Source organism: Plecotus auritus, assembly GCF_963455305.1.
Source record: "Plecotus auritus genome assembly, chromosome: 6".
NCBI lineage: Eukaryota > Metazoa > Chordata > Mammalia > Chiroptera > Vespertilionidae > Plecotus > Plecotus auritus.
Window position 1 is genome coordinate 88,810,476 of NC_137773.1, and position 131,409 is coordinate 88,941,884.

Here is a 131,409-nt window from a genome sequence, read left to right on the forward strand (position 1 = left end):
GGGTAGCTGCACAAGGGGATCTCCTAGGCATCTCCTTCCTTCCAGTGGCTTAGGCCCCACACCACGCCGTCACCCTCCACTCCAGTGAGTCAGCTCACACAGTTGTCTCTGTCTTTAAACATATCCAGAATCTGACCGCTTCTTGCCACCCTGGGCCAGCCCCTGCCTTGATCAGCACAGCCTCCTCTGCCCTCATCCCCACAGTCTGTCCCCCACCCCAGCTGCCAGACGACAACCTGTGAGCACCTGAGTCTGCGCACATCCCTCTGTTGCCTCCAGCTCTCCATGGGTCCCACTGCACTCTCGGGGGTGGGGGGAGCCCAAGACCCACCAGATCCTGCATGACACCTGCCTTATCCCATCCCTGCCCTCCCTTCTTCCTCCCTCTCTCCTCCCTTATTAACTGCAGCCCCACTGGGTACCCTTGGTACGTTGTTTTTCATCTGCTGTCTGTGGTCAGTACCCATCCGTGGGAATCATGGCCAAGCAGAGGGCAGAGCCAGGCACATGGGAGGCTCTCAGTCAGAAGCTGATGGGTTGACAGTCCCTTACCCAGGGTTCTCCCATGGTGAGCTGCTGAGCCAGGGTTTGAATCCAGGCCGCAGGGCTCTTGACCCCATGCCAGACCATGGTATCTCTATAAGGGGAGGTGCTCCCAGGAGGAGGGAAAGGGGCTGCAGATGGGTACAACCCCGCTCTGACTACACTCCTGCCCTGACTGCACTCCCTGCCTCCCCAGGCTTGAATGTGCACAGCATGCTGAAGCACCAGACGCTGGTCCTGACCCTGCAGACTGTTGCCTTTCTGGAGGAGAAGTTACTCTGGCAGGACTCACGCTACACGCCCCTCTACCCCTTCCGCCTGCCCTACTGCGACTTCCCCTGAGCCCGGACCCTGCGCCCCAGGGCCCATCAGCTGCCTTCCTTCCTGCAGCGCTCTCCATGCCAGGTGCTTGCTCTGAGCCACGCCGAGACCCTGGCCGGTTTGGGGCCTTGCGCCCACCCTGCGAGGGCAGCACTATCCAGGCTCCCTCGTCCCAGTAGGAAGCTGAGGCCATGAAGAGTGGCTGGGCGGGCCAGGCAGGCATCACAGTCATGACCAGGAAGGGGCAGCTCGGCAGAGAGCCCAACCAAGCTCCCGTCCAATTCTCTCTCTTCTGTCTTAAAGATAAGCTTTATTTTGTAATTACAGAAGAAACAGAACAGCTCATTGCCATGTTGTGAATAATTCTATCTGGCAAGTCGGGCTCTTTCCTCGGTGCTGGGCACCGCCAGTCCCTCTCTCCTCAAGGGGCGACCTCAGTGCTATTTATAGGAATGTCTCAGAGTTAGCTTCCTGGGTGAGCCAGCCTCCAGGGACTCACAGAGGGTCGGAGCACTGCCCTTTCCTGGGAACCTGCTCCTGGCACCTCCTGGCTCTCGGGCACCCAGACCCTGTTAGGAGAGCATGTGTACAGGAAGCTGGGAGCGTGCCTGGGACAGCTAGTGCCAAGGGGATGTGGTTGTTCATAGTGCTGTACACCTGCTTTCCTAACAGGCTCTGGGTCCCATTTGTTATGGTCCTTCAGTCCGATGTGCGGCCTTGATTCCACTAATAGGTGCCATATGCACACCTGAGCTTCCATCACAATGATTCCCCCTGAGCTCAGAATCAGAATCACTGGTCAATAAATGAGAGAATAAATACGTTTTTTAAAACACCTAACGAGTATCCCAGTTCTTGCATCTGCTGATGTCGTTTGCCCTCCCAAGTTAATTTTTAAAATAATCATAATACAGCCCAGCAGGCATGGCTCAGTGGTTGAATGTCGACCTATGAACTGGGAGGTCACGGTTCGATTCCTGATCAGGGCACATGCTTGGGTTATGGCAGTGGTCGGCAAACTGCGGCTCGCGAGCCACATGCGGCTCACGAGCTGCGGTTTGCTGCTCTGTTGACTAATGAGTTTGCCAACCACTGCTAGACTAAATGTTACCGTGTAGTTGGAAGCTGTGAGGATTAGGCAATTGTGGCATATTGTGTGCAAAGAGGTAAAGGGTAGTATATGACAGTGGTTAGCAAACTCATTAGTCAACAGAGTGGCAAACGGCGCCTCGCGAGCCGCATGTGGCTTGCGAGCCGCAGTTTGACAACCACTGGGTTATGGGCTTGATCCCCAGTGTGGGATGTGCAAAAGGCAGTCAAATGGTTTTCTCTCAACATTGCTGTTTTTATTTCTCCCTCTTCCTTCCTCTCTGGAATCAATCCTCTATAATAAAAGACTAATATGCAAATCGACTGAACGGTGGAACCACCTGTCGCTACGACATGCACTGACCACCAGGGGGGCAGACACTCAATGCAGGAGCTGCCCGCTGGTGGTCAATGTGTTCCTACAGGGGGAGCGCCGCTCAGCCAGAAGCCAGGCTCGTGGCTGGTGACCGCAGTAGTGGCAGGAGCCTTTCCCGCCTCCACAGCAGCGCTAAGGATCTCCTGACTGATGGTTTAGGGAAGCGGGCCTAAGCCATCAGTCGCACATCCCCTGAGGGCTCCTGGACTGTGCGGGTGCAGGCCAGGCTGAGGGACTCCCTGCCCCCCGCCCAAGTGCACGAATCTCGTGCACTGGGCCTCTAGTAAAAAAATGTTTTTAAATATATCATAATACAGATTATAAAGTGGCTGATTTTTTTGAAGTCACCCAGAACTGTCATCTGTGTGTGCAGGCCCAACCAGGCCTGGCAGCCACAGTGACCACCACCATCTGGGCTGTCCCTCACCAAAAACATCTCTGAAATGCTTCTCTTGGGAGTGACTTCAGAACTTGAAACACATTCTTTGAAAATTCTCAATGGACATAAAGTTTGACCCTTAAAGTACCAGATTTGGCTAAGAAAAAAAAAAAAATCATTTGGAGCCGGTAGTAAGGGTACAGAGGCTGAGCAGGAAGTGCTGTGTGGGCTTGAGACAGACTTAACCCCTTATCCCTGTGCCTCTGACCGACCCTGTGAGGCATCAAGGCCTAAAATAAGACCCAGCTGTTGTCCTGATAGCACCTAGCCTAGTCTAGATAGTCATAACTGGAAGTAATACGGCTCAATTGTCTACAGCACAGTCATCAGGAAACCGAATGATCAGCCCCTGCCCAATGGATTTTCAAAAAAATGGGTCAGAACATGTTTCCCTGTACTGGAGTCCCTCAGCCAGATCAGAATGAAAAAAGAGTCCAGCCAGTGTGGCTTTGTGGTTGAGCGTTGACCTATGACTTAGGAGGTCACGGTTCAATTCTCCGTCAGTGTGCATCCCCAGATTGTGGGCTGGATCCCCAGTGGTGGGTGTGTAAGAGGCAGCCAATCAATGATTCTTATTGATGTTTCTATCCCACTTCCTTGCTCTCTGAAATTAATAAAAATAAATTTTTTAAAAAGGGGGTGGGAGCGTCTGGGAAGAGGTCAATGAAGGAAAAAGGAGACATATGTAATACTTTAAACAATAAAGAATTTAAATTTAAAAAAGAACGAGCTAGTAAAAAAAAAAAAAAGTCCAGCCCTGACCGATTTGGCTCAGTGGATAGAGCGTAGGCCTGCGGACTCAAGGGTCCCGGGTTCAATTCCAGTCAAGGGCATGTACCTTGGTTGCGGGCACATCCCCAGTAGGGGGTGTGTGGGAGGCAGCTGATTGATGTTTCTCTCTCATCGATGTTTTTAACTCTCTATCCCTCTCTCTTCCTCTCTGTAAAAAATCAAATATATATATATATATATATATATATATATATATATATATTTTTTTTTTTAAAAAGGTCCAATGGCTAGAATATGCTTTTAAATAATTGGTGTGGGCAGGGGGGGGGCGTAGGGAGTGTGTGCTCAAACTGCCATAACAAAGTACCTCAGATTGGGGTTGTGGGGAGGCTTCAACAACAAATCTATCAGCTCACAACTCTGGAGGCCAGAAGTCCAAGATCAAGGTGTCAGCAGGGTTGGCTCCTGAGTCTGTGTTGAAGAATCTGTCCCATCCCTCTCCTCTGGCTTCTGGTGGTTTGCCGGCAATCCTTGGTGTCCCTTGGCTTGTAGACATATCACCCCAATTTCTGCCTTCGTCTTCAAATGGCATCCCCGTGTGCATGCATGTGTGTGTGCATGCATGTGTGTGTCTGTGTCCAAATTTATCCTTTTTATAAGGACACCAGTCATGCTGGGTTAGGGTCCACCCTAAGACCTCTTCTCGACTTCATCATCCTCAAAGACCGTATCTCCAAATAAAGTCATATTCATTGGTACTGGAAGTAAGGAGTTTCTCTTTTTCTTTTTAATTTTTTATTATTATTATTATTATTATTATTATTATTATTATTTTGCAGGGAGGAGAAACAGTTGAGCCTATGACAGTATGTAAGGGGAGAGAAGGAGCAAGAAGATGGGCTGTGAGAACTGTGGAAGTTGGCACATGTGGCTTCATCATATGTCCTTTCTGCTGTTGCCTATGTTTGAAAATCTCTATAATAAAAAGCCTTTTTAAAAAAGAGAGAGAAAGATAGGTGAAGACATTTCTTCAGGGGGGTGCTGTTGCTACCTGCAAGTCCCCATCCCACCCTCTTGGGAGAGTGGCTAACCCAGGGGTGGGCAAACTTTTTGAGTCGAGGGCCACAATGGGTTCTTAAACTGGACCGGAGGGTCGGAACAAAAGCATGGATGGAGTGTTTGTGTGAACTAATATAAATTCAAAGTAAAGGAGCGGAGGGGAGAGCAAGAGAACCTGATAGAGCAGCCGGATCCAGCCCGCGGGCCGTAGTTTGCCCACGGCTGGATCCATAGCCCAGAGAGGGAGAAGACTTTATAGCTTTTGAAAAGTGTCCTTTGTAAAGGCTGCCCAGGACGTAGGCTGACTCAGGCGAGGAAAGCTGGGACCTGGCTCCCGGGAAACTTGGAAGGCAAGAGGCAGCTCTGATGGTGGAGCCAGAGGGTCTGCTATTGGTGCTCAGTTGACCTGGAAGCCCCCTGGGAGGGACGGGACAGCAGGATCAGATTCCCCAACCCAGTGAAAGGGTCCCCAGGAAAGAGAAAGCCTCAAATCACATATCCACCAAATCCACCAGGGGGTGCCACTTGAACACACTGCTGGGTCATCCAAACAGGGCAAAGCCATTAGTCAAGGAGGAACTGCCCTGTCCCCTCCTCCCTGTGTCTACTAGGCAGAAGGGACCCAAAGGCTGGTGAGGGTGGGGGGAAAGGTGGACAGAAAGAAAGTCAGTGGCAAAGGGACCAAGCCCTTCTTTCCCATTGAGGCCTCCATCCTGAAGAGGCCTGATCCCGGGCTCCCATCAGACACCAAGTCAAGTTTAGAGACTTGAATGTAATGCTGATCTGGGCCTGCGTCCCAGCGGGAATTCTCAGCCAGGGTAGAGCACGATTCCACTACAGAATAAAGCAGTGGAGGGAAAAGCAACGTTGTTTTGATGACATCCAACTACATGAATTTTCGCTCTACACCCTAGGACCGCTAGGGGAGCTGTAATGCAGTAGGAACAAGATCTGTGGGAACCCAGAGGACGAAGCATGCATTTCTGCCAAGGGAGTGTGAGATGGATTCTCAGAGCGAGTCCTACAGAAGCAGACAAGCGGTAAGTACTACTCTCTATTCTCACATCCACCCTTTGAGATATGTGTTTCCAAGTTCTACAGCTGAAGCCATTAAGGTGCAACCAGGGGAAGTGGCTTGCTAAAGGTCACAGCGTGTGACCGGGACTCTCAGCACTGTGAACAACCACATCCCCTCGGCACCAGCTGTCCCAGGCACGCTCCCAGCTTCCTATGCTGGTCTGGTACACCGGAAAGTCAGAAGGACTGGGGAACCACAGTGAGATACTACTTCCCACCTATTAGGATGGCATATTAATAATAATAAAAAATAAGTGTTGACAAGGATGTGGGGAAATGGGAACCCTTGAACCATTGTCCATTGCTGGCGGCAATGTAAAATGGTGCAGCCACTGTGGCAAAGTCTGGCAGTCCCTCAAAAAGTTAAACATGGAATTACCATATGACTCCCAGGTATATACCCAAAAGAACCTACAACATGTTCATACAAAGACTTATACATGAATACTCAGAGCAGCATGATCCACAATGGCCTAAAGATGGAAACAACTCAAATTTCTATCGATTAATGAGTGGATGAACAAAATGTGTTATGTCCATGAAAAGGAATATTATTTATACTAATAAAAGGGCAATATACTAATTAGACCGGGAGGCCTTCTGGACATCCTTCTGGACAAAGCCATGGTGGCAGGTCCAAGGCAGAGGCAGTTAGGGGCGATCAGGCCGGTGGGGGAGGGCAGTTGGGGGCAAGCTGGCTGTCAGGGTGGGCAGTTGGGGACGAGCAGGCTAGCAGGGGGGGCAGTTGGGGACGAGCAGGCCAGCAGAGGGGGCAGTTGGGGGTGAGCAGGCCAGCAGAGGGGTGCAGTTGGGGGCAAGCAGGCCAGCAAGCAGGGGCAGTTGGGGCAAGCAGGTCGGCAGGCGGGGGCAGTTAGGGATGATCAGGCTGGCTGGAAGAGGGGTAGTTGGGGGTGATCAGGCCGGCAGGCAGAGTGGTTAGGGGCAATCAAGCAGGCAGGCAGGTGAGCGGTTAGGAGCCAGCAGTCCCGGATTGCAAGAGCAATGTCCGACTCCTGGTTTAGGCCCGGGATTGGGCCTAAACCGGCAGTCGGACATCTCCAAAGAGGTCCCAGATTGGAGAGGGTGTAGGCTGGGCTGAGGGACCCCCCACCCCATGCACGAATTTTGTGCACCGGGCCACTAGTTCAACTATAAACAGGAATGAAGTATACCCAGAGGAGGATACAGGGACTCTAACAAATGCTTGTATGCCAATGTTCATGGCAGCATTATTCACAATAGCCAAAGGTGGAAAGAGCCTAACCGTCCATCTACAGATGAATGGATAAACAGAATGATATATAGCCTTACACTGGAATATTATTCAGCCAAAAAGGGAAAGAAATACTGATGCATACTATGATATGGATGAATCTTTATGGTAAATATTCTGAGTATCATGTTGAATGAAAGAGGTCAGACACAAAGGCCACATATTGTTTGATCCCATTGATTTTATTTTATTTTTCTAATATATTTTTACTGATTTCAGAGAGGAAGAGAGAGATAGGAACATCTGTGATGAGAAAGAACCATTGATTGGCTGCCTCCTGCACATCCCACCCTGGGGATCAAGCCCGCAACCTGGGCATGTGCCCTTGACCGGAATTGAACCTGGGACCTTTCAGATAGCAGGCCAACGCTCTATCCACTGCACCAAACTGGCTAGGGCTGATTCTATGAGAGAGAGAGAGAGAGAGAGAGAGAGAGAGAGAGAGAGAGAGAGAGAGAGAGAGAACTATGATATGATCTAGCAATTCCACTTTTGGTATTTATCTGAAGGAAACAATATCACTACCTGGAAAAGATATCTGCAGCACCATGTTCATTATTTACAGTCACCACGACATGGGAACAGGCTAAGTGTCCACCGGTTGTGGGTTCAATCCCAGGTTGGGGCACATATGAGAGGCAACTGATCAATGTATTTTTCTCATATCTCTCTCTCTCTCTCTCTCTCTCTCTCTTTCTCTCTCTCCTCCTTCCTCCCTCTCTAAAGTCAATAAATAAATTAAAAACAAATTTTAAAGATGTGGTTCATGCCTGGCTGGCATGGTTCAGTGGTTGAGCATAGACCTATGAACCAGGAGGTCATGGTTCGAGTCCCGGTTGGGGCACACGTTGGGTTTCAGGCTCTGTCCCCAGTGGGGGTGGCGTGCAGGAGGCAGCAGATCAATAATTGTCCCTCATCATTAATGTTTCTATCTCTCCCTCTTCCTTCCTCTCAGAAATCAATAAAAATATATTTTAAAAAATAAAATAAAGACGTGGTTCGTATATACACAATGGAATGTTATCCAGCCATGAAAAGGGGGGAACTCTTGCTATTTATGGCAACATGTATGGGCCTTGGCATTATCTCAAGTGAAGTAAGTCAGACAAAAGACAATACTGTACAATTTCACTTATATGTGGACTCTTAAAAAAAAAAAACAACTTACAGAGATGGAGTGCAAATTGGTGGTTGTCCGAGGTGGGGTGAGGAGGTGGGGCTGATAGGGTAGGGCAATGGTCGGCAAACTCATTAGTCAACAGAGCCAAATATCAACAGTACAATGATTGAAATTTCTTTTGAGAGCCAAATTTTTTAAACTTAAACTTCTTCTAACACCACTTCTTCAAAATAGATTCGCCCAGGCCGTGGTATTTTGTAGAAGAGCCACACTCAAGGGGCCAAAGAGCCGCATGTGGCTCGCGAGCCGCAGTTTGCAGACCACTGGGGTAGGGAAATGAATGAAGGGGGTCAAAAGGTGTAAGCTTCCAGTTACAGGATAAATAAATCCTAGCCCTGGCCAGGTACTTCAATTGGTTAGAGCGCCGTCCTAGTACACGAAGGTTGTGGGTTTTATCTCCAGTCAGGGCTCATACAAGAATCAACTAATGGAGGGGAAGAAAAAATGGCGGTGGAATAGACAGACGTGTCCCGAGCCTTGTCCCGGAGCAGATAGAAAGAACAGCTGAGGGTCGCACAGGGAGTGTTTGTTGGTGAGTTGAGGGACAGCTATACTCCAGGAGACGGTGGGGGATTGCTGGACGGGGCTCCCCTGACCGGGCAGCCCCCACTGCTGCTGGATTCCCTCCTGGAGCGACCAGCTTGGATGCAGAGACTGCACCATCTTGAAGGGGAAAGTGGATGTTATCGGGAGCCTGAAAATCTACAACTGCAGCACCCACCGAACAGCTGTGAACCCCAGAGCACCGGTCCCCAATTGGTGCAAACATGCAGATTCAGGGGAGCTCTACACTCCACCACGGAAAGGTCAGATTTCGCCTGGGATAAGGTGAGGTCTGTGGTCCTGGCGGGACAGAGAAACGCACACACTGTGGGAGCTGGAGGACCGGGGGGAAGTCTGCACCTAGAAAAAATCCGTGACTGTTGGGGCTGGTGTGATCCATGAATGTGGAACGGGGGTCCTCAGAGCTGCTAACAGAAAGGAACTCTAAAAAGCAACCCATTTTGATCTGACGCAAAAGGACAGCCTAAAAATTTTAAAAGTGTGCCGCTGCTTAGACCCAAGGGGGAAAAAAAGACTGCACAGACTTGCGAGCAGCCCCAGAGTTCGCACACTTACGCTGACTCTTTTTTTTTGTTGTTTGTTTGTTTTGTTTTTTCTTTTTCCTTTAAATCCTTGCTTCTGATTACTAAGCCCAATACATAGGATCACCCAATTGGGACACCCTAAGAGACTACAGGGGAAGTGACCATCAGAGAACCAGCTCTGGGGCAACCCACTCCCACAAACAGGTATTGAGTGCCACAGGAAAAGCAGGATCTAAGCACTGGCTAGAGAGGACCTATAGACCCGGAGGTCAATCCAGAAACACTGCCACCCAGGGGCTGAATCACAAATTGACTCTTGTGTAAACACAAATAAAGGAATACAGAAATTAAGACACACTGCCTGCTTAAAAATCAGGACTGGCTTACAACACTGAGGAGCAGTGGAATGCAGGGAACTGCAATACTGTCCTGACTAGGAAACAGGCGTGCCAAACAGAACAGTAGAGGAAGTGAATGACCTTCACTACTGCACATTTTTATTTTTTTTCATCTTTTACTTAAGAAACTAATTTTTTTCTTTTTTCCTCACTTGATTTTACCTTTTTAATTATTACATTTTTATTTTCAATCAGTATTATTACTACTACTACTATTTTACCCTTTTTTTAAGTATCATTTTATTTTCTCTTTATTTTACTTTGGTATTATGTTCTACATTCTATTTTCATCTTCCCTTTAGCATCATTTTACTCTATCTCAACTCTTCCTTTATGCCATCACTCTCTTCCTAACTTTTCCCCTTTTGTTGTCCTGTTTCTCTTACCCTTTTCCTGCTTTAGATTTTCCCTATTCTTTCTTTTTACCCCCTGTTAAAATTTCACCCTACTTATATATCTAATTTCCAATCCCCTGCTCCACATCCTTACACACCTCTCTCTTCTGTCTTCACTATCCAAAAAATTGTTTTTCTCTCTGTCCTTTTGTTGTTGTTTGCTTGATAGTTGATTATACCGATTTTTATGCTTGTTTGTGAGATTGTTTTGCTTATTCTTTTTTGTTTGTTTGTTTTGTTTTTGTTTGTTTTTTGCTTCTGCTTTCCCTCGACTCGCTTGATATCAGTTTTTGTTTGTAGTTTATATTCATCTCCAGGTACTTGTTGCTGGCATTTGTTGTATATATAGTTTGTTCCCCTCTTTTTTTGTATTCTCTTTCTTTTCTCTCTTACTTTTTTTTTTTTTCTCAGACATATGCCGAAGCAATTTCTTTTTTTTTTTTTTAAATATATTTTATTGATATTTTACAGAGAGGAAGGGAGAGGGATAGAGAGCTAGAAACATCGATGAGAGAGAAACATCGATCAGCTGCCTCCTGCACACCTCCCACTGGGGAGATGTGCCCGCAACCAAGGTACATGCCCTTGACCGGAATCGAACCCGGGACCCTTCAGTCTGCAGGCCGACGCTCTATCCACTGAGCCAAACCGGTTTCGGCCCGAAGCAATTTCTTCACCGATACCGCTCCTAGGGCAATGGAAGCTAAAGAGAAAATAAACAAATGGGACTACATCAAAATAAAAAGCTTTTGCACAGCAAAAGAAGCCATCAACAAAACAACAAGAAAGCCCACTGTATGGGAGAACATATTTGCAAATGTTATCACTGATAAAGGTTTAATCTCCAACATCTACAGGGAACTTATACAACTTAATAAAAGGAAGATAAATGATCCAATAAAAAAAATGGGCAACGGACCTAAATAGAATCTTTTTGAAAGAAGACAGAAGGAAGGCCAAGAGACATATGAAAACATGCTCAAAGTCACTAATTATCTGAGAGATGCAAATCAAAACGACAATGTGGTACCATCTCACACCTGTCAGAATGGCAACCATCGACAAATCAACAAACGACAAGTGTTGGCGAGGATGCAGAGAAAAAGGAACCCTCGTGCACTGCTGGTGGGAATGCCAACTGGTACAGCCACTGTGGAGAACAGTATGGAGTTTCCTCAAAAAACTGAAAATGGAACTCCCATTTGACCCAGTAATCCCACTCCTGGGAATATATCCTAAGAAACTAGAAACACCAATCAGAAAGGATATATGCACCCCTATGTTCATAGCAGCACAATTCACCATAGCTAAGATTTGGAAACAGCCTAGGTGCCCGTCAGCAGATGAGTGGATCAGAAAACTATGGTACATCTACACAATGGAATACTATGCTGCCATAAAAAAGAAGGAATTCTTACCATTTGCAGCAGCATGGATGGACCTGGAGAGCATTATGTTAAGTGAAATAAGCCAGGCAATGAAAGAAAAATACCATATGATCTCACTCATTTATGGAAAATAAAGAACATTATAACCTGATGAATAAAAAGATAGATACAGAGGCAGTAAAGCACCGAACAGACTGTCAAATTACAGCGGGAAGGCTGGGGAGTGTTGGGGAGGGGGGAAAATAGATCAACCAAAGGACTTGTATGCATGCATATAAGCACACCAATGGACACAAGACACTGCGGGGGGGGGGGGGATGAGGGCATGTGACAGGGGGTAGGGGAGGCTGGGGAAGGTAATTGGGGAAAAAAAGGAGATATATGTACTAATATATGTAATATTTTAAACAATAAAAAATATTTTAAAAAAGAATCAACTAATGAATGCATAAGTAGGTGGAACAGCAAATTGATGTTTCTCTCTCAGATCAATTTTTTAAAATTTTAATATATTTTTTATTGATTTCAGAGATGAAAGGAGAGGGAGAGAAATATAGAAACATCAATGATGAGTGAGAATAATTAATCGACTGCCTCCTGAGCACCCCACACTGGGGATCGAGTCCACAACCTGGGCACATGCCCTGACCAGGGATTGAACCATGATTTCCTGGTTCATAGGTCGACACTCAACCACTGAGCCATGCCAATCAGGACAAATTTTTTTTTTTAAAGCTAAGTCCCAGAGCTATAATATACAGTATAGTGACAGTCAGGTCTGATCAAATAATTGTACACATACCCGCTCCCCTGGAAACTGACCTTTAGGCCACTTCACAATGGACATTCCACTCGCTTAGACCACATTCCACTTGATAAGACCATTATCTCTCCTCTCCGGAGTTTCCCAGTATCTGGACCTGCACAGAGTCTCTGCCCAGAAAAAGCCCGCCTAGAGTCCTTTAAAAACCTCTGACTCCCGTCTTTGGGGGCTGGCACCATTTGAGGGCTCAGCCCATCTGGTCTCCAGATGACCTAATAAGCCTCGTGCGTTCCTCCTTCGGCGACCCTAACAATGACTTCAATATAAAGTATTGGGGAGTTGACATTCCTGGAGCAGCCTTTACCCAATGAGGCACAGCTTGGTGGAGTCTACCCATAACCAAAGTTCCCGAGTGAAATGCACTCCAGTTTCCCCCAAAAGGGAAATCCACTAATGGTCATCTTTGTTGTCTCCTTCCCCCGATTCCCTCTGCCCAGGTGTTTCCTGGGATCACCTCCCAGATGAACTACCTGCAGGACAACCTTGTGAGTGAAATGTTCTGGGAACCTTTTGTAAAAGGGGGGGAAGGGAATTCTGGGCTGGAGGAACAGCATGTGCAGAATGCTCAGAGATCAGAGGAGTTTATTTATTCAACAAGTATGCGTTGATCACCTGCTAAAATGACCATTCATTGATTCAGGTTCTGGGAAGCACAGGGTCCCTGTCTTTCTGGAGTTCACAGAAATGGAGGTCACAGACAATCGAATAAATCGAAAGAATTTCAGCAAGTGAATGAAGTTTCAGTAATGAGCCCATTGGAGCAAGGAACAGGGAGCGAACAAGGTGTGGCTTAGAATCAGGGTGGGGGGCATTCAGGAAAGTTTTGGGGGGAGACTCAGGCCATAAGAAAACAGGGGCAGGCCACGTGAGGGCTGAGGAAAGAGCATTTCAAGCTGAGGAAACTGCAAGGTGCCACACAGAGCTCAGAGTGAGGGGAGAGCAAGTGTGATTCCATGGGGCTGCCTTGGCCTGTTTCTTGGTCTGCCTGAGACTGCCTGGCATCCTGGAGGAAGCCCTGCCTTTCCTGGCGTCAGAAGCAAAGGATCGGGGGCCATGTGCTTCCCTTTTCCTTGAAAATACACAAAGGAGTGCAAGATGGGAAGGTGCATGCTCCTCCTGCCAGCCTGTCCCCCACTACCATCCCATTCTCACTCAGGAAATGGCCCTCAGCGTCTCAGAGCAGGACCCCAAGGAGTCATCCTTGACTCGGCCCTGCCCTCATGTTTTATCAAGTCCAGTTGGCCCTGCCGCCAAAAACAGATGCCAAATCCAACTACTTCTCCATCGTCACCGTGTAGTCATCACTTGCCTGAATGAGACAGTCACCTCCTCTCCCATTTGTCTTCTACCCTGTCCTCCCACTCCCTGACTGGCACTCCTGCAGTCTCAGGAGGGTGCCTGTATACACCTGAGTCAGGGCTGGCCTGTACCTCCTCTGCTCAGAACCCTGCATGGCTCCCACCTCACTCAGAGGAAAAGCCAAAGTCCCCTCTCCCCCACCCAAGCTGAAAGCACAGGCATCCTCTGCCCCACCCCCTCTCTGCCCTCCTTTCCTCCAACTCTCCTCCTTCCTCACTGCACTCTAGTCACACTGGCCTCCTGACTATTCCTTAAGGCAGTTCCTACCACAGGGTCTTTGCACATTCCGTGTTCATTGTCTGACACACTACCTTCTTAGTATTGTCACTGCTCCCTCCTCACCTCCCTCTGGTCTTTGCTCAAATGTCACATTCTCAGTCTTCCCCAGAATACTCTGTTTAAAAGTACATTAACCCTCATATTTCCTCTCACCTTCCCCGTTTTATTTTTCTGCTTAGCACTAATAACAACCCAACACTTCATCTATTTTATTTTTGTTTCTTGCCTGTTGCCCCCACTAAGACCATCTCAGTACGATGGCAGAGATTTTTGTCTGTTCTGTTTATTGTATGTCCCCAGCATCTGGAATGATGCCTCATAGAGAACTGGCGCTCAATCAAGGCTGCTCAGCGGTGTGGAGAAGGAAGAACGCTTTTCTGGCTGCAGGGGGTACCTGGCCCGCGAGGGGGAGCTAGCGGCCTGCGCACTTGGATTCAAGGCCAAGGAAAGAGCAATTCAACCTGAGGAAACTGCAAGGTGCCACACAGAGCTCAGAGTGAGGGGAGAGCAAGTGTGATGCCATGGAGCTGCCTTGGGCCTGTTTCTTGGTCTGCCTGAGACTGCCTGGCATCCTGTTTCTTGGTCTGTCTGAGAAGCCCTGCCTTTCCTGGCGTCAGAAGCAAAGGATCGGGGGCCATGTGCTTCCCTTTTCCTTGAAAATAATGCGAGCCTGAGAAAAATCCTCGGGAAAATAACACCCCGCGCAGGATTTTCCCAGACTCTCCCGAGGGACTCGAACCCCAGGCCATTCTGGGGGTGGACTTTTGCATCCTTCACCCCCCAGTAAGAAAGATCCCCGTGGAAATTCCTTGGAACCATCAGGGTGTGGAAAGAGGGACGCATTCTGGATGATGGGTGACTCGAAGCACCATCTCTCGGAGGAAGGGCGGAGGCATCCATCGGGCCCCCTTCCTTCCCCTTCTGCTTGGCGAACCTGTGGCCCCTCGGAGGTCTCCATGGTGACGTGGCACGCGCCGCACAACAGGAAGCCTTGGGCGGCGCTGTTAGCGCGCTCGGAGACCCTCCTACCCTCCACGGCGTGAATGATGAGTCTTGAGGTCACACGCACGGGCTGTGACCTCGGGGATGAGGGACGTGGGGGCGGCCTGTGGACGCAGCGCGGGGCTTCACAGCACCCCCATCGCCCTAATGGAACCAGCCGGACACATTCCTGCCCACATTTAGTGCTAGACCCCCGGGTTCGAGTTTCAGGATGGGCAGGAGTCTGAGCGTCCCCTCTCCCCGCCCCACTTCAGAGCCTAGGAGCTGCCTCAGTTTCCCCGCGGAGCCTGGGAACGGCAGCGGGGAGCGCTGCACGCTAGGACCACGTGACTTCCTTCCCCTTTTTTGAAGCTGTAAAGACGCCCCCACGGCCAAGGCAGAAAGGGGAAGCGAGGCCTCGGGACAGGGGGCGCCCATCGGTGGGGGAAAGCGGATCCCGGGAGTGACGCCGCCGCATGTCCTCACCCCCGTGGCACACGGGATCCTGGAGGTGCCTGGGCCCGCTCCGGCCGCTTCTCGGAAATCTCGGTGCCAGCTGGGCGGAGTCGTGCCCTTTGCGGGGCGGGACACCCTTGATGGAGGGTCCCCGGGAGGATTCCCGGGACCCCACCCCATTGAGGGATCGTCCACTCGGTTCTAGGGACCTGCTGGCGCTGGGGAGTCAAATCCCCTCGCAGCTCAGAGCCCCAGTTTACCCCTCTCTGGAATGGGCACAGTAACAATTCCTAATTCTCAAAACAGCTGTAAGCTCTCAGCGCAGCGTCATCGCAGAATCGAGATGAACCCAGCCCCAGGACCGGACCCCAGGCCCGGAGCAGCCCTCCGGTCGCCACCACCTCTGTGGTCCCTTTGCTTCAATTAGGAAATTCCGGCGCTCCAGCGGCCAGCGAGGGGGCACCGTCAATCCGGAAATGCCAAAACCCTCCTTCCAGAGGAGAAGGCGCGGGGTTTCCGGGAAGGCAGCACCGCCCCCTCTCCCCCACGCCGGGCCCGCTATAAAACCCGCGCCGCTGGCGGCCACTCCACACAGCGGACCTCCTCAACGCCAAGTTCCCTGCTCTCCTCACCAGGGTCGCTATGCTTCCCGTCGCCGCCCGATCCCCGCTGCCCGCGCTCCTGGCCCTGCTCTGGGCTCTGCTCCCAGGTGAGTGGAGGACAGGGGCTGCCGTCTGGCCAGGGCTTGAGTCTGGCAAGCGCTCAAGCGCGGAGGATGGGGCTGCGCCCTGGGCGCGGTGGGAGGACCGGCTCCCCGCCGGCTGAGGACCAGGCCATTCGTATTTAGGTAGTTGTTTAGGGGAAGTTGGGGCTAGGGCCACCCGTTGAAAGTCTACCGGCAGGCCCTGGCCAGGTAGCTCAGTTGGTTAGAGCATCCTCCTGATACACCAAGGTTGTGGTTGGATCCCTGGTCAGGGCACATTCAATAATCAATCAATGAATACATAGATAAGAGGAACAAAAAATCTGTCTGTCTCTCTCCTTTCTTCTCTCTCTAAATATCAATAAATAAAAATTTAAGCCCTAACCGGTTTGGCTCAGTGGATAGAGGGTCAGCCTGCGACTGAAGGGGTCCCAGGTTCGATTCCTGTCAAGGGAACATACCTTGGTTGCGGGCACATCCCCAGTAGGGGATGTGCAGGAGGCAGCTGATCGATGTTTCTCTCTCATCTATGTTTCTAGCTCTCTATCCCTCTCCCTTCCTCTCTGTAAAAAAAATCAATAAAATATATTTTTAAAAAATTTAAAAGGAAGTCAAGCCCAGCCTGCATGGCTCAGTGGCTGAGCATTGACCTATGAACTAGGTTTGATTCTGGTCAAGGGCACATGCCCAGTGTGGGGCGTGCAGGAGGCAGCCGGTCAATGATTCTCTCCCATCATTGATGTTTCTATCTCTCTCTCCCTCTGCCTTCCTCTCCGAAATGAATAAAAATATTTTGAAAAAAGAAAGAAAATCAACTGCCATGGGTTCAAATCCAGACCCTGCACCTCAATGTGTGGCCTGGGGCTATTGGCTGAGCCTCTGGAGCCTGTTTTTCACAGTAAATGGAGAATGTAATGTCAGCGCTCACACTTCGCCTTGGTTGTTCCTGACCCGGCACAGCTTCTGCCCCCAGAAGGCAGTCATGTGATATGGGACGTGGTTACCCTCTGAGCAGGCTGGGACCCCCCACGCAGCAAGAGCATTTTGTTCCTCCTTTCCTGTCCCTTGGGGAAGTCCAGACCTGCTTCTGCTCTGGGGAATTCCAAGCCTGACTTGCCCAAGGACCAGAGGCTGAGAAGTGAGATTCCCCGGCACCCCTCCACCAACTCCAGAGGGAGGGGAGAAGGGGAACAGAGAGTCTCAAAGGAAAGGGTGATCAGGGTTGGCGAGCAGGAGAGAGGAAGATGGACACCATGGTTACCAGCTCCATAGAATGTTCTAACGCAGACTGCAGTCCAGATTCTACCACTTTCTGGCTGAGTAACCTCCCCTCTCCAGGCCTCACCATTTCCCTCTGTGAAGTGGGAATGAGCCCAGGATCATCCTCGGAGATACTCAGAGTGGGCCCAAAGCTGAGGGCAGGAATCTTTGAGGGTGGAGTAGGAGGGAGGGGCTCAGACAGACAGTTTTTCAGCTTTGGAGGCACCAGGGTCTGAGGGAGCTAACACAATCCCTCTCCTTATCTGAGTCTACTTGCTCCCTGCCCTGTCCTAGGAGTTACTTTCAATAACAGGGTTCGGAGGACTATACTTACAGATGGGGAAACTGAAACAGGAAAAGGGAGATCACTTGTCAAAGAGAGGGAGGAACCAACCTGATTAGAATCCCTCCATCCCCAAAGGGCTGCCCCCACCACCTGACCTCTTGGGAGTGAGGACACTGGTGCTATGTTCCTCCTCTGCTGAAATCCTCTAATGGCTCCCCATGGCCTTCAAAATGAAAAACACATCCTTGGCATGGCATCCACTGCCTGTGTGATCTTCCTGACCTCATTTCCCCCAACTATTCCCCCTTGCTGACTTGGCTGCAGACACCCTGCCCCAGGACCTTTGCACTTGGGATTCATTTCCTTTTCTCTGGATCGCCCTTCTCATCATCCATATCTGTGCTCATACATAACCCTGTCATCAAGTCACTGTCCTATCATCCAGTATTGTTGTTGTGGTTTTTTTTTTGTCAGAGTTCTTATTAACATCGGTTATTAATTATCTTGTTTGCTCGTGAATTTTTTTGTCTCCCACACTGATGGCAGAGAGTTCTGTCTTATTCAAGGCTGTGCCCCTAGCATAGGCTGGGGACCCAGGAATATCGATGAACTCAATTTGCAATGCCTTTCTCCTCTTCACACTTTTGTTCCAGGGCCTGGAGGTGCCCAAACATCAGTGTACCCCAAAGAACTCATCATACCCCGGGGAGGTTCCATGTTGGTGAACTGCAGTACCTCCTGTGATCAACATACCCTCTTGGGTCTGGAGACTCATTTGAATAAGAAAGAAGTGGCGAGTGGGTCCAACTGGAAGACCTATGAACTTAGTTACATACAAGAAGACACCACTCCCGTCTGCTACTCAACCTGCCACAACAACCAGTCGAAAGCTCCAATGTCCCTCACTGTGTACTGTGAGTGGTGGGGCCCAGGGGCTGGACTAGGCATGCTGGGTGGGGGAGGAGGGCAAGGGAGTCCATGGTGGGCTGGAACTGCCTTTGAAGTTTGGTGACGGGGCCAGGGAGGGTCTCACTGAAGGCTAGGTGGTCACGTCTTCGGAAAGCCTCCTTGTCATTTGAAACCCCTCCTTGAACTTCCTTGGGTGCACTTAAGAGTATCAACAGGGATTCAGCACATTCGAGAACTGGCTCTCTAGACCTCTGACAAGGCCCTAGATCTGACTCTTTTATATAAATACTAGAGGCCAAGTGCACGAATTTGTGCATGGGTGGGGTCCCTCAGGGGTAGCCTGCGGGGATTGGGTCCCAGCTCACACCCCCAGCCTGGAAGCCCCGCAGCCCCGCCTGGCAACCTGCCGTGGCCAATGCCGTCCCCTCATCTGCTTCACCATCTGCGGGGCGATCAGCAGGGCAATTGGCCCCCCACTCTGCTCGCACCTGCCTTGGCCTGGCGCCGCCAGCTCACCTGCTCCACCATCCCACCGCTGTCTGTCCCATGCTGCTCTCCACAAGGCCCATTGGGCCGGCAGTGCCTCTGTTCCATGAGGCCCCCTGGTGGTCAGTGCACATCATAGTGAGCAGTGGAACTCCTGGTTGAACAATTTGCATATTAGGTTTTTATTATATAGGATATATATAATTGATTTCAGAGAGAAGGGAGAGGGAGAGATAGAAACATCAATGATGAGAATCATTGATTGGCTGTCTCCTGCACACCCCCTACTGGGGATGGAGCCTGCAACCCCGGCATATGCCCTGACCAGGAACAAACCATGACCTCCTGGTTCATAGGTTGACATTCAACCACTGAGCCACACCAGCCAGGCAAGCTGACTCTTATTTATTTATTTTTATTATTTTTAATATATATTTTTATTGATTTCAGAGAAGAAGGGAGAGGGAGAAAGAGATAGAAATATCAATGATGAGAGAGAATCATTGATCAGCTAGGTCCTGCACATCCCACACTGGGGATCGAGCCCGCAACCCAGGTATGTGCACTGACTGGAATCAAACCTGGGACCCTTCAATCCGAAGGTGGATGCTCTATCCACTGAGCCAAACCAGCTAGGGCCAGCTGACTCTTTTTTATTTATTTATTTATTTTTTAAAATATATTTTATTGATTTTTTACAGAGAGGAAGGGAGAGGGATAGAGAGTTAGAAACATGGATGAGAGAGAAACATCAATCAGCTGCCTCCTGCACACCTCCCACTGAGGATGTGCCCGCAACCAAGGTACATGCCCTTGACTGGAATCGAACCTGGGACCCTTCAGTCCACAGGCTGATGCTCTATCCACTGAGCCAAACCGGTTAGGGCCAGCTGACTCTTTTTTAAAAGATGCAAATTAAAACTAGTCCTGAAGTTGTTTTTTTCACTTATTGGCAACAATGGAAAGAATTGATAAGAGCTGCGCTGACAAGACTGAGAGACAGCAGGCTGTCCTGGGATGTTGCTGACAGGGGTGGGAGCATAAGGAAGCACAACCCCATGCAGGGAAGGGGCCTCAGTTCTCCAAATGACACAGGCACATGTCCTTTGATACAGAAACCCTACTCCTGGGAACTGGGCTTACATGTGTCCCTGCTCAGGGGAACTGGGGGTGGGGTGGGATTATTCACTGCAGCTTTGTTTGTAAGGGCAAAAGTTTACAAGCCCCTCAAATGTTGGGACTGGGAGATAACTGTGGTTTGGCTATAGTCCCGTGGTTGGCAAACTGTGGCTCTCGAGCCACATGCGGCTCTGGCCCCTTGAGTGTGGCTCTTCCACAAAATACCACGGCCTGGGCGAGTCTATTTTGAAGAAGTGGCCTTAGAAGTTTAAGTTTAAAAAATTTGGCTCTCAAAAGAAATTTCAATCGCTGTACTGTTGATATTTGGCTCTGTTAATAATGAGTTTGCCGACCACTGGGCTATACAATGGGATAGTAAGCAACTGTGTACAAGAATGAGGAAGTTCCTTGTGTTCCTAAAAGAGAGTGTGCTAGATGCTGCACCCTCTTAGAAGCTGCAGTCAAACTCAAAAGAAGTCAGGTATGCCCAGAATGAGTGGCATGCCATTCTGTGTGTTAGGGAGTGGTGGGGTGGGGTGAGGGAGGTTGTGTTTACTGAAAGAAATGACCGTATTAGCTGTGGAAGGCAGGGGCGCCGGGGGCGGCGGGGGGGGGGGGGGGGGGAGCGGGGCTCCAGGAGAGGGCAGGAACTTGTGCCCTTTTTTACCTTTGGGCATTTTTGAACTGTGAGAATGAGTGACTATGACCATAGGCAATAAATAAAATTCAAATTGGAACAAAACAAGCCAAAAAGAAAGGAGGGAGGGAGGGAGGAAAGGAAAGGAAAGGAAAGGAAAGGAAAGGAAAGGAAAGGAAAGGAAAGGAAAGGAAAGGAAAGGAAAGGAAAGGAAAGGAAAGGAAAGGAAAGGAGGGAGGAAGGAAACTGGTCACCTGGCTTTGGGATTAGATAGCCTTGGGTTCCAGTCCCATCATGGCCCTTACTAACTGTGTGACTGTGGGGGACTGGCTTCTTGGTTAACTTTCACATGAGACCTCCTGGGATGGATATAGGGATACAGTAAGGCATGAAGGACATCCCATTTTCACGGTGTCTGGGCGAGGAAGCCTTTGGGTGAATATCAGTTTTGCTTCTGATATGGAGGATGTTTGAGCAGATGCTGGCCAGGTGAGGGAAGTCCCCAAACATTCCCAGGGGCCTCTGAAAACCCCAGGGAACTCCCTGGAAGGCCCTTCCACAGCTCAGCCTGGTAGTTGAAAGCCCAACACTTCAGGTGTGAGTTCCTGGCTCTGCCACTTGCTCCCTCTGTGACTCTGGACACCAGACTTTGCCTCAGTTTCCACCTCTGTGAAATGGAGCAGATAGCTGGCACACAGCAGGGGTGTCAGCTAGGAGACACTCTGGCTTGGGCCTGCCCTGCCCTCAGCGTAAAGATGAGGCACTTCCCTGGGTGGCTAAGCTTTCTCAAGAAAGGTTAGAGTGGTGATTTATGCAGGAAGTGACCCCTAACTAGGCCTTGAAGGGTGCATAGGAGCTGGTAGACAGGCATTCTGGGCATAGAGAACAGCCTGGGCAAAGGTTTGGAGTGGGGAAGCATGCTGAACCGAGGTTGGGAGGGTAGGAGGCGCTGAACATCAACAGATTAGTGAGGCTGGAGCTAAGGCTGGCAGGTCCTCAAATGCCAGGCTGGGAAGTAGAGGCCTTCTCCCCAGGGTGATAGGGAGCCACACTTCAAACGTGTGAGAGCAGGCCAGGAATCTAGATAGCAGAAGGCCAGACTTATGAGAAGCCAGAGGACAGTTGGCTGAGGGCCTTGTCCAGGTCACGCGTTTTGTGGGCAGTGGCTGCTTACAGGAAAGGAAAAGCAGACAAATATTTGAAGAGCAGCGTGACCAGGACTTGGTGAGGGACTGAAGGTGGGGGGTGGGGGGGTCAAGGAGAGGTACAGGCAAGACAGACCTCTTCCAGCAGTCTGGCTTGCAGGCCAAAGAGCGAGTTTGGAGATGTGTGGGCTGAGGTTTAAGGAGGCCTCTCTGCAAATTGTGGTTTGAAGCAGATGATTAGATATCAGAACTGGATGCCTGAGGGTTTTCTGGGCCTTTAAAAAAAATTTTTTTTTAATTTTTTAATGATTTCAGAGAGGAAGGGAGAGGGAGAGAGAGATAGAAACATCAATGATGAGAATCATTGATCAGATGCCTCCTGCTCGCCCGCTACTGGGGATCGAGTCCGCAACCCCGGCATGTGCTCTTGACCAGAATCGAACCTGGGACCCTTCAATTCACAGGCCAACTCTCTATTCACTGAGCCAAACCGGCTACAGCTCTGGGCCTTTTTTTTTTTTTTTTTAAAGACAGATTTGAAGCAAGTCAATGAATTTTAGTGTTTATAGAGTTGTACAACCATCACCACAATCTAATTTAAGAACATTTTCATTACCCTAAAAGGAAACCTTATGCCCATTGACACTCACTCTTTCAACTTCTTAAATGGATTAATAATAGTCCTACCTCCAGTAGACCCACTTTACAGCTCAGGAAACAGGCTCCGTTTCTGCAGCCCTGAGGGCTGGGACTGTTCCAGAGGTAAAGTCACTCACTCACAGCCCATAGCAAAGAAGCAGGAAAGCTAGGAACCAAACCCAAGCCCCTGACACTTTAACAGCATTGCCAAGTGACATTTCTGGGCCTCTGGAGAAGGGAACGGTGACCCGGAGCCCTCAACCTCTCCCTGGGGAGCTTGGCGGGTCTCAGTGCTAAGTCACAGCTCAGCAGAGCTCTGCTATAAATGTTCACTGGCAACTCAGGCTCAGAATTCTGTTACCTGGTGCGAAATGGAAACCCTGGCCTGTGAACACCGAGCCCACAAGTTGTATCTTCAGGGGCTATTCAGAGTGGTATTTTGAGTGTCCGTGGGTTCTTACATTTTTAACATTTCAGAGGGTCATACAGCACATTCAGGAACTTCTTTCTCGCTCTTTTTTTTTTTTAAAGTATTTTTTAAATTGACTTCAGAGAGGAAGGGAGAGGGAGTGAGAGCTAGAAACATCAATGATGAGAGAGAATCATTGTTCGGCTGCCTCCTGACTTCTCATAAGTCTGGCCTTCTGCTATCTAGATTCCTGGCCTGCTCTCACACGTTTGAAGTGTGGCTCCCTATCACCCTGGGGAGAAGGCCTCTACTTCCCAGCCTGGCATTTGAGGACCTGCCAGCCTTAGCTCCAGCCTCACTAATCTGTTCGGCATGCCCCACACTGAGCAACCCAGGCATGTGCCCTGACGGGGAATCCATGTGCCCTGACGGTGACCTCTGGTTCGTAAGTGGAGGCTCAACCACTGAGCTATGCAGTCAGGGCCAGAACTTCTTTCTCTTGAAAGTGGGCTCCTGAAAGGCCTCCAATCAGTGTGTGTGGTTCAACCTTATTCTTTCTATAAATATAGAGTGCCTACTGTGTGCCAACAAACAACATGAGGGGGCAAAGCAGACAAAGATCCTGCCTCCTGGGCTGACATTTCATGGGAGGAAATTGAGGAGAAACAAGTTCACTGAGTAGATGATCTTGTGTGTCAGAGGGTGAATGGGTGCTACAGAGGAAAATAAAGCCAAGATAGGAGAAGGGGGAGCAGAGGTCTCTCTCTCGTTTATTCTGTCTTCTTTTGTTTGGTTGTTCAGTTTTCTTTTTAAACAATTTTTATTGTTTTAAACTTCTTTTTCTTCTTTTAATTTTTTGTTTGAAGAGCAGAGGTCTTTTTAAAAACAGTCTCCACTGGACTGGGCAGCTGAAATACTGTGTGTATTTCACTAGACACCTGGTGACAGACTCTGAGGTTCTTTTCCACTTTTCACTCCTAGAAGCTGCAGTGAATAAAAAAACCTTTTGCCCTTTCACAACCACTTGGGGATTTCTCACTGGTTTCCCCTGAAGTTCTTAACATTCCTGTATGACTTAGGTGGCTTGGGATTAGACAGCCTTGGGGTATGTGTGTGGGGGGTGGGCTCCCTGGCCAGGTGTGGTGCCCCTGTGCCCCCTGCTGGTGGGTGTCCTGTCCAGCTCACAGGACACTCCTTCCTCTCCTCTCCCCCAGGGTTCCCAGAGCGCGTGGAGCTGGCACCCCTCCCCCAATGGCAGCCTGTGGGCGAAAACCTCACCCTCCATTGCCAGGTGGAGGGAGGGGCACCCCGGACACACCTCTCCGTGATGCTGTTCCAAGGGGAGAAGTTGCTGAGCCGGCAGCCTGCGGTGGGGACGCCTGTGGCTGAGGTCACTGCCACAGTGTTGGCACGCAGAGACGACCATGGCACCAATTTCTCTTGCCGCACAGAACTGGACCTTCGGCCCCAAGAGCTGGGACTATTCCAGAACAGCTCAGTCCCCAGTCAACTCCGAACCTTCGGTGAGGCATTGGGAAGTTTGCAGGAGAACAGGCTCAGGCAGTGTTCCTGCTTGGGGTGCGTGGTTCCTGGGAAGGAGGGGCTCCTGGCTTTGAGGGTATGGAGAAGAGGGTGACCTAGATTGCAAAGGCTTCTGGGAAGAGCATGTTCTTGGCCACTGGGGTGGGGTGTTGGGGGATGGGCTGCCTGGGCCAAAGGATCTGAGAAGGCTGTGACCCAGGGTAAGGGGTACGAGTGTCCTGAGTCATAGATGGCCAAGTTGCAGAGTCTCCCGGGGAAGAGGAGTTCCAGATGACAGAATGAAAATGCTGCAGGAAAGGGCTTCAGTTCCCCTCTGTTCACACCATCCTTCTCTGGCCAGTCCTGCCAAAGCTCCGCCCACACCTTGTTACTCCCGGGATCGTGGAAGTGGACACACAGTGGTCCGTGACCTGCACCCTGGATGGGCTGTTCCCGGTCTCAGAGGCCCAGGTTCACTTGGCACTGGAGGACCAGAGGCTGAAACCCACAATCAAGTACAGCAAGGACTCCCTCTTGGCCACTGCCTTGGTGGAGGTGACCCCGAGGGAGGAAGGCATCCATCAGCTGACCTGTGCAGTGATCCTGGGAAACCAGAGTCGGAGGACTCGGGAGAATGTGACCATCTACAGTAAGTAGAGACAGGGCAGAGCTTTGGACGTGTGGGGCCAGACCTAGGGGTAGGGCTCACTGTGTGCTCCTCTCCCAGGTTTCCCAGCTCCCAACTTGACCCTGAGTGAGTCTGAAGTCCCAGAGGGGACTATGGTGAGCGTGGAGTGCAAGGCCCATGCTGGAGCTGTGGTGACGCTGAGCTGGGACCAAGCTGAGTCTTCGAGTGCCCAAACCACGCTGAATGCCACTGCTGAGCACAACGGGCGTGGCTTTTTGTGTTCTGCTGCCCTGGAGGTGGCCGGGAATGTGCTACACAAAAACAAGACCCAGAAGCTCTTTGTCTTGTGTGAGTAGGGCTGCTGGACAATGACCCCTAACCTCCAAGGCCCAGGCCCTATGACTGCATGAGCTCACATCTCTGGAGTCTACCCCCACCCCTGCTCATGGTTCACTACCTAACTCCTCCAGACCTGGGTGGTGAGAGGTGTTCTGGTCCCTGACCCATCCTCATCTTGCTGTGTTTCTCTAGATGGCCCCCGACTGGACAAGGAGACTTGCCCAGGAAACTGGACTTGGGAGGAAGGCACCCCGCAGACCCTGAGGTGCCAGGCCTCGGGGAACCCAATCCCCAAACTGGACTGTCACCGGAAAGGGGATGGGGCTTTGCTGCCCATCGGGGACCTGAGGCCTGTCACGCGGGATATTTCGGGCACCTACGTGTGTCAGGCCACCAGCCGTCGCGGTGCGGTCACCCGTGAAGTGGTTGTGAACGTGATCTGTGAGTGCCAGTGCTGGGGACTGGGCTGGGTTGGGCAGGGTCAGCGAGCCTGGCTCAACCCCCATCTCCCCTTATTGTTCTCCCTACAGATCACCAGAGTAACTTGATCACCATCATTGCAGTGGCAGCTCTCATTTTGGGCATTGCGGGCACAGTGGGTCTAGCCGCTTACCTCTATAACCGCCAGCGGAAGATCCGGAAGTACAAGCTACAGGAGGCAGCCGCCATGAAGCTGAACACGCCACCCTGAGCCTGTCCCTGGACAGGGCCTCCACCGGTGGCAGCAGTGTTGCATTGGACAGTGGCAGACATATGCCATTCAGCAGCACCCACCTTCCTAGAATGCCAGGAGACAGGATAGAGGCCTCAGCCAGAATACACGCAGCGTTCAGGGCCATGGAACCTGCACACAGGATGCACACCTGACCTGTAGCCACAGGACTGAGCCAAGACTCAGGGGCAAGACTATGGGGATGTCAAAGGCTGACCTGGCCAGAGGGGTGTGACGGGGACATACCTATGACATGGGGACACCCATCTGGAAAATATTGAAACTCACCCTCCTGCATGTGCCAAGGCCCTACAGTCCTAAGAGAGAAGTAGCCCTGCCCAGACACAGGCAGCATCGAAACAAATTCCCACACTTCCTCTGACAGCTCTGACAGTGCTGTCTACCGACTGGGCCCAGCGCTGGATGGTGACATATTTATTCATTTGTTCTTTTACCAGATATATATTTGTAAATAGTAGTGGGGTTTTTTAATTGATTTTTCACTGAGAGAGGAAGGGAGAGATATGAGATCTGCTGCCTCCTGCACCTCCCCACCCCCTCAGCCCCCACTAGGACCCAGCCGTAACCCTGAGGTTGCCCTGACCTGAATGGAACCAGTAACCTCCTGGTGGATGGGACAACGCTCAATCCAATGAGCCACACCGGCTGGGCTAGTTACCAGATATTTATTAGTGCCTTCTATGTGTGGTAGAATGGTAAACAAGAGGAACAGAAGTTCCTGCCCTCAGGAAGCTCAGTCTAATCCAGGGGTGGGCAAACTTTTTGACTCGAGGGCCACAATGGGTTCTTAAACTGGACCGGAGGGCTGGAACAAAAGCATGGATGGAGTGTTTGTGTGAACTAATATAAATTCAAAGTAAAGGAGCGGAGGGGAGAGCAAGAGAACCCTCCGCTCTTTTGGCTCCGCGGGCGGGATAGAACAGCCGAACGGGCCGGATCCGGCCCGCGCGCCGTAGTTTGCCCATGGCTGGTCTAATCTCATTCAGGGTTGCCAGGTACAGATGTATTGGCTGTACACTGCACAAGAGTGCCTTACAAAAAGACCAAGTGGGGTGGAATTTCCCACTCCATTGGCCAAACTGCTTCCCCCCAGCAGGGAAACCAACATGGTTTAGCTGGTGACAGGACAACCCACTGGTGCTGACCTCTGTTAGCCACCTCCACGCACATGCACCTCTGCTAGTGCTCACAGTGACACCTGGTGACATGCTTAAACACGAGTGTCCACTCTTTGATAGCTAAACCATAGGATCCCATGAAACTATGTCCAACCCGCGTGTCCCTGCTTTGTCCTACCTGTTTCCATCTCATTGGGACCATTTTAAGAACAGAACTCTGGCAGCTCCAAATTCCTGAAGGCCCTGCAGACAGTTGGGGTGGGGCTGATTTCCAGCTCTTCCTGAAGCCTCTCCCTTGTGTTAAAGCTTTTTTTCACAAGCCCAGCCTCTCGTGAGTTGAGGGGATGTGCCATGTCCAGCTGGAGTTCTTCCTAGCTGTCCTACCACAGCCCTGTCCTATTTCTCCTCCCCCCCTGCCCCCCCCCCCCCCCCCCCCCCCCGCGCCCAAGGAAAGGCTGATGTTCAAGGCCCATCCCTGAGGCCCTAAACCAAATCTGGGTTTATTGGTAACTTTTGAGACTCTAGGGAAAATTAAAGACCTCTCTCTGGAAAAAACCCTCACACACGTTTGATTTAAAATGGGGTCTGGAATCCCATTCTTGAGTGGAGGGAGGGGGGTATATATATCGCAGGGCTCCTGGCCCTCTAGGAGCCTCTGTCTCTCCGGGTGGGGCTGAGAAGGCGGGGCTTTGGGCTTTCTTATCTACAGAGCCAGCCTGGCTTCCTGGCGCGGGGTCTCTCACTACGGGCTCTTTGCCATGGGGTTTCTGCTCCCCCTCTCACTTCTGGTTTTGCTGGCGGTAGCCTACCCGGGAGGCAGGAGCGCGCGGAGGTGCTGGGCTGCGTGGGCGCAAAGCCCCGGAGGCAGCTCTCCCGCGCCCTCCGCGACTACAGCGCCGTTCTGGATGCGCTTAAGCCCCAAGTTCATAGCCGTGCCGCCGGGGAGTTCGGTGTGGCTCAACTGCAGCAGCAGCTGCCCCCTATTGGAGGGTTCCACCCTCCATACTGGGCTGCGGCGGGGCCAGAATCTCAGCGGGCCCAGCTGGATCTCCTTCCAGCTACTGGATGTAAGGGCCTGGAGCTCCGATGTGCACTGCTTCCTCACCTGCGCAGGAGTAACGCGGGGGGCCACGGCCAGGATCAACACCTACAGTGAGGGACAAGGGTTTAGGCCCTGCTGGGAAGACGGGAGGGGGACAGAGATGGGGCAGTTGACAGTCGCTCTAGGGGGCGCCCGCGGACCTTGCTCAGCGGCCCCCTCTTGCTTTAGAACGACCTCACAGCGTGATCCTGGAGCCTCCGATCTTGGAGGGCAGTGAATACATTCTGCGGTGCCATGTGACGCACGTGTTCCCCGTGGGCTTCCTGGTGGTAACTCTGCAGCGTGGCGGCCGGGTCATCTACTCCGAGAGCCTGGAACGCTTCACGGGCCTGGATCTGGCCAACGTGACGCTGACTTACGAGTTCCAGGCTAGGCCCCACGATCTCTGGAAGCCCGTGACCTGCCACGCGCGCCTCACTCTCGACGGCCTGGTGGTCGGCAGCAGCTCAGCACCCATGACGGTGACATTCTTGGGTGAGGCATCCTTGTAATCCTGGGACTTGAGGGGTGGAGAAGGGTTATGAGGGGGCACTGGCCAAACTTGAGCTCCACGTGGGTCATCATGCCTCCAAGCGCTCCGTTCCTAATTCTCACCTCCGGCCCCCAGCTTGGAGCCCTGTGTCCAAAGCCTTGGCTTCCACTTCCATCGCAGCATTTGTGGGGATTCTTCTCGTCCTGGGGGCCGTCTATCTGCGAAAGTACCTACTGATGCAGTCCCGGGCATAGAAGGGGTGGTCCATGCTGGCTGAGTCGGAGCAAAATCTGGGACAATTTGGAGACCCCTCCTAAATCAATAAAGCCTTCCTCAGTCAGCCTGTCCCTCGGCATGAAGGTCCCCAATTAGGGCATCGCCTCAGAGAAGTGGTCTTTTTGGCTTTGTCATAATCACTTTCTCCAAGTTCCTTGTCCCCCTGAAGGTACCTGGGGGTCCTCAATCCTGCTTTTCCAGCCGGTGTAGTAAACATCTTCTACGGGCATTATCAGTGCGGTGCAGATGGGCAAAGCCTAGGCGCTGGAGGGCTTTGGGCTGTGGGCGGGCTTTTGCTGACTGGCTCCGCCACTAACAGCTCTGATTGGATGTTTTGTTTCCTCTCCTCCCTCCTCCCCTTTTTCACTTTGATCCCGTACTTTTCTGGAGGACAAGAGTGGATCTACAATTGATTCCCATAGTTCACTTGTTAGCTCTGCGGACTAGAGCAAAAATGGGCGGGCTTCACATGTACATATTGAGGGACCTGGATATGCAGAAAAGGTACCCATGTGTTGACTGCTGGGAAGGAGCAATCAGATGGTCCACGTGGGGTGGCACAGACTCGCGTTCTGGCAACCTCCTAATTTAATAGTCACAGGGCCTGGAGGCCCGGATGCGGGATCAAAAGTATCAATAGTTTGTCTCTTGGTCTCGCGTGGACACAATCCGAGTCTGCACTGGATGCCTGGCAGGGCCCTGCGGTCCAGGGCTCTGGCCGCCACGCGGAAAGAGAATTCAGGGGTGCTCTTCCGCAGCTCGTGCTCGCACACGCCGCCGAATAGACACGTGCCCGCTGCACTCTGGGTAAATACAGACCCGGAGCCGAGCCAACCCTAATTTAGACGCCCGCGAACGCTGCAGCGCACGAACACGTGCTCCTGACTCGCTGGCACTTTGGTCTCCGCCCCCTCTGTCGCTTGCGGGGGCGCAGCCGGAAGGGTACTAGGGGCTTGGCTGTAATCCTCAACTCCCCGGGGTCAAAAGGAGAAGGAGGAGGAAGGCATTCCACACCCGCCTCTAGAATTGTGCCTACCTTATCCTGCGCTTCCCAAATGTCTCCTACCCCATAAATCAATTCCGGCACCAAGGGGCGTTGGTGGGAAGGGCAAAATATGGGGGCGGAGCTTGGAGTCCAGCTCATTTTCACAGCATCTAAACTAGGGGTGGGATGGGGGTTTGAGATGGTCAATCCAGCATTTCCCCCGACCTCCGCGTCGCCTCCGCGGATGACGTGAGCTCAAGGCCGCCCCCAGAAGGCTCTGGGCGATGGGGTCGGCTTCCACGTAGGCCCCGGGGGTCGCTAGCTCCTACCCGCACACCTTAACCGAGGCCGGGAGCCTGGCGCACGCTCGCCCTCCCGCCTCCCCGTCGCCTCTGCCGCCTCCCCCTCCTTGGAAACCAAGTTACCAACGTTAAACCAATCCCTGAGCGCAACTCTACCTCCTCCACACCCCACCCGCCGCGCCGCGCTGTCCTCGAGCTCAGCCCAGCGCTCGAGCTCCCCTCTCCTCCTGTACTTTCCCCGCGGCGGCGATGCCAGGGCCCTTGCCAGGGCTGCTCCGGGCGCTGCTCGGCCTCTGGGCTGCCCTGGGCCTGGGGCTCATCGGCCTCTCAGGTAAGAGCCCGTCCCGGGTCCGGGTGGACAGGGCGGGGGCGGAGTTCCGGACCGGAGAAGAGGCCACATGCCCCTCCCGGCTCCGCCCTCGCCTCGCTCCCACGCTTCTGCCCCCACCTTGAGCCTTGGGCTTTCTTTATATTTCTCCCTCCAACACACACTGGAGACATAGCTTCTCGACTCCTCGCTCGCCCAGATCTCTACCATACCCCCTTCGAGATCCTGGGTTCTCTTCTGCACCCAACCTTGCACCTCGGAGACCCGGTGTCGCCGGGGACCTCCTCATGCTCTGCTATGCACCATGGTCCACGGATTGGCATCTTACCCACTTGCGGCCCGCGAAGACCCGATCTCTCCATCTGCCGTCACTCAGAGGCTCTGTTCCCACCCACCCTAGGCCTGGCAACCGAGTTCCTCGATGTTTCCGCAGTTCCTTTCTTGTTAACCCCGCGACCTCTTTTTGTGTTCTTCACCCGGGTTTAGAGTCCTTCCTCATCCTTGATTCAGCTTCATTTTTCCTTTGCCCTCACCTCAACCTCAGTCTCCCCTTCTCTCCGTGATAACCCTGAGAGCCAGTTGGTTCCCCTTCCCCCACCTGGGGTCCCCTCCTCCCAGGGTTGGTTGGGTATGGCGAAGATCCCATCTTTCCTCTCACCTTCCCCCATCCCTCCCATGCTTTCCCACCACCCAGTTGGCACCTTGCAGGCAGGGCTCTCCGCTGCCATGTCCCAGAGGCTCCCTATAGGTTTGTGCCCTGGGAGCACGCCTCCAAACCTGAGACCGGAGCTAGTTCTTTTCTACTCCGGCCTCTGCTCCTTCCCCGGGAATGCCTGACTCAGCATCGGGGCGCTAAGATGCCCGAGAGTGGGTTCCCCAGGCTGAGCCCGCATTTCTCCGGGCAGTGGTCGCGCAGGAGCCTCTCTGGGCGGACCTGCAGCCCCGCGTGGCGCTCGTGGAGCGCGGGGGATCGCTGTGGCTGAATTGCAGCACCAACTGCCCACGGCCCGAGCGCGGTGGCCTGGAGACCTCGCTGCGCCGGAATGGGACCCAGAGGGGTTTGCGCTGGCTGGCGCGTCAGCTGGTGGACATCCGAGAGCCAGAGACCCAGCCAGTCTGCTTCTTCCGCTGCGCCCGGCGCACACTGCAGGCTCGTGGGCTCATTCGTACTTTTCGTGAGTTCTCAGCAGCCACGCTCTTACCCCACTACTTTCCCTCCCTTCTGGCCCCGCCCCCTGGTTCATGAGGTCCTCCCCTTCAGGCTCCTTTTTCTGGATCCCCAAACCCACACCTCTTGGCCCTTGGGTACCACTACACGTTTCCAAGAACCTGGGTTCCTCCCTTGCAGAGCGGCCTGATCGGGTAGAGCTGATGCCCCTGCCTGTCTGGCAGCCTGTAGGCGAGAACTTCACCCTGAGCTGTAGGGTCCCTGGCGCTGGGCCCCGTGGCAGCCTCACAGTGACCTTGCTGCGGGGCGCCCGGGAACTGGTCCACCGTAGCTTCTCCGGAGAGTCGCCCCGAGCACGGGGCGCGGTGCTCACGGCCGCAGTACTGGCGAGGAGGGAGGACCATGGGGCCAATTTCTCGTGCCGCGCGGAGCTGGACCTGCGGCCCCACGGCCTGGGGTTGTTTGAAAACCGTTCGGCCCCCAGAATGCTCCGAACCTTCGGTGAGTGGGTGTGGGGAAGTGAAGGGGACGCAGAGGGTTGGACAGGTGCTTAAGAAGTTTGGAGGCAGAGAAATCTGAATTATAATCCTCACGCCAACACTCACCAGCTGAAAGCCATTTTCCTCTCTTCGACTCTCAGCACTGTCTCCGGAACCCCCGCGCCTCGCTGTCCCCCGGCTCTTGGAAGTGGGCTCGGAAAGACCTGTGAGCTGTACCCTGGACGGGCTGTTTCCAGCCTCAGAAGCCCGGGTCTACCTGGCGCTGGGGGACCAGAGGCTGAATCCGGATATCATCCTCGAGGGGGACGCGCTCAGGGCCACTGCCACAGCCACAGCGAGCGCAGAGCAGGAGGGCGCCAGGCAGCTGGTCTGCAGCGTGACCCTGGGGGGCGAGAGCCGCGAGACCTGGGAGAACGTGACCATCTACAGTAAGAGGGAGCGAAGTCAGACCTCTTTGGCTTAGGGGTGGAGCCAGAGGAACGCGAAGGCGGGACAAAGAGTGCGTGGGGTCTTAATATCGGAATGGGCGGGGCCCATGGAAGGCAAACTGAAGAACAAGAGAGGCCCTGGGTGGAAGGGGATGTGGCTTGACCACCTCAAAGTGGTGGGAAGAGGTGGGGCGGGGCCTTAGCAGTTTGAGGGGCGGGACATCGTATCCACCAATAGTTCCCGCAGATAAGGGGTGTGGTCAGTTGACTCGGAGCAAATGTTCCACCCCTAGGCTTCCCGGCGCCCCTCCTGACCCTGAGCGAGACCAGCGTCCAGGAGGGGAAGACAGTGACAGTATCCTGCGCTGCTGGGGCCCGAGCTCTTGTCACTCTGGACGGAGTTCCAGCCGCAGTCCCGGGACAGCCCGTCCAGCTCCAGCTAAACGCCACTGTGAACGATGATAGACGCAGCTTCTTCTGCGACGCCACCCTCGAGGTGGACGGGGAGATCCTGAGCAAGAAAGAGAGCACCGAACTGCGAGTCCTATGTGAGTTGAGCTCTCGCCTCCCTCCTGGTGATCTCCAAGGACCTGCCCAGTCCCTGGCCGTTTGTGGAAGTGGACCTTTCTCTTGGTCCACGTGTAGCCTTCTCTATCCCACATCCCTGCCCGCAGACGCTCCCCGGCTGGACGATTCGGACTGTCCCAGGAGTTGGACATGGCCCGAGGGTCCAGAGCAGACGCTGCGTTGTGAGGCCCGCGGAAACCCAGCGCCCTCCGTGCACTGCGCCCGGCCCGACGGCGGGGCTGTGCTGGCACTGGGCCTGCTGGGTCCCATCACTCGCGCACTAGCCGGCACTTACCGATGCACCGCGGCCAATGTCCAGGGCGAGGCGGTCAAGGACGTGACACTGACAGTGGAGTGTGAGTGGGGGTGCCCAGGGTGCATCTCTCTGATTCTCAGGGTCTAGGGGTGGCCACCTTTCAGGGATGAGCAGGAGCAAGGTCTCAGGGATGCCTTTGGATAGGATTTTGGGAAAGGGAATAGGCTTGTGTTTGGGATTAGGGGAAGACCTTGGATGAGAAAGGGTTGGCGTGTCTATAGGAGTGTGTGGGCGTGGCTCTTGGGCGGAGTCTCGGAAAAGTGTGTGCTCCAAGCAAGCCATCTAACAATTTTTAGGCTGAAGGTTGGGGCAGGGTCCTGTGGGCGCTTTGCAGGAATCAGCAAAATGTGCCCCTTCATAGCTTATGAAGCCCCAAAACAATGCATGGCTTGACTGGCATGAAACGCCTTTGGTTCAGTGTCCCTGTGCTGGGCATAGCCTGACCAACCCTACGTGGTGGCCTTGGAACAGAAAAGAGGGTGTAGGGACATTCGGACGATGCCCAAACCCAACAACACTCCCCCCTCCAGACGCACCAGCGCTGGACAGCGTGAGCTGCCCAGAACGTATTACATGGCTGGAAGGAACAGAGGCCTCGCTGAGCTGCGTGGCACATGGGGTGCCGCCACCCAACGTGAGCTGTGTGCGCTCTGGGGAGGTGGAGGTCATCGAGGGCTTGCTGCATGTGGCCCGGGAGCACGCAGGCACCTACCGCTGTGAAGCCACCAATTCTCGAGGCTCTGCGGCCAAAGATGTGGCCATCACGGTGGAATGTGAGTGGGGGCAGCAAGGGGCAAGGGAGGGTATGTTTGGGTAACTCTGGTCTGACTTTCAGTCCTTGCGTGACTCTCTGCTCCCCAGATGGCCCCAGTTTTGAGGAGCTGAGCTGCCCCAGCAATTGGACATGGGTGGAAGGATCTGGACGGCTGTTTTCTTGTGAGGTTGATGGGAAGCCGCAGCCAAGAGTGGAGTGCATTGGCTCCAGGGGCACCACTGAGAGAGTGCTGCTTCCGCTGGCACCCCCAGACCCTAGTCCCAGAGCTCCCAGCATCCCTAGTGAACCTACCTCTGGTATCTACACCTGCAATGCCACCAACCAGCACGGCTCCATGGTCAAGATGGTGGCCGTGAGCGTGGAGTGTGAGCGGGGCCCAGGCGGGTGGGAGTAGGGTGTGCCCCAATGTGGCCCTTCCCTGACGCCCCTGTGGCTGCTTTACAGCGCCTCCGAAAATGGATGAGTCCACCTGTCCAAGTCACCAGACATGGCTGGAAGGGGCTGAGGCTGTCGGGCCGGCCTGCGCTGCCCTGGGTCGCCCCTCCCCACAAGTGAGCTGCTCCCGGGAAGGTGGCCCCTGGCCTCAGCGGATACACGTGTCCCGACAGGATGCGGGCACTTACCTCTGCTTAGCCACCAATGCGCATGGCACTGACACCCGGACCATCACTGTGGGCGTGGAATGTGAGTGGGGGCAGCACCAGATAGAGGGCCCTCAGTCCCCTGAACAGGGACTTGCACAGGGGAGTTCAAGGGCACCTCCCCCAGTTCCACTCTCGAGGACAAGGGAAAGGACCTAGAGCTGAGAGCAATGAAAACTCTAGGGAACAGGAGCCTGGCCGCCCCTCAAGTCCTGGGTTCCTACCTCTTTGCATTCAATGAAGCAGGGCCCAGGATTTTAGTACCTACTACAGCCAGACTGTAGGGGGAATGGGCTCTGATAGGAGGCAGGATCCTCACCTGTACATCCCAGCAGGGGTGGTGTCAGATTGTGGTGGGTTGAAGCAGGGAACTTGGTCATCCTCAGGGCTGGCGCTGGGCCCCAGTCCAACCTCCTGTCCCCTGCAGACCGACCAGTGGTGGCCGAGCTGGCTGCCTCGCCTCCAGGAGGTGTTCGACCAGGTGGGAACTTCACGTTGACTTGCCGCGCTGAGGCCTGGCCCCCCGCCCAGATCAGCTGGCGTGCCCCCCCAGGGGCGCTCAACATAGGCCTGTCCAGCAACAACAGCACACTGAGCGTGGCAGGCGCCCTGGGTAGCCACGGAGGAGAGTACGAGTGCGCAGCCACCAATGCACATGGGCGCCACGCGCGGCGCATCACCGTGCGTGTAACTGGTAAGTGGTACCTGCCGGGGCGTGGCCTGAGCCTTGGGACACCTGTCCTCCCTCTCAGTTCCCACAGATGAGATTGAAGGAGGCCAGGGTAGAAGTCAAGGGCAACCTTTCCTGTGTGAGGCTTTAATGGCTGGTTGCGAGTGTGAGGTGGAGGGAGAGGGAGCTGAATGAACTTCACGGGGAGGAACCCTCCAGGGGTGTGACTGCTGTGGGGAGGGACTTATTAACTTGGGGGGAGGTTTTCTGCCTGGTGGAGACTTGGTCCAATGCACCCTCCACTGTGTGGCTGTACGGAAGAGGATTTGGAGAGGGACCAAGGGCAGAGGATGGGAGTGGGGGCCATAACTAGATCCTTTCCCCCACTTTGTCTCACTCTGAGACTTGGTTCTTTCTGAGATAGAGGAATGACACGGTTCCCCCCACCCCACCCTCATCGTTTTGGGGGTGAGGAGAGTTGATTTCTGGGTATCTCTGCTCAGCCAGGGGCTTATATCCCCACGTGCTGGGTGGCATGTAAAATGGATCATGGGTCGCACCAGCACTGGGGATGGCTCAGACTTGGCATCTCGTCAGGGTGGGGGGAATCCCAAGCTTGTCCACCCTCTTTGAGGGGCTCCACCCCACAGGTCCGTGGCTGTGGGTCGCCGTGGGCGGTGCGGTGGGGGGCGCAGCGCTGCTGGCCGCGGGGGCTGGCCTGGCCTTCTACGTGCAGTCCACTGCCTGCAAGAAGGGCGAGTATAACGTGCAGGAGGCCGAGAGCTCGGGCGAGGCTGTCTGTCTCAACGGTGCGGGTGGTAGCACAGGTGGAAATGCCAGCGCCCAAGGTGGAACAGAACCTGATGGTACCGCAGAGACGCCTGCGGGGGGCGAGGTCTTCTCCATCCAGCTGACATCAGCGTGAGCCCACTACCCTCTCCCCGCAGGCCGGGGGATGCCCCCCAGACACATATGGGGGCTTATTTATTGTTCTATTTATTCATTTATTTATGTATTCAACTCCAGGATGTCACCCCCATTTTCTAACCCTCCCAATAAAGTTTTTATAAATGACTCTGGGTCTGTGTCGGTGGTCTCCATGTGGAAGCAGCCCATAGTTATTCATTCATAAAACTGTTTTGATTTTGAGGGCCTACTACGTGCTGGGCACAGTTCAAGACATCTTTGCATGGTGTGACCTGGAACTTCTCTCCATTGCCCATTTCCTGTTCTCACTGGACCCCTGAGCCAGGGTGGGGACCACACTCCTTCCTCCCTCTCCCTGCTGCTTCTTCCTTGGCCTAGAACTGCCCTCCAATCCAGCTAACTTCTGGGGGTGGGAGCTAGGTGCTTCCCCAGGCCTGGTTCCAGACAGAGCTGAGGCTGCCTTCCTCGATGGATGGAGGCTCCCTCCCAGGGGTCTGGGTGTGGGGACCCTGCCCTGAGGCCTCGTCTGGATAGTAAAGGAAGGCAGTGGCTGCAGCTATGGTGTCAGCCCCCAGGATGTCCCTGCCCCACTCTCAATGCTTCCTTCATTCAGTGCCTCAGTTTACCCCCAACCTGCCTTTGGATTTGGCCCATCATGATTCAGTATAGACACACAGGGTATCAGCCACAACCCCCGCAGCACACCACTATGCCCCTCACTCCCCACAGAATAAGGAGAGAACAGCTGGGTTCCTACCCCCACCTCAGTCTTCTCCCGTCTCAAAAGCAGGAACACAGATGCAGGTCTAGACAGCTCCAGCTTCATCCGCTGCACATGCAAACATTTCATGAACAAAGGTGAGAGCAGGAAACGGGGGCACCAGAGGCCAAGCCAGTGCTGGGTGCCAAGTACAGAAGGCAACAAGGCACAAGGGTGGTGCAGCTCCTGCTGTCCCACCTCCCTCCCTCCGTCCTTCTCTTCACTCCCACCCACCTTTCTTGAACCCCACAAAGTTCTGCCTGCCACAGGGCCTTTGCTCTTGCCATTCTATCTGCTTGGAGTGTTGGCACCCCAAATAATCCCATAGCTAGTTCCTGATTCCAAGGTCTCTATGCAATGTCACCTCCCCAGAGAGGCCTTCCGGAGAACCAGGGCTAAGATAGCACCACCCCCCCAACTCCTTATCTCCGTCTATACTTTTATTTCTCTGTAGCACTTGACATTCTATTAGTCACGTAATTAAATATTACTTTACTGACATTCTGGAATATTGGCTGCACTAGAGCAGGGATCTTTGTTCTACTCATTGTCCCCATTGGGGCCTAGCACACAGTAGTTGCTGAAAAAATGTTGACTAAATGGCTCAAAGCAGCCTGGAGTTTGTACATACACAGTCTGAGAGAGACCTTCACGTATTCCTGAAGAGGTTCTCTGTGCTGGACACTAGGGTGGGAACCTTGGACCTTCAAAGTCAGGGTCCACTGGGGGAGAGGAATGTAAAGAAATGACCCTGGAGAAGTAGAGCACTGAAAATTCTGATAAGTTCTCATCAGGAGACCAGCCAGGAGCTGAAGTGGAGCCTGACATGGGTGGGGTGAGGGGCCTGTTTTATTCAGGGCTGTCAAGGGGGCTTCTTTGAAGGCTGAGCCTCTCCTCCCCAAGTAGTGAGAAGGTGGCAGCTATGGGAGTCCCGGGGGGGGGGGGGGGGCGTGTTCTGCACCAAGGAAGGGTGAGCCCAAATGAGTCAGGGGTAGAAGGGCTGAATGTGGGCCCAGGCCTTCTGCACAAGCCCACCCACGAGAGACAAAGAGGGTCTTGCATGGGCCTGTCTTTCCGGGGCACGTGACCAGGCAAGCCTCAGTCACCCCCAAGGCAGGGACCACCTCTGCCCTCCCTGCATCCCACCCATCCTTGACTCCCAGCCCTCCCTCTCCCTCCAAGTGAGCACTGGCAGTCAGTGTGCCCTGGTGACAGTGGCAGGGCTGAACTCTGCCCAGGGCTTGCTTTCCCACATCGCTTTTGGCTTCAGACTGGGGACACCTCTTGGAGGGGTCAGAGAGATCTTGAAAGAGGGGCAGGGGGACACAGCGGGGACTGGTGCCTGTAAGGATGCAATAGGTGACATTCTGCAGGCAGGGGTGGAGCTGACAGGTAAAGGGCCCACTGTGTCTGTATCACTGTGCACCAATGTGTCATCTGTGTGTGTGCGTGTCTGTTAACATGTGTGTCTGTATTGTATATGTGTATCTGTTGTGTGTCTATGGACATGTGTGTCTATCGTGTATCAGTGGACATGTGTCTGTCAACCCATGTATCTTTCAATCTTGTGTGTAGTCTTTATACGTGTGTCTTGTGTGTGTTGATGCATGTGTCTGTCTTATGTGTGTCTTATCTTTTGTGTTGTCTCTGTGTGTGGTGCTGTTTCCCTGTGTGGACGTTGTGATGCATGTGGCTAATCCTCAATTGGGGGGGCTGGTGCCTTTATATATATGATTATGTGTATGTCCCTCGCAAACCCAATGAGAAAGTGCTGCCTTATGTTCTGGGACTGGTAGAATAGCAGGTGAGGGCACATGACGTCAGAAGTCACAGCACTGCTTCTCTGAGGAGTTCTGCTCTTTATTGTCCATTCTATTCACAAACAGCACGAATTGCTACTGCGAACACTTCCTGAGGGGGAGCTCAGCCAAGCCTGACTGCAGCAGGGGCCAAGGAAGAGGCCAGTGAACCTCTGAGATAGGGGCTCTAGGGCCTGAGGCCTGGATCTTCTGTCTGGGGTCCCTGAATGGGGAGAGGGCAAGAGGCAAGGCAGGCTGAAGCCCTCAAGACCCAAGCTTTCCCCCCTTTCCTCTTAGGAGGGTGTCTTCCCACTCTCCCCCTAGAGAAACTGAAGGCAGGACAGGCTTGGCTGGGTGAGGAAGGGCTTACCCTTCCTGGGGTGGGCCTTGGTTGGGGCCCAGGAACATCCCGCATCTGCCACATAACTTCTTGGGCTGCACATTTTTCCTGGGCACCAGCCAGCAGCTGGAGCACCGGGTGCCATACTTCTTGTACCTGGAATGGGGGTACAAAAATCCAACATTCAGGATGCACCAGGGACACAGAAACCACCACCGGGAAACCACTTCCCCAAGGGTGGTTATTTCCCCTTCCCAATAACCCATGCTAGCTAGGTACAGGCTGACTGGGGGACCCTACTCCAACTCCCTCCTCCAGTCTGCAGACCTGATACCACAGGCATTGCAGAGAGGTGTCCCATCTTCGGCATCTCTCCAGAGTGGGGTTCTCTGGGTCCTACAAGAAGCACAACGTCTGGGCCCTGAAAAGGCAGAGGCCAAAGGGCAGGAGTCAGAGGCCAAGCGTCCAGGCTCAGGAGGCTCATGTGGGGTGGGGAAATCTGAGAGGATCTCTGTGAAGGCCCCACTGGGCTCTGGGCCCGTCCCCGGGTGTTGCCATATCTAAGACAAAGGGAAAGTCAGGAAGGGAGACAGATGGCAAAGCTTGGCAGAGGAGGAAGCTGGGGGTGGGGGTGACTCAGCAGAGTGAAGGGGGGCACTGAGACTCATCCTAGATGGGTCTAAATGGGGAAGCAGGGTGGGGAGTAAGACAGGGAAGATAGAAGGCGCCCCTCCCCCCACCCCTTTATTTCTAGCTCATGTCTCCAGGACTCACCCAGGGCCTCGCTGCCTCCTGGGTTGACCTCAGGGCCTGTAGGGGGAGCCTGAGAGCGGCTGCTGCTGGCCAGGCTGGGGGGCAGACAAGGCATTAGTAATGGGGGATCTGTACCCTGTCCCAGAAAGCCTCCCAAAATAAAGATTTACTATCAAGATATCAGGCATTTGCCCTAGCTGGTTTGGCTCAATGGATAGAGCGTCAGCCTGTGGACTGAAGGGTCCCAGGTTCGATTCCAGCCAAGGGCACATGCCTGGGTTGCGGGCTCGATCCCCAGCAGGGGGCATGCAGGAGGCAGCCAATCAATGATTGTCTCTCATCATTAATGTTTCTATCTATCTCTCTCCCTTTCCCTTCCCCTCTAAAATCAATAAAATTTATATTTTAAAAAAAGGTATCAGGCATCCCTCAGGAGGCATCTGATGTCTGAAAGGCCTGGCTTTGTCTCTCATTAGGAATAATAATAATAATAATAATAATAATAATAATTTGAAGAGATAGTATGCTTGGGGCCAACCTGTCAGGTTGAAATCCCATTTCTCTCTGCCCTTGCTGTGTCCTTGTGTGACCTTGGAAAAGTGATGTCCCCCTCTGTGCTTCAGTTTCCGAATCTGTAAAATGGGCTTTACAAGGCTTCAATGAACCCATATACATCAAGGGCTACATACTACCTCTTAACTGTTGCTCCTGACAAATGGTAGCTATTATCATTACTGGAAAAAATAATGGTAGCAGCAGCCTGCAGTATGGTCAGGCCGGTCTCATAAAGAGGGGACCCAGGCTCAGCCTGGGATATGCCTGGCCATGGCAGCAGGACAGTGACTGGCACGTCTTGCTTGGCCTTTTGTGAGCCCATGCCTGGAGGCGCCTCTCCACAGGCCTCTGTCCTTATCATTATCATTAACTGCATAAAGGGTGCCCTCACCGCGGCCAGTTCCTACCTGTAGCTGTGTATGATCTGAAGGCTGGAATCCGGCTTTATCTGAAACTTCAGGGTCACTCCCTCGAACCGAGGGTCCACTTTCTCGGCGCCCTGGTGCGGGTTTGACTGCTTCCGGGGTCTCCTCTGATGTGGGGCTGAAGGGGCTGGGGAAATCTCAGGAGGCCCCAGGCTGCCTCCTTGCTGACTAATTGGGGTCAGCATGGCCTTGGAATCCCTGGCCAGAGGTGGTTCCAAACCCCCCAGGGCCTTCAGCTCCCAGCAGGGGGCCAGGGCCTGGGTGTCTTGGGCAGGGGGCTGGGCCAGCCCCTCTGCTGTCTCTTGGAGGAAGTGCAGGTTGGTGACGGAGTCCTGACGTGCAGGCCAGAAGGAACTGGGGACAAGGGGCAGTGTGGTCACCCCCTTTCCTGGGCAGCCCTACATAGGCCTCAGCAAGGGCAACTGCATGGCCTCTGACTACACAGGACCCCACGTATCCCTGAGTATCGGAACCTCTTCTTTATAAGTACCAGTAACTAACGCTGTGACTCCTAAATAACCCCAGGAACCAGGGGTCATGACCCCTTGGCCACTGGGCCAATTTGGGAGAAGGGGCGGCTCCTTAACGCACCTGCTACTGGGTCTGAGGCATCTTGGGGTCCTTGGCGCCTGTTGGGCGGGGGGTCCGGGGAGCGGCTCGGGGTCCAGACATGATGGCGCCAGCAGTTCTCGCAGCAGCATCATGGAGAGGTCTGGCGCTGGCTCAGCCTCCATCATGCCCCAGCCCAGCCCCCTCCCCTAATCTTGCCCCGCCCCCGCGGGCCCACGGATGAGCGCCACCTGGGTGAAGCGGAGTGTGTGCGTGGTGCCGGCGCTTCAGGCAGAGGGGGCAATGAGCCCCACCTGGGTGGAGCGGGGCGTTGCCAGGCGCCTGCTTCCTAGCCCCCACCTTTAGGCCAGCCCCGGCCCCTTTCCCTTCCTACTCTAGGACTCTGCTGGGTGCCTGCACACCCCTCGTGGCAAGGGCGGCCTGGGCCCCTTCAAATCCCTCCGCGGCTGCAGGGGCGGGGCCTTGCCATGCTGACGCATACGTAGGCCCTCAAGCTTCCAGGCCCTATTCCGGCCTCTTCCTCAGTTTCCCCGCTGGCCCCCTCACTGCTGAGAGAGGCGAGAGTTGAGGGCCTGGAAGATGAAGTTGTAGTTCCGGGGCGGGACGGGGCTGGCGAGACGGGGCTGCCCCCCACTTCCCCACCAAGGACACTCGGGATGCTGGAGTTCTGTAAGATGATTTTATTGTCACTCTAATTAGATTCCAACCCTTTCCACACTCGGATTCTCCGGGGCTTGGAGAGGCTGCCCCAGTAGGGGCCCTGTCTCCACCAGAGCCTGGGCATGGGATCTCTCTGAAGCATTTGGCCTTCTTGGTGCTTCTGACATCTCTCTCCGGCCTGTCCATGCTCTGGGCTGGGCTGGGCTGGCAACGTGGCTATTTCTCCAGTACTGGCCCTTGGGCCATGGGTGTCCGGGATGGTCCAGCTGCCCATTATCAGTGCGGCTTGGGGACGTGACCATCCACGTAGAAGTTTCTGGTGATCTTGGGCAGGGTGAATTCAGCCCCTTCCAGCTCAGGTGTCAGGATGATCTGGCAGCCCAGCCGGGAGTTCTCCTGGAGGAGGGGGGCCATGTCCAGCATGTCATCCTCCCTGGGCGAGGGAGGCAGTGGTTAGCAGTGGGCACGTTGGTGCAGCTGGTGAGAAGGGCCCAGAGAAGCAGAGAGAGATCACCTTTCAGGCCAGGGAGGAGCAGGCTGACTGAGTCCAGGGGGAGTGGTTAGAGGGCAGTGCCACTGCCAGCAGCTGGAGGGGGAGAAAAGCTGGGGGTGCCCTCAGCTGCTGCCCAGTGGACCTCTGGACACTGGGAAGGAAAAGGTTCAACAGCCAACCCTGCAGCTCCGCGCTGGAAGGGGGTTGCCCGCTCACCTCTCATCAGGAGAAGGCAGAAAGTCCAGATGGTCCTCGCTCACATATACGTGGCAGGTAGAGCACGCCAGGGAAGCTTCACAGGCCCCTGGAGGGCAGCAAGTGAAGGGAGTTTAGTTAAGTGGCATGATCAGGCTGGTGTCATCCAGTGAAAGACATAAGGGAGAAGCCTTTTGTTTCACCACATGCCCCTAATCTTTCCCTCCTGCCTATATGCCCTGTGGGAGCCCTCCCCCCTGTCCTCTACTCAGCCCGCTGTTCCTGAACTGTGGATAGGTTTTGCAAAGGGATGTCCAAGGTGTTGCATTTCCCAAGGACTTCCCAGCCAGCTGAGGACCAGGCTGGGTACAGGGTACCATTAATGAGCATGGACTTGACCTCAGTGTAGCTGAGAGGGAAAGGCCAGGCAGGTTCCCAGTAGCCTTTGAATTCCCTTTTTGTGATCCTGTCCCTGTGCTGGGTAAATGTGTTCCTGTCTCCTTCCTGCTCCTGAAGGAGGGACTGGCTCACTCAACACCGGTGCATTAGGGGAAGGAAACAGGAAATAAAGGTTGAGATGCAGAAGCTGGGGTTTTCTGATTGTCCCTGGACACATTCCCAGTCTTCTTTCTGACTGATGCCCCTCTTGGGCTAAAACCTTCCAAAGGGTCTTCACAGCCAGAATAAAATCCAAACTCCTCCACTCAGTCCTGGTGGTCCCCCCACCCCTCACTCACTCCACATCAACCACACTGGCTCCCTGGGCTCAGTGCCACCACCACAGGACCTTTGCACTGCTATACCTTTGGCCTGGAATGCTCTTCTCGCCACTCTTTGTGGCCAGATCTCATATTCAGGAACTCAACTCAACTGTCCTCCAAGTCCCCCTTGCCTGTTTCTTATCCTTCCCCCTTGTTAATTTATTAATTTCTGTACAGCATTTATCACACCCTGTCAACCTGTCTTCCTCTCTCTGTACTTGGCACTGAGCCTAGCATGTTGTAGATGGAGACATCTGTTACAAGTGAATGACAGGACAGAATTCTCCTTTCTCCTCCAGACATGTTGGATAATGAGAGTAGAGAAGCAAGGCAGCCTCCTGACCCTCCCTGTATACCGGGAAGAAACTAGGCCTTGAAACTCCAAGCAGTCCCTAGCATCTCTCCCTTAACAGTTTCCCACCTTGTTAGCATCCTCATCCCTGAAATCAAGATTATCCTATCTAATAAAGACAGAATATGGAAATTGACCGTCACTTCACAACAAAATGGCAGTGCCCACAGCCAATAAGGAGGGAATATGCAAATTGATGTGACAAAGATGGCATTCTGCCCCACCCCGGCCGCTTGGGGCCTCGGGTGCTGGCAGCCAGGGGAAGGAAGGCCTATTCTTGCACGAATCTTCGTGCATCGGGCCTCTAGTCTAATATAAATGTTCCAATTAGTCACTACACACTAACCATGTGCCAAGTACTAAGCATTATACATGACATCTGTTTAATCTTCTGTAGCAACCCAAGCAAGAGGGAACTAAGTTATCCTATTTTATAAATGAGAAAACAGAAGCCCAAAGATGCTAAGTACTTTGCTCGGGGTCACACAGCTGGTAAAAGACAAAATTTGAAAACAGGCCACTTGCCTCTAAAATTCATATTTCAATCTATGTCCTAGACTGCCAGCTACTGGATTCCAGAACAAAACTTGAGGAAGGCCTGCCATAACCCCCACTCCACCCCCAACACCTCCAACCCTCTGATTAAATCAGCCTCCCTATTACAATCACCCAACAAACAACCCTGTACATTTTTTTTTTTCAGACCACCCTTTCCAGTTGAGGATATAATTACATGTTTACTCCCTATCAGGTTGAAATTGGTGTGAAATAACAGAGCCTTACCTATTTTAGTACATTGTTGCCTGGCACACACTAGTGTTCAATATTCATAGAAAAGCAGCATAGGTTTAGTGGCTAAAATTGCTGGGTTTGAATCTAATTTTGTCACTTCACCTTGGACCAGGTCTACATAACCTGGGGCTCAATTTCTTCACCTATAAAATGTGATAATCTGCCTGGCCAGTATTGCTCAGTGGTTGAGCATCAACCCATAAACCAGGTCATGGTTCCATTCCTAGTCAGGACACATGCCAGGGTTGCAGGTTTACTCCCCAGTAGAGGGAGTGTAGGAAGCAGCTGATTGATGGTTCTCTCTCATCATTGATGTTCCTATCTCCCTCTCCCTTCCTCTCTGAAATCAATAAAAACATATTTGAAAACAAAAATAAAATGAGATAATCTCCCCTATGGCATAAAGTTGTCATGAAAAGTCAGTTAATATGTGTCAACATGCTTAAAGTAATGTCTGCTATTACTATCTTTCCTTCAACAAATACTGATTTAATACCTGTTGTGTCTAAATACCATGAGAGGCAACAGATACGTGTAAACAAGGCAAACAGGGTTTCTGATCTCATTCTGGGGAGAGATGACAAAGAAGGAAACAAAATGGTGAGAAGTGAGATGAGGACAATAAAACATAAGGCAGTAACGTAAGAGACTGGGCCATGTGCACTTTAGGTCCACTGAAGGGGATGCTATTGTCAGGAAGATGACATTTACGCTGAGACTAGAAGGATGAGAAGAAACCAGAAGATCTGATGGAAAATCACTTCAGACCCTGGGGGTAGCAAATGCAAAGGTCCTGAGGCAGGAATTAATTGGGCAGTTTGAGGAATAGCAAGAAAGCCAGTGTGGCTGGAATAGAGGAAGGAAGGAGAAAGACATCACAAGCTCCCAGGGGCAGGAGTTTTCATGGCCTCTAGTAAATCCTCAATAACGCTGGGGGAATGAACCTTAAGAGCTACCTGGGCAGGGGATGAGGCAGTGCTGAGGAGTCTAGATTTAGACCAGGACTGGTGGGAAGCCATGGAGGGTTAATCAGCAGAGAGATAACTAATTTGTGTGTTGTTTTTTTCAACGAATGATAAGGGCCTCGGAAATTCCCTGTGCCTGGCTCCCACCTTCCAGGTCCACCCCATGGCGCTGGGCCAGGTGGAGAACATTATCCCCGACTCTGCCTCTCACCGGAATCCGTTGGCCTGACCGGTCTACGAACACCACGTTCACCCTGAGGACAGATGGGAATGCAGATGCCGTACTGGACCATGGCTCAGGGTTCAGGTGGAATCTAGGCTTAAGACAGGGAAACAGGACAAAGCGTAGGGGGACTCTAACAATGAGGCTGCGGGGTATGGTGGGGACTAGAAAAACCTCGTGGGATGAGGAATGGGGGACTCCTCCCACCCCCACTCACACGTCCCCGGGCCGCTCGGGGCCGCTCGGTTCTTCCTCCCCCGCCGAGCGAGAGCCTGGAAAACACAGTTGGGTGAGCCACGCGCAGCGCCCTGTGGGCATTGGACGGGTTAATGCCCTACCCCCGAACCCGAGGCGCCGCAGGTACCTGTCACCCGGAATTTTCTGGCTGTCGCTGGTGACGCCGCCTCCCCGGATCCCCAAAAGCCCCCAGAACGGCTCCACCAGCGACCTTTGGCCACCCGCAGCAAGAACCCAGCATTCACGCCGCCCCGGGCCACGGTGGCGGCCATGACAGGCGTCACGTGACCCGGAAATGGAGCATGCGCTGTAGCGCACAAGAGAGAGGGACTCATAATTACCCCAATATAAGCGCAAATGTCGGCGTAGGGAGGAACTGCTGGAGTTGGGGGGAAGGGGCAGCGACCGGATCTGGCACACCAAGACCTGTATGGGCCACCCCAGACCTCCCACCCAGGCCCATTGTCTAAAGAACCAGTCAGCTCTGTTTTTTTTAAAACCATTTACTTACAAACTTTAATTGAGCAAATGTCTTTGTGAGAGGAGGGGGACCCCCAGAGTAAGAAGGAAGCTGTGGCCTAGCTGGCCAGGGGCGGGACCCAGGGTCACTTCAGGCCAACAGGTCCTGCTGGTGGGCAGGGGCAGAGTTTATCTGCATGGAGTTGTGTGATTCCAGCAATGGTCCAAGGGGAGGCCAGCTCCAAGTGACCTGGCCAGGGATGGAGGTGAAGCTCATCTTCAACATGGGGGGAGTCAGCAGAGGCTCAGTGAGGTGCACAGTGCCGGACTCCCATAGACAAAGAGCAGGGGGACTGGTTTCAGCGGGCAGAGAAAGCCTGTCGCTGCACCTAGGCCTGGGCAGAGGAATGGTGGCGTTGGTTTGCTAAGACCAAGGCTTTGGCCTTCTACTGTCCCCAGGGTGGGGACCCTGGGTAGAGGGACCCAATCCCCAGGCCAGAGCTGTTTGGTCCCGAGTCAAGCTTCCAGAGCTTGACGTCTGAAAGGCTCTGGCCAGTGGGGTTTGGGGCCCCGCTTTAAGGCATCAGAAGGCAAGGGGACTGTGGCAGGGAGCAGGGCACCCAGAGCTGGAGTACAGGCCAGACTGGGCAGGCAGGGGCAGGAGGCAGCCATGCCTGCAACAGACATGGGACAAAGAGAAAAGAACTGAGCCATTTCAAACTGAAGAGTGTGGAATGGAGGCCCAGACATGTTGAAACTTGCAGGTATAAGACCTGGGGGTCGTTCTGGATTATTTAAAAAATAATAAAAATTAGAAAAAGAAACAAAAGTCAATTGTCAAAGTTAAAAAAGGGGGATAGTCTCTGATCCTCACGGGAGGTCAGGGAAACCTCCAAGGCACTCGAAAGGCCAAGATACAGGAGCGACGAGGCAGGAGAAGGCTCCCCGAGAGGCAGATGCCGGCGGACACAGAGAGGGCAGAAAGGGGCCCAGCCTGCTCTCTCTCTTAAGGCGGCAGGGTTTCCATGCTAGGAGCAGACCAGAGATGCAGAGTAGCCCCCAGACTCCCACACTCCTTGGGCTCCAGCTGGTTGGTCAGCAAAGTCTTTCAGAGATTTTCTATTACTGAAAGGAAAAAACAAAACAAAAACACAAAACACCAGAAAACCCAAAAGCGATTTGGTGCAGGCCCTGGAGCATCTCTGGCACTAGCCCCTTAGAAAATCCTCTTGCGCTTCAGGTATGAATCTGCATAATGGCCACCAAGGCCTTGGGAGTGCTGTCCCACATAGCTGCCTTCTGGGCTGGGCTCTGGCGAGGGCAGCAGGTGGGCAAAGCTGCGTTTCTGGCCACCCAGTGGTGTCTAGAAACAGAGGAGAGGGGGTAGCAAGTCAGGGGCCACCTGGGGGTCGCCATTCCCCATCTCTGTGTGCCCTCAACCCTTGCCCGTACCTTCAGTAGGTGGCTATGGCCATTGGGCCCAGGGCCCAGGCCCAGGAGCCCTTCTCCGGAGCCCAGTGGAGAGGAACCAACCGCCTGGCAGAAATGGGAGATGGGATAAAAAAAAAAACACCCCCCAGAGCAAAGGTCAGGACTTCAGGTTCAAATCATGCCTCTGCTGCTTACTAGCCATGATTGGAGGGGGGGGGAGCGGGGAGGGGACAAATTAGCCCTGTCTCTGAGCTTCAGTTTTCTCATCTGTCAACTGGGGCTAATACCATCCAACCCCTGGCTTCTGGGAAACTAAGTGGAGGCTCAGAAGGCTGGGCAGCACCAGGTGCTACACACACAGGTGCAGGAAGGCTGTTCTAATTTACCTTGGCTCTAAGCAAAACTGATCCCTGCCACCACCCTAGCCTTGACCTAGGCACCGAGGGTCACAGAGATCCCTTGCATCCTGGTTGTCCCTGGGAACCTGTGCTCGGCTGGGGGAGGCTCCTCACCTTGTTAAGGTGGCTTTGCTTGAGGCCAGCCTGCAGGCCGCTGGTGAAGTAGGAAGTGGGCGAGCCCGAATAAAAGTGAGAGAAGGATCCCCCACCACCTCCACCACTCCTTTCGCTGAAGCCACTGGGTGGAGGGGACATCTGCAGAGAGGGGGAAGGCTGAGTGAGGCAGACTACTGCAGTATCCACCCACCTTTGTAAACCACTCCTAAATGACTCTGGTCTTTGGCCAACAAGCAGAGGTGCCTGCCTTCCCTTCTGCCTTTAGGGAATCCTGGGATTACCACCACGTGTATGTGCACAGGCTGGCCGGCTGGAGGGTGAGTTCCACGTGGAGCTCACCAGCTGAGGCCCCTAGACAAGGCCCATTTAGCAGCCTACTGACCACCAGGTATATGACTAAGGCCCCTGTAAACTGGTAAGCCTCAGCTGGTGAGTGTAGAGAACCACCCACTCGCCATCCCACAGAATGGTGTGAAATAATAAAATGTTTGCTGTTCTAAGCCACATGTGGTAGGACCACCTGTTGTGCAGCAAAAGCTAACTGATACACCTGGAAGGTGGGATTCACAGGGCAGCTCTTACTTTGTGTCGGCTGGGTCCGTGAGGCCCGAGGGCTGGCTCCCGTGGGTGGGAGAAGAGCCGCCTAGGTCCCATGTCCTGAATGAAAGTGGGAGAAAGTGTGTTGAGTTGGGGTCTGCACCAACCTCACTCTTAGCTGAATTCTCCAGCACAGATGTCATTAGGGAAGTTTGCCCCTTCCAGTAGAGAGGAAACTCGACCTGTAGAGTGGGGCAATGGGACGGAATGTGCTCTGTCCCAGGGCTGGCTCCACCTAAGACCCAGCGGTGACTGCTATGAAGTCAAGTGGCCCCACTGGAGCCAGGTGTTTGGAGTTTTCGAGGCAAGCTGGGCAAGAGAGTTGTGTGAATGCTTGCAGTTTTTATATGTTGGTATCGGTGTTTATTTCAGGTTTTTTTAAAAATAGACTTCACTATCAATCGTTATTCTTTTATATATAAAAGGCTAAGTGACCAACCATACGTCCATTCAACCATCTGGTACATATATGCACTGGCAATTTAAAAATAAACGTTGACTTGCGCATGTGCAATACATATAAAGCACTCACTGGCACCAATCTAGACAGAGTAGGAATATTCCTACCGGAACCCATTTTCGGACACGGTCAGTTATATGTTGCTTTCTCTCAAGTTCGAAGAGTGAATGACGTTAAAGTTGTAAATATTTCAACCCAAGGGAAATTAGTTGAGCACTCTGAAAGTGTTTTTACTCTTAATGTGGTATACAGGGAGATATTAGAATAAGTTTAATCAATTTATCAGTCATTGTTTTTATATCGTTTTAGGTGTTTTTTTGTATTGTGTTTTTGTTTTTATATCATGTTTTTGTTGTTTTTATATCATGTTGTTATTGTTTATTTATTAATCAATTTATATATTATTTTCATATACATTTTACTAATTTTCTTTAATCTCTGACACTTTTATAGAGAAAGGGCAAATAGCAATATTAAAATATTTCTTCTAATTAATTTTCTTTCAATGTGCACGAATACATGCACCAGGCCACTAGTTTTTCTATAATACAGTGTGGGTCAAACATAACACAGGTGGCCTGCAAGTGGCCAGTCTGCAACATCTGACCTGGAAGACGTTGGAGTCACAGAAAGAACAGTTCCCCAGGGACAGAGACAGGAATCTCAGAGGGGAGAGGAGAGAGAAGGGCAGAGAGACAGGAAGCTGAGCCCTGTCTCTAAGGAGATGCAGAAGTACAGCCTACAGCCTCTTGGGAGAGAAAGACAGACAGGAAGCAATGTATGATGTGCAGAAACAGACAAGAGACTGAAGGGCAAGGACTGTGTCTGGCATGTTCCCCACTGTCACAGTGCTTGGCCTAGCACAGTCAGTACTAGAGAAATATTGGTTTGGAGAATGACTTGCTCCCAGGGGACAAAGGGCCACAATAGCCAGCCCTCAGGAGGGCTGACAACAGGGCAGAAAGATACTCACCGAAGGGTAGTCGAAGCCATAGCTGTCAGGAAGCCCTGGTTCGGGGGGCAGGCGCGTGCTGGAGAGGGGGCTGAGCAGGCGGGACTTGAGCTGGAAGGCTTTGCTGCTGCCACCACCTCCACCACCTCCACCTCTGGGGACTGGTGGGGGGTTAGGCAGGGGGCCCTCAGCTGGGCGGCGGCTTCTCCCAGCGCCTCCCCAGCCCCGGGCCTCCTTACTCGCCAGATTGCTGGCAGGGAGCAGGCTGTGTAGGTTCAGGTAAGGGTTCAGGGGGATCCGGAAGTCCTTGGGGGGCTCCCCCAACAGTGAGACCTGTGGCGAGAGGGCTGGATTCGAGAGGGTTCCTGACGGGAAACATCGCAGGGCAGGAGACTGCAACAGTGCTGGGCCCAGGACAGGACCTTACCCCGGGCGGTGTTGGCAGAGGTCCACTATCTTTCTGTAGGCCTCTGAGGCCAGTGCCTAGGAGTCCCACAGGGGCAGGGGGTGTAGTGAGCTGGGCTGCTGGGGGACCCAGGCCCATGGGTTCTCGGTCACCTCCGGAAGGACCAAGCAGTGGCGGTAGCAGGGGTGGTGGCTTCCCTCGCCGGGGTGGCAGCTCTGGGGGCAGGCCCCCTCCTATAGAGAGAAGAATGTCAGTGGCCCAAACATACAGGACCCTTCCTTTCCAGGGTCCTAAAGCATTTTCTTGGACCAGGGTGAACTGCCGAGGAACAACTATGTGCTGGGCACTGAGCAAGTCCTCTGAGTATATCAACTCCCAGAATGCTCATGGGTTCTCCCACAAGGTGGGCGCCCAGCTGACAGACACTGAGACCCAGAAAGGTTAGGGCACTTGCCCAAGGCCATGCAACTAGAAATTTTCCACCCAATAAGGAAAGGGGAAGCAGGATGGGCCCAGCGAGATGACAAGGGGAAGGGTCTGTTACCTGCAGACAGCTCCCCAAGGAGGTGGTTGGCCGACTGGGCACCAGCCTGCAGGGTGCCCAAGGGGGAGTCTCCCAGGATCCCGGGCTTCTGGGGACAGAGCACAATCAGCTGGTGATGGGGGCAGTGTGGCCTTAGCAGCAGACAGGTATTGCCAAGGGTCTCAATGCCCAGCACACCCAGACTCTAGCCCACGCGTTCACGGGTTCCCCCAATGTCTGTGACACCCTGGCCATCATCCATTTGGCCAGCTAGTGGTACCCAAGGACCTCCTGCATGCCAAGACCCACCTGAGACCCAGGGAACATGGACCATACACTCAGTAGTCAGGGCCTACCACCCCAGTGTTAGTATCACACACACATCGTGACAATCCTTAGGCACCCACCATCCCACACCCAGCCTCCATGCCGATTATCACGGAACGAGTCATTCTTAGCTACACATGGATTCAGTCAGTCTCTTAGGCACACAAAAGTCCAAGCCCACAACTTCACACTGTCAGTTATCATCAGACATACTCATGCCACTGACACGGCCCCAGTGAATCAAACCAGACAGGGTAGTACATGTGTGTTCTATTTGTCTGCGTCCATCTATGTGTGGTGTGTGTGTGTGTGTGTGTACACACACACGTCTCTGTGCTCTAAGGTGTGGTATCTGTGTGTCTATTTTTGTGTGTGTATGTGTCTCCATGTATATCAGTTTTTGCATGTGTGCATGTGTCTCCGTGTGTGCACTGAGGTGGTATGGTGTGTATATTTGTGTGTATGTGTGTGTGTGTCCATTTTTGTGTCTTTGCGTGGAGTAGGGGTGAAAGGCCATTCTATTCCCTGGTGGGGCCAAGTCTTTCTTCCCCAAACTGAGTCCTGAGCACCTGTGACAGGTCAGGCCCCATATTAAGCACCAGGGACACAGCCAGATGGCCCACAACCCTGAAGGCGAGCCCCAGATATGAGTAGTGTTTGAAACTGAAAGGGAAAGGGCTGTGGCAGCACGTGTGAGTGAGGAGGGAACCTAGGGCCCACACCCATGTTACCTTCTGACCCTGGGTTTGCAGGGCCAGCTGCAGCAGTGCCGTGGACAGAGCAGGCCCATTGAGCAGTGGCATGGCTGGGGGGGCACCCAGGAGACCTGGAGGGAGACCAGGGAAATGGGCAGTGATCCCTGGATGGGACCCCCCCCCCCCCCCGCCCTGCAATTAGAGGCAGCCCTGCGCCTGAAGCCATGAGAGAGCAAGTGAACAGCCCAAAGGAAGGGCCTGGGAAGGGAGAGTCTGTCCTGGGAAAGGATGGACCCTTTCCCATCACCTTGCCTCACTGCAGGCTGCAATGCTCCCACTTATGACCCCATGCAGGTGACCTCTGTTCTTAACCCAGCTCTTGCACATGGGGCTCTTGATCACAGGGAGCTCAGATGGGAACACAGTCCCTGGGAGATGCCCAGCTCTGAGAGGCTGGGGACCTGGTCCCCACAGTGTCCCCACCCACTGTTCACTTGACACGCCTTACCCTGCTTGCCTCCCGAGTTGCTGTGAAGCAGGGGATTGAGCAGCAGCTGGAGGGAGGCGGAAGGCCCCAGGTTGTTGAGCAGCTGCAGGATACTGGGTTCAGGCAAGAGCCCTTTGCCCCGATTGAGGGCCTGAGGAGAGAAAAGATGGTGCTTCAGAGCCCTGCCAGGCTACAGAGGTAAGGCCTCATCCTTCCTTATTGGCCCCAGAACCTGAGTGGTGACCACCAAGAGCCCTGATTTCTCAAGGGAGGAGAGCCTGGCCTCCCCGGTTTCCCATTCCCACTCCCTGGGCACACACTCACCGTGGCCTGGGCAGCGATGAGTGCAGCCAGCATGCTGCGACCAGGGGGCCCTGGGGCACAGAAGGAAATGCGCAGGTGGCTGCCCCCCAGGGCCAGGCCGTCTGCCTCCTGCTGCACCTCTTCAGCCATCTCGGCAGTCTCATACTCCAGCACAGCGAAGCCCTTCAGCTGCCCATCCTGGCCGTACGCCAGCTGGTGAGGGTGGGGGGAGGTGGACGTGAGTGCCAGGGGGGGCAGTGACCACTCTCACATAGAGTGACAACTGTGACCAGGCAAGGATCCCGATTAAGAGACACCCCCACCCCACCAGGTAGGGTAGATTTTTGGGCCTGGCACTGTTCTGAGCCCTGTTCCTCATTAGCTCATTGAATCTTCTCCATGGCCCGGAGAAGCTGCATCCTACCCATTTTTCAGAGGTGGCAACTGAGGCTCAGAGAAGTCAGTATGCTCAAAGTCACACAGCTGGTGGGAGGACAACGCTGGGACCCGTCTCACAAAGATCAACTTCCTTGGGCTTCATGCCAGTGTCACTTTGGGACTTTGAGATTCCCGAGCATAGGAAGCAAGCTGAGGTTGCAGGGCTGGGAGGAGGGGCTGGCTGGAAAAGAGGCAGGTGGGTGGCTTTGGAGCACCATCAAATCAGGAGCCTCAGGCCAAGGACACTGCAGCCAGGGCTGGGAGGGCACAGAGCCTGGGGGCAAAGCAGGTGGCGAAAGGTAACAGCCAGTGAGCCACAGGGAACATAGGTGTCTTCACGGGCAGACCAGGGAGGCCTGCCCACCCCCCTTGATTGCAGCCATTTGGTACTTTAGGCTTACAGCTCCTCCTCCACGCCCTTGGGCCAGATGTGTTCCCAGACTAAGAATTTTTAAGAAATCAGAAAGGGAGAATACCACACATATATTATATATTACATATCAGTCACTCCAGTAGGGTCCAGGGCACCCTGAAAATCAAATGCAAATAGCTCTGCATCAAGACACAAAGAGAAAGGCCACAGACAGCCCCACAGTAGTTCTCTGCTGCCAGACCTCTTGGTTTTCAGGGTATTTCGAGTGCTGGAATTGTGGATGGGGACTATCCCATGAAAGCAGAAACTGGGTGAGAGCACTCAGCTGGGCTCTTCACTGTGTCCAGATGCAGGCACTGACAGCATGCCTACTTTGCAGATGAGAAAACTGAGGCTCAGAGAATGGCAGTCCCTTGCCCAGGCCATAGAGCTGGAGCTAGGATCAAGCAAGGCAAAGCTGATACCCTTAACAGGACTGGCCACCTCAGCATGGTGATGGCTGTCCCAAGAGCTAATATCATTTCTCTGGGTTCTGACTGATGTAGTGTGGTTTGGGACCAACCCAATGTCCACCAGTAGGGAATGGAATATGGCACCGCTGACAGAGGGAATGAGAAAACTCTCATGTCTGAACACAGAAAGATGCCCAGGACAGCATGAGTGGAAAAACCAAACCAACGCAGGCACAGCAATGAATGGATCAAGAAGAGAGAAATGGTATTTGTTGAAAATGATTAATAAAATCTCGCTGGTAGGACACAACAAACTGGTACAAGCAGCGGCTCTGCAGGAAAAAGTGCTGGAGGGCCAGGAGGGAGCCTTTACCACAGAATGTGCTGAATTTCCAAATGTGATTGGACTGTTCTTTCAGAAAAGCAAATAAGTGGAAAAGGCTTTTTTTACAAGGTCTTGTGAAACCTGCTTTATACATATTTATAACACTCAAATATTTTTAAGCAACTCTGTAATGAAATAAAGCAACTATAATATGTAAATTGGCCTGTGAATAAATGACAAAGTGCATTAGAGTGAGTTGCTATGGGACCTTGGTCTCATCTTGCTTATCCTATCTAATAAAAGAGTAATATGCAGATTGACCATCACTCCAACACACAAGATGGCTGCCCCCATGTGGTCAAAGATCCTGCCCCCATGTGGACACAAGATGGCCACCACAAGATGGCCAGCAAGGGAGGGCAGTTGGGAGGGACCAGGTCTGCAAGGGAGGGCAGTTGTGGGCGATCAGGCCAGCAGGGGAGGGCAGTTAGGGGTGACCAGGCCTGCAGGGGAGGGCAGTTAGGGGCAATCAGGCTGGCAGGGGAGCAGTTAGGCATCAATCAGGCTGGCAGGGGAGTGATTAGGGGGTGATCAGGCTGGCAGGCAGAAGCGGTTAGGGGCAATTAGGAAGACAAGCAGGCAAGCAGTTGGGAGCCAGCAGTCCTGGATTGTGAGAGGGATGTCCGACTGCCCGTTTAGGCCCGATCCTACCTGGATCAGGCCTAAACGGGCAGTCGGACATCCCTTGAGGGGTCCCAGATTGGAGAGGGTGCAGGCTGGGTTGAGGGACACACACCCCCGTGCACAAATTTTGTGCACCGGGCCTCTAGTGTTGAGAATAAAGCCCCCTATCCCCAGGACGACAGCAGATTCCCAGAGTGGCATCAGCCATCTTGGGAGGCAAGGGCACCCAGTTAAGAGCACAGGCCCTGGAGTCAGCTGCCTGACCTTGACTCCCAGTTCACCTCCAACTGGCTAGCTGGACTGGGCAGGTCCCTGCAAATGCCCATCCCTGGCCCTTGGTTTTCTCATCTGTAAGGTGGGGTAGCTACTGTATCTACCTCAAAGGGTAGTTGTAGGGATTCAATAAGATGTTCAACAAGGGTCCCACTCCAAGCAGAGTAGCTCAGGGAGCCTGTCAGCTGGGGCCCAGCACCTGCTTTGCGTGCCAGGCAGGGTAGCCTCTGGCTATCAGCCCATCTCTGGCCAGGCCCCATACCAAGGCCAGGACACACATCTTCTCACAATCACAGATGAATGAAGACTCAGAGGGTTAAAGGGCAACCAGATGGAAAAACTGAGGCTCAAAGAGAGAACTTGTAGTTCTTGCCAACCTCAACCTCCACATGAGGAAGTGGCCATTGAACTAATTCATCTATGTCCTGAGCCCCACCCAGGACCTAACACACAGTAGGTACAGGAGCATGAAAGAATGCTGAGAGAGCAAGGAGAGGAGTTCCTACAGATGTCCCATTCCCCAGTTCCTAAAATCCATTCATACAAAAGGAGTGGGCCCCACCTAACACCACAGAGCTGGGGTCTGAGTCAGGTATCAGGTTCCTCTAGGCTGCCTGGGGCTCTGGAGTCAAGCTGCAGTGTTCCAATCCTGATTCTACTATGTCCTGGCTGCATAACCTGGGGCATGTTACTTGACCCCTCTGTGCCTCAGTGTCCCCACCTGAAAATGGGGATAATATCTGTTACAGGCTGTTACAGGATAAAGGGACTGCAATAACGTGCTCAGAATCCAGTGAGTGCTAAAGGAACGTCTGCCTTAGGGGGTCGGGGAGCGGGGTGGGGGGGCAGGCAAGACCATCTGGGGCTCTGCCAGGGCTGGGCCTGGCCTATTCTCATCCCACTGTGCTTGTCACGGGCACACATACAGAAGTGCCTGACAAATGTGATTTGGATGAACCAAGGATTGTTTTGTTAACCAATGTGTGAACATTGAATCTCTTAGAATGAATCTGGTCAATCCATTTTCTAACCTCAAGCTAAACAGACTGTGGGCTCCTCCAGAGCAGTCTCCTCAGTGCTGGGCCTGGGACTCAGTAGGTGTTCAAGAGATAGCTAATGAGTACAGGAGTGAAAGTGAATGAGGGTGAACAAGCTTTTGGCCCAGCTTTTACAAAGGCAGCCTCACTTGCACTTCACATGGGGAGAGGCCAGCGAGGTTAAACCAGTCACTAGGGGGAGTGCAGGGATTTGAACCCCAGTCATTTGGCTCCTATCTGAGCTCCACCAAATGGCCTAACAAGAATCCCATTCAAAATGGCAACGTCAACACTTTACTGAAAAGGGCTCTAGGAGATTGGGACGGCAGGTGAACCCAAAGGACCCCTCCCAGGTGCTCCAGGCCTGGCATCTGCTCCCTAGGTTCCCACTCCAGGCACAAGCTCACCTGGCAGAAGGTTGGTGTGTGGACAGCCGACAGAGCCCGATGCAGGGAGTCCACATCACTGAAGCCAGGGGGCAGGCGGTCAACACAGAGGCAGCGGGAGTGGAGCAGGGCGGGTGTCAGCTGTCCTGCATCTGTCCAGTGCACATAGAGGGTGCGCGTGCCCAGCGGCTTGCCCAGCAGGTCCGATTTGGCACGGGCAGCCGAGTCCTTCTTCATGTACTCGGCAAAGCCATACCCCTTGGAATGGCCAGTGCGCTCACTATAGACCAGGAAGCAGCGCTCCAGGCTGCCGAAGGGCCGCACCAGCTCCTCGAACTGCTGCTGAGTGAGGCTGGGGGGCAGGTTGGCCACGCAGAGCAAGGCATCAGTGGGCTGCAGCTGCACAGATAGCTCGCGCTCCCGCAGGCAGCTCTGGTGGAAGGTGCTGATGGCGGCCTCGGCCTGCTCCCCGTTCAGCAGGGTCACAAAGGCTGCAGCAGGAGGGGGAGTGGGTCAGTGGGGTCCTGGAGGGACTGCCCCTCGACCCCATGGCTGCCCGCCCTTACTTCTCTCTAAACCATGTGTGATCTCAGAATATTGACCAACTAAGACACCTCAGGCCCCAGTGGACTAGATAGTTGCCAGCCTTGAGCAACTCGTGCAGGTGTCTTCTACCTCCAGGAGGCCTGCCTCCTGCCCTCACCCCCTAGCCCTGTTCTCAACCTACTCATGAGCTCACCTGTCCTCTTATATATTGTGCACCTGGCTAGGTGACACAAAAGGAATAGGTGAGTAACTTGGGTGACACAGAGAGTAGTGGTCAAGCATGTGGTCACTAGAGCCTGGTTTCAACTCCAGCCTAAGTGGCTGTGGGGGTCTCAGTTTCCCTATCTATTAAATGCGTATAACTTACTCCTCATAACCACCATTGTGCCAGCAAGGAAATAAGTGCAGAGCAGCGGCACCCTTAACAGAGGGGAGGAACCCGGACTTGAACCCAAGCAGACAGGCTCCACAGCCCTACTGTGCACCCCGTCCTCACCACCTTTCTAGGCCAACACCTCTCTACCTCTCATGTCTGAGCCCTGGCCTAAGCCTTAGTCCTGCTGCCACGCCTGGTTTGCTGTCCAGCCAACAGCTAGCTTTTCAAAATGATTATCAGAATGTGCCATGCCTTATCCAGAGGCTTCTCACTGCAGGGGACAAGGGAGCCTATGTGGCTTGACCCCATGGCTTTGCTAACCTCCTCTCCCATCTCTTGCCGCCACTTCCTGGACTATGCCAGGCACATGCCCGCTCAGGCCTTTGCGTCTGCATTTCCCTGGAACACTGACCTCCCCTTTTTCACCTGGTTAATCCTGATCCACCCTTCAATCTGACTGCAAACATCACTTCCCCCATGAAGTCTTCCCTGACTGCTCCTGTTTCAAATCACAGCTCTGGGCTCCCACAGCACCCAGTAGCTTCTGGTCCTATGACCACTTCACCTTCACGCCTGCAGTTGTGTGAATGACATCCTCCCCCCAGACTAGAACATCGCTGTTTGGTTCACTGCTGTGTCCTGTGTCCCAGCATATACTGGCGCCCAATAAACATTTATTGAAAAACGCTATTAATGAGAGTCACTTAACCTCTGGAACCTCAATACCTGGCATATTCACATAAGAGGTACTTAGTAAACAGTTCTGACTTGTTGCCCCTGCCAGTATTTACCAAGTATCTACTGGGTGCCAGATACCCACAGCCTTTTTGGGTATTTTAATATGTTTTACCTTGTGGCTAACCCAAGCAGGTCATGCCCAATTTGTTGGTGAGAAAACTGAGGCTCAGGAAGGGTGAATCACCTGCCTTTGGCCTCCAAGTGAGGACAGACCAGGACTCGAACCCAGGTCTATTTGCCTCCAGGACCCAAGATCTTAACCATTACCCTAGCCCACCAGGTAGGTCTCCAGGGTCCCCATCCTCACCTGCTTCTCACTCAAATTACAGATTGCAAGCACAAGGCCTAGAGGACACAGACACCCACTGAGGGTCTCCCACAAGTTGGGGGGTGCAAGGCTGACAAGACTTGTCCCTGTTTTCATGGAGATGACCACTCAGTGCAGAAGGCAGGTGAGTGAGCCAGCAGTAACAGCCCAGAGTGATGGGGAGAGGCACTCAGGGCACTGTTGAGGAGCTACCTGCCTCCACCTGGATAGAAGAGGGGACAGCTAAGAACAGTAGCAGAGGGAATGCCTGGAAGCTTGCCACTGAGGAGGTGGCAAGGCTGGGGCACATCCTTGCAAGATAGTGTCAAGAGGAGGCTCAGACAGGTTTTGAGGAGAGAAAAACAATCAGGTTAGGGTTAGGTTTTTTTATTTTGTTTTTATATGTTTGATTTTTAAAGTTCATTTCAGAGAGAGGAGAGAGAAATAGAAACATCAATGATGAGAGAGAATCATTGATCGGCTACCTCCTGCACACCCCCTACTGGTTAGCAACCCGGACATGTGCCCTGACCAGGAATCGAACTCTTGGTTCATGGGTCAATGCTCAACCACTGAACCCACCGGAGGGCTAGAATTAGTTTTGATCAGATTTGCAATCAACTGATCAAATTTGATAGATCCCGGCTTCCTGGGAGAGGGCAAGTAGGAGTGTAAAATCATGGAGAGAGCAGAGGGAGACTGCCAGTTTGACAGAGATGGAGGGACACCAATTGTTCTGGAGGTCTTGAAAAAGACCAGACAGGCCTAGGTGACTGTGGCTGGGGGTATGGTGTGGGAAGTGGGGAAGCCCAATGCTCAGGTATCTGGCTGAGCAGCCTGGAGGAAGAACAGGAATATCAAGACTGCTCCATAATGAGCTCCCAGAAAAGATTGGGGCAACAGTCTGTCTTGTGCTGGCCTAGGGGATGTTGAGCCCAAAATTCAGGAGAGGAGATGCCAGGCCAGAAAGCACCCAGCTCCAGGGACTGTCACCCCTTGCTGCTAGCCCACCCCACAGCCCCACAAACCTGTCCCTTTGTATCTGTCCACAAAACAGTACTTGAGCTCATAGTCGCTGAGCAGGTCGTGCACTTCCTGCGAAGATAGAAGCCAAAGGACAGGGAGTCACCAGGGGCTGAAGGAAGCAATCCAGTGCAACCTTCACATGGAACAGCTACAAAAGCCGGTCAATTATAGTCCCCATTTAACAAAGGAGGAAACTGAACTCAGAGCAGTTACTTGCCCAAAGCCATTGAGGCCACACCTGGCAGAGCCGGGATTCAAAGTCTAATTGCAGATCCCATGTTCTTAACCAACACAAAATACTCTTAGAGAGTCAGGTGGGTCTGAGTTCAAGACCTAGCTCTGCCTTATGCCCTTAGAGAAGTTGTTTAACCCAGTGGTCGCCAACCGGTGGTCTGTGGACCACTGGTGGTCTGTGAGTCCAAAAGGTTGGCAACCGCTGGTTTAACCTGTCTGACCCTCAATTGGAAGCCTCACTCTTTTCAACAACATTACAAATTAGGTATTAACAAACCCATTTTGCAGACGAGGGAACAGCCTCTGAGAGGTGAAGGTCAAGACAGCAGCAGAATGCCACCCAGGGGTACCTGACTGCGGACCCTGTATACTTGAAGCCCACACTGGGTGGCTTCATGTGCTTCCCAATTCCCTCCTGCTGACACTGCTGCCTTCTTGTAAGCCAGCTGCGGGGGCGAGGCTCTACGGCCTACTTGTGCCAGATACACTGTGCACCCTGCAGGAGAGACAGTGTGTTCCCAGCTAAGAGATGGCAGGTGCTAGGAGGAGGGCTGACTCTAGAAATAAACCAGACCATGCTTAGTGGTGCTTGCCCCAGGTCTGTCCCCAAGTCACACCCTCCCAACACTTTGGTGGCCCTACCAGCCATGTGCCTACCTACAGTGAGGGTGAGCCAGTGGCAGATGTGTTTGTGGCCCAGAAAGGAGGAATTCTGAGCAACAGGAAGAGAGAGCCCATTCCACCACCACAGGGCAGGGCATACCAGATGCAATCTCCTTGGGTCCAAAGAGCACTGGAAAGCCCTGCACCGGGAGGCCCCAAGAGAAGAGCACCCCTGGCCAGATCGGCCAAGGGGAGCTCCACAGAACACTGGCCCCTCCTTTCTTGAAGGTCTGTGGGCTGGGAGCAGGAGATCCCTTTTTCCAAATACATTCTGGGGCTTTGTGAGAAGAAAGATCTCAGGAGCTGCTACAACTTCCGATCTATCTCTAAGAGGAGTTAATAAACCCTGCTCTAGCCAACCCTGAACTTTTCTGGCAATGAGGTCTCGCCACCTCATGGTAGAGGGGAATGAGGATAAACACAATCAAGAGCAGGGAGCAACTGGCGTCTCTATTTCCACAGTCCCAGTTTAGCTGCCCATTCACAATCCCCCAACTTGGCCAAAGCAACCTGCCCACTTCAATCACTAGTTCTCTTCCAAGCCTGTGGTCGCCCTTAACAACATCCTCCCTCAGTCCAAAGTTGGTTTCTCCCTCCATCACCGCCCCCCCCCGCAAAAATCCGCCCTTGGTCTCTCCCAAACCCTCATGGATCTTGCGTTTGGACTCTCCCGCCGACGCCCCCTACACCCGAGCACGCGAGCGTCGGTGTTGCCTGGTTCCCCCCGCGCACGCGCACGGTGGTATTTCCCGCCACGCTCCCACACCGCCCCCCCCATACCTGGTTGGTCACGTCCCCCGGGAGGCCCCGGATCAGTATCTTGCGGCGGTTACGGAACTGGCGTTCGGTGTGTTCCAAGCGTTTCCTGATCTCCTCTGGATCTAGCGGCTGCAGTTCTTCTTCGGGCGACCGGTGCTCTGGGGCATCATCAGCTTCAACCTCGGCCCCAGACTCCGGGCTCAGCGGGGGCCGGTGAGTAACGGACACGTCGGCCGCCATCTTAGGAAACCCGGCGCCTTCTGGGACCAGCGAGCCAGGGCGGAGCGGCATAGAGCGGCAACGAGGGCGCGTCTGCCTATTGGCCGAAAAAAGCCCCGCCCCTTCTCTTCAAATCTCTCAGCCCATTGGCTAGGGGCAGCCCGCCTCCCAGAGTTCACGCCCCATCTCGACGCACAGCCTCAGCCCCTTTCCACCGCTGAGATGTCACCCAATACGCTCAGCGTGGTGGGAGATCCCCTTAGCGCAGGTGGAATCCAGCCATAGACTCCGGCCGGGTTGGTGTGGTTCAGTGGTTGAGCATGGACCTATGAACCAGGAGGTTACAGTTCGATTCCCGGTCAGGGTACATGCCCGGGTGTCAGGCTCCATCCGCAGTAGGGGGCATGCAGGAGGCAGCCAATCAATGATTCTCATCATTGATGTTTCTATTTCTCCCTCTACCTTCCTCTCTGAAATCAATAAAAAAATACATTTTTTAAAAAGTCACAGACTCCGGATTTTGAACGCTTTATTGTTGCGGAACCTGGTGATAAAGCCAAACCCCTGTCGTCTTTGGCCCATTACCCGGATGGCTGGAGGCTCAAGATGGTGGCTCCCCCAGAGGCTCCTCAGGCCTTTTAGATGTGAGGGGAAACCAGGCGTTTCCCTGATTCACATGGTAGATGTCTCTACGCTTGTGCACCCCGAAGACGTAAATTGAGGCCGGGATGGCAGCCACAAAGCCCAGGGTGGTCAACACCGCAATGATGATGGTAACGGTGTGGGGGTTCCGCTCTGTGCAGAGAAGCAAGGAGTAAATACTCATACCCTGCCCCTCCTAGGCTTGCCCATTTAGACCCACAGACCCGCCTCAGCTCACCTTGAACATTCATCACCACAATGAAAGTGTCTGAGCCCTGTGAGCTGGCCGCCCGGCAGTAGTAGGTACCACTATAGTTTAATCTGACACGGAATGGGATCCCGATGGGGACCTGGGCCATGGAGTCTTCGTGCAAACACTGTAGCTGGGGATCTGGGTTGCCTTGGGCTTGGCACTGAAGGATTTGGATCGTTCTTTCTTTCCACATCAAGTGCTGAGGACATTTGGCTGGGTCAATCTTGGGACCATCTGTGGGACCGCCAAATGATCAGACAAACACAAGGTACAATGGGGAAAGAGAATCAAGTCTCTCCAAATCAGGAGAGCAAGGAATGAAAAGGTCAGAGTGACCTACTCACACAGTACACGCAGCTGGATGCTCCTGTTCCTATGCAAGACCACCCCATCCACCTTGAGGGCGGCACTGCAGAAGAAGCTGCGTCTGTCGTCCCTCTCAGTGGCGTTTAGCTGAAACAGGGCGAGCTGTCCCGGGGCTGCAGCGGGAACTCCGTCCAACGTGACCTGGACTCGGGCTCCAGCAGTGCAAGTCACATTCACTGTGGTCCCCTGATGGACGGTGGGCTGGCTCATGTTCCTGATGGTCCCTCTCACGTTCATGACGGGCCCCCAGAAGCCTAAAGGAGTAGCATTGCCTTGGAGTTTGCTATCCACTCCCTCACATCCACTAAGCCCAGCCCTCCACCCGAATTTTCCCCCTCCGGGTATGCAGGCCTTGCCTTTTAGCTACTCTGTGGCCCCACCTAAGTTGGGGCACTCAGGCCTTACTGTAATGAAGACCCAGGCCCTGCCCACGTGGCAACTCCTCCCACTTTGGTGGCTCAGGCCCTGCCTTTCTGGCTTGGCTTCTCCGGTGCCTTGCCCTTTGGGCTAATGAAGCTCAACCCCCTTGCCCTCATTTCTGCAGCAGTTTTGACCCCGCCTCCTCTTACTATAGATGGTCAAGTTCTCCTGAGTCTCCTGGCTCTCGCCCCCCAGGGTCACATTGCAGACAATCTCCTGAGCCCCCTCCAGCTCCGCGCTCGCTGTGGCTGTGGCTGTGGCCATCAGCGTGTCACCGTAGCTCACGACTGTGGCATTCAGCATCTGGTTCCCCAGCGCCAGTTGGACGTGGGCCTCAGAGGCCGGAAACAGGCCATCCAGGGTGCAGGTCACGGCCTGGGATGTTCCCACCTCCAAGAACCGGGGAACGGAGAGACTCGGAGGCATCACTGGCAGGACTGGGGAGAAGAATGGGAGTGAGCTGGAGGTCTCACACAGCCGTGGACACCCCTTTCCCTGTGACACACTCAAACCCCCCAACCAGGGTTCTTTCCCAGGATACCCTGTAACCTGGATTACCCCCTTCCTAGGACACATCTTTTGGCACATACTTCTCAAAAATTCCTGCCACCATGGGAATTTTTGAGGCCAACCGTCCAATGGCCAAGGGAAGGCCTTCCCAGAAGCCCTTGAGGTCCAGGCCACCCCATTCTCAGGAACCTCAAGGCCAGGGCACCTCTGCTTTGGCTCAGCTCATCACCCACAATCTGCAGTCCCTTTCCTTACCGAAGGTTCGGAGCTGCCTGGGGATTGAGCTGTTCTGGAACAGTCCCAGCCCTTGGGACCGCAGGTCCAGTTCCCAGCGGCAAGAGAATTTGGCACCATGATCATTTCTGCTGGCTAGCACCGTGGTGGTGACTTCTGCAGGCTCTCCAACCGCCAGCTGCTGGCTCAGCACCTCCTCCCCACGGAGCAGCAACACAGAGAGGTTGGCCCGGGGTGCCCCACCTGCCACCCTGCAGCGCAAGGTGAGGTTTTTGCCCACAGGATTCCAGGGGGACATGGGTGCCAGCTCCACATGCTCCGGAAACTCTGGGGGTGGGTGGTAGAGGGAGTGGAGAACAGAACTTATCAATCAGCCTTGCAACCCCCACCCCAGGGAGTGGAGAGGACGGGAGGGTGGCCCAGTGCAGAACTGTGAACTTTGAGTTGATAAACCTAGAGGGCTTAGAAATGTGCTAGTGGAAGTGTTTGCTATTGTCATTAGCATCAAGATTATTAATTCCTGTTTTGTCAGGCAGTGAAATAAAAGATTTGCTGTTTACAAGAACCTCACAGTAAAAAAAAGAAAGAAGAAGAAGAAGCCCTGGCACGTTTTGCTTAGTGGACTGAAGGGTCTCCAGTTGATCCCCGGTCAAGGGCACCTACCTCCATTGCAAGTTCTGCAAGTTCAATTGGGGAGTATGCAGGAGGCAACAAATGGATGTGTCTCTCTCACATTGATGTTTCTTTCTTTCTCTCTCCCTCCCTCCTCCTTCCCTTTTACTCTGAAAATCAATGGAAAAAAATATCCTCGGGGTGAAGTTTAAAAAAAAAAAAAAAGGGAAAGGGTACTAATGCCTATGACCACTTGTGATGTTAACAGTAATTATAAAAGTTCCTATTTACCTAGAGCTTTCCTGAGATTTTGCAAATGTCATCCAGGCATCCACCTTCATTCACATTGCAACTGAGGTTCTCTAGTATTCTTTTTCCAGATGGAGAAACAAGCCCAGAGAGGTGATCTGCCCAGAGAGGCACATCCAGGAAGGGGCAGAACCCGGGTCAGAATGTGGGTCTCCCAAACTTTAGACCTGTGTGTCCACCTGCCTCTTTGATGTCACATCTAGGGATTCCCCTGGCCCTCCTCCCAGCTTCTGGCCTGGACTCGGGCCCTGGCCTCTCGAAGAGCTTGGTCCAACCTTTCGCAGTCAGTCCTAGGTGCTCAAGACTCTCACAGTCTCACAGTCCACTTGCCTGGGGCAGCCTCTCAAGGTGCTCTGGCACAATCATGGGGGACCGGTCCCCGCTAGGCTGGGTCCTCTCCCAGATACAGTTGCAGTGGCTTTCTCAGGCACACAAACCATATCCTTAACCTCCTTGGGAATCAACTTATGCTCACCTTTGACAACTCGAGTTTGGATCTCAAAGTGTCAGAGAGGCCCATGGACTGGCTGCTATGAAAAAATTTAACATCTTACTACAATTTTAGAATATCTGACAAGGAGGCCTCCATCTTAATCTCGGGCACCACTGGTCAGGGATAGTATTATGCTGGTAAATTCTGGTTATGCTTGGGCTCTCGGGGTTGGGGTGGGAGAGTCTGGACAAGGAGTATTGCCAATTTCTGTAGTGTAAATACTCCCACCATGGCTGATATCAGGCTACCCAATGTGAGGTAGAGTTGGGAAGAGGTGAGCACAGTCAGACCTCATGAGCCAGGAACAACCAGCTCCCACACAGCACTGGCCAGAGGCACCTCACAGACACACAGATACATACAGGTAGGTAGACACATGCAGATGTACACATTACACAGAAATATATGTGGATACAAACATATATATAGACACATATTGACACAGACATCCACAGACACACAGATATTGAAACAAACACACTTGCCCACACACACAATAACACAAACAGTCACACATGGAGATATAAATACAATCATGGAGATACACACAGAGAGATACATACAGACAGACACAGGCACACACACACATGTACACTCCCACAAACATAGACAATAACCGATACATATGCTCATGGACACACATGTAGGTACACAAATACATATAGACACTGGCACCCACACAAGAGCATACACATGGTTACTCTACTTATCCATGAAGGCTTCACAAAACAGTAGGCACCATGAGTGATCTAGTCTGTTGTATGCATTTTTAAAAAATATGTTTTTATTGCTTTCAGAGAGAGGAAGGGAGAGGGAGAGATAGAAACACCAAACTGCTGCCTCCTGTACGCCCCCCTACTGGGGAACAAGCCTACACCAGGTCCTGTGCCCTGACCAGAAATCGAACCGGGACTTCCTGGTTCATGGGTCCACGGGTCCACACTCAACCACTGAGCCATGCTGGCTGGCTCTCCATTGATTTTTAGAGAGAATGGAAGGGAGGGAGAGAGACAGAGAGAGAGAAACATCAACGTGAGAGAGACACATCAATTGGTTGCCTCCCGCACACACCCTGACTGGCCAGGACCCAGTTTGCAACCAAGGTACATGCCCTTGACTGGAATTGAACCTGACATCTTCAGTCCGCAGGCTGGCACTCTAACCACTGAACAACCGGGTAGGGTAAGAAACTATTCTAAATAAATAAACAAATAAAAAAATGCAGAGAATCTCTTGGGAGGATCCACAAGAAACCAGTACCAAGGGGATTCACAGTCTGGAAAGGAAGACTTCACCTGTTAATAACTCTTGGGAGCCAGACTGCCAGCTTCGCTGCTCAAGGGCTGTGAACCCTGGCAAGTGACTCCGCCCCACTGAACCTGTTTCCTTAGCTGTGAAATGAGGCTCATAAGTGCAGCGCTCCCCCCTACCCCTCACCCTGGGATCTTTGTAAGGATTGAATGAAGGCTAAAGTGGGTATAGACACTTAAACAGTGGTCACTGCTAGCAGTGCTAGGTAAATGGAGATTTGACATTTATACGTTTTTATACATTTTTATTTTGGAACCCCATTAATTTATTACCTGCCATAAAAATGTAAGTAATAAATAAAAGACATGTACTATCATTTTTAAATGCTTGCTGGGACCCAAATAAATTGATTTTACAAACTGCTGCCCTGTCATGTGGTTGAGATGCATCTCTGTCTCTTTCACACACACACACACACACACACACACACACACACACACACACACACACATCCAGGTCCAAACTCTGGGTCAGAGTCCTGGTCCATTCCTGCAAACTTCGGGCTGCTCCCCACCACTGCCTGAGGCCAGCCCTACCTTCAGGCACATCTACTCACGGTACACTGTGATGTCAGAGGAGTCTGACATCTGCAAGCCGTTGCAGATGGCGGAGCAGAAGATCTTACTGTCACTGGTGACATTGCTGAGCTGGAAGGCCCTCCAGCCCAGGCCTTTGCCCACTTCCTCCTTGAATAGGGATGTCTCCAGGCTGATGAGTTCATGTTGGGGGCAATCTGTACTGCAGTTTACCAAAAGGGACCCTCCAGCAGGCACCACTGGGTTCTGGGGCTCCATCCGAAGCAGGAACTCCCCCTGGGCCCCTGCGGGAACAGGGAAGCTCCACTGGTTGACCCAGTGCCCCCCAGCATCTTGAGGCCCTACCATCTAACACCTCCTCAACCTGAGATATGGTCTTCGCCTTCATGGTGCCTCCAATTCAGTGGGGAAGACAGGTGATGGATCAGAGACAGGAGAGCTCAGAGGGAGGCCAGGGGAGGCCTATAGGAAGGAGCCTGTAGGAGGAAGTGAATCAGGGAAGCTTCCTGGACGAGACAAGTACAGACAGTTTTAAAGGGTAAGTAGGAGTTAGCCAAGTGAAAGGGAAGCGTGATCCTGGCAGAAGGAAGAGTGTAGGCAGAAGTCAAAGGTACAGATGGAGCTGAGAGAGACAGAAACAAAGAGAGAGAAAGGGAGAGAGGAGAGAGGAGAGAGGAGAGAGGAGAGAGTTGGGTAGGGAAGACAAATCACATAATCACATGCAGGGACTGGGCCTCAGGAAGCCCTGGCTGAGTTAAGATCCCACAACTTTCTCTCCAGGACACTGGTGAGCCCCCAGTCAGATCTGAGTTTAAGGAAATGTTTGCAGCAGGATGTGGTGAGTTTTGCTATCTCCGGTCCCCCATTCTCTACCAGCCCCCAATTCTAGCCCTCCCCAAGTTGACTGGCCTCACCTGGAGGCAGCAGGCAGCAGACCAGAAGCAGAGAGATGAGTGGAGTCCAGCAGGCCCTGGGCAGTGGCCCCAAAGGCACCATGGTGGCCAGCCTATGGAGGACAGTGCCTTAATGTGGCACTGGGCAGGGCAGAGGGGAGAAGGCGAGGCCGCCCAGGAAACAGCCACAGCGGTTAAGATTGCAGAAGTTCAGGGGCGGCACCTTGCCCAGGCCTGGGGAAGGGCAGGGGGGATGTTCTGTGGCCCCGGAGGTCCAGAGTGGGGAACCCAGCTTGGGTCCAGGGAGATGGAGGGCACTAATGAATCTCCCACTGGGTGGGCCTCAGTTACATTCTGGCTCCCAAATGAATTCACAGGAAATGAGAACACAATCGTCTTCCTTTGTTCTCGGTACTGGGGTGGGGTGGGGCGGGGAGAGATGGAGGAGGGTGAGAAACCACCTTCCTGCTGAACTTAGGTAAGTGTGAAATTGTCCAGAAACTTCATTTCTTTGATATGACCTTTTCTCCTTTCTTTCCTTGTGATCAAATTGGCCTCATCCCACACCCTGATTCTTTAACCTCTCCCCTGCTGGTCCACTCCTTTAATCACTAAGCCTTCAGGACAATGAGGTTCTTTCTGGTCGGCATCACATAATCTTAGGAGCAAAGCCTCAGGTCTAGTGACCACAGAGGAAGATAATAGCTAGGCCTCAGTTGTATTTCAGCTCCGGACCCAAGAAAATGAACCGATCCCACCCACCAAATCCTTGCAAAACCAGACAGAATGGAGCCATGGCTGACATCAGAACCAGATGCAATGATCAACTACCCCTTCCTTACCCTAGCTTACTCATCAATAGTCCCCTATGTCACCCATCCCCAAGAAGCTATCGAGGAGACAGATCTTTGCACACAAGCTCCAGGTATAGCACCATTCCCTTAATAAACCTTCACTTCCTTGGTTGTGAACTCACGTTTGCTTTTGATGCCAGCAGGTGACCAAACTCCTTTAGTTTAGTAGCAAAGGGGAAGGTGTTCTGTTCCTGGAGAGAAAGGTAATGGGAGCCCGGCTGGCGTGGCTCAGTGGTTGAGTGTCAACCCATGAACCAGAAGGTTATGGTTCAATTCCTGGTTAGGGCACATGACTGTGTTGGGGGCTGGATCCCCAGTGGGGGGTGTGCAAGAGGCAGCCGATCAATGATTCTCTCTCATCATTGATGTTTCTATCTCTCTCTCTCCCTCTCCCTTCCTCCCAGAAATCAATAAAAAAATATTTTTTTAAAAAGGTAATGGGGCCGAAACCGGTTTGGCTCAGTGGATAGAGCGTCGGCCTGCGGACTGAAGGGTCCCCGGTTCGATTCCGGTCAAGGGCATGTACCTTGGTTGCAGGCGCATCCCCAGTGGGAGGTGTGCAGGAGGCAGCTGATCGATGTTTCTAGCTTTCTATCCCTCTCCTTTCCTCTATGTAAAATACCAATAAAATATATTAAAAAAAAAAAAAAAAAAAAGGTAATGGGAGACCTCCTGCCTGTGTCCTTGAAGTGATAAGGTGGGATTTCAAGGCAACATTTCAAGAGAACAATGAGGGACTTCTAGGCAGGGCCTCAGGGATTAGTGTGAGATCTCAACATTCTTAGGGGACAAATAAGAGATTTGGAGGTGATAAAGAGGGGTTCCCTAAGATGAGTTAAAGCCATGGAAATGAACAGAGCCCACATTTATTGGGCTTTTGTACCAGGCTCTGTGTTGGCCACTGGAGTGGCTCCTGTAGCGGGGAAGCCACCTTTGAAGACTGGGCGGGGGTGGGGGATCCTGCTACCTTTGAAGGTTTTGGAAATGAGATCCCCGAATTCCCTATGCACAGTGCTGAAGTGGAATTGTTAGGGGACAGTTGAATCATAAGCCACCATCTGTTGATGATGCTACTTGTTTTTGTTTAACTTTTAAAATTGATTTTTAGAGAGAGAGAGGAAGGAATAGTGAGAGAGAGAAAGAGAAACAGTGTGCTTAATCAGATGCCTCCTACATGCTAGCAGCCCTGGCATGCGCTCTGACCGGGAATCTAACTGGCCACCTGTCAGTGTATGGGACAACCTGGAGCCACACTGGCCAGGACAAGGATGCTACCTGTAACTCGCCCTTGCCCCTGGCCTCATCTCTCCCTTGCCTGCCCCTCCAGGCAGTTGGTCTTTTCATCTCAAGAGAACGGACTAGGGGTCAGGTGGCCACTCCCACCTCCATCTGCTCCATCTCTCAGGCCTCCAGTCCACCTCTGGTTCCTCTGATCTGAGCGCCAGTGAGGGACCTTGTTGAGGGCCTTGATAGTACCTAGCATCCACTCTCCCCACCACTGAGGCCATGCCCTCTCCTCTCTCACCTGGGGCACCACTCCCTCCAATCAGGTGTCTCCTCTGCTGCCCTGCTCCCCCATCTAGTTCCCAGATGGTGCTGAGAGGGCAACTAAAACTCAATAGTATTTGTTTTTTAAAAATATATATATTTTATTGATTTTTTACAGAGAAGAAAGGAGAGGGAGAGAGAGAGTTAGAAACATCGATGAGAGAGAAACATCCATCAGCTGCCTCCTGCACACCCCCTACTGGGGATGTGCCCGCAACCAAGGTACATGCCCTTGACCGGAATCGAACCTGGGCCCCTTGAGTCCACAGGCCGACGCTCTATCCACTGAGCCAAACTGGTTAGGGCTCAAAAGTATTTGTAAATAATATCTCTGATAAGAGATTATATCCAGATTATAAAGAATTCTTACAACTCAACAACAGCAGCCAAAACCCAATTCAAAAATGGGCAAAGTTGCCCTGGCTGGTTTGACTCAGTGGATAGAGCGTGGGCCTGCGGACTGAAGGGTCTCAGGTTCGATTCCGGTTGGGGGCATGTGCCTTGGTTGCGGGCACGTCCCCAACGGGGGGTGTGCAGGAGGCAGCTGTTTCTCTCTCATCGATGTTTCTAACTCTCTGTCCCTCCCTTCCTCTCTGTAGAAAGTCAGTGAAATATATATTTAAAAAAACAATGGGCAAAGTTGAATAGATATTTCTCCAAAGAAGCTATTCAAATGACCAATAAATATATGAAAAGGTGCTCAACATCATTAGTGATTAGGGAAACGCAAATCAAAACCACAATGAGACAGTGCTTCACACCTATTAGGATGGCTACCATAAAAAAACACACAAAATAAAACAAAACAAAAAACACCCACAGAAAGTAGCAAGTGTTCATGAAGATGTGCAGAAACTGGAACACACACACACTTTGATGGTAGGAATTAAAACTTTGTTCCTTCACAAGTTAAACAGAATGATCCAGCAATTCCTCTCCTAAAAGAATTGAAAGCAGGGACTCAGACCCTGGCTCCGTAGCTCAGTTAGAGCATCATCCCTATTTGTCAAGGCTGGGAGTTTGGTCCTCAGTCAGGGCACACACAAGAATCAACCAATGAATGCATAAATAAGTGGAACAGTAAATCGATGTCTCTCTCTTTCTCAAGAATAAAAATTAAAATTAAAAAAGAGCTGGGACTCAAATAGATACTTACATACCAATATTCATAGCAGCATTATTCACAATAGCCCAAAGGTGGAAACAACCCAAATTCCTTCAACAGATGAATGGATAAACATACTGTGTTGTATACATACAATGGGATATTATTTATTTATTTACTTATTTTTAATATATTTTATTGATTTTTTACAGAGAGGAAGAGAGAGGGATAGAGTTAGAAACATCAATGTGAGAGAAACATTGATCAGCTGCTTCCTGCACACCTCCTACTGGGGATGTGCCTGCAACCAAGGTACATGCCCTTGACTGGAATCGAACCTGGGACCTTTCAGTCTGCAGGCCGATGCTCTATCCACTGAGCCAAACCGGTTAGGGCTCAATGGAATATTATTAATCCTTAAAAGGAAAGAAAATTCACCCCGCTGGTGTGGCTCAGTGGTTGGGCGTTGACCCATGCACTGAGAGGTTGCTGGTTTGATTCCCTGTCTATGGACACAGAAATAGTGTGGTGAAGGCCTGGGGGCTGGGTAGAGGTGGGCAAAGCAGGGGGCAATGGGGAGACATCTATACTGCTGTCAACAAAATTAAATTTAAAAAGGGAAATTTTGATACATGCTACAACATGGGTGAACTTTGAAAACATTATGCTAAGTGAAATAAGCCAGACGCAACAAAACAAATATTCCACTTATACGAGGTCCCTAAAAGAGAAAAATTCATAGAGAAGGTAGAGTGATGGTTACCAGGGGCTGGTGGAGGAGAGAAATGGTGAGTTAGTGTGGAATGGGGGCAGTTTCTGTTTGGAAAAACGAAAACGCTCTGTAAATCCATAGTGGAGTTGGTTATACAACATTGTGAATGTATTTAATGTCACTGAATTCTACACTTAAAAATGGTTAAAATGGTAAAATTTATGTATATTTCAAAACACACACACACACACACACACACAGAGCATTTACTTATTTTGATTTGTATCCTAAACATGAGATGGATTGATGGTCCAGGAATGAATAAATAGAAAAACAGATACAGTATGATACAGTAAATTTAACAACATGGCAATTGTGGAATCTAGGGGTGTTCACTGTACCATTCTTACAACTTTTCTGTATGTTTGCAGTTGTTCAAAATGAAATAAAAACTGCATCCCTGATGGGTCTAGGTGGCCACTCATGTCACAAAAGGAGGGACAAGCAGACTTTGAGTATCTCCTGCTAAGAGGGCACAATGGCCTCTATGAAAGACTTGCCAAAAAAATGGAAACTGGCCCAGCCGGTGTGACTCAGTGGCTGAGCATCCACCCTGAACCAAGAGGTCCCCAGTTTGACTCCCAGTCAGGGCACATGCCTGGGTTGCAGGCTCAATTCCTAGTAGGGTGCGTACAGAAGGCAGCCAATAGATGTCTATCATTGATGTTTCTATCTCTCTAATCCCTCTCCCTTCCTCTCTCTCTAAAAAAGAAAATCAATGAAAACATTTTTTAAAATATATATTTTATTGATTTTTACAGAGAGGAAGGGAGAGGGATAGAGAGTTAGAAACATCGATGAGAGAGAAACATCGATCAGCTGCCTCCTGCACACCCCCAACTGGGGCTGTGCCCACAACCAAGGTACATGCCCTTGACCGGAATCAAACCCGGGACCCCTCAGTCTGCAGGCCAAGGCTCTATCCACTGTGCCAAACTAGTTAGGGCGAAAACATTTTTTTTTTTAAAGGAAGCTGAACTGTATCATCTGTTGGTCAAGATGAGGATAGAGAAATGCACTGAAACCACACCACAAGGATGACATCAGACTGGTAAAGTCTAATTTCCTCCACGAATATGTTGCAAGGGGGAAAAAAGAGGAAGAGAAACCAACCCCAGCCAAATACAGTGTGTGACCTTGTTTGGATTTTTATTTGAACAAACAAATACCAAATGTTTGAGAGACAACTGAGGAAATCTCACAGGCTACCCAGTGATTTCAAGGAATTGTTAAACATTTTTTTTAATTGCACATCACTCCTTTATTATACTGATCTGAAAAAGATTCAGTAGTTATGCTCAAAATACTTACTGGGCCCAAGTGGCAGGGCCAGCAACTGGAACATGATTCAGAAACTCACACAGTGAAAGACACACCTGGACATGATCAAGTGACATTTCACTGCCATGAGACAATAAGGCCGGGGAGGGATTCTAAAACACAGCAGGATGACTCCTGCAGGTCAAGAAGCTCGTCCCACCTTGGTGTGAGGAATGGCTTATTTGGTGATGACCACATGTGGGAAGAGTTCAACTGCCACTAAAAACCCCAGAAGGGTTTTTGTTTTGTATTATTTTATATAGATATACTTTCTATTTGTAAAAGTAAATGCAACACGTAAACATTCAGGATTGATCCCAATCTTCTGGAGCCAGCTTTTCTGGGGTCAAGAAGGAAATGTTTGTTTGAATCACCAGGCGTTCATCTGCCACTGGAATGACCAGAGCCCCCAGTCAGTTCACCTGACTGCAGAATAGCATAGGAGTGCTCTCAGGAACACAAATGGACTCTCTTGCCTCTCCTCATTGGTCACGCTTTAACATGGCTCCTTCTTATCCCCCTACTTTCAAGCAGGTCCTTAGTAATAAACAAAACACTAGCAAAAAAAGTTATTACCTCTGGACTCTCTTAGGTAAGAGTCTCCCTTAGCTTGGACGGAGGACCCATGCCCCACAGGTGCCATTCTGACTAGATTGCATGAAGGGAGTGGGTACAGGAGACAAAATGGCTAAAACAAAATTGGGAGCCACCCGTCCCGATCTGCAGCTGCAACCTAAGATGCTTACAGATGTGGTCAGTGTGACATGTGCACAGGAGAGATGCAGAGGAGTGGGATGGGGGAGGGTGTCCTTGGGAAAGTCGTCTGCCTGCTCGCCTTCCCTTGGCCTTGCCCTGAGCAACCACAGCCTCCATGGCTTTATGCACGGTCTCTTCATCCCCCAGGGACTGCATGGGCTCGATGGGCTTCAAGTTCTTGTCCAATTCATAGACAATGGGAAGACCAGTCGGCAGGTTCAGCTCCATGATGGCCTCTTCAGCAGGACCCTCCAGATGTTTGACAATGCCCCGAAGGCTGTTGCCATGGGCTGCAATCAGTACCCGTTTCCCCTTCTTAATCTGGGGCACTATTTCTTCATTGCAGAAGGGCAGAGCTCTGGCAACAGTGTCCTTCAGACTCTCACAGGAGGGCAGCTGATCTTCAGTGAGGTCTGTAACCTGTGGTCCTTACTGATATTGCTGTAGGAGGGATGGTCGGGCTCCATCGGTGGTGGTGGGTTATCATAAGAGCGCCTCCAGATGTTTACCGGGGCCTCGCCATGCTTGGCAGCAGTTTGTTTTGTTAAGACCAGTCAGACCCCCATAGTGCCACTCACTGAGACTCCACGTCCTCACTACAGGCAGCCACATGTGGTCTAAGGCATCCAGCACCGTCCAGAGGGTTCGAATTGCTCTCTTCTGCACTGAGGTGAAGCAGATGTCAAACTCATTGCCGGCAACTCGCAGCGCCTGCCCGCCACGTGTTGCCTCCTCGTGCCCAGCCGGGCTCAGTCTGCGCCGTGCCAGCTGCCGAAGCGGTTCTCCAGGTCCCATGCGCTCTTGCCAGCACCAGCTTGCAGGCAGCCGTGGTGGCGGTTCCGAGTGCAGCGCAGACTCAGGAATTGTTAAACTTTTTAGGTGCAGTGATGACATTGTAGTGATTGTTTGTGGTTACACCTTTTTGAGATATATATATGGAAGTATTTACAGATAAAGTGATATGATACTGGGATCTGTTTCAAAGCGATCCAATGGTAGAGGTAGGGGTGGAAGGACAGCTGAAACAGAACTGGCCACGGGCGTTGGGAACTGTTGGTGCTGCCTGTTTACGGCATTATTCTCCCTTATTTTGCATATGCTTTAAATTGTCCATATAAAGTTTTTTTTTTCAAATATTTTATTGATATTTCACAGAGAGGAAGGGAGAGGACAGAGAGCTAGAAACATCGATGAGAGAGAAACATCGATCAGCCGCCTCCTGCACACCTCCCACTGAGGATGTGCCCGCAACCAAGGTACATGCCCCTGACCGGAACCAAACCCGGGACCCTTCAGTCCGCAGGCCGACGCTCCATCCACTGAGCCAAACCGGTTTTGGCTAAAGGTTTTTTTAAAAAATAATTCTTTATTGGTGAAAGTATTACATATCATATAAAAGTTTTTTAAAAAGCAGCTGCACAAAAATAGGCCAAGATAATTTTGAAGAAGAAAAAAAAAAGGAGATTGATCCTATCAAATATCAAAACATATTCTAGTGGCAAGGTCTTTCCCAATTACCAGGCTAGATCCTGCAAGCAGTTATTCCTGTTGGGAATTTGCCCTACAGATACCCTTGAATGTGGGTGGAGCAATATGCACCCATGGCTGCTCACTGCAGCAGCGTCATGGATACAGCAAAGAATTCGAGATAACTACATGAAGAGCAAAGACTTAGCGATAACTACATGAACCCCAGCAAGAACTATAATACAACCACAAATAGCACAAGGAAATACCGTAGGCCTGGATATATGGGACCACCCCCAAGACCTATTACAAAGGGGAAAAAAGAAGCAAGAATACAGACTAGAGTTGTGTATCCTTGCACATGCTACCATTTTTGCAAAAGATAGGAAAGTATAATATGTGTACGGATTTCCTTGCATCTGGATGAAACATCTCTAGAAGCAAAAACAGGAAACCAGATGGCACCAGTTGCCTCCAGAGAGGTGACAGTGGTGGCTGATGGGCAGGAGGGAGACATGTCACTGCTTATGTCAATATCACCTATCAGAAAAAAAAATAATTACAATGAATATTTAATTTTGAAAACTGTTATAAAAAGCAAATGCCACTAGAATCATGTGTAATTGTCCACTCAGGAGAGCTTGAGGGCAAAACCTTATTTTGAGAAGTCCTATGGGAAAGCAAATTATTCAAATGCTTTTCGCAACGTGGCTGACACATAAACAAGATCAAATGTTTATTAAGTAGTTGTTTGCATACCTCTCAGCTAAGCACTTGACATACACAATCTCTTTACATTCGTCCTCCGAGACAGCAAGCATGACCATCCCCAGTTCACCGTTGAGAACTGAGGCCCAGATAAGGAAAGTCACTCGCCTGAGGTCGCACAGGGAGGAAAGTGTGACACTGGCAGTCTTACCAACGTGGCATGTGGCCCCCCAAATCCTTTGTTGGGATAAATAACAAGTAGTCATTGAGCGCCTTCTGTGTTCCTGGCACTGGTGATTTAGAGGTGAGTGAGCAAAGGCTGAACCGTTGCATGTGGCTTCTCCCGTAGTGTCTCCCGCAGCTGCGGTCCCAGAGCAGGCACTTGCTGAAGAAGGACCCAGAGACAGAGCCTCCGGCAGAGGAAACAGGAGTTTATTACTCGCTGGTGGAGATGGTGGACTCCCAGGGCAGGGCTGGGGGAAGGCATCAGGACTGGATGCAAGGGACGGATTAGCTCCTTGCTGGTCCAGGGTCTCTCCAGAGTCTGTGTAAGGCTATGACTGTGGAGGATGCTATGGCTTGAATGTTTAAGTCCCTTCAAGATTCAAACGTTGAAACCCAAATGCCTGATGTGAGGGTATTAGGAGGTGGGTCTTCGGGAGGTGCGCAGGTCCCTCATGAATGGGATCAGTGCCCACATACAACAGGCTCCAGAAAGATCCCTCGCCCCCTCCCACCTGGAGAGGGCACAGTGCGAAGGCGCAGGCTAGGAACCAGGAGGAGGCCTTCGCCCACGTGTCACAATGCTGGCATCTTGATCGTTGACTTCCCAGAGCCCAGAACTGTGAGAAATAAATTTCTGTTGTTTATAGGCCACCCGGCCTATGGCATTGTTGTTTTTTTTTGTGTTTTTTTTTCCGTTTCTCCTCGGCCCATGGCATTGTTATAACAGCGTGGAAGGATGAAGACAAGGAGAGTCAGGTCACAGACCTGGAGTCTCAGGGGTAATGCATGGGCAGTGGGTGAAGCCAAATTCTCCCTGGGCAGAAGCGGGAGGCCCTCTCCGTAAGTACTACCTGCTCCGACTCCCGGAAGCAGAGCTCCTGGCAGGTTTTAGCCGACACTGAACACGGAGGGGGCCTGGCCCCGGTATTTCTCGTGGACCGTTTTCAGGATGGGTATGAGGTTCTGGAAGGTGGGGCGAAATGAGGCCTCTGCCTCCCAGCAGTTCTTCATGAGGACATAGATCTGGGGGAGGAAAAACTGGGGCTGTGGTCGCTGCTCTGTCCACAGTCTGATGACAGGGACAGGGGAAAAGTGTGTGTGGGCGGGCACTCGGGGAGGTCTCACCTCATGGGGACATTTCTCTGGCCGTGGCAGCCTCTCCCCTCGTTCCAGCAGCTCAGTGAGCCTCAGTACTGTCATCTGCCCCTGGGTGAGGCCTATGAGCTCGATGAATTTCTACAGAAGAAACAAGACAAGTCTTCAACAGGCAGGACTGCCTAAGCAGAGGCCAGGAGCTTTCAGTGGGACTACAGGGGTCCTAGTCCTGTCTCTATCACTTCTCAACTGCATAACTTTGGACTTAGGATCTCACTTCTTTAGGCTTCAGTTTTCCCATCTGTAAAATGGGGTAAAAACATCAACTACCTGGGGTGATTGTGAAAGTTAAATAAACTCATATTCATACAGTAAGTCTGAGTCAGGTGGCTGCGTTGTTATTAAACCTCCCAGCAAGTTGTTTTTGCCCGGACAGGATCTTTATTTCCCCTTCCTATATAGGCACTGTGATTGACTTTGGGAATAAACATCTAACCTATTCTTGTCTCCTCCCCTAGCCCAGTCCTAGCCAATTATTATGGCCCATGGATACACAGTGATTGGCTCTCTGGAGGACACATGAGCCAAGTTGGGCCAATCAGATAGTCCTGAGAATTAAGCTAGAAAGAGGACCCCTTTTCCCCCTCACCGGAGGGAAATGGGTGCCTGGAAGGCAGGGTGGGGTGGGGAGCTGTTGCCACAAGAGAGAGGGCCTGCCTAAGTGATACTACCACAGAGAACAGCAGAGCTCAGAGACGGAGAAAATGGGATTCAGGATGACATGAGGGTCTAGATCAGTGTTTCTCAACCTTTCTAATGCCGCGACCCTTTAATACAGTTCCTCACGTTGTGGTGACCCCCCCAACCATAAAATTATTTTCGTTGCTACTTCATAACTAATTTTGCTACTGTTATGAATCGTAATGTAAATATCGGTGTTTTCCGATGGTCTTAAGCGACCCTGCTAGCGGTTCTCGACCTGTGGGTCGCTGCTGTGGAGCCTAAGACCATCGGAAAACACAGATATTTACATTACGATTCATAACAGTAGCAAAATTACAGTTATGAAGTAGCAACGAAAATAATTTTATGGTTGGGGGGTCACCACAACGTGAGGAACTGTATTAAAGGGTCGCGGCAGCCAAAACCGGTTTGGCTCAGTGGATAGAGCGTCAGCCTGCGGACTGAAGGGTCCCAGGTTCGATTCCGGTCAAGGGCATGTAACTTGGTTGCGGGCACATCCCCAGTGGGAGGTGTGCAGGAGGCAGCTGATCGATGTTTCTCTCTCATCGATGTTTCTGACTATCTATCCCTCTTCCTTCCTCTCTGTAAAAAATCAATAAAAATATATTAAAAAAAAAAAAAAAAAAAAAGGGTCGCAGCATTAGAAAGGTTGAGAACCACTGGTCTATATCAAGCTGTGCCCCAACTCTTCCCTCAAGTGCAAACAGCAGAAGAAGCTGTTCCTATTTGAGTGGGGTTTCTGTCACAAGCAAAGCCTCACAGTCCCATTTTACAGACTGGGACTGTGAGGCTCTGGTGGATTAAGCACTTGCTAAGCTGGGGGAGTTGGGAATTGAATGCATGGCTTTCTAACTCCTCTGGTAGGAGGTGGTGGTGTGGGCCTGGCTCTCACCGAGGGGGGGCTTTGGCTGGAGTCACAGTAGGTCAGCAGTTCATACATGGTGACTCCAAAGGACCAGACATCAGATGCATAGTAGAACTTACACTCCTTCAGGCACTCAGGAGCATACCTGCGGGGAGAGGGCAGTCAAGCCTTGGGCCAGACCAGGATGGAGTCCTTACCTGGGGCTTGGGAGCCTCTTGGCCCCAGTTAGGGCCACATCCTTAAGAGAGAGCAGTTTCACTGAGATAAGGCCTTGTCATCTGAGACCCCAGCACCCATCTCCACCCTGGCACTCCCCTCTGGCTGGGTCTCGCCTGGTCACCAGAACACGGGGCTGTCGCCATCCTCGCGCACACGGTAGTACTCATAGCCTTCGGGCACGGCCTTGGCTAGGCCAAAGTCCCCGATCTTGACCAGCCTGTCGTTGTCCAGCAGCACGTTGCGGGCAGCCAGGTCTCGGTGGACGTAGTGCTGGGTGTGCAGGTAGGCCATGCCCTGGGGGTGAGGCGGGGCAGGGCAGGTCATGCCCAGTGGGACAAGGTGGGGCCTGAAGAGCTGTACCCAGGATGGCGGGGGACAGTCAGGACAGGCTTGCAGGGCCCTGGAGCAAAAGCGGGCAGTATGGCAGGTGGAGCCCACAGGACAGCAGGGGCGGGGCCACAGAGGGGGCGAATTGGGAGGGGGTTGGGCTGCTGGGTGTGGCCCAGTGAGCAAAGGGAATCTCAAAAGTGGAAACTAGGCGGGTTGGCGACCCAGCCACTGGGGTTGTGGCCAGGTGATGGGTTGAAGGGATAAGTACAGAGCGAGCCAGCCCAGGGGCGCAGCCTGGCAAGCAAAGGGCTGGGACACTCAGGCCAGGCCAAAGAGGAAGGGGCAACTCTGTGAGCAGGGGAGGTGGGCCTACCTCACAGATCTGCTGGGCGAACAGCAGCAGCTGGGCCAGCCCTACGTGGTGCCGGGGCAGGTAGTCTCGGAGGCTGCCCAGAGGCACGTACTCCATGACGAGCTGGACCGATTTCTCGCCTAAGGGTGATAGAGGCAGGGGCTGGGGGCCGCTCCCCTGAACCCTGCAGTTCCCCACCCCAAGATGGGAAGGGAAAGCCAACACCTGCCCACACTAGGCCTCGTCCTCAGGAAGAATGGATCCATCCTGAACGCCATAGAGAGAGGGAGCAGAGTTGGAGGGTGGAAAGGAAGCCGCCCCCCCATGCCTACGAACTGTGTCCTCCAGCCTGGGACTGAGAGGCTCCAATTGGCCAGGCCCTCATGGCTGCCCGGCCGCCCACCTTGGTCCTCACAGCAGCCCTTGTACTTGACGATGTGCTCGTGGTAGAGCGTGCGCAGGATGTCGATCTCCCGCCTCCAGCCAGTGCGGAGCTGAGGGCCGCAGTCCGCCTTGAGAGCCTTCACGGCCACCATCTCGCCAGTGCCTTCGTTGGTCGGGTCATAGCAGTACAGGCTGACCTTGCCGAAGTGACCCTGGCCAAGACGCAGGGCGGTCAGCGCCCCATTGCCCCACCCCCACCCCCGGCTTTGCCAACATGCAGGTCTCTTTCTAACAGCCAGACCCCCCCGACTGGCCCTTACCTCACCCAGATCCCGGATCTTTTTCAAGTAGCGCTTGTGGAAAACAGTGGGGTCTGATGCTGGCGAGGTTGGATTCACATACAAGATTTCAACAAGATCTGAAAGAGCCACAGTGGGTGAGGCCGGACCCTGACCCTTTACCCAGCAGGCCCACACTCCGGGACACAGAGAGCAAGTGACTGCTTCCCCCAGCATCCAACCCAGAGATCAGGAAAGCTTTTGCAACAGCTGGAAAATTCTACTTCTAGTCCAAAATGCAGAGTTGGCTGCATCAAACTGACACCTGGGATGTTCTATGACTGCGTAAAGGGCACAAACTTTTCATCAAGAGAGAAAGCAAGCCCAACCAGCGTGGTTGAGCATCAACTTATGAACCAGGAGATCACGGTTCGATTCCCGGTCAGGGCACATGCCTGAGTTGAGGGCTCAATCCCCAGTGTGGGGCATGCAGGAGGCAGCCGATCAATGATTCTCTTTCATCATTGATGTTTCTATCTCTCTCTCCCTCTCCCTTCCTCTCTGAAATGAAGAATTTTTTTTTTTTTTTAAAGAGAGAAAGCAAAACCAAAAAAAATTTTTGAGGATCTAATTCATCCAAAAATTTTATGGCTGTCCCCAAACAAAACATTAAGAACTTGGGTCATTCTCATCACCCCCTTAAGTGACTTAGAATCCAGCACACACCCTGAGCCACTGTACAGAGACCCAGGGTGCACTGAGCCTGTGTCAACAGGGTTCCTAGCCCCTCCCCCCGCCCAAGGTCCCAGCACTGGTTTGGGGCTCACTTTGGGGCTGAAGGTGAGTGAGGTCACGAAGGATGGTGCGGAAGGAAGGCCGCTGAGCCGGCTCATAGGTCAGGCACTGGCTGGTGAGTGTGGCTAGCTCCGGGCATGAGGGTTCAGGCAGGGGGTGCTGCTTCTGGTAGAAGTACTCTTTCTGTGGAGAAGGGGACCTGAAGAGTCAGTGACCCCACCCTCCCAAGGCCCCTTACCCAAGAGGCAGAGTTAAATCCCCAGAGCGGCAGGGCTAGACCAGCCAGGTCCTTGTTCCGTCATCCCCATTTTATAGATGAGGCAACTGAACCTCGGCAAGGGGAAGCCGACTTGCCTGCCACAGCAGAGAGAGGACTTGAACCCAAGTCCAGCAGACTCTGTTATGTGGAGCACCTCACACTTGTCCCTTCCTTTCCTGGCTGCCACCCACCTTTGCTCCTAGCTCTGCAGACGCAGCTCCCAGGATGCACCAAAGCCTCTGGGTCTTTGAGTAAGTTGTGCTGAGGCGACCCTTCCCTAGCCTGGGCCACTGCGGTATTTCTGACTTAGATTAAAACTTCCTGGCCCTGGCCGGGCAGTTCAGTTGGTTAGAGCATCATCTGATAAGGCAAAGTTGCAGGTTTGATCTCTGGTCAAAGCACATACAAGAATCAACCAATGAATGCATAAATAAGCAGAACAACAAACTGATGTTTCTCTGTCTCTCTCTCCCTTCAAAAGAAAACAACACACACCTTCCTCTGGGAAGTCTTGTTGGATGCCTCAGCTAGGTCAGGGGTACCCTCTGGGACCTCCCTACAGCCTGTGCTTCCCCATCACTGGCCTGGTCACTGCACCTAAAACTGAAGCAGTCACTTACTTTATTATTTTTTATTCTCACACAAAAATATTTTTCCATTGGTTTTTAGAGAGTGGAAGGGAGGGGGAGAGACAGAGAGAGAAACATCAATGTGAGAGACACATCGACTGGATGCCTCCTGCACACCGATCAGGGCTGGGGATTGAGCCTGCAACTGAGGTACATGTCCTTGATCAGGAATCGAACCCTGGACCCTAGAATCCTTGAGCTGACACTCTAACCATTGAGCAAACCGGCCAGGGCAGCAGTCCCTGATTTGCTGTGTGTCACAATGACCTTTGAGGTCGGGACTATAGAAAACCCCAACTGACAGATAACCTGATGGAGCCTCAACGAGATGAGGCAGCATATGTAAGGCCACAGGCCAGAAGGGGGCAGCTCTGGACCCAGACCGCTAGACTCCTTTGTGAGAAGGGCCCAAGGGTCCCCCACATTGTACCTCGGAGGGGCTGCGGTCCTGCAGGGGGGCCTCCCCATCGAAGCAGATCTCCAGGAGGGTGGCACCAAAGCCCCACTTGTCAGCGGCGGTGCTTAGGCTGTTAGCCCCACCAAACAGGCACTCAGGGGCGATCCAGGGGATCCGCTCTACCCGCTCTGGGGGCCAGGGCCAGAGGTCACCAAGGGTGAAAAGAGTGGGGTAAACCAGTCCCCATGCCCAGCCCTGTCCCAGTCCTCACCCTCCCTGGAGAGGGCACCCAGGCCCATGCCAGGGTCGCTCAGTTTGATGAATGGGCTGGTGCCCTCCGCCAGCCCTAGACGTGCCAGCAGGATGTTCCGGCCACACACGTTACCATGAGCCAGGCGCTTGTCCTCCTGGGGTAGGAAGAAGAGGGGGCATGACCACAAGGGGCCTCTAGACCCTGTCCCCACCCCATCCCACAGGGACAGCCCATGTGAAAAAGACAATCAGGGTCATTAGTGGGATCCCAATACATGTCATTGTGACCGGACACCACTGGGTGCCCAGCGGGTCCTTCCTGTCCTCCCAGAGCTGGTGGGTAAGACTCTTGGCCTGGAACAAAAGGCCAGAGGACCCCACTGCTGTCCTCAGACCCACGCCAGGCACGCCTCTGCACTGCTGCTTCTTCTGCCTGGGACACACCTGCGGAATCCTTCTCCATCCCATCTGTTTAAAACTTCACCTCTCCCCCACCTTGTAGCACCTCCTTAACTCCACCCCTACTCTCCCAGAATGGTGCTTACTACTTTCTAACATATTATGTAACACACTTAATTATTATTTGTTTATCTCTTTAACTAAAAACACTGGCTCCCCAAAGGATTGAGGCTTCTGTCTGTTTTGTTGTGTGTTCCCAAGGCCTATGACAGAGCCTGGCACACAGTGGGTTCTGGAAACCAGGGTCAGAGAACCAGGCAGGGCTGGAGATGAATGGCAAGAGAGTGACAGAGGCAGCCGAGGCCAGGCCTCCCCGGACACCCAGTAGAGGAGTTAGGTGTTCTCTCAGGGGAGAAGGGAGCCACAGGGGTATGTGAGCAGAGGAGATTTATGGAAAGACCTCCTGGGGCCAGTGTGTCTATTGAAGGATGTGTTGAGGCCTCACCACCCAGAACTGGCCCACCCTGCTGACCCAGGCCCCACCCACAGGCCACACACCAGGTAGCTGAGGGCACTGGCCAGCTGCTGGGCCACTGCCACCTTCCAGGTCACAGGCACACGGCCCCTCTCCCGCCGCAGCCACACGTCCAGGGGTCCATGCTCCACGTACTCTGTCACCATGATATCTGCAAAGGCCAGCTGCTGCAGGGGCTGCCCACCTGCCGCCACCCTCCGGGGCACCGGGGAAGGAACATGGGGGCTAGGACTGTGGGGGTCTGGGGCTTGGGAGTGACTCTGGGGAGAGAAGAATTGCAGGATGAAGCATAGGTTGAGGTGGGTGCAGGGTGAGGCAGAGGCGAAGGGTGTCATTTGGGCCCAGGGAGAGGCTGGGTAGAGAACAGCTGCATGTCAGTGAGAAGAGTGAGGATGGGCCTGAGGACCTGGAGGTGGGTGCAGATGAGTGGAGGTACAGAGCTTGAGATTGGGGCATCAGTGATGCTAGGATCCCACAGGGTGGAAGTGCTCGGGGTGGAAAGTATGTAGAGTCGGGTGCAGGCTGGTGTTAGGGGAAAGCAAGAGAGATGGACACATGGGGTTCAGGTTCTTTGGTCGCCCTGTGCCAGGAGTTTGAGTTACACAGGGGTGGGGCAAGGGCTGAGGTCTTGGAGGATTGGAGTGCCCAATATGGCTGGGGTCACAGTCCTGCTGGGGTCAGAGGGCAGATGGGGGCTGGTCTGTAGAGGTATCTGGGTGGTGGATGAAGGATGGTATGCAGTCAGCAGTCAGGGTGTGGTTGAGGGTTGGGGTGCAGGTAATGGCCACAGTATAGTCAGAGGCTGAGCTGCAATGGGTTGGCATATAGTCAGGGGTTGGGGTACAGGTAAGCATTGGGTAGTCTCAGATTGCAGTATAGTCAGGATGTTGGTCAAGGGTCAGTGTGTAGTCAGGGATCGGGATGCAGGTCAAGGGTTGGGATACAGCCCTGGTGGTGGGTACAAGTGGGGGGAGTGGGCCTATAAATGGCAGGGCATGTGTGTTGGGGTCCACTCACTTTTAGAGCCATGCACGCAGACACCATGGATGAAGGTCAGGTGCACGTGGGACACCTGGCTCATGAGGCTGGCCGTCTCGTAGAAAGCCTGTGAGGGCAGGTCAGGTCAGGTGGCCGCATACCCTGCCGCTCTCCCTGCCCCCATCACACTCACTTACCAGGGCGATGTCATGGTGACTAGGGTCTAACACCTTCAGTACCACTCGCAGCTCCTGTCCATGGCCCCCGCTGGGCAAGGTGGGGTCCTCACCATATGCTTTGTCCTCCTCAGGGCCTCCGCCCCCAACTCTCAAGAGGCCTTCATACACATTGGTCCTCGTGCCCTGGCCCAAGTGGGACAGCTGGGGGAACATGGCAGGGAACACCTCCATGACAACAGCTGGTGACTGCCCTCCCCGTTCCCCCTGTGCCCCAGGGGCCCCACACCCACACACACCTGGGTGAGGTCATCATGGCAGACCCGGTAGAAGCTGAGCTGGCTGAGGTTGAGAGACCTGGTGCTGGCTTGAGGCCCGCGCATGATGATGAGGTTGGAGATCTCTGGGGGGCGGGAGCAAAGTCACTGAGGACTAGCGTGGGGGGGAGCTACCCTCCCACCCTGTGGGCCCCTGTCATCATACCTCCTGGCTGCGGCAGGCAGCAGTGGCGCAGGGAGAAGCAGTGGTCACCGGCCCGCAGCGAGCAGCCCTGCAGGGCAGCCCGCAGCTCCCGCACGCTGGGGAAGGACCGGTCCCAGCTCTGCAGCCTGAAGGTGCCCTCACACAGCTCAATGGGGAACTTCCACAGGCGCAAACACTGCGGGCCAGGTGCCTGGGGTGGGTGGCAGGACAAGGGCAGTGAGCAGGGGTCTAGGCAGGGAGTACACCCAAGCCCAGCCCAGAACCCCCGCCCCAGTCCCACCTGGTCCCGCTGGGCCACTGTGAGGATGAGGCGGTTGAAGTGGCTGGTGCTCCAGTGGATAAGATAGAGGCCATCCTCCCGCTGCATCTTGGCCAGCACAAATGGATCCCTGTGGAGGACAAGGGGCAGTGTCAGGGGGCACCGAGGCAGTGTCACGGGGCACCGCTGGGCCCCACCCGCCCCCACCCGCCCAGAGAGGCACACACACATGACAACTCACACAGAGACACAGGCACAGGAACGGGCACATTTGTGCGTGCCTGTCAGACACCATCACTGACACAGTGACACACACACAGATAGGAATCAGCTGTCAAATGCTGATGGGCACACACCCAGCCATACACTCACAGGGTGACACACAATGAACCGCCTGTCACACAGCTGACCCTAGACACAGCTGCTTACCCAGCGTAACAAGGCAATGCAGGGCCTCAACAGCCCAGACCCAGAGGTGACGACCGTCATGAGCACAGACAGACACTACACGTGACACCACTACACAGGCCCAGACGCCTGCATGTGTGGCGCACACGCTGCTAGGGACTGAATGTTGGTGCCCCCCTAAAGTTCCCATGTTGAAGCCCTAACCCCCAATGTGATGGTATGGGAGGTGGGGACTTTGCAGGGTGATTATGTCATGATGATGGAGCTCTCATGAATGGGATTAATGCCTCATAAAATGGACCCCAAAGAGCTCCGTGCCCCTTCCCACCATTTGAGGACACGGGAAGAAGAAAGCTGTCTTGAACTAGGAAGTGGGCCCTCACCAGACACTGGGTGTACTGGTACCTTGAACTTGGAGTTCTGGCCTTCAGAACTGTGAGAAATAAATGTCTGTTGTTTCTACGCCAGCTGGTCTATGGTGGTCTGTTAGAGCAACCCGCACAGACTAAGACACACTGACGTGGCCACAGACTGTACGAGTGGCACGCACCTAGCCGTGACAGGGCACAGCTCTCAGGAGGGAAAACGGCCACTTCACCCTTCTCTGGTGTACAGACTAGGCTCAGACCTCTTAGAAACCCTCAGGGGCAAGTCCCAGGGCTACAGGTAGGACAAAGGACATGCAGGCACAAGGCCAATGACCAGATAGGCTGACAGTCACTCACCACGACCTGGCAGCATGCAGGACGGCCACACAGGCATCTGATTGCCACATAAGCCCTGGCACTTCATAGCCTCTACCCCACAAGTCCAAACAGAATTGCTCAGTGACTCACAATTACCAGGTCAACACACATCTGTGGGGCTGTACACACCCACACATATTTCTGAATGGCCACCGATATTTATACAACACAGCCCCCTAAAATCACCCATCACATCGCATGTGAAAATGTGTGATGACAATTTTATGTGCAGTCACTGGAGCAGTGACACTGCTGCACACCACATGGGCTGTCAAACATCCAGACATGCACAGCAACAGTCCCAAACCCAGGCCCCCTCAGCACAACATGCCGTCCAACCCATTGCTGTGTTCTCTTCCCCTCTATAATCCCTGGTGCCACACTCGCATGCATGCACACACAAATGCACACTCGCATGCAGGCACACACACGGACAAGCACACATGTGGGTGCACTTGCACATAAGCATACATGAGTGAGCACACGTACACACTCACAGATCTGAATGGATGCACATGGCGGTATGAGTGAATACTTAAACACATAATGCATGCTTGCGCAGGCAAACACGTGCTCACATTCACAGGTACAGACCAGACACAAATGCTTGCACACACGTGCTCACACACACTCACACAAGTGCATGCACATACACAAGTGCATGCACACAAACATCTGCACACATCTCATTTGAGCCCCACAGTCCTTCAGAACTCAGGGTCCAGTTGGCAGCTGCCACCACCACAGTCCGTGCCGCCCAGCCTCCGTCTGGACACTCACAGCAGGGGTCCGTGGACACCGTCCTGGATACTCATCACCAGCCGTGGAGGAGCCACCTCGTGGCACAGGTAGTGGTTCGAGTCAGCTGTCAGGCGGAAATAGCCATCCACCAGCGACACCAAGGACAGGGCGATGGCCGGGGAAGGCAGGGTCAGCTCCTATAGGCCATGGGGATGTCAGGCAGGTATCACAGGCTGGGGGTGCCCCGCAGCCCGGCCCTCAGCCCAGCCCCGTCTCGGGCCCCACCAGGCACTTGTCCTGACAGTGGATGCTGACATGGCATTCTCTCAGCACCACATGGGTGATGTCCTGGAAGTCACAGAAGTATGCCCATGGCACCTCCTGAGGCCTGTCCACAGGTTGGCCGCCCAGCTGCTGGGCCTTGGCTTTCTTCCCAGATAAGCCAGCATGAGAATTCCTGCTGCTGCCACCGTCACCACCATTGGGAGTCTGGAAACCCAGCACCTAGGGAGGTTGATTTAAGCAGGGCTATGCCTGTTTAGTCCTCCACACATTCCCCATGGGGGTAGCCTGGAGTTGGAGGGACCAGGAAGTCTCAAGTATCTCTTCCTAAGTCATGAGTGTCACAGGTGGGACCGGGGACCCACCCCCAAGAAAGACACATGCCAGAAGCGGAACCTCAGGGAGGGCAGAGAGGAGGACCCTACCCCTTATATCCCCCAAGTCCAAAGGGATTCCCAGAGGTACAGACCCCAGAAATCAGGTCCCCAGGGGGCAGACAGAGGACACAGACCCCAGGGTACAGAAGGACATACCCCAGAGCCGTGAGGGGAAAGGGCTCACCATAGTCCCCCTCAGAGACCATGGCCAAGGTTGAACAGGCGCTCTCGCCCGACCCCACCAGGACCCCCAGATGGAAGAGGCACCCGCTCACCTCTGTCTGTACTGGCCGCCACTGGATGCCACCATTGCCAGTCACCAGCACCTCGTGGGTGGGCGGTACGACCACAGACTTGGGCTTGGGATCTCCAGGGGCCTGCGCACTGTCCTGGATATAACAGGGCTCCCCCTCGGCCTGGGCTAGCAGCTCTAGGTGGCACACAGGCACACGCTCCGTGCCGAAGCGGGGTGCCAGCCGCTCGAGTGTGGCCAGGTACTTGACCATGATAACGTGCTGGGAAAGGCTGCCTGGCTGGAAGGCGTGCAGGAACCTGCGGAAGATGATCCGCAGGCGTAGCCGTGTGAACGCATTGTACTGCCCGATCTGTTGCCGGAAAGAGCGCGGGATACAGTCCTTGAAGCTGTGGAAATGACCAAGAGGGGCTGGTGAGGGGCCTGGGTTGCAGGCCTGGCTGGATGACATGTGGCAAATGACTTAACTCCTCTGAACCACAGCTGCCTCGTTTAGAAAATAGGCAGGCTGTTGTGAGGGGAAAGAGAGAATACGATAAAGGGCCAGCACAGGGAGGCTGGATGGTGGCGGGGACCAGGGCACAGGACTCAGGAGGGGACTATGGGGCTGAAATCCCAGTTCTTGGATAACTAACTTAAGCTCTATAAGGCTGTGTCTGCTCATCTGAAAAATGGATGCAAACAGTGCCCACCTATAGGGCTGATGACAGAATAAGAAGGACTGTGTCAGTGTCAGCTGTTATTATTACTAAAGTCACTATTGTATTTATCATTAATATTATGATCATCAATAAAAGGCACAGCTCTGCGGGCCCCTCTGCTCTTCACAAAGCCTGCCCCATTAACGCATCTCCCCATCACCTACCAGTATAGCCTCCCTAGATTACAGGTTTCCAAGCCTCAGTCTCTATGTCCTTAGCCTTCCTCCCCTCCCCCCTTGACCAGAGGGATCCTAAAGCTTGAGGTTCTAGCTACCTTCCGCCCCCACTTCCAAGCCTTCCAGGACTCCCTACTGCCCTGGGGAAAAGGCCCCCTGACTAGTGCCTTGCCAACTCCTGCACTTGAGTAATCATATTCTATATCCAGTTCCCCTGGAAATAGGCTTTTGCCATCTTCTGCCTCTGGTCCTTTGTATATGCTATTCCATTTGCCTGAATGCTTTGCCAAGACAGTCCATATCTGGATAAAGATGACTCAACCTTTAGGTCTTTTTTAATTTAAAAAAATATATATTATTATTGATTTCAGAGAGGAAGGGAGAGGGAGAAAGAGATAGAAACATCAATGATGAGAGAACCCTTGATTGGCTGCCTCCTGCACGCCCTTCACTGGGGATTGAGCCTGCAACCCGGGCATGTGCCCTTGACCTGAATTGAACCTGGGACCCTTCAGTCTGCAGACTAACGCTCTATCCACTGAGCCAAACCGGCTAGGGCCCAACCTTTAGGTCTTAGCAGAAATATCACCTCCCCTGGGAAAGTGTTCTCTGGTCTCCAGGCTGGATAGGCTGCCTCCTCTGAGTTTGCTAGCACCCTGGGCTTCAGTGCTGTCACAGCCCTAGTCCTCCAGGACAGGGACTGAAAAATATGTGCTTTAAGAAGAACTGCTGGGATTTAAAACGGACTCAGAGGAGAAACCAAGATGGCGGCATAGGTAAACACCTAAACTGCTGCCTCGCACAACAATTTCAAAACTACAACTAAAAGACAGAATGGACACCATCCAGAACCACAGGAAAGCTGGCTGAGTGAAAATTCTACAACTAGAAGGAAAGAGAAAAGCTCACAGAGAATTGGAGGTACGGCAAAGGGTCTTTGTGCGCGCAGAGAGGAAGGGCGGCTGAGAGCCTGGCTGACTTTCTCTGGCTGAAGGGGGAAGGAAGCCCCTGACCGCACTGAACCCCAGTTCTGACTGCACTGAACCCCAGTTCCGGGCGAGCTCCTGGGGACCCACGCTCTTACGGGGGGAGTCTGGACTATCGGGCGGAGACTCGAGCTGGGAAAGGCAGAAGTCTGAAGGCGCGCGCGTGCCAGTGCACACAAAGGCTGCAGAGGTTGCCACAGGCTTTCCCTAGTGGAAGGGAGTCGGAGGCTCCTGACTGTACTGGGCCCCAGTTCTGACTGCACTGAACCCCGGTTCCAGGCGAGCCCCTGGGGACCCACACTCTTGTGGGAGGAGTCTGGACTCTCGGGCGGAGACTCAAGAGCCGGGAAGGCAGAGGTCTGAAGGAAGCCAAGACTGAGACTCCACCCCATCCAAGCTGAGCACAGAGGCTATTGCAATTTGGCAAGTCTAATCCTATAAGGCTGTCTCCAGCACCGAACTTCTCCCAGCATAGACACAGCTGATCCTTACAGCCAACTGGCCTGGAGGTCAATTCTTCCCAGTGATACCAACAACAATCAAGACTTAATTACAACAAGGCTGTACACACAGTCCACAAAGGGGTGCACCAAGAGTGTCCACCTCAGGTTAACGGGGGAGGCAGACCCACTGGGCCATATTGGAAACCTAGCACACAAATCTACCTTACCAACTCAGGGAAGCAGTGAAAATGCGGCGTCAAAGAATCAGACCACAAATGAAAGAAATGGAGGAAAACAAACGACTGGATATAGAATTCAAAACCACGGTTATAAGGCTTTTTTAAGAATATCCTAGAAAAGGCCGATACATATAACGAGACCCTCGAAGATATGAAAAAGGACCAACTAGAAATTAAACATATACTGACTGAAATAAAAAATATTATACAGAGACCCAAAAACAGACAAGAGGAACACAAAAATCAAGTCAAAGAATTGAAATACAAAGAAGCAAAAAACACTCAACCGAAAAAGCAAAAAGCAAAAAAAAAAATCCAAAAAGTTGAAGATAATGTAAGAAGACTCTGGGACAACTTCAAGCGTACCAACATCAGAATTATGGGGGTGCCAGAAGAAGAGAGAGAGCAAGATACTGAAAACCTATTTGAAGAAATAATGACCGAAAACTTCCCCCACCTGGTGAAAGAAATAGACTTACAAGTCCAGGAAGCGCACAGAACCCCAAACAAAAGGAATCCAAAGAGGACCACACCAAGACACATCATAATTAAAATGCCAAGAGCAAAAGACAAAGAGAGAATATTAAAAGCAGCAAGAGAAAAACAGTTAGTTACCTACAAGGGAGCACCCATACGACTGTCAGCTGACTTCTCAACAGAAACTATGCAGGCCAGACGGGAGTGGCAAGAAATTTTCAATGTGATGAATAGCAAGAACCTACAACCAAGATTACTCTACCCAGCAAAGCTATCATTCAGAATTGAAGGGCAGATAAAGAGCTTCACAGGTAAGAAAAAGCTGAAGGAGTTCATCACCACCAAACCAGTATTATATGAAATGCTGAAAGGTATTCTTAAAGAAGAGGAAGAAGAAAAAAGTAAAGAGAAAAATTATGAACAACAAATACATATCTATCAACAAGTGAACCTAAAAATCAAGTGAATTAAAAACCTGAGGAACAGAATAATCTGGTGAATATAAAAGAATCAGGGGCATAGAAAGGGAGTGAACTGATAATTCTCAGGGGGAAAAGGGTATGGGGGGTTCATGAAGAGACTGGACAAAAATCATACACCTATGGATGAGGACAGTGGGGGGGGAGGTAAGGGCAGAAGGTGGGGTGGGAACTGGGTGGAGGGGAGCTATGGGGGGAAAAAGGAGAAATAATTGTAATAATCTGAATAAAGATTTATTTAAAAAAATAAAAAAATATATTAAAAAAATAAAAAATAAATTAAAAAAAAAAAAAAAAAAGAACTGCTGGTCTTGAAAGACCCAGCTTTCCTGCTGCCTCGTCCAGCCAGTGTGCCCTGATTAATCCAGCCCTTGGCAATGGAGGTAAACACTGCTAACTCCTTCCTTCCCTTGAATTCCAGGAAGTTCTCTAAGCTCACCCTACTCTAGCCACACCTCCTCCAACATATCAGGCCTAGTCCGGCCTCAGGGCTTTGCACTGGCTGGGCCCTCTGTATAGAATTCTCTTCTCCCAGATATCCATATTGGCTTCCTATTTTACTTCCTTCAAATCATTGAATGTGACCATCACCTGCTCAGTGAGAAATTCCCTAACTACTCAATTTAAAATTATATACCCCTCATTCCCTGACATTCCCCTTCTTTCTCTTTTCCTACTTAATATTCCCCCATTGCACTTTATCACCATCTATAACACTATACATTTTACTTTTGTGTTTTTTTATTGCCTGTCTTTTTCACCAGATGTGAGCACCAAGAGGGCAGGGATTTTTGTCTGACTTGTTCACTAGTGTGTCCTTCAACAACCACAACTAGTGTCAGCATACAGTAGATGCTCAATAAACGAAGGCATGGCAATATACAAGGTCTCTGCCTTGGCCCCTGGATGCCACGTATATCCATCCACCTCCACAGTGTCTCTGCCCCATTCCCAGGCACCTGATCTTCTTGGCCACCTTCTTCAGGGGAACACCGCGGCAGAGAGCAAGGTGACAGAGGTGCAGAAAGGCCATGCCCAGGCTCTCGTTCTTAAAATGGTGGATCTCCTCCTCACTCGACAGCTCCCACAGCGATGCCACATCATTCACAAACTCATGCTTGCCCTAGGGGTGGGGAAATCAGATTGATAGGGAAGCCTGAAAACCTGTTCACTCCTCAGCTTCTGGCCACTTTGGGAGGGGAAGGAGGGACTTCCCATCTTCTGCAAAGGCTAAATATATAGCATGCATGCCTTCTATGACCATGCCTGTGGCAGACATCACTAATTGATCACAGCACTCTTTCCCATGCAATCCTAAGATTCTCTGAACCCTTCGGTTCACATAGAAAAAGGACCCCAGGCCAGAACCGGTTTGGCTCAGTGGATAGAGCGTCAGCCTGGGGACTGAAGGGTCCCAGGTTCGATTCCGGTCAAGGGCATGTACCTTGGTTGCGGGCACATCGCCGGTAGGAGGTGTGCAGGAGGCAGCTGATCGATGTTTCTCTCTCATCGATGTTTCTGACTATCTATCCCTCTTCCTCCCTCTCTGTAAAAAATCAATAAAATATATTAAAAAAAAAAAAAAAAAAGAAAAAGGACCCCAGGTTGCATGAGTTGAAACCTGCTAGCTATAATTGTAGAAAGAAGAGGGGGTGCCTCAACTGCCCCTCAGTCCCCCTGAAATAATCCCACTTCCCAGCCCTGCTCCTACCTGCTCAAAGAGGTACTCAAAGGAGGCTGGGTCCAGGAGTTGCACCCCCTGCTCTGCCTGTTCTGACGAAGCTTCGGCTCCTGGGGGCCTGCAGCGATACACAGCTGGCTCCTCAAGGTTTGTGCCATGCCAGTTCCGGAAATAAAACCTACAGGAAGGGAAGGGCACAGCTAGGGCTGAGCATCAGTTCAGCTCCAGGAAGATGGGATTCAGGGGAGAGAAGAGACAGAACAAAAGGGGACAGGCCTTCCCACAGGCTTTCACCCACCTCATGCGGAAGTGCAGCGTCAAGTTTGTGTCTCTGGAGACCTCAAGAATGTGGTTTGGGGGCAGCCAGACCTGGGCCTGGACATCAAAGAGGGCAAAGAGATTGAAACAGGGTGGAGTGATGCCTGGAACAGGGAAGAAACAACATTCGGAGTCAGCATCTGCTGTCATGATCCTATGGGCCCCCAGACCCGCTGTCTCCCTTCCCTAGGCCTCATCCCCTGCTGACAGAGAATAATGCAATACATTGACCATGCTGTGGTCTCACAGCAGACCACATTTTCCAGCCTTCCTTGCAGCTTGGATGGGACCAGTGGATTGGTTTCTGGTCAATGGGATGTGAGCCGACAGATACGCATACTTCCAGGCCTGGAAATGAACTCTCCTGCCATCTTTCCTACCCCAAGGATGTTGGAGATTCTTTGTGCTAGGTGGTGAAGCATAAGATAGAGGTGAACCATCTGACCTGCATTTGATTTTAGGTACCTTTATTGTTTTAACCCAGGAAAATCACAGGTGGGGGGGGGGGGTATTACTTGTTACTGCAGCTAAACCTACCCTAGACTAACACAACTCTATTCTGATCTCTGAATTGCAGCAGGGAAAACATACCTAACTACCTCCTGGCTGCCTCCTCCTGAATGTCACAAGCTCCCTTAGAGGTGCTTGTTCCAAACAGATCTCATCCAAGCTCCCCACACCTGCCCCTCTTGTGCCCTGTTCTTTTTTAAATATGTTTTTATTGACTTTTTTTTAGAGAGAGAGGAAAGGAGAGGGAGAGGGAGAGAGGGAGGAAGAGAAAGAGAGAGAGAGGGAGGGAGAAAATCATTGACCAGCTGCCTCCTGCATGCACCCCGACCCACCTGGACCAGGGATCAAGCCCACAACCTGGGCACCATAATCTCCTCCATAATCTCCCCCATGCCCTGACCGGGAATCAAACTGGCAACCTTTCAGTGACACTCAACCAACTGAGCCACACCAGCCAGGGCCTCTGTCCAGTTCCTTAAGCCAGGACTTGGTCCTTGTTCTCAACTCCTCTCACCCTCTTCACTTCGGATGGGTAAAAGTCCTGCTCTTTCTATATCCACCATCTTTGTAGGATCCAGCCACTTCCTTCAAATCCAAAGCCCAGTCCGAGTCCAGCCTCTGGACTTGCTGTCATTCCCCACAATGGCCACCCGAGGCATTTTTAAAATATACATCACTTAATTTTTTAATATAAAATAGTCCTTTCAGAATAATTCATAATCACCTAAGTACCAGCCACCAGATAAAGAAGTAAAACTTAGAAAGTACAATTGAAGCCCCCACCTACATCCACTTCCTTTTTCCTCCCACAAAGAGGTAACCATATTCCTGAAGTAGAATTTATTATTTTCATATCCTCTATGATCTAGTCTTGAATATTATAAACTGAAAATGTGGTATTATACCACTGGTACCCGCAACTTGCTTTTCCATGCTCCCTGATGATACCTGCAACATTGGTTAAATTCCCTTTTCGTGGCTATATAGTATTCCAGTGTTCAACCATACGGCTGTTTATTTGGGCATTCTCCTGCAGAGGGACTTTAATCTGGTCTCCCATTTTTCTTTTTTTAAATATATTTTATTGATTTTTTTTACAGAGAGGAAGGAAGAGAGATAGAGAGTTAGAAACATCGATCAGCTGCCTCTTGCACACCTTCTACTGGGGATGTGCCCGAAACCAAGGTACATGCCCTTGACCGGAATCGAACCTGGGACCTTTCAGTCCGCAGGCGGACACTCTATCCACTGAGCCAAACCGGTTAGGGCTGGTCTCCATTTTTCACTAAGATAAATGAGGCAGCTCTAAACATTCTCATATCTGTCTCCTGGAACACATGAGCTGAGTGTCTGCATGGTGAATATCTAGGAGTAGAGCTGCGTGGCCTCAGGGAATGTACATTCCAACCGTGTTAGACGATGTCAAATAGCTCTGTCACTGCATCCCCGTGTACTGCCTCCCGCAGAAGGAGAAAGCCGCCCTGTGAGACAACTTCCTAAAGAGCCCATCTGACTGCTTCAGTCTCTGGCTTTCAATTCCTCCTTTCCCTTCCAAATTCTTGAAACTGACACTCCAGTTACTCTCACGTTTGCTTCCTCAAATTGAGCAGGCTCTCCTCACATGCTAGTCCTTCTGACAGACATGTTTCACATCACCCAGCACATCCATCTGAGTTCTTTTAAGAATCAGCCGCTGGTTGAAAAGTACAAGGTGTAGAAATCCACCAGAAGGCCCCCATCCGGTTATGGGGGAGGGAGTTTGAGAGGACTTCCTGGAGGAAGGGGCATGTAAGCAAAGCCCCCTTGGAGCGACCTCCTTCTCCTCTGGCAGAAGGAAGTATACTTTTGAGCACATTTACTACAGGCTCTCCCAGCTATTCTCTGGTTCCTTAGTGCTCTCAAGAAAAAGCCTAAACTCGCAATTCCTCCCTCTGGCGTTTAAGGCATTGTAAGATCTGGCCCTGACTGACCTCTCCCCCATAACCTCCCACCTGGATATCACCTCTGCCATGGCCTCCCTACTCCCACCCTCACCCACTAGTATGTTCCCCCTACAGCAACGAGAGAATACCTGTGAACACCTGAGTCCAGTCAGGTCTCTCCTTTGCTCACAGTCCCACCTCACTTGGAGTAAAATCCAGTCCTCCCTGAGGCCCACAAGGCCCTGCATGACCTGCACTGTTCACCTCCTTTCCCTCACTTACTCCTTTCTCCTCTCATTCAGACTAGCTGTTGCTGACAAGTTCCCACCTCAGGGCCTTTGCACATGCTGTTCCCTGAGCCTGGTACTCATCTCCCCCCAGATATCCCCGTGGCTCCCTCTCTTACCTCCTTAAGTTTTAAATTTCCCCTATGATCTATCTCTGCCCTCCTACACAGTTTTCTTATTTATTATGATTTCCCTATGAGAATATCAGTGCTACAAAGGCAGGGATTTGGGGCTGGCACATAGTAGGCACTCACTCAATGTCTTCTGAATGAACAGGCAGACGATGAATGGGGTTTAGCTGTTGCCAAAACCTCCTCCCCTGCCATGGGACTCACCGACTTTGTGTGCGATGTGAATGCAGACCTCCTCTGCGGTCAGTGTGGCCTCGCTGAAAGTGACCCAGGGCTCCCTGCTGCCAGGGCCTGCCCAGTGCAGGAACACCTTCAGGCCTCCTGGGATGGCTGTGAGCTGAGCTTCATCCCCATCGGGCTTGCTGCCCCTGGCGGTGGCCCCCCCATGGCACAGAGGCATGCTCCTGACAGCTGGCTTGGTGGGAAGGGACAGCCCATTAGTCCCCAGGCCTCAGCCTAGAGGCTCCTGTTAGCACCTCAACCTGCTGCCCCTTTAGACTGAGGCCCGAGGGAATATTCTGAACTCCCCTTGCTGTGCAACCTCAAGCACCCAATTCCCCTCCCTGAGCCTCAGTTTCCACATGTTTGATGGAGTTGGGGTATGCATCCCCACCTTTTAGACCTGTCATGAACAATAACAACATCCAACCTCTCTACTGGACTAACTAGCACCAATACAAAAATCTGTTCTCAACACATTATTCCCAAAATAATCAGGCAGGCAGGTGTGGTCAAACGAACCTGGGGGGTGAATCTGGGCGCTCCCTGTGTCAACTCAAGTAAGTCACTTAGCTACTCCCAGGCCTCAGTTTCCCCATCTGGAGAATGGAAATGCTGAGACCGTTGCCATCAAAAGATGGCCGTGCCGTTTCAACACAATTCTGCATATTCGTATGTTCAGCACAGACCTTGATATAGGCTTGAAAAAAACAAATATGACAAAAACAAGAGTAAAATCATTATTATTTGTTTCATCCTCATGATGGCTTTTTCTCTTTCAAGCCAAGATTCCTTGCCTCCCACATCCACCCCCATGAGTGACCTCTGGCCCTTGTGACTTGCCAAAGCCTAGGAGGGGTTTAGTTCAGCTCTCTCCTCCCAAACTAGCTCCCAGACTTTTTGAAGGCCAGGCCCAGGACCCAGGCCTCCTGAGGTCTCCAGTACCTCCAGGGAGGGACTGTCAGCGACCCCACTGATCTTACTGATTTAAGACAAACGGTGGTGGGAAGAGGAGAATGTTGTAATAGCATAATGTCGGATTCCCCAGGAATCAGCTTCTCTCTCTGAGCCTGTTTCCTCATTTGGAAAATGGACATATAAAGGTCTCTCCCTCAAAGACGTGGGGAGGATTCACTGAGATGAGGCAAGGAAAAGGCTGTGCAGAGGACCTGGGCCCTTGATAAATGTCTACTATTATTGTCTATTAACGTTTAAAATAAGATCGTGGGGATGGGGCTTTTGGGGTGCCTATCCTTCTTCGTCCCCATTGAGCCCAGACCCAGCTTTGAAGATGGGGTTGGGATGAGGTCTGCACTCGGGAAGCCTGCACACCCCACAACCAAGCCTCCAAACTCTGCTGGGCAGGAAGTGTGCTGAGCACCCACCGGGCATCGACCAGTCCGGAGGCAGCGGGTGCTTCTATCCACCTCCTGCAGAGCGCGGCCAGTCCCGCGCCGCCCGCCGGCCGCATCCTTCCAGATGACCTCCGGGGGGCACCCTTTCCGTAGCCTCCTCCACACTCACCCTTTCCCGGGGACTCCGGTTCGAACCCGGGACCCAGTCCTGCCACAACAGGCAGCCGCCGACTGATCGCCGCCAGGATGCCGTCTCCTATAGGGGCCTCCTGAAAAGGGCACATTCATTGGCTGCCTCCCTTTTCGTCACACGTAACCATTGGTCCTTTCGCTGCAACAGAGGCGAAACCTCTGGAACCATGGTCCCTGGTTCGCCTTTCGCTCAACTGCGATTGGCTCGATCGGCTGCCGGAAGTGCCACAGCGTCAGCGATTGGCTGACTGGAGGTGAGAAGACGCAGAGAGTAGTCCGCACCTGCGGGCGGAAGAGTGTGGTTTTCTGGGGACTCGGCGTTCTTAATGGCTCTGTTTATCTTAGACTTCTGGACCTGGCCTCGGTGTGAGCCCCATATCCTCTTTTCCGAGGTCAAGGCTGCAGCCGCACGCCACTCAATCCTCCAGCCCCCTGCCATGTGACTCCACAGTCCACCCTGCCTTGTGTCTGCCCGGCCAACGCACCTGGCTGGCTGAGACCCCCCTCCTCGAATACAGGAGGCATTTCCCTCCCCCACCTGCTCACATTTCTTTCACCCCTGCCCTCTGAGGCCCCCTTGCTGTCAGTAGCAGCGTGGATGTCCCTCCTGATCGAGTTCTAATCCCACCCACCCACCCACCCCGGCCCCCGCCTCCCCCTCCGCACAGCGAGTCGCTGTCCTTGACAGAGAAGGATATCCTGGCAGCAGTCCTGAGTGGCGGCTCTTATACCCATTTCTCAGAGAGAGAAACAGGCACAGAGGGTGCCAAAGACTCTTTCCTTAACCAAAATTTAGTCTTCTGAGCCATCTTTTCCACTAGCCTTCGACCTTGGCCTATGTTGTCTTTGCCCAGTCCAGTCTGAGCAAAGACTCCTTCTAAGTTAGTGATTCCCAACGTGGGGCACACGCCCCCCAGGGGGCAATTTGATTTTTAAGGAGGGCAATTCGAGAATGAGTTATTAACAGTGAATTTTTTGCATTTCTTATGGTTCTAGGAGCCTCATACAAAGTATATAAATATATAGTGACATATTTATGCATTTCAGTTCTCTTATATGTTTTAAAACTTTATTTGCTATTTTTTTTCGTATCATTTCATATTATTAAAAAAACTCAGTACTTCAACTGTCTTTTTGTTCTTTTATTTTTCTCTTTCAGGGATGCCATGTTTTTTGGAAGCTTGTTTAGACTAAGTTAATGGCCATTTAGGCTTCCTCCACGTGAATAGGAGTTCACTTTTTGAATAATAAGAATTCTGTGTCACAGGGGGGCATCAGGATTTAAAGATGCTTAAGTGGGGCATGGCCAAAAAAAGGTTGTGAGCCACTGTTCTAAGTCATCCCACCACCCTTGATATCTGATCAAGTTCCTCATCCTTCATCTTTGATGCATATAAGTCCTTGGCCTCTCTTTAGCAAGAATTCTCAGTTCCGTTTAGCAAGAGCCCCTCTACCCTTGATGTCTCCTCTTAGTCATTTTCCATCCATAGACAACACCCCCTCCCTTGGCTCACAATCCCCAGCTGTTTTTGCTGTATTCAGAATTGAGCCTGATCTCTCAACCCTGTTACAATCCCCTATTCTATTGCGTAGACCCGGATCAAGTCTTCTTTGCCGTTTTAACAAGCGTCAGAATAACTTTTTCTTTAACAGGGGTTGAGTAACTTTTTCAGGTCACGGCACAAAAGGGCAGAGACAGGTTTATTTCTGGAGTCGGAGCCCTAACTGCTGTGGCCAAGGGCACATGGCTACTCCTTTCTGAATGTGAGAACATACGAGGAAAGAGATTCTTCCTCACAGGGCAGCTATGGAGTTCCAGTGTGAAATAGTAGAGACTGAGCCTGGTACCCGGGAAACTGGGGGCTGAGGGATTCATCCTGATGAGGACATAATATGCAGTTGGAGGGAAATGGAGGCACTTGTACTGACATGGAGACATGTCCAGAGTGTCTATAATAAAGGAGAGGGCCTAGCCAGCGTGGCTCAGTGGTTGAGCGTCAACCCATGAACCAGGAGGTCACGGTACGATTCCCCGTCAGGGCACATGCCTGGGTGGTGCCTCCTGTACTCCATCCCCAGTAAGGGGAGTACAGGAGGCAGCCAATCCATGATTCTCTTTCATCATTGATGTTTCTATCTCTATCTCTCTCCCTCCCCCTCTTCCTTTCTCTTTCTGAAATCAATAAAAATATATTATGTTTAAAAAGGAGTGGAATAAAAGGGATGTATTGTTGTTAGAGGAGATCATCAAGAGGACATGACTACCAGTTGACCCTCGAGCTGGACCTGGACAAATTGGAGGCTCCTCACCTCTCCCCTGTCTTTGGAATGTACACATTACCTACTGTCCCCTCAGTGGGAACTGTTCCAATGACACAGCCTTAGGAGAGTAAGGTGTTGTTGAGACCATCCCAAGCATGCTTGAATATAAGACTGGACCCCGTTAAGGCCTCTATATAAACTTCTAAGATTCTGGTGGGCAGGGGCGGGGACCTACTCATATGGTGGTCATCCAAGACAAGCCTTGTATGTAAGTTCCTTTGCTTATTAAACCCGCCACCTGTTGACCTGGAGTAATCTGCCTCTTTCTGCGGTCTCTCATTGCCCTCTGTATGGGGGCCAGTTTACAAATGAACAATTGTATTTTATTGTGCCTGCTCAGCCCACCTATGTAAGGACTCAAGAGAAAAATGGAAATATTGGTTAGCTCAGAAAGAGAAATCTTAGGGTCCTTCTTGATTCCCCCATTTCTCTCATACCCATCTCTGGCTCATAAGCAAAAGTGGGCTGTTTCCCTGTTCCCCATCATCACACACCTGAACCAATGCAGTTGCTTCTGGTCTGTTTCAGGGCTCCTGCCCTCACCCTCACCCCTCACAGTCTGTCCTCCCTTCCTTGTGAGCCCTCGAGTCAGGCCATGTCTCTCCTCTACTCAGAACCCTCCTTGGCTCCTACCTCACTCAGAGGAAAAGCCCAACCCCTTCCCGTGGCTCATAGGCCCTGCATGACCTGCCCCATTCCTTTTCTGCCCTCACCTCCTCTCATTCTCCCCCTCATTCACTCTGCTTCAACCACAAGGGCCTCCTCCCAATTCCTCCAACACACCAGGCACTGTCTGGCCTCCAGGCCTTTCTTTACACTGGCTGCTCCCTCTACCTGGAATACACCTCCTCAGGTTTTTTATGACTCTTCCCCTCACTTTACTTAGATCTTCAAATACTAAATTGCTCTTTTGTGCAAGATTTTCAACTTTACAAAAATATATCCTACTGTTCATGTTCTGTTACTTGATTCTATTTACTCAGTGACACATTCTTGAGAGTCATCCATGTAACGCATTGATAGTTCTAGAACATTCCTTTTCTCTACCTTATCATATTCCAATGTACAGAGCCATAGCTCAAAACTTAATTGTCCATTCTCCTGGTGAAGGCTTGTGGTTTCCAATTTTGTTGTTATGAGGAACATTTTTTTTCTTTTTCTTTTTTTTTTTTTTTTAAATATATTTTATTGATTTTTACAGAGAGGAAGGGAGAGGGATAGAGAGCTAGAAACATCGATGAGAGAGAAACATCGATCAGCTGCCTCCTGCACACCTCCCACTGGGGATGTGCCCGCAACCAAGGTACATGCCCTTGACCGGAATCGAACCCGGGACCCTTCAGTCCGCAGGCCGACGCTCTATCCACTGAGCCAAACCGGTTTCGGCTCTTTTTCTTTTTTTTAAGATAAGAAGGGAGAGATCAGAGTTTATTTCTCTTTTTTTAAACTTATTTTAGAGAGAGGATGGGGTAGGGAGAGAGAGAGGAACATCTATAGGCTGCCTCTTGCATGCACCCAACCGAGACTGAACCAGCAACTTAGGTGTGGTGCCCTGATCAGGAATTGAACCAGCCAGCTTTTTGGTACACACTCCAAACAACTGAACCACACTGGTCAGGGCACCAGGAACATTCTTGTGTGTGAGAGAACATATGGTTGTTTTCTTTTTTGGAAACCATTCCAGAATCTCTTCTCTTTTGCAGGTGCAAGTGATCAGGCCCAGGGCCTGACTGTATGGGTTACAGAACAGCAAAGCCACTTCAATGCACAGTTCCGATGGACTCTTCTGCTGAAGTCAGGGCACTGAGTGGGGTGGACTGGCTTCCTGGGGTTTCGAATGGGAATAGTGAGCAGATACAGATGATCCTGAGAACTTTGAGTCCTTGTCCGAAGAAAATTGGCCTTTGCATGTATGATACTGTGATATAATAAGACATATATATTTGGTCTTTATCCCCGATTCCTGGCACAGAGCTTCTAGAACGCTTGTTACTTCCAGAGGAACCAACCATGAGACTAGAAGGTTGGAACTTTCAGTTCCACCTCCACTCCAGGGAGAGGAGGAAGGCTGGAGATTGGATTTAATCACCGAGCTAGTGGCTTAATTAATCATGCCTACATCATAGAGCCTTCACAAAACCCCCACACAACAGGATGCAGGGAGCGTTTGGGTTGGTGAACACATCCATGTGCTGGGACGGTGATGCACCCCTCCTCCACGGGGACAGAAGCACCTGTGTCTAGGCCCCTCCCAGCCCCTGTTCATCTGCATCCTTTATAATGTCCTTTATAATCAACTGGGACACCTCCGTAATGTTCCCCTGAGTTCCACGAGCCATTATAGCGAATTATTGAACCTGAGGAAGAGGTTGTGGGAACCCTACGTGGGGATTGCTATTGGAGGCTGAAGGGGGCGGGGTTGGTGGAGTCCTGTGGGACTGAGTCCTTAACGTCTGGATAGTTAGTGTCAGAACTGAACTGAACTGTAAGACACCAGGTGGTGTCCACAGAAAACCGGAGAATCTCTTGGTGTGGAAAACCCATACACTAGGTGTCAGAAGTGTTGTAAGTACAGAAACAGTTTTCCTTGACCAAACATTAAAACCAAAACAAGTCCTAACTGGTTTGGCTCAGTGGATAGAGCGTCGACCCGTGGACTGAAGGGTCCCAGGTTTGATTCCGGTCAAGGGCATGTACCTTGGTTGCAGGCACATCCCCAGTGGGGAGTGTGCATGAGGCAGCTGGTCGATGTTTCTCTCTCATCGATGTTTCTGACTCTCTATCCCTCTCCCTTCCTCTCTGTAAAAAATCAATAAAATATATTTTAAAATAAAAAAAATAAAAACGAAAACAACAACTTTCACCCTAGCCTGTTTGGCTCAGTAGATAGAGCGTCAGCCCTCGGACTGAAGAGTCCCCGGTTCAATTCCGATCAAGGGCATGTACTTAGGTTACAGGATCAATACTTGGGACCCTGGGGCAAGTGTGGGAGGCAATCAATGTGTCTCTGTTACAAATATCAATGTTTCTCTCTCTGTGTCTCTCTTCCTCCCTTTCATTCTCTCTAAAAATCAATGGAAAAATTAATCCTCAGGTGAGGATTAACAAAATCAAACAAACCAAAAACTTCCACCCTAGCCGGTTTGGCTCAGTGGATAGATAGAGCGTGGGCCTGTAGACCAAAGGGTCTTGGGTTTGACTCCAGTCAAGGGCAGGTACCTGGGTTGCAGGCTCCTCCCAGCCCAGGTCCTGGTCAGGGTGAGTGCAGGAGGCAATCAATCGATGTGTTTCTCTCACATCAATGTTTCTCTGTCTTTCCCTCTCTCTTCCACTCTCTAAGAAATCAATGGGAAAATAAATAAATAATCAATGGAAAAATACCCTCCGGTGAGGATTAAAAACAAAGCACATTGCCCTAGCTGGTTTGGCTCAGTGGATAGAGTCGGCCTGTGGACCGAAGGGTCCCAGGTTCAATTCTGGTCAAGGGCACATATCTGGGTTGCTGGCTCGGTCCAACGTGCAGGAGGCAGCCAACCAATGATTCCCTTTCATCATTGATGTTTCTATCTCTCTCTTCCTCTCTGAAATAAATAAAAACATATTTTTTAAAAAACAAAACACATTCATGGGCTTCACTTGTGGGCCCAGTTTTAAAAAAAAATCAACTACTCAGGCTAAGAAACAAACCCTCACCACTCCCCAGACGCTCCTCATTCTGAACCAGCGAAGTTATCTCTCTGTTCCTTGATCTGCTGTAGTTTTCTTCATGGCCTCTGACGACCTGACATTTCACTGGCCGTTTCTTTGAGCACTGACTTAAACGCCTGGCTTCTATTCTAGGATGTCAGCTCCACAAGGGAGGAGGGGTCTGTCTGGTTCTCCACTGTGTCCTCAGCACCTGGAGTTGTGCCTGGCACAACTGAAGCTGGTGGAAGCAGAGGGAGGGCCTTCACCCAGTTGCCAAACAGCCCCCCACCCCACCCTCTGGACCTTCCTCCTCTCTCCATCCCTGACGATTCTGGCCTTCCCAAACCAATTTTTTTTAAAAATCCTCACCTGAGGATATGTTTATTGATTTTAGAGAGAGAGGAAGGGAGAGAGAGAGAGAGAGAAAACACATCACTGTGAGAGAGAAACATCAGTTGCCTCCTGTACTCTTCCCAACCTGGGATCAAACCTGCAACCTAGGTATGTGTCCTGACCGTACACCAAAACCTTTTGGTGTACGGGAGGATGTGCCAACCAACTGAGCCACCTGGCCAGGGCCCAAACCACTTTTGATTTTCTGATTCCTCTTGGGTTGGAAGCAAACCGAGTTCCCCCCAGGCACCCCAGTTTGGGGGGCACCTGTCTTTTATTATTATTATTATTATTATTATTATTATTATTATTATTATTGACTAGAGGCCCGGTGCATGAAATTCATGCACTTGGGGGGGCCCTCAGCCCTGCCTGTGTCCCCCTTGGGGGATATCCGCCTGCTGGCTTAGGCCTGATCCACCCAGGGCCCTAAGCCAGCAGTCAGACACCTCCCTCACAGGCCGGGGCTCTTGCAGCCTGGGACCCCTCGCTCCTTACCACCTGCCTACACCGGAGGCAGGAGAGGCTCCCGCCACCACCACCACTACCGCTGCACTCGCCAGCCGTGAGCCCAGCTTCTGGCTGAGCGGCGCTCCCCCTGTGGAAGCGCACTGACCACCAGGGAGCAGCTCCTGTGTTTAGTGTCTACGCCCTGGTGCTCAGTGCGCATCATAGCAACTGTTCATTCCGCCCTTTGGTCGATTTGCATATTAGGGTTTTATTACATAGGATTTCAGAGAGGAAGGGAGAGGGAGAGAGAGAGATAGAAACATTAATGATGAGAGAGAATCATTGATCAGCTGCCTCCTGCACGCCTCCCACTGTGGATCAAGCCTGCAACCCAGGCATGTGCCCTTGACCAGAATCGAACCTGAGACCCTTCAGTCCACAGGCTGATGCTCTATCCACTGAGCTAAACCGGCTAGAGTGGACCCTGTCTTTTTTTTTTTTTTTAATATATTTTATTGATTTTTTTACAGAGAGGAAGGGAGAGGGAGAGAGTTAGAAGCATCGACGAGAGAGAAACATGAATCAGCTGCCTCCTGCACACCCCCCACTGGGGATGCACCTGCAACCAAGGTACATGCCCTTGACCGGAATCGAACCTGGGACCCTTGAGTCTGCAGGCTGACGCTCTATCCACTGAGCCAAACCGGTCAGGGTGACCCTGTCTTTTTTAACGACACCCCAAGCCCCCACCTGTTTCTCCCCTTTCCCATGCTGTCAACTTCTAACCTCAATAATGACTCTGCATGTGTCTGTTTAGTTCTGTATACAAATGGGATGTTGTGGAGATGACCCCTCCCCCTGCTGCCTGGTTCCCCTCCCCTTTTTCACCTAGTCATGGCCACTCATGCAAGCAGGACCAGTAAGAGTCAGGGAACTTCAATTTAAAAAAAGAAATAGACACAACAATTTAAAAAAAAAAGAAAAAAAAAAGAGCTGGGCTGGTGTGGTTCAGGGGATTGAGCATCATCCCATGGACCAAGAGGTCCCAGGTTCAATTCCCAGTCAGGGCACCCACCCACAATGTCTCTCTCTCTCTCTCCATTCCTCTCAATTTAAAAACCAATAAAAACATGCCTGGCCAGTGTGTGCCAGTGGTTGAGCATCAACCTATGAACCAGGAGGGCATGGTTCTATTCTGTAGGAAGCAGCCAATCAATGATTCTCTCTCATCATTGATGTTTCCATCTCTCTTTCCCTCTCGCCTTCCTTTCTGAAATCAATTAAAATTATATATACACACATATATATAAATAAAAATCAATAAACTATATATATATATATTAGGGGCCCAGTGCACGAAATTCATGCACTGGGGGTGGGGGGTCCCTCAGCCCAACCTGCCCCCTCTCACATACTGGGAGCCCTCAAGGGATGTCCTACTGACAGCTTAGGCCCGCTCCCCGCTAAGCTGCAGTCTGGCCTCCCTTTGTGGGAGGCGACCAGGCTGATCAGGGGAAGGCACCAGCCCCATCACCCCACTGCTGCAGCTACTGCCAGTCACCACAGCCACCAAGGTGTTTTCATCAACACGGACTCCAGTCCCTTCACCATGAAAAAACGACAACTTTCTTTAGGCATTTTCAAGATGTGTCTTTCATAGGATATGACATTTCTTTCTTTATTTTATTTTTTTATCCTCACCTGAGGGTATGTTTCCATTGACTTTTAGAGAGTGTGGAAGAGAAAGGGAAAGACAGAGAGAAACATCAAAGTTAGAGGAACACTTTGATTGGTTGCCTCCTGCATGAGCCCTGACCTCGGCCCCAGCCAGGGAGGAGCCTGCAACCTAGGTACATGCCCTTGATCAGAATTGAACCCAGACCCTGCAGTGCGCAGGCCGAGGCATTATCCACTGAGCCAAACTGGTTAGGGCAGGATATGACATTTCTTAGCCCTCCAGCAGCAGACCTTCATTTTTTTCTCCAGAAGTGTGGTGGAAAAACCCTAGATCACCTTTTTGGATTCTTATTACCCAAGTTACTAAGAATATTACCAGTGGCATACAGGAAGCTTAGCCAATGAGCAGTCAGAAAAGGTGTTTCCTCTGTAGTTCACACCAATCGCCGGCAGGGCCCTGCCCCCCAGCTCCCTCCAATCGCCGGCTCTGCCCTTGCCCAGGCCTGCCCAGGCCGAAAGCCTCTGGCCAAGGCTTTTGGCCTGGGCAGGGGACCCCTAGCTCCCTCCAATTGCTGGCTCCGCCCCTGCCCCCTCAGCTCTGATTGCAGGTTTGGCCCTGCCCAGGAGCCCCCTGGCTCAGGCCCTTCCCAGGCTGCTCAGGGCCCACGCGGGGCTTACCTCAGAGTGACCTGGGTGCCAGGATGTTCCTGGGACCCAGGCGCTGGGCGCCTATGTATGCAAATTAACTTTCATCTTTGTTGGGTTAATTTGCATACTCACTCTGATTGGCTATGGGCGTAGCGGAGGTATGGTCAATTTACATGTTTGTCTATTATTAGGTAAGATATACACTAGAGGCCCAATGCACGAAATTTGTGCAATAGTAGGTCTTCCTTCCCCTGGCTGCCAGCACCGGCTTCCCTCTGGCACCCGGGACCCAGGCTTCCATCATAGCCCTGGCTTCGTCTGGAAGATAGTACAGAAGGACATCCGGTCTAATTTCTAATTAGCATATTATGATACACACACACACACACACACACACACACACACACACACACACACATATGAAGCTGGTGGAGTGAATGGCCTGGGGAGCTCTGTGGAACCGAGCTACTGTCCTGTCTGCTCTGAAGGGCTGGCCGTGGCCTTCTGACCTCAGCTTCCTCTCTGCCACTGGGAGTGTAGCAGCAGGAAGCTGAGGGTGCCAGATTCTTTAACAGCCAGCCCAGGGGAGGTGGGGCGGCCTCTGCTGGGCCTGGAGGCTGTGCTACAGAAGGCAGGATGTAGCTGGGACCTGGTGTCTATTACTTCAGGAGGGACTGACAGGAAATGATAAAGTGACTAATAATTATAACAATAATGGTAATAATCCTAGTAATCATAATAAATTTTAATAATAGCTCAATTATCCCAGCCTGGATGCTGGACCAGGGCTGGATGCTTAGAACTCTTCAGTTCTTTCTTTCTTTTTAAAAATGTTTTTATGGATTCTTAATTTTTTAATTAATAAATTAAGTAATTTATTTATTTATTATTAGTCCTCACCCAAGGATATTTTTTCCTCAACCGAGGAACTTTTTAGAGAGTGTGGAAGGGAGGGGGAGAAACAGAAAGAGAGAAACATCTATATGTTTGAGAGAGACACATTGATTGGTTGCCTCCTGCACTCGCCCCAAGGGTACCAGGATTCATCCTGCTACCTGTGTACATGCCCTTGACCAGAATTGAACCCAGGACCCTTCAGTCCGATGCTCCAACCACTGAGCTAAACCGGCTAGGGCTATTTTTATTGATTTTAGAGAGAGGAAGGGGAAGGGAGAAACATCCATAAGCTGTCTCCCGCATGCTCCCTGCTGGGAATTGAGCCTGAAACCCAGGCATGAACCCTGACCTGGCATCAAAGTGGTGCATGGGTCAATGCTCAACCATTGAGTCACACCGGCCAGCTCTCCAGTTCTTTTAAAGTGGGACCAGCACGCTACCTGACAGCTGAAGAAAACAGAGGTCAAGGAGGCTGCTGGGAAGGTTTGTGTGCTGCACCCTACATCACAGAATGGAGCCCAGCAGGAAGGCTACAGGTCACCCCAACAATTGTCCGGTTTGCCCAGGACTGCAGGGGATTCCCAGACAGGGGACTTTGGGGTTAAAATTGGGACAGCTGGGCAAACTGGGATAATTAGCCACCCTTCCCCAGTGGGTTTCTAGGAGGAAGCTAGAATCAGGGTATTCCCCGGACTCCAGAGGCCTGCAGGAAGTGGCTTCCCCAGAGCTCCCAGGAGACCAGGGAAAAGCCAGGAGTTGGTGAATTTAAAAGAAAATTCCTTTGCATCATTTTGAATTTGAAGGTTCAGGAAATAGTCAGCCCCTCCCAAAACAACCATGAGGTTGGCTGGGAATCCTTCCAAGAAAGTTCCACACCCTGTGGGCACGTGGCACATGTGTGAGCACATGACCTCTGGAAAGTTCCCAGAAGCAGGCCCAGCTTGGACATTTGGGGCTGGTCTCAGATGCTAGGGCTGACAGTAGACCCTGAGTGACGGATGAATGATTACTCTGACACACCTTTCTGTGAAAGCAAGGGCTAAGGGACTGCCTGGCTATAGGAACCAGACAGCCTTGATAGCCTGCCTCTTCAGGCTTTTTTTTATTTTTATTATTGATTTCAGAGAGGAAGGGAAAGGGAGAGAGAGATAAAGAAACATCAATGATGAGAGAGAATTATTTATCAGCTTCCTCCTGCACGCCCCCCACCAGGGATGGATCCCACAACCAGGACATATGCCCCTGACTGGAATCGAACCCAGGACCCTTCAGTCCACAGGCCAACGCTCTATCCATTGAGCCAAACCGGCTGGGGCTTCAGGCTTTTATTGTAACAGCAGTTTGAGATAAAGTTTAACTTTTAGATACAATCAGTAGGGTAAGCATTCTTGGGACGATACATGCGTCTGCAGTGTCCTTTAAGCAAGGATGTCTAAAGATTAAGCATAAAGATTCCGGTAAACACCCAAGGGTCCGCACGTACACAGACTTGTTTGGAAAGGCCAAGGAACAATTAGGGGTGACCGCCTTCAGCCAACTCCCCTAGGTCAGAATTTTCTCCTTACAAACTTTCCAACCAAGTCTTTTGTGCCCCCCGACACTCAGGAGGAAACAGAGGTATCACACACACAAAGTCTGGAGCCAGAGGTCTGGGTTCAAATTCCTGCTCAGCACTGTGTGATCCTGGACAGTCCTTTAATCTTGCTGTGTCTCAGTTTACTCCTCTGCAAAATGGGGCTAATCAGAAACCCAAACTCAGAGGTAATCAGAGTCCCAAACCATGTAAAGAGTTTAAAACAGAGCCTGGAGTGAACTGAGTGCTATTATCTTTTTTCTTTTTATTGATTTTTTTTCATAAATATATATTTTTTATTTTTTAAAATATATTTTATTGATTTTTTACAGGAGGAAGGGAGAGGGATAGAGAGTTAGAAACATCGATGAGAGCTGAAACCGGTTTGGCTCAGTGGATAGAGCGTCGGCCTGCGGACTGAAGGGTTCCAGGTTCGATTCCGGTCAAGGGCATGTACCTTGGTTGCGGGCACATCCCCAGTGGGAGGTGTGCAGGAGGCAGCTGATCGATGTTTCTCTCTCATCGATGTTTCTAACTCTCTATCCCTTTCCCTTCCTCTCTGTAAAACATCAATAAAATATATTAAAAAAAAAAGAAAGAAAGAAACATCGATCAGTTGCCTCCTGCACACCTACTGGGGATGTGCCCACAACCAAGGTACATGCCCTTGACTGAAACCAAACCCGGGACCTTTCAGTCCGCAGTCCGACACTCTATCCACTGAGCCAAACCGGTTTCAGCTCTTCTATTTATTTTTAAATAAGTAATTCATTCACATGGTTTCAAATTGAAAAGGCACAAAAGGGTTTTGAGAACAAGCCTCCACTCTGCCTCTGACATTGAATTACTGAATTCAAAACACACTTATGGGCCCTGGCCAGGTAGCTCAGTTGGCTAGAGCATTGTCCCCGTATATACACCAAGGTCATAGGTTCAATCCCTGGTCAGGGCACAAACAAGAAACCAATGAATGCATAAATAAGTGGAACAACAAGTTGATGTGTTTTTTGTTTTTTTTTTAAATCAATTTTTAAAATGCTTATGGTTTAGTGATTCCTCAAAAAATTAAACATAGATTTTGATTTTATGGGCTTTCAGTTGGCCCGCACACCGAAGGGTCTCAGGCTCAATTCACGGTCAAGGGCACATACCTGGGTTGCAGGTTCGCTCCCTGCCCCAGTTGGGGCTGGTGCAGGAGGCAGCCAGTTGATGTGTTCTCTCTCTCTCTTTCTCTCTCTCTTTCTCGCTCTCTCCTTCCGCTCTCTCTGAAAAAACAATGGAAAAAGTAACCTCTGGTGAGGATTTTAAAAAATGGTTAAAATGGTCAATTGTATGGTATATACATTTTACCACAATATAAAAAAAACAGGGCCCTAACCGGTTTGGCTCAGTGGATAGAGCGTTGGCCTGCGGACTGAAGGGTCCCAGGTTCGATTTCGGTCAAGGGCATGTACCTTGGTTGCAGGCACATCCCCAGTGGGCGGTGTGCAGGAGGCAGCTGATCGATCTTTCTCTCTCATTCATGTTTCTAACTCTCTATTCTTCTCCCTTCCTCTCTGTAAAAAATCAATGAAATATATTAAAAAACAAAACAAAACAGACTTATGCAGTTTCTACTGTGTGCTGTATTCTAGGCCCTGGAGATTTAGCCATGAATAAAACACAGGAATCCCTGCCTTAGAGGATCTGACATAACCTAAATAAATACTAAGAGATGGAATTTAGGGTATGGGGTTGGAGGATTGTAAGTGCTAGGAATGAAAGAAGTTGGGCACGTGAGGGGTATTGGGTACGGAGTCTAACCTGTTCTATGCACCCAGCACCATTCCAGGCACCCAGCATGAGTCCAAATATTTGTTGCCAATGAGTAGCTATGGATTGAGGGCTCCCTCTGGTGGCCACAAAATAAGAAAGTTGTATTGCCTAGCTTTCACATCCTGATTTCGGTTGGGTTCTGCGGGTGGGGAAGCCTGGTGGATTAGAGGTGGAAGACAAAGCAACAAGGGGTATCTGTTCCCCCACCACCTCCTGACTCAGCCACAGTTCAGGCAATGGCTGTGTCTCTCTATGGCCACACATCCTGCAGGGAGTTCCCTCCCCGCACCCTTTAGTCCTGGACTTATTAATAGCTGCGAGTTCTGGGGTGCCTCCCTTGGCAGAATAACATACCCCATCCCCAAAGAACCTGTGAATATGTTATGCTACATAGCAAGGGAGAATTAAGGTTGCAGATGGAATCAAGGGTGCTAATCAATCAATCAAAGAGGGGGAAAGGATGCTAATCAGCTGATCTTAAAATAGGGATATGAGTCTGGGGGGCTCAATGTTGTCACAGGGGTGCTTAAAAGTGGAAGGGAACCCAGCTGGCATGGCTCAGTGGTTGAGCATCGACCTATGACCCAGGAGGTCATAGTTCGATTCCAGTCAGGGCACATGCCCCGGCTGTGGACTCGATCCCCAGGGTTGAGGGAGAAAGGGGCCGTGTAGGAGGCAGTCGATCAATGATTCTCTCTCATCACTGATGTTAATATCTCTCTCTCCTTCTCACTTCCTCTCTGAAATCAATAAAAATATGTTTAAAAAAATTTTTTTTAAAAAGTGGAAGTGAGAGGCAGAAAAAGAGATAGGAGTGTTGTGATTCAAGGACTCATATTTGCCATTTTTTGAAGATGGAGGAAGGGGCCATGAGCCAAGGAATGCAGGCCTTCCCTAGAAGCTGGAAAAGGCAAGGAAGCAATCCCACCCAGAGCAGCCTCCAGAAGGATCACAGCCTAGCCAATGTCTTCATTTCAGTAAGACTTCTGACCTGCAGAACTAGAAGATAATGCATTTGGCCCTAACCAGTTTGGCTCAGTGGATAGAGCGTCGGCCTGTGGACTGAAGGGTCCCAGGTTCGATTCTGGTCAAGGGCATGTACCTTGGTTGTGGGCATATCTCCAGTGGGGGGTGTGCAGGAGACAGCTGATTGATGTTTCTCTCTCATCGATGTTTCTAACTCTCTATCCCTCTCCCTTCCTCTCTGTAAAAAATCAATTAAAAATATTTTTTTAAAATTAAAAAAAGAAGATAATGCATTTGTAGCTACTGAGTTTGTGGCACTTTGTTACAGCGGCCATAGAGAACTAATATACTCAACATATGTGTGTTTGTTTTCCAACCCCACTCACATCACTGATACCAGTTCCTCCACTCTTTTGAATGGAATTCTTAGTGTTTCCCACTAAGCAGTCCTGCTCCTGGGAATTTTTCCCCACATGTGGGCAGCCTGTACTCATGGCAAATGGTATACAAGGGTATTTCTTGAGGCATTGCTTGAAAAAATGGAGATTAGAAAAAAACCAAGTGTTTGTCAAAAAGGACTGGTGAAGTAAATGCTGAGATGTGCACATACTGGTGCTTTCCAGGCCAGGGAGACAGAATGAGGAAGTGCTGTTGGACCGTTAGGGAAAGATCTGCAGGTCATATTGTTCATTGAAAAAAGCAAGACGTTTCAGATTGTAGAGTAGGCTACATTTTGTGTAAAAAGAGAAGGGGAAGCGGCCCGGCCAGCATGGTTCAGTGGTTGAGCATCAACCTATGAACCAGGAGGTCAGGGTTTGATTCCAGGTCAGGGCACATACCTGGGTTACAGGTTTGATTCCCAGTGTGGGGCGTACAGGAGGCAGACGATCATTGATTCTTTCTCATCATTGATGTTTTTATCCCTCTTCCCCTCTCCCTTCCTCTCTGAAATCAATAAAAAAAATATATATTAAACAAAACAAGACCCTTTGTAACTGCCCTAGCTGGCTTGGCTCACATTGGCTTAGAGCATTAGCCCATGGACTGAAGGACCATGGGTTTGATTCCAGCGAAGGGCACATATCACAGTTGCAGGCTCGATCCCTGGCCTGAAAGAGGTGCATGCAGGAGGCAACCAATCAGTGTGTCTCTCTTAAACAAATGTTTCTCTCTCTGTCTCTCCCCCTCCCTTTTACTCTCTCTCTCTCAAAAAAAAAAAAAAAAAATTAATGGAAAAAATATATACTTGAGTAAAGATTAACAAGAAACAAAACAAAAACTCTGTAACTAAGATAAATACTTAAACACTTTACTGCAATATTTTCAAACAATGAACATAAAAAATGTCCATGATAAAATATCAAAATTTTAGGAATTAGAGTGCTTAGTTATAGCAGAGCCTGAGGCAAAAGAAAAAATCAGGAATATGGATTGTCTTTGAAAGTTTTCACAGTAAAGAATTAAGAAGTTGCCCCTAGCTGGTGTGACTCAGAGGATGGAACTTCGGCCTATGGAACCCCAGGTTCACTTCCCGTCAAGGGCACATGCCTGGGTTTCCAGCTCCTTCCCCAGCAGGGGTTGTGCAGGAGACAGCCAATCAAAGGTTCTCTCTCATCATGTATGTTTCTCTCTCTCTCCCTCTCCCTTCCTCTCCGAAATCAATAAAAAAATATTTTTAAAGGAGGAATTAGCAGTTGACAACCCCGGATGAGTGAAGTTTATCCAGGGCCTTAGGATGCCTTCCCTCACCCTGCCCTCCAGATCCACCACCAGCCTTTCTCATCTGCATGAAAAGCATGAGATGCAGCTCACTATTGCCCCCTGGTGGATATCAGCTTGTGCACAACAGCATTCTGGGGCCCTTAGCTTTGACAAATGTTTGCTTGGAGCCCCCTGTATGCTAGGACCTCTTGTGGCGCTGTGAATAATCTCAGGACCAGGAAAGACTCCCTTTGTGCCCTGGTGGAGCTCACAGCATAACAGAGACAATACACAGGTCGGCAAAGCCAGGCACTTGGGCAGGTGAGGCAAGCTGCCTGGGGTCAGGAGGGGCAACTCAGAAGGCTGGTGGAGGGCCTCTGGGAGATGGCACTGAGCTCTGGTCTTAGTGACAAGCATGCGGGCGGGGGCGGGGGGGGGGGGTCGTATCCCCCAAGAGGGGCGGGCAGAGGGCTTCACTGGTTTGATATTTCATCTCTTAGGCCAGTGGTCGGCAAACTCATTAGTCAACAGAGCCAAATATCAACAGTACAACGATTGAAATTTCTTTTGAGCCAAATTTTTTAAACTTAAACTTCTTCTAACGCCACTTCTTCAAAATAGACTCGCCCAGGCCGTGGTATTTTGTGGAAGAGCCACACTCAAGAGGCCAAAGAGCTGCATGTGGCTCGCGAGCCGCAGTTTGCCGACCACGGTCTTAGGCTAATGTGTCCATGCTCATTGTACTGTTTTTTAAAGCCCTTTCTGGGGCCCAAATATTTCATTACCTTTTAAAAGGAGCCCCACTTGAGGACACTATAGGGGTGTTCAGGCAGAGGAACAGGCATGCACCAAGGCTCACATCTTGAGTACGTGCCAGGCACCTGCTTGCCAGTAGCATTATCTCCTTTCACGACTGTGGGAGGAAGGCACCACTATTATTCTCATTGTACAGAGGGGGACACTGAGACTGAGTAAACTCACACTCATATAAAATTTCAAGTGCTCTCACATCAGCAAGGCATAGAGGGAGTGAACAAAGGGACACAAGGTGAGGGGACACAAGATGAGGGCAGGGAGGTGACTGGGCAGTGGTTCTGGGCCTGGTGAACTAGGGCTTTGGCCTCTGCTCTGAGGGAGGAGCGTGCCCTGACTCGTGTTCATGTGCATCCTTTGGCCACTGCCCGTTGGGGTCTGGTGTGGGGCCGGTGTCCAGGCCAGAGGTGATGGGGATCTGGACCAGGGTGGAGGCCATGTGAATAAAAAGATGTTTTGGAGGCAGAGCTGCCCACATGGAAGGTGAGACATGGTGCAGGAGACTTAAAGGAACAAGACTAGTCAAAGACTGAGGTGAGAGGCAGGTGAGAACTTTGATGGAAGAGAATGCAACAGTGTGTCTGGAGTGAGCACAAGAGTTGCCCAGATAGCTGGAGGGCAAAGCATGGGACTCACAGGTCTAGTCACCAACACTCACCAGGTTCCCCATTCCCACCCCCCAGAAGAGCTGTGCCAACAGCCTGTGCAACGCTATACAGAGCATCTGAAATCCTTTATTGGAAGATCACTGCTGTTTACCATATAGGAGACTCGACAGCCGACAGTGGAAACAGAGCCCAGTGACTGGAGCAGGCCCCTCGGCTGGGGACCCTCCCCCTCTCCTGTGGATCGGCCTAACCACCTCTGCTCCTTCCTGGACCCCAGGGCCTTTGGCATAATGCTGATGGGGGAGCTCAGGCAGTGAAGGCCCTTGACTCAAAGCAAGACTTGGATGAGTGCGGGAGGTAGGGCATGGGCAGGTCTTCCAGGCTGGAGGGTGGGGGGAAGTGAAGGAAGCCAGGAGCTAGGGCAATGGCATCTATTTTCATTTTCTGAAAAGGGGGACACGGAAGCCTGCAGGCAGGCGGGCAGCAGCTGGGGCGGGTCACGCGCTGACATCCTTCTCATCTGACTTGACAGTTTCCAGTAAAGGGTCCCCGGGACCTGCCTCCTCTCCCTCCTTGGCCTCACTGGACTTGGAGTTGGGGACCCAGAGGCCTGAATCGATGCAGCGCTGCATGTGGTACTTTGCATCCTGTGGGGAGAAAGACAGACAGGTGAGGCCAAGCTGCCACCTCCAGGAGGACCACCTGTCTCCTGCACATCCTAAAGCCTGCTTACTGCGCATTCTAGAGCAGAGCTATCCAAAAGGATTGTCTGCAGTGATGGAAAGGATCCATAATCTGTGCTGTCTAACATGATGGCCACCAGCCACATGTGGCTATCAAGTAAGTCAAATGTGGCTAGTGCAGCCCAGCTGGTGTGGCTCAGTGGTTGAGCGTTGACCTATGAAACAGGAGGTCATGGTTCGATTCCCAGTCAGGGCACATGCCCAGGTTGTGGGCTCCATCCCCAATACGGGGCATGCAGGAGGCAGCCGATCAATGATTCTCTCTCATCATTGATGTTTCTATCCCTCCCTTCCTCTCTGAAATCAATAAAATTTTAAAAAAGAGCATAACCTCTGTATAACAAAGACAGGCAGTGAACCTCAAGCCAGAGTTTGAAGACCGGAGTTTGAAGCACAGATCCTCTGAATGGACCCAATTTACATATGAGGAAACCAGTATGGCCAACCATTAAGCCACGGTCAGGAATGGGGTCAACCAAGCTCTATTAAGACTCATCTCTCAGCACTGCTACTGCTCCTAACAAAAATGATAGCTGAGATTTACCAGCATCTACCATGTGCCCAGCCCTTCCCATGCATTTGGCCAGTTAATATCAAAAGAGAATTTGTGGCTCTAGCTGGTTTGGCTCAGTGGATAGAGCGTTGGCCTATGGACTGAAGGGTTCCGGGTTCGATTCCAGTCAAGGGCACATGCCAGGGTTGCAGACTCAAACCCCAGTGGGGGGTGTGCAGGAGGCGGCTGATCAGTGATTCTCTCTCTTCATTGATGTTTCTGTCTTTCTCTCCCTGTCCCTTCCTCTCTGAAATAGATTTTAAAAATGTGTTTTTTTAAAAAAAGAGAGAATTTGTGGTTTGATGGGGTAACTGACGCTGGGGAGGAACCCCCTCCTGGGGCCACCTTGAATCACTGGCAAGATGGGGTCAGTGGGGTGTGCTGGCTGTGCTCATAAACAGCCCACAGTGACAGTGATACTCAGTCTGGATGCCGAGGACACAGCAGGTGCTCGTGGTACAAAAGCCTGGCTGCCTCATGTGCTGGCCACACAGTGACCCAGCCTCCCTTATTCCTCCCAGAAACCCAGGAGACCCTCTATCAGCAACATGGAGAGCTGGGGTCAGGGGAGCTGAGGGACACACTGCTGGCCTGCCGCTCAGCCTGGCTACTGGGTGGGCCTGGGGTGCAGTTACTTACACTGGGGTCCATCTTGCTAATGGCATCTTGGAGCATCTGCACATCCTTCACGTCAAAGCATTTCTGGAGTTCCTGCGGAGGAAGAAGGGCTGAGGTCAGGGCTTGGGTCCCTGGGACTCCGTGAGTCCCGCTGGCTACCTGCCTGCTGCCTGCCTGCCCGGGGCTGGGGCTCCGCACCTCAGGGAGAGACTCGTAGACTTCCACGGGGTCCAGGCCACCAGGGCCAAGCCGCTTCTTGCGTTCCTCCTCCTCGTACTCCTTCATGGCTTTCTCGATGCGCAGCTTGGCGCGGCCCCGCACGCGCTCCTTGAAGGCCTCCAGCTCATCGTTGAAACCCTCCATGTACTGGCGGTCGGCTGTCTGTGGGGAGCAGGAAGCCAGAGGAGTTTGCCAGGCAGGACTGAGGGATCCAAGACCCTCCTGCTGCCAGTCCTCAGAGACACCCTTGGGCTTGAGCCTCTTCTCTATTCCATCTAGTCTCCGCCTCTAAGCTCAGACTTTACCACCTATACAGGCATACCTCGAAGGTACTGCGGATCGGTTCCAGACCACCGCAGTAAAGGAACTATCGCAATAAAGCAAGTCACACGGATATCTGGTTCCTCAGTGCATATAAAAGTTATGTTTACAATATACTGTAGTCTAAGTATGCAATAGCATTATGTCTAAAAAATGTACATACCTTAATTAAAAGATACTTTATTGCTAAAAAATGCTAACCATCATCTGAGCCTTCAGCGAGTCGTAATCTTTTTGCTGGTCTTGCCCTAGTAACATCAAAGATCACTGATCACAGATCACCATAATGAATATAGTAATAACGAAAAAGTCTGAAAAACTGAGAATATTACCAAAATGTGACACAGAGACATGAAAAATGGTGCTGACAGACTTTAGCACAGGGTTGTCAAAAACCTTCAATTTGTAAAAACACACAACACCTGTGAAGTTCAATAAGGTGAAGTGCAATAAAACGAAGTGTGCCTGTATGCTAATGACCACCTGCCTGCATGCCCCCCTGCACCACAGACCCCCACAGCTTCCTTGATGTCCTCCTGTGGGGACTTTCGTAGACACCTCAAACTCAACACAGCCACACCCGAGCTCTGGATCACGCGGCCCCGCCCCCAAATCTGCCTTGCCCTCAATCTCCCCAGCTCAGCACATGGAGCTTTGTTCTTCCAGGTGCTCAGGGTAAGAAACCTGGAGGTGTCCTTGACTCTGGCCCTCATCCTCTTTCAAAATCTGCCAACAAATTCTCACCTCCTCCATGGCTCAGCCCTCTCCTGATGTATAAGGTTCTAATCATCGAGGCCTGGGCCCCAGTGGACATGTGTTTGCCTCCCACCAACGACCGTAGGCTGGTTCCCTGAGGACCACCCCCACCTCGCCCCAGCTGCTCAGGGCCCCCACCTTGATCTTAGTGAAGAACTGCCGGAAACAGGCACGGGGATCCACCTTCAGGCTCTTGGCCAGCTCCAGGATGAACTGCATGACAATGGTCTGGTGCGCCACCTGCTCCATGAGTGCACATTTCTGCCCAAGGAGGACCAGCACAGTGTCACCAAGTGGCAGCCTCAGGGTGGAGCCTTTCCCCAGCCCAGGGCATGCTCCACTAACCTCCTCCACCTCTAGGTCAATGCACCAGATGACCAGGTAGTTGGCTGTCTCCTCGCACACCAGGTGGGCGTTGTCTGACAGGTACTTCTGACTGTCATCCCAGCGGTGGAGCATGCCTACAACAAGGTGTTGACAGGGTGCTGGAAGGACCCAGAGGCAGAGCCAGCCCTGTCACGCACCACCCCCTCAGGCCCACTGGTGGAGCTCCGCACCCAACTCACCAAAGTGCTTTATCTGTTTCTCATACTTCTCCACAAAGGTCTTGTGTTTCTGTTCTCTCACCTCTTCTGACTCCTCCTCCACCTGCTCGGGCTTGGTATTGACCATGCTCTGTGGTGTGGGGAGAAAGGGAGCGGGCTGGGGTGAGGCCTCAGAGTGCCTCGAACATGGCCGAGTGGGCCGTGGCCGCAGTGCCCATCCCATCCACGGTGGAAGCAGTGATGGCGCCATTAACATCAATGTGGCCTCCGATTAGGGCAGCCGTGGGCACACTACGGCCCGTGGGCCGGATCCGGCCCGTTCGGCTGTTCTATCCGGCCCGCGGAGCCGAAAGAGCGGAGGGTTCTCTTGCTCTCCCCTCTGCTCCTTTACTTTGAATTTATATTAGTTCACACAAACACTCCATCCATGCTTTTGTTCCGGCCCTCCGGTCCAGTTTAAGAACCCATTGTGGCCCTCAAGTCAAAAAGTTTGCCCACCCCTGGACTAAGGCCTTCGGGCAGATCATAAGGGGACCAATGGGGTGCTTCATCTACTTGGCATCCCTGTTCCCCCCTTTGCCCCATCCATCTCTCCCTTAACCTGTGCAGCCCTTCCCGCCCCCGCCCCCGCAACCTGCCAATGGCCACGGAACCCAACCAGGGGTGCGAGTACCCCGCCAGCCCCCCGCATACCTTGCTGAAGCCGTCTTTGCTGAGCGTGTCCACATTCCAGGGCATGCTCTTCTCCTTCTTGCGCATCTCCTCCAGCTTCTGCTCCCAGCTCCGCTCCTCCTTGCGCAGCTGCTGAGCCTCGGCCTGCAGCCGCTCCAGCTCCACCTTGCTGCCCTCATCCTCAGCCACCTCTAGTTCCTTCAGCTTCCGCTGACACTCGACCACCTTGCGCTTGCACTCGCGGCAGCTCCTGTCCAGCTCCTCCTTCTCCTTCTGGAACTGTTCCATGCGCTCCACCCGGGCCTGTGGGCAGGGATGGCCCATCACTCTGGGAAATAGCCTGTTCCTTGACCCTGGCCCCATCGCAGCCAAGGGCTTCCAGGATATAGCTGGGATGGTCACAAGGAATGTCTGCACCAATATGTGTCCTGGGTGCCCAGCTTCCACCCTCACCCCCAGAGATACCTACACACACTTGAGTCAGGACAGGTCCCTTCTCTGCTCAGAACTCCTCATGGCTCCCACCTCACTCACAGCAAAAGCCCAAGTCCTCCCCATAGTCCGCAAGGCCCTGCACACTCTATTACCTCCGTGCCTTCACCTCCTCCAACTCCCCTGCCCCACAGCCACACTGGCTGCCTCAACCTTTCTTGAATGCACTCCAAACCTCAGAGCCTTTGCACTGGCTGTTCCCTCGGAATGAAAGGCTGTGCCCAGATCCCCCTCCCCCCAGGTGACTCTCTCCCATCCTTAGCATCTTGGCTCATGTGTTGCTTTATAGGTGAAGCCTTCCCCGAGCACCTTACTGAAGATCAGGACCTCCCCTCACTCCTGTCCTGCATTATCTTCCTCCTTAGCACATGTCACCTGCTAACATCCAGTGACAATTATTTATCATGTTTTGGGCACAGTCCCTCTCCAAGGATACTGGCTCCCCAGAAGTAGGGATACATCTGTTTACTGGGTCACACACACACACTGGCACATAGCAGGGGCTCAGGAATTGCTTGCTGGATGAATCAAGACACCCCTTACCCTGGCTTGTGTGGCTCAGTGGATAGAGTGTCGGCCCAAAGAACAAAGGGTCTCGGGTTTGATTCCCAGTCAAAGCCATGTACCTGGGTTGCAGGTTCAATCCCTAGCCCTGGTCCGGGTGCATGCAGGAGACAACCAATTGATGTGTCTCTCTCACATCAATGTCTGTCTGTCTGTCTGTCTCTCTCTCTCTCCCCCACTCCTCCCTTCCACTCTCTCTAAAAAATCAATGGAAAAAAATATCCTTGGGTGAGGATTAACAATAAAATGAAATAAAATAAAAAGACATCCCTCACCAAGGTCATAGGCTCCCCTTCTTCCTCAGAGTCTTGCAACCCATCCTCTGTCCAGCAACCCTCTCAATCCACCTCTGCCTGGGTGTCCCGTAGGCATCTCCAACTCCATGTCCAAAACCAAACCCACCATTTTACCCCCCAAAACCCAGACTCCTCAATGAAGCCACCCGTACCCCACCTCCTGCCCCCAGTTGAGGCCTGCTCACTGATCCTGCCCTGCCCTGCCCTCCTGCTCTGGCACCAAGTCCTGACAGTTTTTGACTATTAAATGCTTCTCTAATTCAATCCACTGTGAGTCTTTGAGCCTGGATCACTGCCAAGGCCCCTCAGCTGTCTCTGGACAGCATGCCCTCCTGAGCCCCAGCTTCATGCCCAGTAGCCTCCTGGGTGTTTCACCCCAAATGTCCACTTCCACTGTGCCCTAAGCTTAGTGATGGTGCCCATCTCACCATGCCCCTCACTCAGTCCCCCCATTCAGACTCCTATCAGATCGCTCAGCCCCGTCTCCTCTCCAGCCCTGCTGGGCTCCACCATCATCTTCCCTGGCTCCTGGCTGTGCCCATTCAATCCAGAGCCATTGACAAAATTCCAAGAGATGCCATTGCCTTCAACTGCTGCTCTCTCAAATTCAGGCTCAGAAGCTGACAGAGGAGTCTTTGGAACATATACATCTTTTCTCACTACTCCGTCCTAGTGTGTGGGTTCAGATGGGACCTTCTGATGCTGCCCCAAGCTGCCAACTTGGCACCAAGGCCCTGTGTAGGGCTGGTTCCTGCCCTCCTCTCCCAACTCTGGGTCCCAGGCAGATGTTGGCCCTCGTGGTTCCCCGAATACACCAGTCTCTCCTGCCTCTTAGTTTCTGCACATGCTGTTTCTTCCACCTGGAATTCTCTTCCTCTTACTCCATTTGATTTGCCAAGTCTCAGTTTCAACAGAGCCTTCCCCAAGTGTCCTCCTAAGTGTCACTGAGTCCCAAAAGCCCCTTTGTGATCATCAGATAATGTGAGAAGATGCTGGAGGTCAGCCTCAGGCCCCAGAACTGGGGTGACATTCCATGGTTACTGTGTACTGCCTGGGTGTCCCCAGGGCCGATCCCCTAACCCAGTGGTCAGCAAACTCATTAGTCAACAGAGCCGCAGTTTGCCGACCACTGCCCTAACCTCTCATAATCTGTTTCCTCAGCTGTAAAATGCAGACATCACCACCAAACTCATGCGATTGCACCAGGAGAAGCAAAGAAGGTTATAAATTAAAGCAGATGGTCCAGGGCATGGGTGCCCAGCAAGCACCATCTCCACACTGGTTACTGTCATTACTGTCTGTCCAAGGGGACAATCGCTCTCTCTGGGGAACATTTTCAGGCTCAAACAAGGAAATGCACTTTGAGTGCTCAGTTTTATTTCTGCCCCTGAGTTAGGGCTCATTAACTGGGAATGGTTGTTACTGCCTCATCACAGCACCTAGCTCTGCCACTTACTGGTGACATGTCCTTGGCCAAGTCCCTTAAACTGCTCCCTGCCTTGGTTTTCCCCTCTGTGAAATGAGGCCTCACAGGGTTGCTGTGAGGACTAAATAAATGATTCCATGGCAACTGCTTGCCACACAGCACTCAGTATCTTACTGTTATCATCACTGCCATAACTACTACCACCAGAATAGTCTGTTAACTCGCTTTTATGCCTTATCTGGGGCTGTCTGTCCAGGTTCTAGCACAGGGCCAGGCATACAGGGGATGAGAATCGAAGAGACCTGGGCCTCTATAGGACTGGTGCTCCACTGGGTTGACACACCAGTCCTGAGCCTCACTTTCCCCCATGTGGATAGGGATCGAGAAGGCCCTTGCCTCATGGAGGGATCAAAACACAACACATCCCTGGCCTCTGCAACCTCCCTTTCTCTACAAGGGCCTGTGTCACGCTGGAGCCTTCTTGCTGACTTGTGAGGGGCTCTCTCAGGTGGGCATCACGGCTGGCCTAGGGCGGCAGCAGAAACTTACCACCCTACTGGTCTCTGCTGGGCAGCCACCAAGCTTTTCCCAGTGTCCTTTGAGTGGCCGCCAGGGAGGCCAAAGCTAAATAAAGGCCTCCCAGAACTGGCAGGGGTGGCTGCCTGCCAGGCCTGGCTTTCCACCTCCATGAGGGGCTGGGCAGGGCAGAAGCCATGGCAGTGGGTGGGGCTGCCCTCCCGCCTTTCAGAGAGGGAAATCAAGGCTCATGGAATCTTAATGTGGCACAACTCACTGGAAGGAGGCACAGGAAACCAGTGGTGACAAGGGAGCCTCACCTGTCCCCTTCTGGAGTCTTTGGAAGTTTTTTTGTTTTTTACCATGAGAGCGAATTACCTAAATAATAATGATGAAAGTAGTGGCTAAAGTTTAAAAAGAGCTATTACATGCCAGCGCTGTCCCAAAAGCATTACATACATTACGGTAAGTAAATAAAGCAACCTCATAACAACCCTATGGGGTGGATACTATTAATATTCCCAACTGGGGAAACTGAGGCACCGAGAGATCAAACACTTTGCTGGAGGCCATGCAGCAAGTTAGTGATTCAGGAGCCAAGATTTGAACCCAGGTGGGAAGTCAGTGTTCAGAAGCTCACAAGGCTACCATTCTACCAATCCCACCTCTCCTCCCAGGGCCTGAGCCAAGTTCTTTTCAGATCTAATCTCATTTCAATTGACTGGGATAGAACCCAGGCTTGCCTAGTGCTGGAGACACTGAGGCCCGCTGTCTCCACTACAGCCTCAGGGCTCTTGTGGCAGGACAGGAAAAGGCTCTGTGGGAGGAGGGAGGAGGGCGTGGCGGGAGGAAGCTGCTACAGGATAGAGGGGTCCTCCCACCCAGCAGGACCAACGCGGTCTCCATAAAGCAGTATAAATTAACCGCTTTATGTGACAGAAACTTGTGTTCCCAAGTTTATTGTCTTTAGAGCTCTGTGGAGGTCTTAAATATTTCAAAATAATAAATGTTACACACAACAGAAAACGGAAGTGCTAGAACTTTCTTACACTCTAGGACAGGGGTGGGGAACCTTTTTTGTGCCAAGGGCCATTTGGATATTTATAACATCAGTAGAGGGGCATTCAAAATTATCAACTTAAAAATTAGCCTGCTGTATTTGGTCAAACATTTAATTAACTCTCCCCTAATGCCTTGGCAGGGCCAGACCAAATGATTTCAGGGATCTTATATGGCCCACAAGCCAGACATTCCCCACCCCTGCTCTCTAGTGGCTTGCCCAGCAGATACATCATAAGAGACAGCTGCTTTAAGGAATGGGCTGAAAATGGGACTGGGGACCAGTTGTAGGAACTAATAATGCTTTGGCAAGATGGGAAAGGGCCCTTCTAGGAGTTTCTGAATAAATGATTGGGAGTTGCCATAAGGGAGGGTGGGGTGAAGCATTCCTAACTGGAAGGTTCTGAGAGGTACACACCCTCAGTTTAAGAGTATAACAGGCACAGGCATGTGGATACAGCAGCTCTGATATGGGGGAGCAGGAGGTTAGAACATTAGGTATTTTAAAATATGTTTTTATTGATTTCAGAGAGGAAAGGAGAGGGAGAGAGAGAAACATCAATGATGAGAGAGAATCATGAATCGGCTGCCTCCTGCACACCCCCTCACTGGGGATCGACCAGGCATGTGCCCTTGACCAGAATCAAATCTGGGACCCTTCAGTCCGCAGGTCAATGCTCTATCCACTGATCCAAACCAGCTAGGGCTAGAACATTAGGTCTTATGAAAGCTATTCTATTGGTATGTGAGCACTGTTGGACAGGGAGAGAGGCAGGGGTACTCTCAGACTTGGGATTCTGGGATCTGGGTTTAGGGGAAAATATATAAAAGGGGCAGTGAATTTGGAATCAGGCTGGGAGAGGGTTCCTGATGAGAGTAGAGACAATTTGGGTGTCTGAGAGCAGCAGGCCAGGCTGGGGTTAGGAGGAAGACAGGGTGGGTTTGGATGAGGTGTTCCAATGCTGGTAGAGGTTCTACAGGGAGCTGGTCTTGGGGTGTGGGTGGTGCCTGGGTCTGCAATACCAAGTAAGTAGCAGGGGCTCTGGCTGGGAGGGAAGCTGCTAAGGTAGGGTTTCCTGATGTCATGGGATATGGGGTCTACAGTAGGTGAGACTAAAGGAGAGCAGACAGAGTTGGAGGCTTCATCAGGGTAGAGCTGGTAATTCAGTCTGGACGGGAACCGGGTTCCAAACCTCCAGTCTTAGATGGGACTGAGGACCCCAGTAGGGCAAAGGACTTAATGATAGGGAAGGGGTCCGGGGTGTGGGTTGGCATCCAGGCCAGGAACAGAAATCTCAGGGGAAGCAGAGTTCCTTGTTCTATTTGGAGGAGTGGGATCTGTGGATCTGAATGGGAATCATCCTCAAACCCAGGGAATCATATCGCAGAATAGATTCATTCAAGTATTAGGGACTCTAGAAACTGGGGAGGGGAGGGGCGAATGGGATATCCAAGATCAGAAGTGGGTACCCGAATAGGATCAGGGTCCAGACTCTGTGGCAGAGTTCTGGGTATAAGTCGAAGGTCCCAGACAGGACTAGGGGGCACCCCCAAAGCTTGTCTTGGGAGTCTAGACTATGAGGAAGATGCCCTAGGGGTCCCGGCAGTTCTGGAGTCACGGAGTTGAGCCCCGGAAGATATTAAAAGCCCAGACTGTGCGGTGGGATCCCAGGTGTCAATGGCGGGTCCCTGGAGGTATAAGGGATCAGAACTCTGGAGCGGAGTCCCGGGAGGGGGGAAGGGGCTGGGCACGCGCGCTCTACCTGGTGCCGCCAGCGGAAGAGACTGGCCGTGTCGATGTTGGGGTGCGTCTCATCTTCATCGTCAGACACCTCGATGTGGTCCCACACACTGTAGTCCACCATCTTGCGCTGGGGCCCAGCCAGCTCCGGTTCCGAAGGGGCACTGGCGGTGGCGGCAGCGGCAGCGACAGCACTGGAACTTGGGCCCGCGGAGCCCCGCCCCTTCCGCTTCCGGTCGGGCGCGTAAGCCCCACCCGCAGGTGACGCCATATCCCTAGTAACGGCGGCGGCGGCGCTAGCGACCGAGCTAGTCTTAAAGGGACTTGAGTGCGTGTTCCGGCCTCTGGAGCCCCCGCCGGGACCCCACCTCCTCCGATGCGGGGTTCCCGCTAGGCACCTCTGGGGGATATACCTGTAGGCGCCCCAACCTCGCGCCCCCCTCATCTCCCGCTGCCTCACAGTGGGAATTTACGGCGGCCGCAGGTGGGGGGCAGTTGGTGAGACTGAGCGAGCTAATTGTCCTCCTAGCCACGCCACAGTGACAGCCTGAACCCACTGCAGGGGCGGGGCCTCGGCGACGAGACCTGCCCCCTATTCATTGTGAATCGGGGTAGGGTGTGATCTGAGGGAACTTCCCAAAATGAGGGGTGCAGGACCTTGCCCTGGGAGGGTCTAAGTGGAGGAGGGATATGACCCTGCCCTTGGCTGGCCACAACGTGGCCCTGCTTTGGGGGCTGGTATTTTCCCGGTTCGGATCAGAGCCTCCTTGTCCCACTCCTATCTTCTGCCACTTAGGAGTGGGGACTCGCGTACACACCCACTCTAGAATCACCCGGACCCCTCCCGCCCCCAACCCCACCGCGTGTCTGCCTAGCGGGTACGCGGCGGCCTATCCCTGTGCGGCCGCTGGGTGTCGCTAATGTCTGTCCAGCGGCCAGTGCCCCAGGCCCCACTCAGGATAGTGATGGGGCGGGGGGAATTGTGGAGGTGGATGGGGCTTTTCCTCGTCGTGGTACTCAAGGGCCGCTCATAGCCTCTTCCCCTTTCGTCTGGGGGCCCTCTTCCTCTGCCGAGCTCAAAGGACTCCATTACTCTGCGCTTGGGCGACCTCGGCCGCACACTTTCGTAAATCCCAACCCAAGCTTTGAAACCGGGATAGAAGGTCCTGTTGCAGCCTAAGGCCAGGATTATCTCAGATTAAAGGGCACTTCGTGGGGACCGGTGGGATGGGAGGGGCGCCAGCCCCTCGGATGCAAGGCGCCTCTTCCCAGACTCCCCCAGATCGAGCTTTTGGAGCGTGGAAGCTGGAAGGAATGGAGTAAAGGTCTCCAGATTGGGGGGATTCCCCGGCCCGGGACGGGGTGAGGCCATCCAGACAAAAGCTACCGCCCCTCCACCTCACGATCCATTCAAACATGCGAGTGGGAGGGCGGGCGCGGGAGTCCCCCTCTCCTTCCCCTCCCCCCTCAGCTGGGGCAGTCCAGCATCTCAGCTGCCGTCACCGCCCGGGCACGCGCGCGCACGGACTTATACCCCAGCGGGTCTCCTAAATCACACACACACACACACACACACACACACACACACACTCCAGCAAACAAAGGGTCTGGACATCCCCGTTTCCCTCCCGCCACCCCACCTCCCGGCTGGAGAGGGCGGGCATCCCTTCCCCAGACCCCTCCTACAAGGTAAGCTTCCCGCTGCGTGCTGCGGCGGAGAGGGGCGCTAGGTGCCCCGAGGGAGGGGGCCAGGATGTTGGGGGCTTCCCCCATTCCACCGGAAAGTCAGGGCCCCAGTACGCCGCCCTTTGAGGGCTTCAGGCCTGCCTTCGGGCTGGAGGTGTGTGGGGAGGTCCCCTTACGCTGGGGATTCCCGGGTAGGTGCTGGAATCTCTCCCTGGCTTCGGAGGCTGACTGGCCCCAGTTAAATAGGGTCCCAGGAGCCCCTGCTCATACAATTGGGGAGCGGGCGCCGGAAGCTCCCCCATCAGCGCCAAGCTGTTTCTAATCTGCCAACACAGCATCTCCAGCTCTGGAGATAGTGTTTTGCACTGTCCTGCCCCCCCTCCACCCCGAGTCAGCGCATCCCCGGGGTCTGTGTCTTGTACCTGTGAGGGAAGATGCGGGGGAGGGGGGGAGGACGGGGAGGGGGATATTGGGAATGCACCTCTGGGCTATCCAAGTTTCCTTTGCTGCATCTCACAGCCACACACTCTTAGCTGCAGTGGGACCCACAAATGGCTTGCCTTCCTGAGCCTCAGTTTTCCCATCTACAAAATGGGTAATGACACATCGAGGCATCCGCTAGGTCATGAGTGCGAGCCTGCTCCTGCCCCATCTTAAAAGCTCATTTCACAGCTATTTTCCAAGTGCTTACTATGTGCCAGGGCACTGCAATCAGGCTGTGGGGCTGTAGCAATGAGACCAGCTGGGTCCCTGCTCTACTGATTCTCAAGACTGGTAAGGGAGCAAGATCCTGTGTAAACAGAAATACCCACTGTGATTTCAGACTGTGAAGACAAATTCCATCAGGCAGAGAGAGTGGCTGAGGTGGGGTGGTGCTGGAGATACATGAGATTTCTGGTTTGTATCTTCTTTCCTTTTTCACTTCAGCTCTGTGTATGAGGGCAGGGCCAGCTCCAGATCAGTGCTCAATAAATGTTGAATGAATTAAAGAGGAAATTAGATTAAGACTATTTCCATAGTAATTTAGGTCAGGAAGGAGGGTTATCATGAACCAGTCCATCCATCCTCCCATTTTACAAATGAGGTGAATGAGGTCCCTAAGACCCAGAGAAGGAAAAGATGTTGTCAAAGGTATCACCTTTGACATAGGGATGTGATGAAGCGTCATCATTCCCATAAAAGTGAGGGTGGCTGAAGGAATGGTTGTCAATAGCTGAGAAAGGAAGAGAGAGATCAGACTTGGGCACAGGGCCCTCTAGGAACCCATGATGCCCAGCCAGCATCCACCTCTCTCTCCATACTACACAGACACAACCCTGCATTCATCCATTCAACAATTATTCAGCACCTATTGTATGTCAGGTGCTGGGACACAGTAGTGAACAGAACAAAACTTCCTGCCTCTATGGAGCTCACATTTAGTGGGAGAAACAGAAATAAATGAATATAT

General features: G+C 52.0%; 9 protein-coding genes and 1 pseudogene across 18 annotated transcripts in view; 3 read left to right on the forward strand and 7 right to left on the reverse strand.

Annotated features, from left to right (window-relative positions):
* MRPL4 (mitochondrial ribosomal protein L4) overlaps nucleotides 1-4,495 on the forward strand; it is a 10,421-nt gene extending 5,926 nt beyond the window's left edge. The window contains exons 9-10 of one of the 3 annotated variants that reach the window (XR_013960883.1): nucleotides 740-948; nucleotides 4,340-4,495. Coding sequence is in view for 2 of the 3 variants with exons in the window: in XM_080673853.1 (XP_080529979.1) it covers nucleotides 740-885 (146 nt within the window). In the remaining variant the exon portion in view is untranslated. Of the gene's footprint in view, nucleotides 1-128; nucleotides 239-739; nucleotides 1,703-4,339 lie in introns of those variants that run through there. The other 2 variants (XM_080673854.1, XM_080673853.1) reach the window with 2 other exon arrangements.
* Nucleotides 4,496-15,760: 11,265 nt separating this feature from the next.
* On the forward strand, nucleotides 15,761-36,746 carry ICAM5 (intercellular adhesion molecule 5). The gene is made up of 18 exons (XM_080675450.1): nucleotides 15,761-15,965; nucleotides 18,159-18,419; nucleotides 24,064-24,372; nucleotides 24,732-25,019; nucleotides 25,098-25,346; nucleotides 25,530-25,778; nucleotides 25,868-26,026; nucleotides 30,522-30,656; nucleotides 31,559-31,828; nucleotides 32,002-32,322; nucleotides 32,462-32,749; nucleotides 33,043-33,297; nucleotides 33,424-33,672; nucleotides 34,163-34,405; nucleotides 34,494-34,772; nucleotides 34,852-35,091; nucleotides 35,476-35,742; nucleotides 36,369-36,746. The coding sequence occupies exons 1-18, from the start codon at nucleotides 15,899-15,901 to the stop codon at nucleotides 36,641-36,643; spliced, it is 4,404 nt and encodes a 1,467-aa protein (XP_080531576.1). The 5' UTR covers nucleotides 15,761-15,898; the 3' UTR covers nucleotides 36,644-36,746.
* Nucleotides 27,947-29,016, forward strand: ICAM4 (intercellular adhesion molecule 4 (Landsteiner-Wiener blood group); the record flags this gene model as incomplete). The annotated part of the gene is made up of 3 exons (XM_080674580.1): nucleotides 27,947-28,340; nucleotides 28,459-28,764; nucleotides 28,898-29,016. The coding sequence occupies 3 exons, from the start codon at nucleotides 27,947-27,949 to the stop codon at nucleotides 29,014-29,016; spliced, it is 819 nt and encodes a 272-aa protein (XP_080530706.1).
* Nucleotides 36,747-39,570: 2,824 nt separating the features above from the next.
* Nucleotides 39,571-42,014, reverse strand: ZGLP1 (zinc finger GATA like protein 1; the record flags this gene model as incomplete). The annotated part of the gene is made up of 5 exons (XM_080674581.1): nucleotides 39,571-39,700; nucleotides 39,872-39,965; nucleotides 40,319-40,392; nucleotides 41,260-41,631; nucleotides 41,869-42,014. The coding sequence occupies 5 exons, from the start codon at nucleotides 42,012-42,014 to the stop codon at nucleotides 39,571-39,573; spliced, it is 816 nt and encodes a 271-aa protein (XP_080530707.1).
* Nucleotides 42,015-42,512: 498 nt separating this feature from the next.
* FDX2 (ferredoxin 2) lies at nucleotides 42,513-46,816 on the reverse strand. 2 transcript variants are annotated; one of them, XM_080674582.1, is made up of 5 exons: nucleotides 46,653-46,816; nucleotides 46,506-46,560; nucleotides 46,213-46,319; nucleotides 43,217-43,304; nucleotides 42,513-42,940 (listed from the first exon to the last, which is right to left on the reverse strand). In XM_080674582.1, the coding sequence occupies exons 1-5, from the start codon at nucleotides 46,795-46,797 to the stop codon at nucleotides 42,784-42,786; spliced, it is 552 nt and encodes a 183-aa protein (XP_080530708.1). In that variant the 5' UTR covers nucleotides 46,798-46,816; the 3' UTR covers nucleotides 42,513-42,783. The 2 variants fall into 2 exon arrangements, with proteins under 2 accessions (XP_080530708.1, XP_080530709.1); XM_080674583.1 differs by having other exon boundaries at nucleotides 42,513-42,984; nucleotides 46,653-46,810.
* A 203-nt stretch (nucleotides 46,817-47,019) lies between these two features.
* Nucleotides 47,020-62,710, reverse strand: RAVER1 (ribonucleoprotein, PTB binding 1). The gene is made up of 13 exons (XM_080674577.1): nucleotides 62,319-62,710; nucleotides 60,644-60,710; nucleotides 57,670-58,139; nucleotides 53,702-53,893; nucleotides 53,399-53,528; nucleotides 52,927-53,021; nucleotides 51,890-51,977; nucleotides 51,367-51,578; nucleotides 50,961-51,272; nucleotides 49,513-49,587; nucleotides 48,928-49,068; nucleotides 48,437-48,520; nucleotides 47,020-48,347 (listed from the first exon to the last, which is right to left on the reverse strand). The coding sequence occupies exons 1-13, from the start codon at nucleotides 62,586-62,588 to the stop codon at nucleotides 48,201-48,203; spliced, it is 2,283 nt and encodes a 760-aa protein (XP_080530703.1). The 5' UTR covers nucleotides 62,589-62,710; the 3' UTR covers nucleotides 47,020-48,200.
* A 311-nt stretch (nucleotides 62,711-63,021) lies between these two features.
* On the reverse strand, nucleotides 63,022-69,466 carry ICAM3 (intercellular adhesion molecule 3). The gene is made up of 7 exons (XM_080674578.1): nucleotides 69,117-69,466; nucleotides 68,223-68,486; nucleotides 64,963-65,268; nucleotides 64,347-64,634; nucleotides 63,756-64,031; nucleotides 63,397-63,645; nucleotides 63,022-63,311 (listed from the first exon to the last, which is right to left on the reverse strand). The coding sequence occupies exons 1-7, from the start codon at nucleotides 69,196-69,198 to the stop codon at nucleotides 63,118-63,120; spliced, it is 1,659 nt and encodes a 552-aa protein (XP_080530704.1). The 5' UTR covers nucleotides 69,199-69,466; the 3' UTR covers nucleotides 63,022-63,117.
* Nucleotides 69,467-75,107: 5,641 nt separating this feature from the next.
* Nucleotides 75,108-77,744, reverse strand: LOC308251732 (phosphoglycerate mutase 1-like; annotated as a pseudogene). The gene is made up of 3 exons: nucleotides 77,677-77,744; nucleotides 75,530-76,305; nucleotides 75,108-75,120 (listed from the first exon to the last, which is right to left on the reverse strand). The product of its transcript is annotated as a phosphoglycerate mutase 1-like (transcript).
* Nucleotides 76,594-100,258, reverse strand: TYK2 (tyrosine kinase 2). 6 transcript variants are annotated; one of them, XM_080674568.1, is made up of 26 exons: nucleotides 100,041-100,258; nucleotides 99,178-99,355; nucleotides 98,641-98,851; nucleotides 95,567-95,690; nucleotides 95,299-95,446; nucleotides 94,547-94,710; nucleotides 90,109-90,475; nucleotides 89,460-89,678; nucleotides 89,214-89,371; nucleotides 87,301-87,409; nucleotides 87,021-87,210; nucleotides 86,837-86,940; nucleotides 86,559-86,741; nucleotides 86,401-86,488; nucleotides 85,407-85,534; nucleotides 84,469-84,604; nucleotides 84,231-84,385; nucleotides 82,945-83,095; nucleotides 82,160-82,257; nucleotides 81,859-82,051; nucleotides 81,477-81,595; nucleotides 80,895-81,067; nucleotides 80,582-80,699; nucleotides 78,976-79,086; nucleotides 78,702-78,873; nucleotides 77,631-78,467 (listed from the first exon to the last, which is right to left on the reverse strand). In XM_080674568.1, the coding sequence occupies exons 3-25, from the start codon at nucleotides 98,834-98,836 to the stop codon at nucleotides 78,739-78,741; spliced, it is 3,567 nt and encodes a 1,188-aa protein (XP_080530694.1). In that variant the 5' UTR covers nucleotides 98,837-98,851; nucleotides 99,178-99,355; nucleotides 100,041-100,258; the 3' UTR covers nucleotides 77,631-78,467; nucleotides 78,702-78,738. The 6 variants fall into 6 exon arrangements, with proteins under 6 accessions (XP_080530692.1, XP_080530693.1, XP_080530696.1 ...); XM_080674566.1 differs by having other exon boundaries at nucleotides 76,594-78,873; XM_080674567.1 differs by lacking the exon at nucleotides 100,041-100,258 and having other exon boundaries at nucleotides 76,594-78,873; nucleotides 98,641-98,847; nucleotides 99,178-99,317.
* A 17,600-nt stretch (nucleotides 100,259-117,858) lies between these two features.
* CDC37 (cell division cycle 37, HSP90 cochaperone) lies at nucleotides 117,859-128,814 on the reverse strand. The gene is made up of 8 exons (XM_080674579.1): nucleotides 128,296-128,814; nucleotides 122,201-122,482; nucleotides 121,529-121,637; nucleotides 121,308-121,423; nucleotides 121,101-121,223; nucleotides 119,865-120,047; nucleotides 119,688-119,759; nucleotides 117,859-118,399 (listed from the first exon to the last, which is right to left on the reverse strand). The coding sequence occupies exons 1-8, from the start codon at nucleotides 128,716-128,718 to the stop codon at nucleotides 118,250-118,252; spliced, it is 1,458 nt and encodes a 485-aa protein (XP_080530705.1). The 5' UTR covers nucleotides 128,719-128,814; the 3' UTR covers nucleotides 117,859-118,249.
* Between the last annotated feature and the right edge of the window lie 2,595 nt (nucleotides 128,815-131,409).

Coding starts and splice junctions, on each gene's coding strand:
- ICAM5 (XM_080675450.1), top strand. CDS start 15,899: ATGCTTCCCGTCGCCGCCCGATCCCCGCTGCCCGCGCTCCTGGCCCTG. Junction 25,020..25,097: donor GGAGAATGTGACCATCTACA/GTAAGTAGAGAC, acceptor CTCCTCTCCCAG/GTTTCCCAGCTCCCAACTTG. Junction 31,829..32,001: donor TGGGCTCATTCGTACTTTTC/GTGAGTTCTCAG, acceptor CCTCCCTTGCAG/AGCGGCCTGATCGGGTAGAG.
- FDX2 (XM_080674582.1), bottom strand. CDS start 46,797: ATGGCCGCCACCGTGGCCCGGGGCGGCGTGAATGCTGGGTTCTTGCTG. Junction 46,320..46,505: donor CCCGAGCGGCCCGGGGACGT/GTGAGTGGGGGT, acceptor ATCTGTCCTCAG/GGTGAACGTGGTGTTCGTAG. Junction 43,305..46,212: donor CCATGGGGTGGACCTGGAAG/GTGGGAGCCAGG, acceptor GCTGCCCTCCAG/GGGCCTGTGAAGCTTCCCTG.
- RAVER1 (XM_080674577.1), bottom strand. CDS start 62,588: ATGCCGCTCCGCCCTGGCTCGCTGGTCCCAGAAGGCGCCGGGTTTCCT. Junction 58,140..60,643: donor GGACAGATACAAAGGGACAG/GTTTGTGGGGCT, acceptor CTCCTGCTGCAG/CCTTTGTGACCCTGCTGAAC. Junction 49,588..50,960: donor ATGGCTTCGACTACCCTTCG/GTGAGTATCTTT, acceptor ACTTTCATTCAG/GACATGGGACCTAGGCGGCT.
- ICAM3 (XM_080674578.1), bottom strand. CDS start 69,198: ATGGTGCCTTTGGGGCCACTGCCCAGGGCCTGCTGGACTCCACTCATC. Junction 68,487..69,116: donor CTGCTGCCTGCTGCCTCCAG/GTGAGGCCAGTC, acceptor CTGTTCCCGCAG/GGGCCCAGGGGGAGTTCCTG. Junction 63,646..63,755: donor CATCCAGCTGCGTGTACTGT/GTGAGTAGGTCA, acceptor GCGGTCCCACAG/ATGGTCCCAAGATTGACCCA.
- TYK2 (XM_080674566.1), bottom strand. CDS start 98,836: ATGCCTCTGTGCCATGGGGGGGCCACCGCCAGGGGCAGCAAGCCCGAT. Junction 95,691..98,640: donor TCACATCGCACACAAAGTCG/GTGAGTCCCATG, acceptor TCCCTGTTCCAG/GCATCACTCCACCCTGTTTC. Junction 94,711..95,298: donor TTGAGTACCTCTTTGAGCAG/GTAGGAGCAGGG, acceptor CCCCACCCCTAG/GGCAAGCATGAGTTTGTGAA.
- CDC37 (XM_080674579.1), bottom strand. CDS start 128,718: ATGAGGGGGGCGCGAGGTTGGGGCGCCTACAGGTATATCCCCCAGAGG. Junction 121,424..121,528: donor GAAACAGATAAAGCACTTTG/GTGAGTTGGGTG, acceptor ACCTTGTTGTAG/GCATGCTCCACCGCTGGGAT. Junction 121,224..121,307: donor TTGACCTAGAGGTGGAGGAG/GTTAGTGGAGCA, acceptor CTCCTTGGGCAG/AAATGTGCACTCATGGAGCA.